General features: G+C 45.0%; 2 protein-coding genes across 5 annotated transcripts in view; both read right to left on the minus strand.

Annotated features, from left to right (window-relative positions):
* Positions 1-4258: 4258 nt before the first annotated feature.
* Positions 4259-96255, minus strand: LOC112215240 (disco-interacting protein 2 homolog B-A). Of its 2 annotated transcripts, XM_042299692.1 has the most exons (38): positions 96002-96255; positions 54955-55026; positions 50378-50548; positions 48445-48570; positions 45217-45432; positions 44822-44956; positions 43900-44019; positions 42957-43154; positions 42660-42751; positions 42043-42153; positions 41745-41868; positions 39758-39867; positions 33667-33769; positions 31483-31641; positions 31061-31180; positions 30541-30655; positions 30304-30443; positions 25595-25731; positions 24702-24782; positions 24382-24509; positions 23991-24105; positions 22283-22484; positions 22075-22187; positions 21761-21784; positions 19230-19310; positions 18872-18995; positions 18585-18706; positions 18307-18418; positions 17761-17870; positions 17354-17484; positions 17003-17171; positions 16672-16842; positions 16471-16532; positions 16299-16356; positions 15642-15716; positions 11369-11543; positions 8401-8524; positions 4259-8081 (listed from the first exon to the last, which is right to left on the minus strand). In XM_042299692.1, exons 1-38 carry the CDS (start codon positions 96084-96086, stop codon positions 7829-7831), a joined length of 4764 nt encoding a protein of 1587 aa, XP_042155626.1. In that variant the 5' UTR covers positions 96087-96255; the 3' UTR covers positions 4259-7828. The 2 variants fall into 2 exon arrangements, with proteins under 2 accessions (XP_042155626.1, XP_042155627.1); XM_042299693.1 differs by lacking the exon at positions 21761-21784.
* Positions 96256-97694: 1439 nt separating this feature from the next.
* The window catches only part of LOC112216377 (cyclic AMP-dependent transcription factor ATF-7), a 49335-nt gene continuing 2850 nt past the window's right edge, over positions 97695-144179 (minus strand). Inside the window, exons 2-12 of one of the 3 annotated variants that reach the window (XM_024376333.2) lie at positions 130894-130965; positions 116280-116376; positions 114360-114490; positions 113808-113984; positions 112829-113016; positions 108383-108467; positions 107959-108072; positions 107377-107517; positions 104951-105139; positions 102821-102917; positions 97695-101417 (exon numbers count right to left, since the gene is read on the minus strand). In XM_024376333.2, the coding sequence (XP_024232101.1) occupies positions 101146-101417; positions 102821-102917; positions 104951-105139; positions 107377-107517; positions 107959-108072; positions 108383-108467; positions 112829-113016; positions 113808-113984; positions 114360-114490; positions 116280-116376; positions 130894-130941 (1539 nt within the window). In that variant the 5' untranslated portion in view covers positions 130942-130965 and the 3' untranslated portion in view covers positions 97695-101145. Of the gene's footprint in view, positions 101418-102820; positions 102918-104950; positions 105140-107376; positions 107518-107958; positions 108073-108382; positions 108468-112828; positions 113017-113807; positions 113985-114359; positions 114491-116264; positions 116377-130893; positions 130966-144179 lie in introns of all 3 variants that reach the window. The other 2 variants (XM_024376334.2, XM_024376332.2) reach the window with 2 other exon arrangements.

A 144179-nucleotide genomic window follows, 5' to 3' on the forward strand; every position in this document is an offset into this window, starting at 1 on the left:
TGAAGCCAAAGACAAATTTCCACAATGCGTGGAAATTTTTCTAAATCTATAAGGGACTCAGATAAACTGACGTAGCTATCGGTCATAGCTAGCCTAATCCTAATTCTGCTCCATTGCTGGTATTTATGTTTTTGTTGCCATAAACAGTCTTAATCAAGAAATAACTTGATCATGGATTGTCAGTTAAGTTACATGCTGACCAGACCGGAAACGTTGTGTGCGCGAGCGTCCCAAAATAAATGTAGAAATCCATGTTATTCAATTATTGCACCCACACTGCTCGCGTGCGCCAATGAGCGTCTGCGATGCCAAGGGCTAAAATAGAACTCCTTTCTATTTCTGACGCAGATCGGGCTGAAAGTCCTGCTGCTCCCATCCCCTCATTGGTTTATGGAAGCAGGTACCCACGTGCCATCTCCTCATTGGTTATACCCACGTGGGTGATTGAAAGACCAACTGTTTTGCCGGTAGTCGTGGTAATACTCTGAAAGTTTTGATGCGATCACCATATCAATTCAAAGATGAAAAAGCCTGGAAGGAGAGATGACTAGAAAAGATTCGGTTAACCGTTTTGTGTGTGGATTAATTTGTCGGAGTAGAGGACCTTGTGCAGTTCAGGTAAAATAACAACTCAATGTTTATATCCCAGTACAAATTAGCTAGCAATAGCAAGCTAACTAGCTAAATTTCCATACATGTTTAATGCTTTTCGACCTGTCCCCAAATTAATGTCATTGGTTCAGAGTTTGTTTTGCTATTTTAACCTGCGTGTCGTGATCGTGTTTGGTGTAGGGGGACAAAATTCATTTTGTCCCCCTACATGCGCAGCTGGTTTGGGTTCTGTGTAAGGCCTACTTCTGTGGTAACATTTCCCCAGCCCCATCAGCTTTATGTACCAGGTATTCATGTCTTCAAATGGTGTGGCTGGCCATTAGGCTGAAGCACAAACTCAGGATTGTGGTTCTTGTCTTCGTATTTAGTGAATTGTGGAAAGAGACCAGAGAGACCATCAACGATGGTGCCATTTGACTATGATGATTATGGTGGTGGTCGGTTCGTTGGTGGCACTCCAATTGACCCTAGTATTTGGCCGTGGCAAGTCTCCATCATGCACCGTCCGACCGCAGCAGATCCTTTTCAGCATCACTGTGGAGGAGCCATCATCAGCCAGGACTGGATACTGACAGCTGCCGTATGTGTTCATGCACCACAGCATCGGTATATACCACAGCATATATTAAGTCTACCGTTTAGCTACTTTAGCAGTTGTCTTTTTCCAAAACTTTTCTTTGCCCTTTTTGTTGCAGCCTTTCAAGCAACCTGATAGTCAAAGCTGGGACCACGGATACAAACCACAATGATGCGAACACACAGGAATTACAAATTGAGAGGATAGTCTCGCACAAACTTTTTAATCCTATCACACTGAGATACAACATTGCACTTCTGAAGTTGAAACCCCCCCTTGTATTCAACACCTTTGTGGATGAAATTTGCATCCCAGATAATTCCAATGTTGAAGAACATCAGTATGGTATCTGCCACATCACAGGCTATGCAGGGCCCAATGGTAAGTCTTACAACAAAATAACATGGTTTACATCGTCAAAGTAGAGCTGGCCATATAGCCTACTGTAGGGGGCTTGAAATGGTCAGAAATGATGGTCATGGGAAGAGCAGGTGTCCTTAATGTTTTGTATACTCAGTGTATTAAAAACAAAAATATTATAGTGTTTAAGCCTTTAACACAAATTATGGTTAACCTATTTGCTCTTCGACAGCAAACACCAGCATTTTACAAGAAGCAGAAGTGAAGAAAATTGGCAATCCCAGGTGTAACATGCCTACCTGGTGGAACTACAAAGTGGCTAGGGACATGTTTTGTATGTCTCATCCCAGTGGCATGGGTGGTCCTGATGGTTGTGAGGTAAACAGAGGCCGATACAACCTGTTACATTCAGACGAGATGTGTCCCCAATGGCACCCCTTTTGACCAGAGCCCTGGGGTGCCATTTGGGACACAAACATGTCCTACATTTTGTTTAATCTCTGACATTTTAGATAACATGTTAGTTAGGCAAAAATATAAAGTGTTCTTTTATTTCAGCTCTTGAAACATCTCAGAAATGTCCCATACGCACAAAAAGATATCAAATGTTGTGCACACATTTGTTTACATCCCTGTTAGTGAGCATTTCTTTAGCCAAGATAAATCGATCCACCTGACAGGTGTGGTATATCAAGAAGCTGATAACACAACATGATCATTATACAGGTGCACATTGTGCTGGGGACAAAAGAAAACTCTAAAATGTCCAGTTTTTGTCACACAACGCAATGCTACAGATGTCTCAAGTTGAGAGACTGTGCTATTGGCATGCTGATGGCAGGAATGTCCACCAGAGCTGTTGCCAGATAATTGCATTTTTTATTTCTCTACCATAAGCCGCCGCCATCATTTTAAAGAATTTAAACATGTCAACGTTGTGAACAAAGTGCCCCATGGGGGCAGTGGTGTTATGGTATGGGCAGGCATAAGCTATGGACAACAAACTAAATTGCATTTTGTTGATGGCAAATTGAATGCACAGAGATACCGTGACGAGATCCTGAGGCCCATTGTCATGCCATTCATCCACCGCCATAACCTCATGTTTTCAGCATGATAATGCACAGCCCCATGCAACAAGGATCTGTACACAATTCCTGGAAGCTGAAAATGTCCCAGTTCTTCCATAGCCTGCATAATCACCGGACATGTCACCCATTGAGCATGTTTGGGATGCTCTGGATCGATGTCTACAACAGTGTGTTCCTGTTCCTGACAATATTCAGCAACTTTGCAGAACCATTGAAGAGTAGGACAGCATTCCACAGGCCACAATCAACAGCCTGATCAACTCTATGCAAAGGGGATGTCACGCTGCCTGAGGCAAATGGTGGTCACACCAGATACTGACTGGATTTCTGATCCACGCCCCTACCTTATTTTTAAAGGTACAGTATCTGTGACCAACAGATGCATATCAGTATTCCCAGTCATGTGAAATCTATAGATTAGGGCCTCTTTTATTTCAATTGATTGATTTCGTTATATGAACTGTAACTCAGTAAAATCTTTGAAATTGTTGCATTTATATTTTTGTTCATTTATGTTGTAAAAATCCATGTAATGATAATTAATATTATTCTAAGAAAATCACCTCCCTAAAGAACATGAATCCCAAAGTCACAAAGTAGTTATGTTAAGTTTAAATGTTTGCTTATCACTTGTTTTTCCTCAGATGAATCTTGGGGGCCCTGTGAGCTGCTTCATGCCTGCAAACAACCGCTACTACATCTATGGGGTGCGGGTGTATACCCAAGACTGTGGTGTGCCTCGGCGGCCCAACATTTACCTCAAAGTGAGCAATCATTTCTACTGGATTCAAAGAGAAGTGGGGGACAGCGCCCCCCCTATCCTTGCACCAATTCACAGTCGTTCTTTGGCCATGTGCTTTTTGCTTTCCAGCTTAGCTAAGGTGGTGATTTGACAGTTTCCACACCAGTTACATTTGTGACATTTTATTTATTAATTTAATTTGAGAGCAGTCTAAATATTTTTAACTAAACATGATACTATAAATAAAAAGTATGGAGGAAAGGATTTTGAGCGCTCAGACAACACAAATGAAGCTGACACCCCCCCACAGGGGCAGGGAGCAGCGCCATAGACACCAGGCTTGGAGGGGTGGGGTGAATAGTAGACAGTCAAAAGTTTGCCATGCAACACCAAGGTAGATGCTACTGTACGTAATGACTTTTTTGTTGATGCAGATTGTAGAACATTGGGTTGCCTTGTATTTGATATCTCAGATGACAAATTAAGTAGACTTCACCCTCCACATATACTCATTCCAAAATGTAACTTGCCTGCAAATGTTGTGAAAAGCTGAAGTTAAGCCAAGAGATCTAGAAAACACTAGGACATTCAGCTGAGAAAGATTCCATTTTCCTCTGTAATAATGTGGTAACGCACAATATTTTCATCATCTCTTTTCGTTAGTCTCCGCCACAGCATCCCTTTTCAACACTTTTAGGAATTAGCGACTGAGCAGCCCAACCACAAATGACAGAAATGGGTGGGCTGTTGATGTTCAAAATGAAGTGACTGTCAGGTCGTAACACCAATCAGACATCAAGTGGGAGAGGCTGTAGCGGAAACCAGCGGCTGTGAAAAGAGACTAGTGGCTTTACAGATCACAGAGCAGAGACATGCTGACAAAAGCAGATTTTTATTGTTTCATTTTGCTAAACCAAATAGAAAACAAATGATCCCCATTGACAACATGACAGAACGTTGGTCAAATAGGACACGTTTGCCTCTGAGTTGGAACTCATTGCATCACTGACAATATTGAGAAAATCTTGTACAGCATTTATGCATAGTGAGCAGCCTTGAGGTATATATATTTTGGGCCCTTGATGTTTACAAATAACATTAATCATCCGAAATATATTGTTTTATCACTACACAAGTACAGTACATTGTGCTTACAATAGACTAAAAGCTTAACATCCTTTATTGTTTTCAGTTTTACTGCAATTGGCACAGTGTTTATTACAAAATATATGGAAATATTGGCAATCCTGATCATTTGTCCTAGCCTGGTCCTATACCGGTTTGTGCTTTTGCCAATTGGAGCTGGCACAATAGTACAAACAGGCTGGAACTCAAGCTAGGTTTTTCCATGGATAGAATCTTGAAAAACTTTCCCCTTATTTCCAGTTTTGGATAGCACCAATGTGTCTAATGAATGTATGGCAGGACAACATGTTGTCACACCCATAGAATTAGATTGAGTAGAACGGGCTTGGAACTGCTCACACCATGAAGATGAGTAGAACGGGCTTGGAACCGCTCACACCATGAAGATTGAGTGGTAAATTCCTTCTAGTTCTATGGTCACACCACTATAAGATAAGATGATGATTTAAACATGCAAAGGTGGAATGATACAGTAGCAGCTTGGCAAGAAAGCCAAATACCACAGAATAGTCCCAAAAACATTTTTTTATGAATCATTAAATGTAACTTTACTCTAAAGATGGACTTAAGCTACAATGTTTGTCATTCAAGTAGTTTTAACAACTTCCTAAATCAAACAAGGCTTTTGTTTTGCCACAGCGTTGTGTAGGGTAGTTGAAATCTTGCTTGAAAAACATTACAATCATTTAAATAATGAATTTCTCATTTGGATGGATGGAATAAAAATAGTTTGATGCTAGGCCGGATCCTTGGGATGTCCTGCTAGAGTCAACCCCTAAAAATTACATTACAGTGAATGACATAAAATAAGCCAATCAACAAAAAAGAAATTGGCATTTTGGAACAAAAATATTGTTCAATATTTTGATGTTCATTTAATTAAAAAGGGAAATTAAACTTTTTTTCCACAAGGAAAGGGAAACGATGTCACCATTTAAACCATACGATCACACACACCAGTAATAATGATATGGAAAAGTGCAAATTGTTACCACCTGCCAAACCATATGATATGCTTCCTTTAATTTTGAAATGTGTTACTTAGCCTACGTTTAAGTCTGTGATGCAGAAATTTGCTGTCAAGTATGAAAGATCAGTCAAGTTTTATGAACAAAGAATACGTTCATAATTTCAATGTACACAGTAACACCAGTTATACAGTTTTTGACCTCTAAAATATACCCTATACGGTCAACATCTTACCCTTCACAATCCCTTTTCTAGTCATAATACAATCAGAATAATGAAATTAAAACCTTTGACAAATAATAACAGTAAAAGTATTACAAGTTCCACAGGTTTTATAAGGCAAGAATTTGTCCTCATCTTATACCCACTGCCAACTGGGTTTGGTAATTCACCAAGTCCTTGATTTATGAAGATGTCACGTTTCATGATGGCACAAAACAAAGGGAAAGGGGATACCTAGTCAGTTGTACAACTGAAATGTGTCTTCCACATTTAAAGGCACAGCAGTCTTCCGACATCCCAGATGTAGCCTCATGTGAAGTTAGTCAGAGATATAGATGCACCTTGGTGACTCAATGGGCACTCCAGAATCAACAAACAAGCCTAGCAATTGACTAGCCACGGACCCCAAGGCTTTGCCATCTGAAAGCCTGTGACAGAGGCCAGCAGCTGACTGACTGATACTTATTCAAGCTAAGATAGTGATTCAGCAGAGGAGCCTCCATGATATCAGGTCAGCCAGCAAGTTAATCAGAAGTTTATTGTTCCATATTACCAGTATTTTGTGCTTGCTAGATATTTAAATATTGACGATAAATAGAGTTGTGTAAAGATAAATATGTACAGCAGTTTAGTCGTATGTACAGACATACATATAACCCTGACCCCATAAAACAGCAGTTAAAACAGAAGTCCATTTTATTTACATGATCGATGAGAGAACTCTCATGGAACGATTCCTGCTCATACATCAAGACCTTAAAATATTGTCCCCCAAAAATAAACACGGTCTGTTTTGTTGTGCGAGTTTGCTGCTGGTATGTTTATGTTGCACATCTGTTTCATTCCATACCAATGACAAGTGTGTTTTAAAAGTGAATTCTTCTAGCACGTCTAAAAGCTTTTAACATAGCAGTAAAGTGTAAAAAAATAAAACGAGGTCTATGGGACAGACACGTAAGATGACCGGTCAATTCCATCTCTGCAGTAAGTACAGCTACTGAGGTGCAGGCGTTTGTCTGACTCAGTGGGCTGTACTTACTGCTGCTATTGTATTGTTTGTGATATTGTTTAGTTCTGCATTTCTTGATGAAAAAAAGAAGTGAGTAGAGGTCAGAGTCTCCCATCGACAATCCAGGGGACATATAGACTGCGTCTCAAATAGCACCCTATTCCCTATTTAGTAGACTACTTTTGACCAAGGCCCATAGGGTAGTACACTATATAGGGAATAGGTTGCCATTTGGGACGTACAATACGCATGGTCCCAGGTCTTTCCAACTCCTTTGGTCATTGTCTCATGAGGAGTTGATCTGCATAAACAGATCTGGGACTAGGCTAGGAGAGATTATGGAAGGACAAGGAAAGGTTAAAGTGCATGGGGGAAGCTTCCAGCTCGTCACGTTGACTCCACAGTCCTATCCTGACCAACATGTCGGACTGTGGACCACTCAGGAGAGAGCAGGGTACAGGCTGAACCAGGGAATGGATTGAGATGAGAAACACACCTCTGTATTTTCTTCTATAAAACAAGATTCACAATAATAATGGCTGGGGATAAAATCATGGTTAGGAGCAGTCGGGGAGAGACAGTGGATGAGGGTATTGGCAAACATCTACTTGATAGGTGGACCCAAGTGTCAATCAAAGAGGAGAAACCAATCATCTTCCTACTCTGTCAGTGGGAGGCAGGGAGTGGTTGGAAAAGCACCAGTAAGAAGCAGCAAAAACCCATGCAGACAGACATGCTCTAACTTCACTCCCACCCACAGCCTTAATAAACAGTCTCTGTTTCATAGAGAGGAGACTCTGGCTGAGAGAAAAAGAACGCTGGGGCAGGAATTACTGTAACAGGATGGCTAAACCAAGTCCAAGCCCATCCACCAATGCTACTCCTGCCCTGTCAATCTGTCCCACTGCCAGATGAGTGAGTGTGAGGTCCATTCTTGGGAGAAGCAGTCCACCCCCCAGCCCCCTCTCTGTGTCTAGCGCCTCCCTCTCAGAGCCTCTATACTTTAGCCTCTACCCCAGTGGACCCCCATAGCCAGCCTCCACTCCAGTGGACCCCCATAGCCAGCCTCCACCCCAGTGTGAATGGGGCCTGGGCCCTCCTCACATGTTATAGGCCACGTAGATGGGGTCCAGCTGGTCGGCCAGGAACGAGTCCCGGAGGTGCATCCTCTGCTTCTCTCCCCGTGAGTTGATGGGGATGACCCCCGGGTCAACAACAACCACCACACCCACAATCAGGTGGTGCTCCTCCAGAACCACGTTGGTCACCAGAGGCACCAAGTCCAGGGCCTCCTGCTCCGACCCAGCCAGCTCTGCCACTACTACCAGGAGGTTGGTCCATGTGAACACAGCACTGTGGAGAGAGAGACAGCCTCCCATCAAGTTAACATTCAGGGGTACACAGCAGATATAGAGAATGACCGGCACCAACAGTCAGTCACTCATCAAGTTCAACATTCAACTGGTTCAGTGGGATAGAGCACGGTGCTGTGTACCCTTCCTGTTCTTTCTCAACACCAAGGAAACCAAACATGTGGGTTTATACTAGATACAGTATATGTCAATGTCAAACACAGTTCTGGTACAGACCACAAAACAGTCACATCAGGTTACAATACACCTAGTGAAGCATGCATGTACTGTGTGTGTCTGAGCAGACAACAGTATCTCACCTCTCAGCGATGCTGCGGTGTGCCCGGGACACAGAGGTCTCGATGTCGATGGGGTGGTAGCGAAGCCCCCTGAGCTCCAACGTCTCATCCAGCTGGCCCACCACAAACAGAGCGTCATGACGATCTGAAGGGAAGGCAGGCAGATGGATCAGGAGTGAAAATAGATTTGTCATCAACACAGACCGCTTAGAAACTCAACACCCATGGTGCTGCTTTTATCTCAATATCAAATCATTTCTGGGTAACAATTAAGTACCTTCATGTGATTGCTTTCAATTAAAATGGTTAAACAAAAATAGCTTCATAGTAAAGAGCAATTTTGCGTGGACTGTCTGGGAGGGGTCTGAGTGGGAGGGGAAAACTGAAAACTAACTGTTATTGGCAGACAGGTTTGGAACTCTTTCTTATTGGTCTATTAACCAATTTACCACCTAGTGATGTCACCAGGCAGGCCAAAGCTCCATCCCACCAAACCAGGCTGAAATTTCAGGCAATATTTTCAAACAGCTCTTACACTAAAAGGGTATTATCACAGTATTATTTCAACCTCATCCACTGCACCTACCTGGTGTATGTGACAAAATAAAATACATTAACAAAAAACAGAAAAATAACATTTTTGACTGCACTGGGCCTTTAAAAAGGCACAATCAAATCAAAATGTATGTGTCACATGCGCCAAATACAACAGGTACCTTACAGTGAAATGCTTACTTACAAGCCCTTAGCCAACAAGAAAATACCACAAAAAAAATAATAATAATGAAAGAGCAGCAGTAAAATAACAATAGCGAGGGGGTACCGGTACGGAGTCAATGTGCGGGGGTACCAGTGTCAAGGTATGTACATGTAGGTAGAGTTATTAAAATGACTATGCATAGATAATAACAGTTAAGTAGAAGGGGGGCAATGCAAATAGTCTGAGTAGCCATTTGATTAGAATTTCAGCAGTCTTATGGCTTGGGGGTAGATGCCTCTTGGACCTAGACTTGGCGCTCTGGTACTGCTTGCCGTGCGGTAGCAGAGAGAACAGTCCACGACTAGGGCGGCTGGAGTCTTTGACAATGTTTAGTGCCTTCCTCTGACACAGCCTGATATAGAGGTCCTGGATGGCAGGAAGCTTGGCCCCGGTGATGGGCCGTACGCACTACCCTCTACCCTTGCGGTCGGAGGCCGAGCAGTTGCCATACCAGGCAGTGATGCAACCCGTCAGGATGCTCTCGATGGTGCAGCTGTTAAACCTTTTGAGGATCTGAGGACATGAATAGGTTTTGTTGTTCCCTCTTCACGACTGTCTTGGTGTGCTTGGACCATGTTAGTTTGTTGGTGATGTGGACACCAAGGAACTTAAAGCTCTCAAGCTGCTCCACTACAGCCCTGTCGATGAGAATGGGGGTGTGCTCGGTCCTCTCTTTCCTGTAGTCCACAATCATCTCCTTTGTCTTGATCACGTTGAGGGAGAGGTTGTTGTCCTGGCACCACACGGCCAGGTCTCTGACCTCTTCCCTATAGGCTGTCTCGTTGTTGTCGGTGATCAGGCATACCACTGTTGTCATTGGCAAACTTAATGATGGTGTTGGAGTCGTGCCAGGCCGTGCAGTCATTAGTGAACAGGGAGCACAGGAGGGGACTGAGCACGCACCCGGGGGGGCCCCCGTGTTGAGGATCAGCGTGGCGAATGTGTTGTTACCTACCCTTACCATCTGGGAGCAGCCCGTCAGGAAGTCCAGGATCCAGTTGCAGAGGGAGGTGTTTAGTCCCAGGGTTCTTAGCTTAGTGATGAGCTTTGAGGGCACTATGGTGTTGAACGATGAGCTGTAGTCAATGAATAGCAATTCTCACATCGATGTTCCTTTAGTCCCGGTGTGAAAAGGCAGTGTGGAGTGCAATAGAGATTGCATCATCTGTGGATCTGTTGGGGTGGTCTGCAAATTGGAGTGGGTCTAGGGTTTCTGGGATGATGGTGTTGATGTGAGCCATGACCAGCCTTTCATGGCTACAGATGTGAGTGTTACGGGTCGGTAGTAATTTAGGCAGGTTATCTTACGTGTTCTTGGGCACAGGGACTATGGTGGTCTGCTTGAAACATGTTGGTATTACAGACTCAGACAGGGAGAGGTTGAAAATGTCAGTGAAGACACTTGCCAGTTGGTCAGCGTATACTCAGAGTACACGTCCTGGTAATCCGTCTGGCGCTGTGGCCTTGTGAATGTTGACCTGTTTAAAGGTCTTACTCACAAGGGCTGCGGAAAGCGTGATCACAGTCGTCCGGAACAGCTGATGCTGTCATGCATGTTCCAGTGTTACTTGCCTGGAAGGGAGCATAGAAGTTATTTAGCTTATCTGGTAGGTTTGCGTGACTGGGCAGCTCGTGGCTGTGCTTGCCTTTGTAGTCTGTAATAGTTTGCAAGCCCTGCCACATCCGACGAGCGTAGTATGATTCGATCTTAGTCCTGTATTGATGTTTTGCCTGTTTGATGGTTCGTCAGAGGGCATTGCGGGATTTCTTATAAGCTTCCGGGTTAGAGTCCCGCTCCTTGAAAGCAGCAGCTCTACACTTTATCTCAGTGCAACTTTTGCCTGTAATCCATGGCTTTTGGTTGGGGAATGTACGTACAGTCATTGGGGACGACGTCATCGATGCACTTATTGATGAAGCCAGTGACTGATGTGGTGTACTCCTCAATGCCATCGGAAAGAATCCCGGAACATATTCCAGTCTGTGATAGCAAAACAGTCCTGTAGTTTAGTATAGACCAAACTACCCCCTTTCAACCTGCATAAATTACATTTGGTGAGAATCTTAAAACAGAATGAACATGCCTTGTACGACTAAGAACAAGTCTTCAGATTGGTTTGGTGTAGCAACTAGTGGTGGGTGAGAATGGCCACACCCCAAGAAAGATATGACTTGGGAGAGTCCATAACAGCTAAATGCTAGGATGGTTACATTAGAAGGGTCTCTAACCTCCGGTGGACCCCAGTAGCTCTGTCCTCTTGACAAAGCCCAGGTATCCCGTCCTGGCCCACAGGGTGTGGGGCTCCCCGAAGCTCAGCCTCGTGTTGAAGTGGTCCGCCTGCAAGCTCTCCTCTCCATAGATGGTGTAGTAGCCACTGGAACTGTGGGGACTCTGAACCCAGATCTAAACAGAGAGTGAGAGGGCTTCATCATCCTCTACATCAGGGATGGGAAACAGGTGGCTCTCCTTTTGAAGGCCATCTGATCAATTCCACACAAAAACACACACACATTATATATAGATAAAGATATATATATCTATATATATATATACAGTGCCTTGCGAAAGTATTCGGCCCCCTTGAACTTTGCGACCTTTTGCCACATTTCAGGCTTCAAACATAAAGATATAAAACTGTATTTTTTGTGAAGAATCAACAACAAGTGGGACACAATCATGAAGTGGAACGACATTTATTAGATATTTCAAACTTTTTTAACAAATCAAAAACTGAAAAATTGGGCGTGCAAAATTATTCAGCCCCCTTAAGTTAATACTTTGTAGCGCCACCTTTTGCTGCGATTACAGCTGTAAGTCGCTTGGGGTATGTCTCTATCAGTTTTGCACATCGAGAGACTGACATTTTTTCCCATTCCTCCTTGCAAAACAGCTCGAGCTCAGTGAGGTTGGATGGAGAGCATTTGTGAACAGCAGTTTTCAGTTCTTTCCACAGATTCTCGATTGGATTCAGGTCTGGACTTTGACTTGGCCATTCTAACACCTGGATATGTTTATTTTTGAACCATTCCATTGTAGATTTTGCTTTATGTTTTGGATCATTGTCTTGTTGGAAGACAAATCTCTGTCCCAGTCTCAGGTCTTTTGCAGACTCCATCAGGTTTTCTTCCAGAATGGTCCTGTATTTGGCTCCATCCATCTTCCCGTCAATTTGAACCATCTTCCCTGTCCCTGCTGAAGAAAAGCAGGCCCAATCCATGATGCTGTCACCACCATGTTTGACAGTGGGGATGGTGTGTTCAGGGTGATGAGCTGTGTTGCTTTTACGCCAAACATAACGTTTTGCATTGTTGCCAAAAAGTTCAATTTTGGTTTCATCTGACCAGAGCACCTTCTTCCACATGTTTGGTGTGTCTCCCAGGTGGCTTGTGGCAAACTTTAAACGACACTTTTTATGGATATCTTTAAGAAATGGCTTTCTTCTTGCCACTCTTCCATAAAGGCCAGATTTGTGCAATATACGACTGATTGTTGTCCTATGGACAGAGTCTCCCACCTCAGCTGTAGATCTCTGCAGTTCATCCAGAGTGATCATGGGCCTCTTGGCTGCATCTCTGATCAGTCTTCTCCTTGTATGAGCTGAAAGTTTAGAGGGACGGCCAGGTCTTGGTAGATTTGCAGTGGTCTGATACTCCTTCCATTTCAATATTATCGCTTGCACAGTGCTCCTTGGGATGTTTAAAGCTTGGGAAATCTTTTTGTATCCAAATCCGGCTTTAAACTTCTTCACAACAGTATCTCGGACCTGCCTGGTGTGTTCCTTGTTCTTCATGATGCTCTCTGCGCTTTTAGCGGACCTCTGAGACTATCACAGTGCAGGTGCATTTATACGGAGACTTGATTACACACAGGTGGATTGCATTTATCATCATTAGTCATTTAGGTCAACATTGGATCATTCAGAGATCCTCACTGAACTTCTGAAGAGAGTTTGCTGCACTGAGAGTAAAGGGGCTGAATAATTTTGCACGCCCAATTTTTCAGTTTTTGATTTGTTAAAAAGTTTGAAATATCCAATAAATGTCGTTCCACTTGTTGTTGATTCTTCACAAAAAAATACAGTTTTATATCTTTATGTTTGAAGCCTGAAATGTGGCAAAAGGTCGCAAAGTTCAAGGGGGCCGAATAATTTCGCAAGGCACTGTATATATATATATATATATACACACACACATATACACACAGTTGAAGTCGTTACTTCAGCCAAATACATTTAAACAATTAAACTCAGTTTTTCACAATTCCTGACATTTAATCCTAGTAAACATTCTCTGTTTTAGGTCAGTTAGGATCACCACTTTATTTTAAGAATGTGAAATGTCAGAATAATAGTAGAGAGAATTATTTATTTCATCGCATTCCCAGTGGGTCAGAAGTTTACATACACTCAATTAGTATTTGGTAGCATTGCCTTTAAATTGTTTCACTTGGGTCAAACATTTTGGGTAGCCTTCTACAAGCTTCCCACAATAAGTTGGGTGAATTTTGGCCCATTACTCCTGACAGAGCTGGTGTAACTGAGTCAGGTTTGTAGGCCTCCTTGCTCGCACACGCTTTTCAGTTCTGCCCACACATTTTCTATAGGATTTAGGTCAGGGCTTTGTGATGGCCACTCCAATACCTTGACTTTGTTTCCCTTAAGCCATTTTGCCACAACTTTGGAAGTATGCTTGGGGTCATTGTCCATTTGGAAGACCCATTTGTGACCAAGCTTTAAGTTCCTGACTGATGTCTTGAGATGTTGCTTCAATATATACATATTATTTTCCTGCCTCATGATGCCGTCTATTTTGTGATGTACTCCAGTCCCTCCTGCAGCAAAGCACCCCCACAACATGATGTTTCCACGCCTGTGCTTCACGGTTGGGATGGTTTTCTTCAGCTTGCAAGCCTCCCCCTTTTCCTCCAAACATAACGATGGTCATTATGGCCAAACAGTTCTATTTTTGTTTCATCATACCAGAGGACATTTCTCCAAAAGTACAATCTTTGTCCCCATGTGCAGTTGCAAACCGTAGTCTGGCTTTTTATGGCGGTTTTGGAGCAGTGGCTTCTTCCTTGCCGAGCGGCCTTTCAGGTTATATCGATATAGGACTTGTTTTACTGTGGATATAGATACTTTTGTACCCGTTTCCTCCAACATCTTCACAAGTTCCTTTGCTGTTATTCTGGGATTGATTTGCACTTTTTGCACCAAAGTACGTTCATCTCTAGGAGACAGAATGCGTCTCCTTCCTGAGCGGTATGACGGCTGTGTGGTTCCATGGTGTTTATACTTGCGTACTATTTTTTGTACAGATGAATGTGGCACCTTCAGCCGTTTGGAAATTGCTCCCAAGGATGAACCAGACTTGGAGGTATACCATTTTTTTTCTGAGGTCTTGGCTGATTTCTTTTGATTTTCCCATGATGTCAAGCAAAGAGGCACTGAGTTTGAAGGTAGGCCTTGAAATACATCCACAGGTACACCTCCAATGTACTCAAATTATGTAAATTAGCCTATGACATCATTTTCTGGAATTTTCCAAGCTGTTTAAAGGCACAGTCAACATAGTGTATGTAAACTTCTGACCCACTGGAATTGTGATACAGTAAATTATAAGTGAAATAATCTGTCTAAACAATTGTTGGAAAAATTACTTGTGTCATGCATGAAGTAGATGTCCTAACCGACTTGCCAAAACTATAGTTTGTTAACAAGAAATTTGTGGAGTGGTTGAAAAACAAGTTAATGACTCCAACCTAAGTGTATGTAAACTTCCGACTTCAACTGTATATATATTTATTTATAAAAATAATAAAATCAGAACTTAGCCGGGGTCTCAATTTACTGTTGAGAATTAGGATAGTAGAATACACCAGGTGCAATTTCAAAATTTGTTTGTGCATCAGCAGTTTTTCCTCTTTTGTCAGTGACGGTCAATTAACCCAAGTTCACTAACATCACTAACACTGGTTTGTGTCAAGAACTGCAACGCTGCTGGATATTTCACACTCAACAGTTTCCTGTGTGAATCAAGAATGGTCCACCACACAAAGGACATCCAGCCAACTTGACACAACTGTGGGAAGCATTGGAGTCAACATGAGCCAGCATCCCTGTGGAACGCTTACAACACCTTGTAGAGTCCATGCCCCGACAAATTGAGGCTGTTCTGAGGGTAAATGTGTGTGTGTGTTAGGAAGGTGTTCCTAATGTTTAGTATACTCAGTATATATAGTAACCAGGGGCTCTGAGCCCAGATCTGAATAACAGAAGAGATGGTCATTAAAACCAGCGAGGTAAGATAGAAAAACAAGTGATAGTGAAAGAGAAAGAAATATATTGACTAGGTCGTAGTAGAGCAAGGTGATGGGGTTAAATTATTGTAGGAGAAGGAGAAGAAACTCTGAAGTCTTCGCTACAATACTCTCACAGCAAACCCCTTTCAACTTGACCATACACCCCCACCACCTGTTCCTCTGTGGTGTCTGCATACTCACCTCTCCTAGATGCGAGTCCCCCAACGGACCCCTGGTCTCTGGGTTCACGATGATCACCTTCACCCCTGGAAGAATCTGCAGACAGGGAGATCAGGTTTAGTAGACAACCCCATGGACACAAGAGGAAGTTTCATTGGAGAAGCAAGAGGTCAAAACACAGTCTAAAGGCGTCCACACATACACACACACAGGTTTGGTTTGCTCCCTGCAGAACTCTGCTAGGTGAAGCGACCGTCTGTGCTCTCATACTCCCTAAAGACCTTCGTTTCAAACACGAGAAAAAAGCAGCAACATCACTGTTGTTTATCCCTTTTCAGTCACCATGGCAACAACATAGCCAGAAACAGATCCTCAAAATAGTCAGAATTCATCTAAGATTACATGAGTTATCTGTCATTTTGACGTTTTTGCAGAGGAGGTCCTAGACACACAATTGTACATCTAACTGAGATGTTTTACTTCAGATACCGAACTTCAACTTTCCTCAAGAAAAGAAATGTGTGTGCACGAACAGCCAAGAAAAAAACACCACAAAAAATGTCAAAACATCACAAAAAACAACAAAACATCACAAAATGTCATCATAATATATGCGCAAACAGTTTAGACTGGGAAGCATACGGTAAAGGTCTAGTCATCTCAGTGCCATGTACTTACAGTGCCTGACTCCATGAGGGGAAGACTCTGTGGGGCTCCTCGCTCCACCAACCTCACCCTGGAAAACACAGACATACAGACTCCATTCTCTGCAATGTATTATACATGACCATGTGACCTGACCAGGAAAACCCTGGGTAAAACCTTAGTGATGTCCACTAGCTATCCTCACCTGTCATGGCGGAGGGACTTCATGTCTACATAGACGGTGGAGGGATCTGGTCCAGCTGTACCCTGGCAGAGAAACAGAAAGGGAACTTTGTGATCTAAAAAGTCCAAATGAGTCACCATCATTGTTAAGATCCAGCTGTGTGTGCGTATGCATATTATTTTGCGGCTCCCTGCATTTGTATGTGCGTGCGCTGGGGCCCACCTGCAAGCAGATGGCTAGGTTGACCCGGGATCCAAACGCTGTGCTGACAGCACGGGGGGAGAGGCCCAGGTCTTTAAACAGCTTGGAGAAGGACTGGGTCAGTGCCAGCCGGGGACGCTCCTCTGCTATCACCACACAGCTCCTCACACACGACAGGTTCACACCCCGCGCCTGCAGACACACAGGTTAATAATACACACAGGGTGGAGACTCCTAGACATTACACTTACAACCAGCCTCTTCTGGTGTGTATACAGGATACAGTTGACATATGTTAGATTCTGGAACCAACACCTAGCGATCGAGCGAGCTGCCTGTGTGTGTTCCTCACCTTGAGAGAGTCAGTCTGTGTGCCCAGGCCCTTGGTGCAGAGCTCCATGACAGAGTAGGAACAGAAGGTGTCTCTGATCTTGTACTGGCTCAGGGTGCTCAGCCACAGAGGTAAGGACAGCTCCAACTCCATAGGAGGGATCAGGATGGACTGGTGACCCGAGTACACACTACACACAATATTGGAACGTTCTCTAGTCATTACACAACGTAAAAAGCTGCTGTCACTTTTCTGCTCAATAGAGATCAGCCGCAGTGTCAACAACACTAGATCATAGAGCGACATAGGAGCGGCACAAGGATTATACAAAATGTAGGTGAAATCATGGCAGCCCAGCCGTGTGTCTCTTACCTGGAGAGGCACCACTGTACGAAGCCCAGACCGCAGTAGGGGTCCAGACAGATGGCTATTTGGCGTGAGGAGTAGAGCTCACACTGTAGCTTGATGGAGCGACACAGAGTACTGACCGCCGAGTGGGACATCTGACATACACACACACACACACACCACAAAGAGACAGAGAGACGAGAGAAAAACCAGAGACAAGAGAGAGAGAAACCAGATAAAGAAAGAGACCGAGATAAACAAGATGAGAGAAACCAGAGAGAGAGAGAGAGAGAGAAACAAGACGAGAGAAACCAGAGAGAGAGAGAGATAGAGAAACAAGACGAGAGAGAAAAAAAATGCCTTTTAATATGCAAAAGAATGGCTGTGGGATCATTTCTCCTGAGATGGAAATGCTACAATAGTGCCCTTACCTTGACCCCGGTCAGCATTCCTGTGGTGGACACACTGAAGTCCAGGTAGGCCAGCATCTCTGCTGTGGGGGGCTTGTAGAGCTGGGGGGGCCGCCTCCTGGGGAGGTCATCTAGAAAGGACACACAGAGAAGGTAAACACCCTATGTGGTTCTGGTCCCTGTATAGTGTACACTACCCTATGTGGTTCTGGTCCCTGTATAGTGTACACTACCCTATGTGGTTCTGGTCCCTGTATAGTGTACACTACCTTATGTGGTTCTGGTCCCTGTATAGTGTACACTACCCTATGTGGTTCTGGTCCCTGTATAGTGTACACTACCCTATGTGGTTCTGGTCCCTGTATAGTGTACACTACCCCATGTGGTTCTGGTCCCTGTATAGTGTACACTACCCTATGTGGTTCTGGTCCCTGTATAGTGTACACTACCCTATGTGGTTCTGGTCCCTGTATAGTGTACACTACCTTATGTGGTTCTGGTCCTAAGTAGTCCCCTATCATGTGAAAATAGCGTGTCTTGGGAGTCATCTGGGATTTGCCACAGTACCTGTGTCTATGATAGTGGGCCAGGTCTTGACGTTGACGCTGGCAGCAGCCTCTCTGGACCGGAGGATCCTCATAAGGGGCTGGGTGGTTAGGATACAGGCAGCTTTACTCACCTGCAACACACACACAGACAGGAATTTGATCCCCCCCCCCCACCAAAGATCATTTCAGCAGTTACTAAAGTTTTCATAGTACAAATACATGTTTGTATATATTGAGGCATAACATCTTTCATGAAGCGGTTATGTGAAAACATCTTCGTGGCTTTAGTTGACTCACGTCGATGATCATGCGGACGGTGGGCAGGGTAGCAGCCAGGTTCTGGGGGTGAGGGGGCCGCACTGTTACAGGGATCAACCCAGCATACAGACAGCCATAGAAGGCAGCTATCAGATCAATGCCTGGTGTGAGAGGGAGGGAGGGAGGGAGGGAGAGAGTAAGAAGGGTGGGGAAGGGGACCGAGAGAGAGGGAGAGAAGAGGGGAGGACGGTTAACAATAGCATTTAACTAAGGCAGAGATTGTATATGTGAGGATGGACAGTGTGTGTGTAGGTCATTCAACCCACCAGGGGGGTATAGCAGCACTACGTTGTCCCCAGTGTTGAGGCCTCCTCTCTCAATCAGGGCTGAGGTTATCTTCTCTGCTCTCTTGTGCAGCTGAACACACGTGGCTGTGCACACTGCTGCCCCCTGGAGGACAGAGGTGGTAAGAGACCCTGTACAGGTGCAATATACAGGAAGGCCTAGCAAGTGTGACCAACCTCTGCATAGCACAAGACTGTATTCAATCACTCAGCTAAAGCCTAGGCCGGAGGCATTAGCTAGGGGAGCCAACGCAACCTCCACAATCACATGTTAAAACGTATAAGAGCATAAGAAATGTGAGTAAAAATGGGAACATCTCAAGAGGTGTGACCATCCAACCTTAGCGTTGAGCAGCACATACAGGACGTGGTCAGGGTCACTCTGGGCTCTCCACTGTAGCGCTTCAGACAGGAACTGGTGCTGAAAGAGGGGAGAGTGTGGGTCAGGACTCGGAACTGGTGTTGAAAGAGGAGAGAGTGTGGGTCAGGACTCTGAACTGGTGCTGAAAGAGGGGAGAGTGTGGGTCAGGACTCTGAACTGGTGCTGAAAGAGGGGAGAGTGTGGGTCAGGACTCTGAACTGGTGCTGAAAGAGGGGAGAGTGTGGGTCAGGACTCTGAACTGGTGCTGAAAGAGGGGAGAGTGTGGGTCAGGACTCTGAACTGGTGCTGAAAGAGGGGAGTGTGGGTCAGGACTGAACTGGTGCTGAAAGAGGGGAGAGTGTGGGTCAGGACTCTGAACTGGTGCTGAAAGAGGGGAGAGTGTGGGTCAGGACTCTGAACTGGTGCTGAAAGAGGGGAGAGTGTGGGTCAGGACTGAACTGGTGCTGAAAGAGGGGAGAGTGTGGGTCAGGACTGAACTGGTGCTGAAAGAGGGGAGAGTGTGGGTCAGGACTGAACTGGTGCTGAAAGAGGGGAGAGTGTGGGTCAGGACTCTGAACTGGTGCTGAAAGAGGGGAGAGTGTGGGTCAGGACTCTGAACTGGTGCTGAAAGAGGGGAGAGTGTGGGTCAGGACTGAACTGGTGCTGAAAGAGGGGAGAGTGTGGGTCAGGACTCTGAACTGGTGCTGAAAGAGGGGAGAGTGTGGGTCAGGACTCTGAACTGGTGCTGAAAGAGGGGAGAGTGTGGGTCAGGACTCTGAACTGGTGCTGAAAGAGGGGAGAGTGTGGGTCAGGACTGAACTGGTGCTGAAAGAGGGGAGAGTGTGGGTCAGGACTGAACTGGTGCTGAAAGAGGGGAGAGTGTGGGTCAGGACTGAACTGGTGCTGAAAGAGGGGAGAGTGTGGGTCAGGACTGAACTGGTGCTGAAAGAGGGGAGAGTGTGGGTCAGGACTGAACTGGTGCTGAAAGAGGGGAGAGTGTGGGTCAGGACTGAACTGGTGCTGAAAGAGGGGAGAGTGTGGGTCAGGACTGAACTGGTGCTGAAAGAGGGGAGAGTGTGGGTCAGGACTCTGAACTGGTGCTGAAAGAGGGGAGAGTGTGGGTCAGGACTCTGAACTGGTGCTGAAAGAGGGGAGAGTGTGGGTCAGGATTCTGAACTGGTGCTGAAAGAGGGGAGAGTGTGGGTCAGGACTCTGAACTGGTGCTGAAAGAGGGGAGAGTGTGGGTCAGGACTCTGAACTGGTGCTGAAAGAGGGGAGAGTGTGGGTCAGGACTGAACTGGTGCTGAAAGAGGGGAGAGTGTGGGTCAGGACTGAACTGGTGCTGAAAGAGGGGAGAGTGTGGGTCAGGACTGAACTGGTGCTGAAAGAGGGGAGAGTGTGGGTCAGGACTGAACTGGTGCTGAAAGAGGGGAGAGTGTGGGTCAGGACTGAACTGGTGCTGAAAGAGGGGAGAGTGTGGGTCAGGACTGAACTGGTGCTGAAAGAGGGGAGAGTGTGGGTCAGGACTCTGAACTGGTGCTGAAAGAGGGGAGAGTGTGGGTCAGGACTCTGAACTGGTGCTGAAAGAGAGGGAGAGTGTGGGTCAGGATTCTGAACTGGTGCTGAAAGAGGGGAGAGTGTGGGTCAGGACTCTGAACTGGTGCTGAAAGAGGGGAGAGTGTGGGTCAGGACTGAACTGGTGCTGAAAGAGGGGAGAGTGTGGGTCAGGACTCTGAACTGGTGCTGAAAGAGGGGAGAGTGTGGGTCAGGACTCTGAACTGGTGCTGAAAGAGGGGAGAGTGTGGGTCAGGACTCTGAACTGGTGCTGAAAGAGGGGAGAGTGTGGGTCAGGACTCTGAACTGGTGCTGAAAGAGGGGAGAGTGTGGGTCAGGACTCTGAACTGGTGCTGAAAGAGGGGAGAGTGTGGGTCAGGACTCTGAACTGGTGCTGAAAGAGGGGAGAGTGTGGGTCAGGACTGAACTGGTGCTGAAAGAGGGGAGAGTGTGGGTCAGGACTGAACTGGTGCTGAAAGAGGGGAGAGTGTGGGTCAGGACTCTGAACTGGTGCTGAAAGAGGAGAGAGTGTGGGTCAGGACTGAACTGGTGCTGAAAGAGGGGAGAGTGGGTCAGGACTCTGAACTGGTGCTGAAAGAGGGGAGAGTGTGGGTCAGGACTGAACTGGTGCTGAAAGCGGAAGCCACCATTAAGGAGAGAAGAGAACCAAAGACTAGTGGACAGAAACAGGACGGTTGTGGAGGGAGAACAATAGCAGGCTTTAAGCACAGTAAAAACACACACACGTATAGTGAGGTTCTGTGTGCTTCGCTGTGTGACTGCACAGCCCAGTCCCTCATTCAGATGCACACCATTGATCTGCTCACGGTTACAGGGGTGCACACCATTGATCTGCTCACGGTTACAGTGACGCAGACATAATACACAGTCACTGTCAAGCAGCACATCTGAGAGAAGCAGCCTTACTGGGGCAGGTATGTCTCCTAAACTCTTACCATCATGGTGGGCCACATACAGAGCTACATCGCCAGAGAGAAAGTAGAGACAGAACAACACTTCTGTTATACGTTTGTCATTAGGACTACGGTAAATAAGATTTAGAGACAGAACAAAGCTTCTGCTATACGTTTGTCATTAGGACTACGGTAAATAAGATGGTGATTGTTGGTAAAGCAGCTGTGCTCCATTCCTGGTGTTGGTGAGTATTGAAGACAGACTGTAGAGCTGGTACTGTAGTGTTTGTTTTCACACAGTAGGGCCGACACCTTGCTGGCTCAGCCCAGTACAGCTCGGCTCAGTGGGTTCTTACCTTCCTGACCAGACCCTCTTCCTCCACCACTCCCAGCTCTCTGCCTGCAGCCTGGGACATCCTGTTTCCTGCTACCAGGTTACCAACCATGATGGAGGCCGGGCCCACTCCAACTATAGTACGGAGAGGGGGGTTAGAGGTACACACCAACTACAGTGTCAAGTGTCACTGTGTCAGAGATATAGACAGTCATTATAGCCACACACACCTGGTTGTTTCTGCCGTGGTTTGGGCAGGTTGGTAACACAGGTGTGTGGACAGAGGAGGATGTTACAGGGGTGCAGGTTCCCCTCTAGGAAGTTCTGTTTGGTCTCAGAGATGTGGATCCCTCCCAGTGGTGTCTTGGGTAACGTGTTGGCTGGGACCAGGGCTAGGCAGTACAGACCCACCTGGTGGATACTGTCTATAGCCTGTCGAGGAAAACACATGTTATACTGTTTATGTGATGCCAGTAGTGTATGCACTGTTAGGTGTGCTACCTATAACAGGGTAACGTGTTGGCTGGGACCAGGAATGGGCAGTACAGACCCACCTGGTGGATACGGTCTATAGCCTATAGTAGACAGAACACACGTCATAGGGCCGGCTTACTGTTAATTCGGTGGCGTAAAGTTCTGAAGTAAACATACTTTAAAGTATTACTTAAGTCGTTTTTGGGGTCTCTCTACTTTGACTACTTTTACTTTACTACATTCCTAAAGAATATAATGTACTTTTTACTCAATACATTTTCCCTGACACCCAAAAGTACTCGATACATTTTGATAGGAAAATGATCCAATTCACACACTTATCAAGAGAACATCCCTGGTTGTCCCTACTGCCTCTGATCTGGTGGACTCACTAAACACAAACACTTTGTTTGTAAATGGTGTCTGAGTGTTGGAGTTTGCCCCTGACTATCTGTCTGGTTTGCTTAATATAAGGAATTTGAAATGGTTTATACTTGTACCTTTGATACTTAAGTATATTTTAGCAATTCCATTTACTTTAGATACTTTAGTACATTTAAAACCAAATACTTTTACTGAAGTATTATTTTGCTGGGTAACTTTCACTTTTACTTGAGTCATTTTCTATTAAGGTATCTTTACTTTTACTCAAGTAAGACAATTGAGTACTTTTTCCACCACTGCCGTTAATGTACTGTCGCATAGATGTACTTCTACTACTAACTTAAAAGCTGCAATATGTAACTTTTTGGCCGACCCAACCAAATGCACATAGAAATGTGAGTTATAGATCTGTCATTCTCATTGAAAGCAAGTCTAACTATTATGTGCGCTATTTCTATGCTTCTGTTTTATAGTTTCGTTTTGGAGTTGTTGTTTTTTTACTTCAAAAAGTTGAAAAAACAATATTTTTGGTAATAGAAAATATATTTCACATCTGTTTATATGGTACAGTGATTATCTACACTATACTAGCTTGTTTTGCCACAAACTGAAATTAGGGAAACTATTAGAGTTTCAGCAACCAGGAAATGGCGGAGCGATTTCTGCATATTGCACCTTTAACCTAAAAAGTGCACACGGATAGATAACTAGAAAGAAACATATGGAGATTGATTATAAAGCTGTGGTTTTTTTACATTTTATTTTACCTTTATTTAACCAGGAAAGTCAGTTAAGAACAAATTCTTATTTTCAATGATGGCCTAGGAACAGTGGGTGTTCAGGGGCAGAACAACAGATTTGTACCTTGTCAGCTCGGGGGTTTGAACTTGCAACCTTCCGGTTACTAGTCCAACACTCTAACCACTAGGCTACCCTGTTTAACGAGTGAAGATAAATGATAAATAGATGGAAGGATAGATAATACTAGGTACCTGTGATAGATATGAGACAATATGTATCATATCTTTAGTACGGAGATAGATATATTTATAGAGGAGAGAACACACATAAAACAAGTACCTGTAGTACTCTGCTCATCCACTGGAAGCTGTCCTCTTCACTGGCATCTGGTCTTTGTTCTGCTACAATCACAATCCTCTCATCATAAAACACGGTCACTGAGAACACGGCGATCCTACACCAGGGAGAGAGTCAGTCAGCAATAACACACAACCCACAATAACAACCTACTCTCACACTAGAGACCATCGTCACAGAGCACACAGTGATCCTCCTCCGGGAGAGGGAAAAGACAGCACGGCACACTCTCACGCCTTAAGACCTCAGCGAAACAACACAGCAGAATGACTGTGGCACTCACCTGTTTTGACAGGCTCAACAGCCAAAGCACTCTCACACCTTACCAACACAGCAAAACACACCAGAAGGACTGCACTCCTGACACACTCACCTCCCCCTGTAGACAGTTTTGACAGGCTCTACAGCCAGGGCTGTGGCCACCAAGTCATCAGCATTGTGTCGTCTACCACTGACCGTCAGGAGCCCCTCATTCTTCCCCACTACAAACACCAGACTTCCCTGTGGAGTTAGAGAGGGAAATAGCAGAAGGTCAAAAAAGCAATGTCACCATAAATTTTCATTCAATAGACATCAACAGACACGCCAAAACTCTATTCTACATTGACATGTTTTGTTGATATAAAGTAGTTGTGCATAGCTATAGACTGAATAGGTTAGGTAGGGCCTGAAACGACTGTCTTTCTATCTTACCGGCCCTACGAAGCCCAGCAGGCCAGTCCTAGTGAAGGGGATGTCTCCTATCGGAGCTCCAGCCTGGTTCACAGGAATCACCTGCAGAGACAGAGGGACACACTTTCAGTTATGGAGGTTACTGCATAATGTATTACATCATGATCATCCTTTCAACCAATCACAACAACACGTTTAACTGTCAACACAACTCCTCAACTCAGGTTAGAGAGACCAGCGTTGCAAAGGGAGGGTATAGAATGAGAAAGCTGTAAAACATTACCCTAAAAATAAAACATCAACTTAGTAAATACCATTGGTGTTTAATATGAGGGTTTCAACATGAAATGTCCTTTATATATATTTATATAAAACATTTTACACACTTTATTTGACTATGTCAATATATATTTGTTCTCAATGTTTTGGAGTCAAACTGGCAGCTGTAAAAAAAAAAAGTGAATAATTGGAAGAGTTCATTGAAAATGATGCTCATTTTTAATTAGGCTATTTTCTCTTGAACCATGTGGTCTATACACTAGGAACTCATGGACAATATGGACATGGATAAAATCAAATAAATGAATACTATAATAGGAATATAAACATTATTCCAGTATAAATTACCAAAGGTACCATAGATTTTCAATACATTTTCTGTTAATTAGCAAAATTACCAAAGATTCAGGTAACTTCTGTAAATTAAATGGTTGCTTGGCAACCCTAATTAGTAATAGAGACCGTAGGTAACCATGACCACTGAATAATACAGTTGGGGTAGAGCTTTTAGAATTGTAATGCTCTGACAGAGGAGTCATGTTCTTAGGTTGATGGCTACATCCCAGTGTCAGTAGCACTACACTGAACAGAAATTCAGAAACTTGAGAGGGTTCAGTAAACAGTCCTCTCCTCACCTCGAAGGTGTTCTTGGTGACTCCAGGTAGACCATAGTACAAGGTTCCTCCAGCCCTGGAGTTCAGCACTATCTCTCCGATCTCGTCGGTCTTACAGAGCTGTGGAGGCCCGTCTGGCTTCACAATACACATCAGAGCTGAAACACAAGACACTATGACATTAGGGCTAAAACACACATACTGTACATTAGAAACCAACTCCCAAAAGCATCTTTGGGTCCATGAAAAGTGCTGTATAAAATCAGCAGGGGGGGACTACTAAGTTAAATAGAATTGTTTTAAGAAGGTGAACCCAAGGATAATTTTTGCTATTTGATTTTGAAGACCACTAGAAGTATTAAAAAATAAATAAATTTGATGAACATTTTTATTTGGCCTTAATGCTATTTTCCCCATACAAAACACATTGAATAACAGATTCATGGAACATCAGATAGCCCCCCCAAAAACTCTAAAAGAAGTTTGTTCTGAAGTGTCAATCGTATATCTGAGAGATATAAGATCAGGAAACATTTTAGATTTTTTAAAATATGTAATTAACCCCTTATTTTTTGTCACTAAACAGTCTCCATATACTGTATACCGGGGGACCTTCAGACGAGTCTTGTGAGGCCCGTGGACGTCCTACAGCCAAACAACCGACATGTATGTATTTTGAGAGTCTCACCTTTGCACAGACACCGCTCTAGCTCGGTCACCTTTCACCGCAGATGCGGAAGTGTCACATAGGCAGATGCGGTGGAATGACATCTCAAGCTTAAACGGATGGATTTTTAACTGGGATTTTGTTATTATGCTAATTAGATTTCTGTAGGGGGAGTGGACATCGATCTTAAGGGGTTATAAAGCAATGACTAAAATGGTGAGCAAAGTAGAATTAACACCAGGGAAGTGACATTGACAAGACACAGTTAAACCACCACGGTTAAAGTCAGTCAGTGATGAACAGAAAACAGAAAGAGTGAGGTGTTGTGGTGTGTTATAGAGTGGTGTGGTATAGTGGTGTGTTATAGAGTGGTGTTATAGAGTGGTGTTATAGAGTGGTGTGTTATAGAGTGGTGTGGTATAGTGGTGTGTTATAGAGTGGTGTGGTATAGTGGTGTAGAGTGGTGTGGTATAGAGTGGTGTAGTATAGTGGTGTAGTATAGTGGTGTGGTATAGAGTGGTGTAGTATAGTGTAGTATAGTGGTGTGGTATAGAGTGGTGTAGTATAGTGGTGTAGTATAGAGTGGTGTGGTATAGAGTGGTGTGGTATAGAGTGGTGTGGTATAGAGTGGTGTGGTATAGAGTGGTGTGGTATAGTGGTGTAGTATAGTGGTGTGGTATAGAGTGGTGTGGTATAGTGGTGTGATATAGAGTGGTGTGGTTCTGGTGGTGTGGTATGGTGGTGTGGTATAGAGTGGTGTGGTATAGTGGTGTGATATAGAGTGGTGTGGTTCTGGTGGTGTGGTATGGTGGTGTGGTATAGAGTGGTGTGGTATAGAGTGGTGTGGTATAGAGTGGTGTGGTATAGAGTGGTGTGGTAGAGAGTGGTGTGGTAGAGAGTGGTGTGGTAGAGAGTGGTGTAGTATAGTGGTGTGGTATAGTGGTGTGGTATAGAGTGGTGTGGTATAGAGTGGTGTGGTATAGAGTGGTGTGGTATAGAGTGGTGTGGTATAGAGTGGTGTGGTATAGAGTGGTGTGGTATAGTGGTGTGGTATAGAGTGGTGTGGTATAGAGTGGTGTGGTATAGAGTGGTGTGGTATAGTGGTGTAGTATAGTGGTGTGGTATAGTGGTGTGGTATAGTGGTGTGGTATAGTGGTGTGGTATAGTGGTGTGGTGTGATATAGTGGTGTAGTATAGTGGTGTGGTGTGGTATAGTGGTGTGGTATAGTGGTGTGGTGTGATACAGAGTGGTGTGGTATAGTATAGTGGTGTGGTATAGAGTGGTACGGTGGTGTGGTACAGTGGTGTGGTATAGAGTGGTGTGGTATAGTATAGTGGTGTGGTATAGAATAGTGGTGTGGTATAGAATAGTGGTGTAGTAGAGTGGTGTGGTATGGTATAGTGGTGTAGTATAGTGGTGTGGTATGGTGGTGTGGGTGTGTTGTAGTGGTGTGTTATAGTAAGATGTGTTATAGTGGTGTGTTAGTGGTGTGGGGTGTGTTATAGTGGTGTGTTATGGTAAGATATGTTATAGTGGTGTGGGGTGTGTTATTGTGGTGTGGTATAGTGGTGCGTTATGAGGTGAGGTGTGTCATAGTGAGTTGTGTTATAGTGAGATGGGGTGTGTTATAGTGAGGTGAGTTATAGTGGTGTGTTATAATGAGATTAGGTGTGTTATAGTGAGGTGGGGTGTTTTTAAAATTTTTACCTTTATTTAACTAGCCAAGTCAGTTAAGAACAAATTCTTATTTTCAATGACGGCCTAGGAACAGTGGGTTAACTGCCTGTTCAGGGGCAGAATGACAGATTTGTACCTTGTCAGCTCGGGGTTTGAAATTGCAACCTTCCGGTTACTAGTCCAACGCTCTAACCACTAGGCTACCTGCTGTTTACTAGTCCAACGCTCTAACCACTAGGCTACCTGCTGTTTACTAGTCCAACGCTCTAACCACTAGGCTACCTGCTGTTTACTAGTCCAACACTCTAACCACTAGGCTACCTGCTGTTTACTAGTCCAACGCTCTAACCACTAGGCTACCTGCTGTTTACTAGTCCAACGCTCTAACCACTAGGCTACCTGCTGTTTACTAGTCCAACGCTCTAACCACTAGGCTACCTGCTGTTTACTAGTCCAACGCTCTAACCACTAGGCTACCTGCTGTTTACTAGTCCAACGCTCTAACCACTAGGCTACCTGCTGTTTACTAGTCCAACGCTCTAACCACTAGGCTACCTGCTGTTTACTAGTCCAACGCTCTAACCACTAGGCTACCTGCTGTTTACTAGTCCAACACTCTAACCACTAGGCTACCTGCTGTTTACTAGTCCAACGCTCTAACCACTAGGCTACCTGCTGTTTACTAGTCCAACGCTCTAACCACTAGGCTACCTGCTGTTTACTAGTCCAACACTCTAACTACTAGGCTACCCTGTCGCCCCGTGTGTTATAGTGGTGTGTTATAGTGAGGGGTGTCATAGTGAGGGGTATCAGTGAGTTGTGTCAGTGAGGGGTGTCATAGTGAGGGGTATCAGTGAGTTGTGTCAGTGAGGGTGTCATAGTGAGGGGTATCAGTGAGTTGTGTCAGTGAGGGGTGTCATAGTGAGGGGTATCAGTGAGTTGTGTCATAGTGAGGGGTATCAGTGAGTTGTGTCAGTGAGGGGTGTCATAGTGAGGGGTATCAGTGAGGGGTGTCATAGTGAGGGGTATCAGTGAGTTGTGTCAGTGAGGGGTGTCATAGTGAGGGGTATCAGTGAGTTGTGTCAGTGAGGGGTGTCATAGTGAGGTGTGTCATAGTGAGGTGGGGTGTGTCATAGTGAGTTGTGTCATAGTGAGGGGTCATAGTGAGTTGTGTCAGTGAGGGGTGGCATAGTGAGGGGTATCAGTGAGTTGTGTCAGTGAGGGGTGTCATAGTGAGGTATGTCATAGTGAGTTGTGTCATAGTGAGTTGTGTCATAGTGAGGTGGGGTGTGTCATAGTGGGGTGTCATAGTGAGTTGTGTCATAGTGAGGTGGGGTGTGTCATAGTGGGGTGTCATAGTGAGTTGTGTCATAGTGAGGTGGAGTGTGGCATAGTGAGGTGTGTCATAGTGAGGGGTAGCATAGTGAGGGGTGGCATAGTGAGGGGTGGCATAGTGAGGGGTGGCATAGTGAGGGGTGGCATAGTGAGGTGTGGCATAGTGAGGTGTGGCATAGTGAGGTGTGGCATAGTGAGGTGGGGTGTGTCATAGTGGGGTGTCATAGTGAGTTGTGTCATAGTGAGGTGGAGTGTGGCATAGTGAGGTGTGGCATAGTGAGGTGTGGCATAGTGAGGTGTGGCATAGTGAGGTGTGGCATAGTGAGGTGTGGCATAGTGAGGGGTGGCATAGTGAGGGGTGGCATAGTGAGGGGTGGCATAGTGAGGTGTGGCATAGTGAGGTGTGTCAGTGAGGGGTGTCAGTGAGGGGTGTCAGTGAGGGGTGTCATAGTGAGGTGTGGCATAGTGAGGGGTGTCAGTGAGGGGTGTCAGTGAGGGGTGTCATAGTGAGGTGGGGTGTGTCATAGTGAGGCGTGTTATAGTGAGTTGTGTTACAGTGAGGGGTGTCATAGTGAGGTGGGTTGTGTCATAGTGAGTTGTGTCATAGTGAGATGGGGTGTGTCATAGTGAGATGGGGTGTGTCATAGTGAGGTGGGGTGTGTCATAGTGGGGTGTGTCAGTGAGGTGGGGTGTGTCATAGTGAGGTGGGTTGTGTCATAGTGAGGTGTGTCATAGTGAGATGGGGTGTGTCATAGTGAGGTGGGGTGTGTCATAGTGAGGTGGGGTGTGTCAGTGAGGTGGGGTGTGTCAGTGAGGTGTGGCATAGTGAGGGGTGGCAGTAAGGGGTGTCATAGTGAGGTGGGGTGTGTCATAGTGAGATGGGGTGTGTCATAGTGATGTGGGGTGTGTCATAGTGAGGGGTATCATAGTGAGGTGGGGTGTGTCATAGTGAGGTGAGGGGTGTCATAGTGAGGTGTCATAGTGAGGTGGGGTGTGTCATAGTGAGGTGTGTCATAGTGAGGTTATATTGTAGCTTAGTGAGTGGCGTACCTCCAGGCATCACATGGCCTACGTCCTGTACAGTGAGGGCAGAGTTCTTGTCCTCTGTGTTGACCCTGATGACCCCATGACTCAGCCCGCCCATGGAGAGAATGGCCCTGGCAGGGAGGGCTGTCCCACGAGCACCAGGCCTGGAGGGGGAGTATCAGAAAGATCTCAGTGTATTGTATAAGAGAGAGAATCAGAGAAAGAGAGGGAAAGAGGTAGACAGATATGTATGTTGTTTACCTGCGTATAGCCACAGTGAGAGCTTCAGGAGAGGAGGCACAGGGGCAGATGACCTCCGGCTTTAACCCATGAGACTGGAACACGTTGAGGAAGGCGTCGCACGACGACACAGACCCTGAAAGACAGCAGAAATACATAAGAATGTGTCAGCAATGTGTTTCCCTGTTAAGAATCAAACAGATTATATGAATCTAATTGACCGGATCAGATGTTTCTCTTGGAAGTTGTGTGCACTGCATCTAAAAATACATATCAGTGTACCAATAGAGGTGGGGCACTGATGAAGACTATGAGAGGTCAATGCCAGGACAAACAATAGTTTGGGGAATAGATAAAGCAATCATGAGTGACGTCTGCTATGTATACATGACTCACAGGACAGGTTGATGTGTCTCTGGTCCGTGTGTGTGTGTGTGTGTGTCTGTGTGTCTCACGGGTTGGCTCCATCAGCTACTATGAGCATGCGTATGGAGGACAGGTTGGTGTGTCTCTGGTCCGTGTGTGTGTGTGAATGACTCACAGGGGTTGGCTCCATCAGCTACTATGAGCATGCGTATGGAGGACAGATTGGTGTCTCTCTGGTCCCTGTGAGCCATCATAGCCCAGTGGAGGTCACGACACTTCACCACGGCTACACGTGCTGCAGGGGAGAAACAAGAGGGACAGCTCAGGCTCACATCTCATCGCCTCAACACATAGTGCTAATTCTAATCGCTAATAATATGGGTCATGTTCATTAGGCACAAAACTGAGAAGAAAAAGTCTGAAACAGGGAGGTAATATCATGTTCCTTTGGACAACGTCTTAAAAAGTTTTGCTACAATGTTTCCTAATGAACCCGACCCAGGCTACCTTAATCCATAGCATGCCGTTTAGGATGCTAATGCGTGCTAGTGTCTATGCAGTTTTCAATATAAAAGTTATAGCTAACTGTAACCTTACCTTTGTGTATGTGGACTCTTTGCACCCAGGACATGGGACAGGCCTTCATGACAGCGTAGGGTACAGTGATGGTGTGGATCCTGTTCATGACACTAGTCAGCACCCCGTGCCACAAGCCCATGTCCTTCTTACAGTCAAGGACATTGACCAACGTTTCTCCTGAGAGAGCACACAAACATTTGAAATACTTTATTTCAATGCACATCACAGTCATAAAGGATTCAAACATTTGAAAGGTTACAGAAAAAGTATTTAGTCAGCCAACAATTGTGCAAGTTCTCCCACTTAAAAAGACGAGAGAGGCCTGTAAATTTTCATCATCGGTACACTTCAACTATGACAGACAAAATGAGAAAAAAAAAATCCAGAAAAATCACATTGTAGGATTTTTAATGAATTTATTTGCAAATAATGGTGGAAAATAAGTATTTGGTCACCTACAAACAAGCAAGATTTCTGGCTCTCACAGACCTGTAACTTCTTCTTTAAGAGGCTCCTCTGTCCTCCACTCGTTACCTGTATTAATGGCACCTGTTTGAACTTGTTATCAGTATAAAAGACACCTGTCCACAACCTAAAACAGTCACACTCCAAACTCCACTATGGCCAAGACCAAAGAGCTGTCAAAGGACACCAGAAACAAAATTGTAGACCTGCACCAGGCTGGGAAGACTGAATCTGCAATAGGTAAGCAGCTTGGTTTGAAGAAATCAACCTTGGGAGCAATTATTAGGAAATTAAAGACATACAAGACCACTGATAATCTCCCTCGATCTGGGGCTCCACGCAAGATCTCACCCCGTGGGGTCAAAATTATCAGAAGAATGGTGAGCAAAAATCCCAGAACCACACGGGGGGACCTAGTGAATGATCTGCAGAGAGCTGGGACCAAAGTAACAAAGCCTACCATCAGTAACACACTACGCTGTCAGGGACTCAAATCCTGCAGTGCCAGACGTACTGGCTTAAGCAGGGGGACACATGTCCAGGCCCGTCTGAAGTTTGCTAGAGAGCATTTGGATGATCCAGAAGAAGATTGGGAGAATATCATATGGTCAGATGAAACCAAAATATAACTTTTTGGTAAAAACTCAACTCGTCGTGTTTGGAGGACAAAGAATGCTGAGTTGCATCCAAAGAACACCATACCTACTGTGAAGCATGGGGGTGGAAACATCATGCTTTGGTGCTGTTTTTCTGCAAAGGGACCAGGACGACTGATCCATGTAAAGGAAAGAATGAATGGGGCAATGTATCGTGAGATATTGAGTGAAAACCTCCTTCCATCAGCAAGGGCATTGAAGATGAAACGTGGCTGGGTCTTTCAGCATGACAATGATCCCAAACACACCGCCCGGGCAACGAAGGAGTGGCTTCGTAAGAAGCATTTCAAGGTCCTGGAGTGGCTTAGCCAGTCTCCAGATCTCAACCCCATAGAAAATCTTTGGAGGGAGTTGAAAGTCCGTGTTGCCCAGCAACAGCCACAAAACATCACTGCTCTAGAGGAGATCTGCATGGAGGAATGGGCCAAAATATCAGCAACAGTGTGTGAAAACCTTGTGAAGACTTACAGAAAACATTTGACCTCTGTTATATACCCTTTGTTGGCAATGACAAAGTATTGAGGTAAACTTTTGTTATTGACCAAATACTTATTTTCCACAATCATTTGCAAATAAATTCATTAAAAATCCTACAATGTGATTTTCTGGATTTTGTTTCTCATTTTGTCTGTCATCGTTGAAGTGTACCTATGATGCAAATTACAGGCCTCTCATCTTTTTAAGTGGGAGAACTTGCACAATTGGTGGCTGACTAAATACATTTTTGCCCCACTGTACACAGACAGACACTTCAAGGATACCAACAGTACATTCTCCATATAGTGAGGTTACCACAGGACATGTAACAACAGCTTTATATCACATGATAAGTCTACAATATAGCTGATTTAACTGTGGACAAAGGCAACACTGTGTTCCAGGAACAGTCTGGTTGCCTGCCTGCCTCTGTGGATTCCCCTCATGGGATCTAATGTTCTCTGAGACAAAGAGAGGCTAAAATGCTCTTTGTCTAAAAGCTGATCTGAGTGAGTATATGTATATAAATATATATGACAGAGAGCATGCAAGAGAGCGGCTATAGGAGGACGGGCTCAATGGTGTGTGTTAATCATGCACTTACCTTCACAGTAGTTGCAGGCCTGTGTCAGGGCTTGACAGTGTGTCAACAAGGCTATCTTAGACACGGCTACTCCCATCACCGTCCCCTCTTTACTGGCCTTGTACTGAGAGAACAGAACAACACAGAGGTAAAGAAATAAATGCAATCACAAAATAAATCAGCAATACTAGGGCTGTACCCGACTAAAAACAAATCTTGGTCGACCAAGAGTCGTCTGCTCTTTCGACCAATCGATTTGCTGAAATTTTTATACGCATTTTTCCATATATAGACACATCCTATGTGTTTTAATCAAATCAGCTATATTCACTGAGCTTGTCTGATGCTTTAAGCACACTGTTTGATTAAATAATTAAGACACACAAATGACGAGAGGGAGTCCGACCGCAATTGATTTGATTGTTCCGTGCCTGGCTCAAACTTGCTGCGCTGTGTTAAATAAATAAAAAAAGACAGCGAGTGACTGTGTGACTAGCACCCATTGTCTCGCTCTCCTCCCTGCTGCAGCGACCACCATAGAACATCAAAGTGCATCGCACTGTCCGTGTTAATGAAGCGGCAACATAATAAAATGCCATTTCTGACTGAAAAGTTGTTACCGAAACTCCTCATTTGTTTAGATAAAACATCCCCCATCCCTCAACTCTTGCTCTCTTTACACATGTATGCATCACGTGGCCCATTTGTATTTGTATTTTTTCACCTTTATTCAACCAGGTAGGCTAGTTGAGAACAAGTTCTCATTTACAACTGCGACCTGGCCAAGACAAAGCAAAGCAGTGCGACAAACAACACAGAGTTACACATGGAATAAACAAACATAAGTCATTAATACAATAGAAAAAGTATATATACAGTGTGTGCAAATGAGGTAGGATTAGGGAGGTAAGGCAATAAATAGGCCATAGTGGCTAAATAATTACAATATAGCAACTAAACACTGGAGTGATAGATATGCAGAAGATGAATGTGCAAGTAGATATACTGGGGTGCAAAGGAGCAAGATAAATAAATAAATATAGTATGGGGATGAGGTAGTTGGATGGGCTATTTACAGATGGGCTATGTACAGGTGCAGTGATCTGTGAGCTGTTCTGACAGCTGGTGCTTAAAGTTAGTGAGGGAGATATGAGTCTCCAGCTTCAGTGATTTTTGCAGTTCGTTCCAGTCGATGGCAGCAGAGAACTGGAAGGAAAGGCGGCCAAAGGAGGAATTGGCTTTGGGGATGGCCAGTGAAATATACCTGCTGTAGCGCGTGCTACGGGTGGGTGCTGCTATGGTGACCAGTGGGCCTGACTTATAGCATATCTAAATCAAATCAATAAATTGGTTATAAACTCTGAACCCCGTAACATGTGACAGCAAACTGGATGCAGAGGACGTGACAAACTGGAAATGTTATTATTATTATGTGCCAAATAGGTGCTGTTAGATTAATGTCATTTTTCTGACCGTTTGGAACAATGTAAACAAAAGAAATGAGCGTACCGTGAATACATTTTCTGAAATGGAGTGGTTTAGGCCTATTTATTGTTTATGCAAATTATTCAACAGTGGCTTTATTTTATTTTAATAAAATTCTTGATTGCATTTCAAATCATGAATGACTTGTATACTGTGTGATGACATTAATGAATTAATGATAGATTCATACAGTAGCCTATATAAGTATTGAAATATAGTCCTAAGTAAGTTAGGGTGTTAAGACTAAACAGAATGCGCTCTTAGGTCTACAGATCGATGGTGGTTATACAAGGCTGCTATACCCTGCCTACTAATGATGATGACATGACTTAATATAATAATGATGATAATAATAATAGGAATGAGATCAAGGAAAAAGGAGGGTTATTATTATAACAATAATTCTCTTGACAATTTGGAACAGTGTAAACACTAAATAAATTATAAATAATAGAATAAGCAGAGAATAATTTTTTTATTTATTTCACCTTTATTTATTTAACCAGGTAGGCTAGTTGAGAACAAGTTCTCATTTACAACTGCGACATGGCCAAGATAAAGCAAAGCAGTGCGACAAAAAACAACAGTTACACATGGGATAAACAAAAGTACAATCAATAACAATAGAAAAATCTATATACAGTGTGTGCAAATGGAGTAAAGAGATAAGGCAATAAAAAGGCCACAGTGGTGAAGTCATTACAATTTAGCAAATTAACACTGGAGTAATAGATGTGCAGATGATGTGCAGATAATGATGTGCAAGTAGATATGCTGGGGTGCAAAAGATGAAAAAAAAGGCAAAAACAATATGGGGATGAGGTAGATAGTTGGATGGGTTATTTACAGATGGGATATGAACAGCTGCAGCGATCGTTAAGCTGCTCAGATAGCTGATGCTTGAAGTTAGAGAGGGAGATATAAGATTCGTGCTACAGAGATGTATCAATTTGTTCCAGTAATTGGCAGCAGAGAACTGGATGGAAAGGCGGCCAAAGGTGTTGGCTTTGGGAATGACCAGTGAGATATACCTGCTGGAGCGCATGCTACGGGTGGGTGTTGTTATGGTGACCAGTGAGCTGAGATAAGGCAGAGCTTTATCTAGCAAAGACTTATAGATGAAAAAAATTGTAAAGCCTTTATTACAGCATAGCAAAGATTAAAAATGTTTTTTTTTTATCGAACATGTGGGTTGCATGAGGCTTGGTGGTCACGGAATCAGTAGGCTATTAATTAACTTCTTTGGGATAGGGGGAAGCATTTTCACTTTTGGATGAATAGTGTGCCCAGAGTGAACTGCCTCCTACTCAGCCCCAGATGCTAATATATGCATATTATTATTAGTATTGGATAGAAAACTCTCTGAAGTTTCTAAAACTGTTTGAATGATGTCTGTGAGTATAACAGAACTCATATGGCAGGCAAAAACCTGAGAAAAAATCCAAATAGGAAGTGGGAAATCTGAGGTTTGTAGTTTTGAACTCAGCCCTATTGAAAAAAACAGTGAGATATGGGTCAAGATGCACTTCCTAAGGCTTCCACTAGATGTCAACCGTTTTTAGAAACTTGAATGAGGCTTCTACTGTGAAGTGGGACCGGATGAGAGCTCTTTGGTCTGGCAGAGTGTCACAGCCTCATGACGCGCGGTCACGAGAGTTAGCTCTCGTTCCATGGCTTTTCTACAGACAATGGAATTCTCCGGTTGGAACATTATTGAACTTTTATGATAAAACATCCTGAAGATTGATTCTATACTTAGTTTGACAAGTTTCTTCATCCTGTAATATAACTTTTTTGAACGTTTCGTCCGAATGGACCAGATCGCGCTCTTGGATTTGTTTACCAAACGCCCTAACAAAAGAAAATATTGGACATAAATGGACATTAACGAACAAAATAAGCATTTATTGTGGAACTGCGATTCCTAGGAGTGCATTCTGATGAAGATCAAAGGTAAGTGAATATTTATAATGCTATTTATGAATAATGTTGACTACCCAACATGGTGGATATTTCTCTGGCTGGTTTGGGCTCTGAACACCGTTCTCAGATTATGCTTTTTCCTTAAAGTTTAAAAAAAATCTGACACAGCAGTTGCATTAAGGAGAAGTGTATCTAAAGTTTCATGTATAATAGTTGTATTTTCATCAACATTTATTATGAGTATTTCTGTGAATTAATGTGGCTCTCTGCAATACCACTACATGTTTTGGAACTACTGAACGTAACACGCCAATGTAAAATAAGATTTTTGGATATAAATATGAACTTTACAGAACAAAACATACATGTATTGTGTAACATGAAGTCCTATGAGTGTCATCTGATGAAGATCATCAAAGGTTAGTGATTAATTTTCTCTCTATTTGTGCTTTTTGTGACTCCTCTCTTTGGCTTGAAAAATGGCTGGGCTTTTCTGTGAGTCGGTGGTGACCTAACATAATCGTTTGTGGAGCTTTCCCTGTAAAGCATTTTTGAAAATCAGACAATGTGGCTGGATTAACGACAATTTTATCTTTAAAATGGTGCCTAATACTTGTATGTTTGAGAAATGTGATTTATGAGAATTCTGTTGATTTGTATTTGGCGCCCTGCAATTTCTTGGCTGTTGGCGAAAGGTTCCGCTAGCGGAACGGGATTCCCGATCCCCAGTCCTAGACAGGTAAAACAAATACTCATACAGGCAAGAGACTCAGGATCGGTCTTATTTCTGTAGATATATGTGGATGATTTTTAAAGCCAAGCACATTTAACAGTTAGGTTATTGACTATAGACCTAATTAAGTTGAGGTTTCCTCTCTCCTGACTTTTCTTAGACAATAAAGGTAAAGGCTGTTTTCTCGTCTCCTAATTCCGCGGCTGCCTTCACCACATTGTTCTCAACACCAATATGCTGGTTAACTTTGCTATTCAGCACAACATGGTCTAAGAAAAGGTGCCAATTCAACATCACACTGACACGTTTCAAAACCGGGGACACCTGACAGCGACCCATTATCCAACACAGGAGAAAGAGCATTTGTCATAAAATAATCTTTTTACTTATGTTTTCACCATTTTTCTTACATATTATAACCAGAAGGAATTTCAGTAGCACATCAGACTGATGGACTGTGCCATCCCAACGGCCTACACAAAGCATCAGTCCACTCAGACAGGTGTCTTGTAGTACACCATGATTACAGTGGTATCTCTATGCCACAAAATCTAAAAATACAAAAAATAAAAAGGGTAGAAATGTCATGTTTTACTGTACTGATACTGGATAATCCCTGTCGTTTTTCCTAATTGAGCTTTTATAGTCACTGATTCTGTTTGAGAGAACAAGAGGTTTTACCTACATAGCACAGCCCACATGGACATTTAATAATGCAGATAACATGGGTGGTGGAACACGTAATAAGGTAATTTATTTGCAACTGTTTTCCTGTATGTGGGTGGCAGAAATATTCACACTTCATCATATTGTTGCACTGTGTGCAACCTCTGCATTTATAGCTACCATTTGGAAGAGGACGTAAAAGAGCCTGGCTGATTTTCTTTTGTGGCTGGCAGTTGGCATTGATCAATTTATTGCGTAAATTGTGACCTCTCCTATATACAATAAGTGGTGGATTCTTGAATTCAGCTGGCAAAGCTGGGTCCGATGATAAACCATGCCAGTGATTCCTGACCGCATCTCCCACTTTTCACGAGTTCAAAGTATATGTAGTTGTGAACATTAGAGTGTTCTTTAGCAGTTTTTTTTGTAGCAGTTAATCTCGTGTTCCCCTTTCCACGTTAAAGATTCCAATTGATAAAGTGTTTTTAGCCACAAAATCGGCCAAAACCCCAATTCATACATTTCGGCACAGTCGATAGCGTACTAAACTTCGGTCTAGAATGTTGAGGGTTCGAAACCTGCTTCCTGCTTGTTTCATTACATTATTATGCCGGTCTCAGAGCAAATAGCCCGTCATTTTTCCAGTCTGTTGCATAGTTACAATGTGTAATCATTGATGTCCCTGGAGCAGGAGTGGTAACCACTGTTGAAGTGTATAATGAATGAGTTTGATACACCTGGTATTGGATATGGCTGAAAAAAAAAACTTAAGAATAGTGATTTTCATAAATGTACTTTATGACAAAAAAAATATGCACAATCGTTAGTGTCTACATTAACTAACATATTTCTTTCAATTGTACATTTTTTGCTTGACTCGTTATAACTACTTATATTTTCTTCCCCGTAATGTTTTGTCAGCCATCTTTGCTGAAGTCACCAGGGAAAAATGTGTCATTGGAACCACTCGATATGATTGGTCATATAAAAACCTTGGGACCCAAATGCATAATGAGTGCTCTATCTCCCCCTTGTGGTGGTCTGGAGCAATGAAGCCGTGACACTGGGTACCTCTAAGTCCCACGGTGGAAGATCACAACTTTTAAAGGAGGAACCACTGTAGATGTCTGTTTTTTGTTGTTGTTGTTGCTGCTCGACTTAAGAAATCTCGGTGGACCAACAGCCAGTCGACTAAATGGGGTCAGTGCTAAGCGATACACAAGTAAAAGAACACAAAAAAACAGACATACACAAAACGACTTTTTCTTCATAAAATACACACATAATGTTCAGGACATGTCTCACCTCGATATAAGCTGTGTCTGTGTTGGCGGTGGGGATGTGGGGCTGCCAGTCTTTAGATGGCTTGGTCAGGTACTTGGTGTCTGTCACAACCCACTTCATACGGGGCCAACCTGGGAGGCAGAACACCACCATAAGCAAAATGTATACACAGGCCACTACTAGAAGTCAGTTTGATGACCAGACAAAGATCCAAAAGTTGTAGCTATTAAACGGTGCTATTAAGAACATTAGTGGGCATACGTCCACCTAGCCACATGACGCCCACCTAGCCACATGACGCCCACCTAGCCACATGACGTCCACCTAGCCACATGACGCCCACCTAGCCACATGACGCCCACCTAGCCACATGACGCCCACCTAGCCACATGACGCCCACCTAGCCACATGACGCCCACCTAGCCACATGACGCCCACCTAGCCACATGACGCCCACCTAGCCACATGCCACGCCCACCTAGCCACATGACGCCCACCTACCCACATGACGCCCACCTACCCACATGACGCCCACCTACCCACATGACGCCCACCTACCCACATGACGCCCACCTACCCACATGACGCCCACCTACCCACATGACGCCCACCTACCCACATGACGCCCACCTACCCACATGACGTCCACCTACCCACATGACGTCCACCTACCCACATGACGTCCACCTACCCACATGACGTCCACCTACCCACATGACGTCCACCTACCCACATGACGTCCACCTACCCACATGACCACAGACGTCTACGTCCACCTACCTACACATGACCACGCGTCCACCTACCCACCTACCCACATGACCACGGACGTCTACCTACCCACATGACCACAGACGTCTACCTACCCACATGACCACGGACGTCTACCTACCCACATGACCACATACGCCTACCTACCCACATGACCACGGACGTCTACCTACCCACATGACCACGACCACATACTACCTACCCACATGACCACGGACGTCTACCTACCCACATGACCACATACGCCTACCTACCCACATGACCACGGACGTCTACCTACCCACATGACCACATACGTCTACCTACCCACATGACCACATACGCCTACCTACCCACATGACCACGGACGTCTACCTACCCACATGACCACGGACGTCTACCTACCCACACATGACCACGGACGTCTACCTACCCACATGACCACGGACGTCTACCTACCCCACATGACCACATACGCCTACCTACCCACATGACCACGGACGTCTACCTACCCACATGACGTCTACCTACCCACATGACGTCCACCTACCCACATGACCACGGACGTCTACCTACCCACATGACCACGGACGTCTACCTACCCACATGACCACGGACGTCTACCTACCCACATGACCACATACGCCTACCTACCCACATGACCACGGACGTCTACCTACCCACATGACGTCTACCTACCCACATGACCACGGACGTCTACCTACCCACATGACCACATACGCCTACCTACCCACATGACCACGGACGTCTACCTACCCACATGACCACATACGCCTACCTACCCACATGACCACATACGCCTACCTACCCACATGACCACATACGCCTACCTACCCACATGACCACGGACGTCTACCTACCCACATGACCACGGACGTCTACCTACCCACATGACCACGGACGTCTACCTACCCACATGACCACGGACGTCTACCTACCCACATGACCACATACGCCTACCTACCCACATGACCACGGACGTCTACCTACCCACATGACCACATACGTCTACCTACCCACATGACCACATACGCCTACCTACCCACATGACCACGGACGTCTACCTACCCACATGACCACGGACGTCTACCTACCCACATGACCACGGACGTCTACCTACCCACATGACCACGGACGTCTACCTACCCACATGACCACGGACGTCTACCTACCCACATGACCACGGACGTCTACCCATCCACAATATAATGGACATCTACCAGCATTATGTGCTGACCTTTGAACTGCATGATCTCTCCCTGGGGAGTCTTGGGTAGTCCTTTAAGACAGATCTCACTGGTCAGGGCGAGGCCCACCCCACAGCTGCCCAATAGGAAGCCAATCTGCAGACTGCCTGCGTCCTGGGTTGTGAAACACAAATACAAGCATTTGAAAAGGACAAAGGAAATCTAGATCATTAGTTAATAAATGCCACTGTATTTTGCTGTGTAATATCAGGGGATTTTATTATAGTTTATTTAGTTTATTATAGAATTTGAACCCAGATATGACTGAGTGGGTATTGAAGTCCATACCTGTCGAGACAGTGGCACCTCTATGGGTACAGGGATGACCTCTGCTAGGAGACAGCCATAGAAGGCCACCCAGAACATCGCAGGGTCAGTGTTAGGGTACACCAATGCCACCTAGGGGATAGACAGTACAGTTTCAGACACAGTACAGCATCGCACAATGGCAGGTTGGCATTTACTGGGATGACTCATGCACTGGAGGGAGCTCTGCAGAGTGGTCACAAGCTGGCACAGCCACAAAGCCATAAAATCTGATTTTAACCCTACCCTTAACCACACTGCTAACCCTAATGCCTAACCGTAAATTAAGAACAAAAAACAAATATTTGTTTTCATGAAATTTTACAATTTCGCCAATTTTGACTTTGCAGCTGGTCCATCTAGCGTATATCGCTCAGTTCTGCCTCCAGGGCAAGATTCATGACAATAAACGTCAACCCGCATCACAATGGGGAATATCTTATATTGTTTATTGTGTTGTCTGTGCATTGCATGGAGAAGACACAGATCACGTTTTTAAATAAACATCAATCAATCAATGTGGTGAAGCGTGAAGGAGAGAAGAGTGGAGGAAGTTATCTGTGTCTGTGTCATCCTGTCTGTGTGTTTTCACCATGTACCCTATCTCCAGGTCTCAGGACAGGTTCGTTCTTCGTGCCCAGTTTGTTTAACAGAGTGTAGGCCAGCTTCAGACTGCGGCTCCACAGTTTACCTGAGACAGAGAGAGAGAGCGAGAAGAGCAATTTCTCAGAGGAGAATATATGACCTCAGCTCTCCATAGACTGAGAGGAGGGTGATCTTCTGAACTACAAAACATTAGTTATAAACTAAAGAAGTCCAATCTGAGACTGTGGGTTAGCCTGAAATGTCTCCCTATTCTGTCATATAGGGACAGGATCTCAGACGGTGAGACCTACCGTACGTCAGCGTGTAGAGGGGTTTCCCGGTAACGTCCAGGGTGGTGAGAGCGGGGCTCTTGGCCTGTGAAGCCCCCCAACGTGCCAGGGCAGCCTGCAGGGCCGGGGGCCAGTTACTGACCACCCCCAGGGGCTCCCCCTTCACTGGGATGATCTGACGGCCCTCTGGCCTGGGGGTGTTGGGGTCTGGCTGGGGCACTACGGAGGGGAGAGTAGGAGAAGATCACAGGGACGGGATGGATAGACGAGGAAAGAGGGATTGAAGGAGGAGGAAAAGAATAAGGCATGGGAGAAGAAAATGGGAAGGAAAAGGAAAAACAAGTATAAAAAAACGAGTCAAGTTGAGTTTTCTACTGGTTTAATGAAGACTAATAAAAGAGAGATATCTACTTTCCACTTACTACATCCTTTTCAGGAATATACTTTAAATATAAATATCAAAAATACATGGAATTGCTAAAATGTACTTAAGTATCATAAGTGAAAGTATAAATCATTTCAACTTCCTTATATTAAGTAAACCAGAAGGCTCAATTTTATTTATTTTTATTTTTATTGACGGATAGTCAGGGGCAAACTCCAACACTCAGACACCATTTACAAACAAAGCGTTTGTGTTTTGTGAATCCTCCAGGTCAGAGGCAGTAGGGACAACCAGGGATGTTCTTTTGATAAGTGTGTGAATTGGACCATTTTCCTGTCAAAATGTAACGAGTACTTTGGGTGTCAGGGAAAATGTATGGAGTAAAAAGTACATTATTTTCTATAGGAATGTAGTGAAGTAAAAAAAAAAGTTTAAAAAAAAATATATATATATAAATATAAATAGTAAAGTACAGATACCACAAAAAAAACTACTTAAGTAGTACTTTAAAGTACTTTTACACCTCTGGGAATGTTGGAATATTTTTTGAAGTACTGGAGTGGGTCCTTTGCATCTTACCCTCTACGATCTCCTCTGAGTCGTCCAGGAAGAAGTCACTGAGCGGAGGTCTCTTAGGCCGTTTCAGAGTGTTGAGTAGCTGCTGGATCTTAGTGGAAACACGGCTGTTTACTGGTACACCTGGACACAGAGATAGAGGCAGGACAGAGGCAGGACCGAGGTAGAGGCAGGACAGAGGCAGGACCGAGGTAGAGGCAGGACAGAGGCAGGACAGAGGTAGAGGCAGGAGGAAGGGAATTACACACATGATCATAGACAAGTGAGCATAGACACACACTCAGTCACGATCATACAGAGACACAAACAACACAAGCATGCGCATAACTGCACACACACACACACACACACACAGACTGAGTAAAGGGTCAACATGGCCTGTGCTTTGAAAGCAGCACAGGTAGATATAGTAGAACTAAACTTGGGGTCAAAAACAGAAGGGTATTTCTCTCTGTGAAGAGTAGACAAACAGACAGGACAGACGACTCCATCGCCCCTCCCCAGACCCCTCCCCCTCACAGTTGGATTCATATGACCTTTTCTGTTTCCTTTTGTAATGAAAGACATGACACGTACGACAGAAAAACAGATCACCCCAAAAAAGAACTAAATATAGAATGTTAGCAGCATTCTCAACACAACTGGAATGAGGATGAAATTCATTTAATGTTGTTTATTCAATGTACCATTATCTCTGAGAAAAAACAGATTACATTAATTTTAAAAAGTTCTGCAGTGTGTTGTACCAGCGTGATGCTGTTCTGCAGTGTGTTGTACCAGCGTGATGCTGTTCTGCAGTGTGTTGTACCAGCGTGATGCTGTTCTGCAGTGTGTTGTACCAGCGTGATGCTGTTCTGCGGTGTGTTGTACCAGCGTGATGCTGTTCTGTGTGTGTGTGTGTGTGTGTGTGTGTGTGTGTGCATACCGTCAGCGGTGGTATCCAGCATGCTGGTGCGGCTCTGTCCTCGGGGCATCCCCCTGGGCATAGCATTGGGGGGCAGGTCCACCCTTGAACGCCTCTCAGGGGTTGAGGATGTCACGTCTGGGGGGACACTGTTCTCTGGAAGAAAGAGGTGGAGAGGGGAGTTAGACACTCAGATGGTTGACTTTAGCTCTATTCTATAGGACACCTAAACCAGGGTAGTCGGTCATCCAAACCTGTGTATTTGCAGGATGTTAGACTTACAAATGGGTTTCTGTGTGGGTTAACCTATGCATGCTTGGCTGTGTTTGTCTTACCTACGCGTGTGTGCGTTTGTAGTGTGTTTGTCTTACCAATGCACGTGTGTGTGTGTGTGTGTGTGTGTGTGTGTGTCGCACCTATGCGTGTGCTCGCCAGTATGTCGGCCAGCGCGGAAGTGGGGGTCTTATTCTCTCCGTGGGACAGGGTGGAGGAGGTGGAGGAGGAGGTGGAGGAGGAACTCTGCACTGAGCGGTTGATCCAGTAGTCTGGGCTCTGGAGGCTCTGGGCCAGCACTGCACTCAGAGCTGCCTGGCGACGCAGGGAACCCTCGTCCTCAGACGCTGACGATGTGTCTGACAGGGAGACAGAACCACATTTGTGATGTGTGGTGAGATTAGTTGCGCAAAATAGCTGCCGTGGCACCCCCCAGGTGTTTAGTTTAGTTTATTCAGTCGACCATTTTAAAAAAACAAGCATAAAACTTAAAAACCATACATGCACAGGAATAAAATCATCAAGGATAACACAAAGTCTGGGACTTATTTCCCAGACAAGATGGCTGGACAAGATCCAACACAGTCTGGCAGTGAAATAATAAAACAAAAGCAGAGAAGAAGAACATCTCTCTCATCAAAAACATAGAAGAAGAACATCTCTCTCATCATTCCAGTTACATCATAGGGGTTATTCAGCTGTACATAGTCTATCGGTAAATAGCCCACCCATTTTTACCTACCTCATCCCCATACTGTTTTTATTTATTTACTTTTCTGCTCTTTTGCACAGCAATATCTCTACCTGTACATGACCATCTGATCATTTATCACTCCAGTGTTATTAATCTGCAAAATTGTAATTATTCGCCTACCTCCTCATGCCTTTTGCACACAATGTATATAGACTCCCCTTTTTTTTCTACTGTGTTACTGACTTGTTAATTGTTTACTCCATGTGTAACTCTGTGTTGTCTGTTCACACTGCTATGCTTTATCTTGGCCAGGTCGCAGTTGCAAATGAGAACTTGTTCTCAACTAGCCTACCTGGTTAAATAAAGGTGAAATAAAAAAATAATTAAAAAAAATTCATATGGGCACAGAGGGCATCAAATATATTTGAACTTTATTTTTAGAACTGCCCAGATAGGACGTTGTTTTTATAGACAGAGGCAACTCATTCCATTCTGAGGCTCCAGTATACTAGACAGTACCTTTCCCAGCATTACTCCTGAATCTGTATAAGCACACCTCAGCAACACCTGATCTGGTGCTGTGATTGTGTGCATCCCTAACACGAGGAAAATAATCACTTAGATATCTGGGCGCAGGACCATAAATACTCCTGTAAACCAAACCTAGTCTAATCTGGGACACCTTCAATACTGCCCTGATCAGCTTATTCTGGGCCATCTGGAGCTTCCCCTTCATAAGCTTTGCTAAGCCCCCAAACCAGGAAGTACTAGCATAGCCAAAATGGCATTGAATGAGGGCAGTAGCTAGCACTTTCATGGAGTTCTTATCAAGCAGCTTGGACTTTCTAGCCAAAAACTTAGTCCTGTCATTAACCTTCCCTAGCACCTTACTGGCCATGCTCACACCTCCCAAGCTTCCATCAAGGATACATCCCAAGTAGCTAACAGAGGTTTTAGTAGTCAGCACCTCACCCCCTAACTACACTCAAAAATAATTGCAGAGATAGCTTATTATCTCCAAGCCATTTGCTAATGTTATTCAACTCTGTGCTTAGTAAGCTCTCCAACATAGTTTTACATTTGTGAGACACCAGAAGTGTAGAGTCATCCGCATAAAGAAAAAAAGACAGCAAGAACAGGCATCTTTCATATCATTAATATACAATAAAAACAGCAGAGGCCCAAGCACGCTCCCCTGCGGAACGCCACAACTCATTGGTTTTGCCTGAGACAGTGAACCATTAACCTCTACTACTTGCTCCCTTCCTGATAAATATGACTTTACCCAGCCTAGAGGGCTGCTACCCCAGTGCCTCTAGTTTGGAGATTAGGAGACAGTGGTTAACTGTATCAAAGGCCTTCTGTAGGTCAAGCAGTACCATTCCACAGAGATTTCCCCCGTCAATCTCTTTCCTGATGAAGTCAGTCAAGTAAAGTAGATATGAATCAGCGGAGTAGGTTTTTCTAAAAACCCGACTGAAAATTATACATTGGGTTACATTGTTAGTAAACAGTGGATCCCCCAGGTGGGTTACATTGTTAGTGAACAGGGAATAGTGGATCCCCCAGGTGTGTTACATTGTTAGTGAACAGGGAATAGTGGATCCCCCAGGTGGGTTACATTGTTAGTGAACAGGGAACAGTGGATCCCCCAGGTGGGTTACATTGTTAGTGAACAGGGAACAGTGGATCCCCCAGGTGGGTTACATTGTTAGTGAACAGGGAATAGTGGATCCCCCAGGTGGGTTACATTGTTAGTGAACAGGGAACAGTGGATCCCCCAGGTGGGTTACATTGTTAGTAAACAGTGGATCCCCCAGGTGGGTTACATTGTTAGTGAACGGGAAACAATGGAACCTCCTGTTGTAGGGTTAAAGCTGTGATAGCCCAACCCTGGTCCTGACAGGACGTGCAGGCTTTGTCCCGACTCACACCTAAACCAACTCATCAAAAGTTGTTACTGATCATCAAGACTGAGGACGCAGGTATGTTAATGCTGGTCTGAAACTAAACCCTGAACTGTAAGCTCTTCAGGACCAGGGTTAGTTATCGACCACCACAGAGTACTACTCAAACATATACCTAGGGATTGACCACCACAGAGTACTACTCAAACATATGCCTAGGGATCGACCACCACAGAGTACTACTCAAACATATGCCTAGGGATCGACCACCACAGAGTACTACTCAAACATATGCCTAGGGATCGACCACCACAGAGTACTACTCAAACATATACCTAGTTATCGACCACCAGAGTACTACTCAAACATATACCTAGTTATCGACCCCCAGAGTACTACTCAAACATATACCTAGGGATTGACCACCACAGAGTACTACTCAAACATATGCCTAGGGATCGACCACCACAGTGTACTACTCAAACATATACCTAGTTATCGATCACCACAGAGTACTACTCAAACATATGCCTAGGGATCGACCACCACAGAGTACTACTTAAACATATGCCTAGGGTTGAACAACTCCGGTAACTTTCCCAAAACTACATGGTTTCCCCAAAACTCCTGGTTGGAGGATTCCCAGATTTCCTGCTTATTACCTTGAAATTCCAGGAATCTTCCAAACCAGGATATCTGGAACATTTTGGGAAAGTTTGTGGAATTTTGAAATCCTACATAGAACATAGTTTCAACTCTATGATAGTGACCTGGAGGAGTGCAGTCTTCTGCGGGTGACTGGACGAAGGCTGAGCGGCGCTTGGTGGGCATGGGCAGTGCCATCTTCTCCTCCTTGTGTTTGGCCAACGCTGCCTGTACTGCCTCCGTGTGGATATCTGACAGAGAGAGAGACAAAATGAGAACAGGAACAAGAGATTGGAATGAGAGGACAGACAGACCGAAAAACAAGGATGGAGGAAAGGAACAGCAGGACAGTCACTGCACCAACTATTATCCACTAGACTCCTTGGTCACAATCAGAACCAAGCACAATCTAAGCCAGGCACCAGCCTCCACACACTCCTGCTGTGATGCCATGCATGATGGTAGAGATCTGTGTGCGTGTGTGTGCCCAGCGTGCATGTGTGGGTCCAGTGTGTTCAGTGTGTCTGTGTTCAGTGTGTATGTGTGTGTGTGTTCAGTGTGTGCGTGTGTTCAGTCTGTTCAGTGTGCGTGTGTGTCCAGTGTGTGTGTGTTCAGTGTTATCAGCATCTGTGTGTCCTGTGTGTGTCAGTGTGTGTTCAGTGTGCATGTGTGTGAGTGTGTGTGTGTTCAGTGTGTGTGTGTGTGTCCAGCGCGTGTGTGTGTGTGTGTCCAGCGTGTGTGTGTGTCCAGCGTGTGTGTGTGTGTGTGTCCAGCGTGTGTGTGTGTGTGTGTGTGTGTGTGTGTGTGTGTCCAGCGTGTGTGTGTGTGTCCAGCGTGTGTGTGTGTGTCCAGCGTGTGTGTGTGTGTGTGTGTGTGTGTGTGAGTGTGTCCAGCGTGTGTGTGTGTGTGTGTGTGTCCAGCGTGTGTGAGTGTGTCCAGCGTGTGTGTAGGGCGTGTGTGTGTGTTCGGCATGTGTGTGTGTGTGTTCAGCGTGTGTGTGTGTGTTCGGCGTGTGTGTGTGTGTTCAGCGTGTGTGTTCAGCGTGTGTGTGTGTGTGTTCAGCGTGTGTGTGTGTGTGTTCAGCGTGTGTGTGTGTGTGTTCAGCGTGTGTGTGTGTGTGTTCAGCGTGTGTGTGTGTGTGTTCAGCGTGTGTGTGTGTGTTCAGCGTGTGTGCGTGTGTGTTCAGCGTGAGTGCGTGTGTGTTCAGCGTGTGTGCGTGTGTGTTCAGCGTGTGTGCGTGTGTGTTCAGCGTGTGTGCGTGTGTGTTCAGCGTGTGTGTTCAGCGTGTGTGTGTAACGTGTGCGTGTGAGTTCAGCACGTGTGTGTGTGTTCAGCGTGTGTGTGTGTAGCGTGTGAGTGTAGCGTGTGTGTGTGTTCAGCGTGTGTGAGTGTAGCGTGTGTGTTCAGCGTGTGTGTGTTCAGCGTGTGTGAGTGTCCAGCGTGTGTGTGTGTGTGTTCCAGCGTGTGTGTCCAGCGTGTGTGTGTGTGTTCAGCGTGTGTGTGTGTGTGTGTTCAGCGTGTGTGTGTGTGTGTGTGTGTTCAGCGTGTGTGTGTGTGTGTATTGAGCATGTGTGTTCAGCGCGTGTGTGTGTGTGTATTGAGCATGTGTGTTCAGCGCGTGTGTGTGTGTGTGTTCAGCGTGTGTTAGGTGTGTGTAGTCCTTATTCAGTCTCCTTGGCGTGTAAACATCCTTGTTGTTGTTGGATGTCATTTCCTCTGTACACTATGGATCGTTTCCTGCTTAATGAATGGCCAGTTTTCTGAATCAGAATATGTTTCAAGTTATGTCACGTGCACAAGTACAGTAAAATGCCTTTCTTGCTAGCTCTGAACCCAACAAGACAGTAATCAATATCCATGTAGATCTAAAAATAACATGAAGTAGAACAAAAACACAGAAATAAAACATAAGAAATAAGAAGAACAGAATAAGTAAGTAAACAGGGTCAGTTCCAGAACCAGTTTTACAATGTGCAGGGATACTGGAGTGATGGAGGTAGATACAGTGAGCTCCAAAAGGGTTGTATGAATGTACAATGTGTGTATGTCTCTGTGTACCTGATCTGTAACGGTCGTCCCTGGTCCCACCGCTGCGGTTTCTACGCCCCCCAGAGGAAGACGAGGGGCCAGGGGCCTCAGGACTGGCAGGGCTACAGTCACGGCTGGGTTCACCACTGGATGGGCCAGAGGACGCCTGCTGCTGGATGTCTGGGAGAGCCAGTACCACACCTGGACAGAGAGAGAGGATGGTCAGCACCTGGCTCTAACACACAAACACACAAGGAGATGAAAGCTCCGAGGGGCAGACAGAACAAGCAGGAGGTGACCTTTCAGGTTCAAAGCATTCAAATGCCAGCTCTGACGACCAGAGCACACCGCCAACGTTCCACACCGCCAACGTTCCACACCGCCAACGTTCCACACCGCCAACGTTCCACACCGCCAACGTTCCACACCGCCAACGTTCCACACCGCCAACGTTCCACACCGCCAACGTTCCACACCGCCAACGTTCCACACCGCCAACGCCCACACCGCCAACGTTCCACACCGCCAACGTTCCACACCGCCAACGTTCCATACGGAAGCAACATCAGATCGTGCCACACCTTGAGGAACTTGTCATTTTCCAGGTAGTTAAGCAACCGTTTGATATGTAATGCACTAGAGCAGGGTTCCCCAGTAGACAGGAGTTTATTTGGCCACACCACAAAGACTCAGGGCTTTCCATGGACATCCTCCAGTGGTAGCCTGTTGGCTGACTCAGGGCTTTCCATGGACATCCTCCAGTGGTACTGTTGGCTGACTCAGGGCTTTCCATGGACATCCTCCAGTGGTACTGTTGGCTGACTCAGGGCTTTCCATGGACATCCTCCAGTGGTAGTCTGTTGGCTGACTCAGGGCTTTCCATGGACATCCTCCAGTGGTAGCCTGTTGGCTGACTCAGGGCTTTCCATGGACATCCTCCAGTGGTACTGTTCTGACTCAGGGCTTTCCATGGACATCCTCCAGTGGTAGCCTGTTGGCTGACTCAGGGCTTTCCATGGACATCCTCATCAGTGGTAGTCTGTTGGCTGACTTTCAGGGCTTTCCATTTCCATGGACATCCTCCAGTGGTAGTCAGTGGTAGTGGTAGTCTGTTGGCTGACTCAGGGCTTTCCATGGACATCCTCCAGTGGTAGTCTGTTGGCTGACTCAGGGCTTTCCATGGACATCCTCCAGTGGTAGTCTGTTGGCTGACTCAGGGCTTTCCATGGGCACTGACTGGAACTGACCAGATTAGAGCAAGAGGGGTAACAATGGTATGCTACACCCTAGCTAGTGACTAACTACCATACCTATAAATTCGAAGTTTGAAGTGAATGGTGTTCAAGGAACACTAGGCTAGTTACATTTAATACATGTTTGAGTTTGTCATTGTAAACAATAATTTGTTCTTAACGGACTAGCCTAGTAAAATAACGGTTAAAATATAAAAAGTTTGAGTAATGATGAAGCTGTTACTTCATCCACCACCAGAGTGCAGCAGAGAGCCATGAAGGCTCCCAGCGCCACTGGAACAGACAGAGGGAGGTCGAAAAGATTTAGGAAAACAATCACGTCCACTGTCACTTTAATGGATGGGGGGGGATCAGTACAGTTAGGCCTACACACTATTTGTGGAACAGTTTTGGTTTCTGTGTGCATTCTTCCCCCATAAAAATGACTTTTAAGTCTTTATTGAAGACTCATCTCTTCAGTGGGTCATATGATTGAGTGTAGTCTGGCCCAGGAGTGTGAAGGTGAATGGAAAGGCACTGGAGCAACGAACTCCCCTTGCTGTCTCTGCCTGGCAGGTTCCCCTCTCTCCACTGGGATTCTCTGCCTCTAACCTATCACAGGGGCTGAGTCACTGGCTTACTGGTGCTCTTCCATGCCGTCCCTAGGAGGGGTATGTCACTTGAGTGGGTTGAGTCACTGACGTGATCTTCCTGTCTGGGTTGGTGCCCCCCCTTGGGTTGTGCCGTGGCGGAGATCTTTGTGGGATATACTCTGCCTTGTCTCAGGATGGTAAGTTGGTGGTTGAAGATATCCCTCCAGTGGTGTGGGGGCTGTGCTTTGGCAAAGTGGGTGGGGTTATATCCTGCCTGTTTGGCAATGTCTGGGGGCATCGTCGGATGGGGCCACAGTGTCTCCTGACCCCTCCTGTCTCAGCCTCCAGTATTTATGCTGCAGTAATTTATGTGTTGGGGGGCTAGGGTCAGTCTATTATATCTGGAGTATTTCTCCTGTCTTATCCGGTGTCCTGTGTGAATTTAAGTATGCTCTCTAATTCTCTCTCTCTCTGAGGACCTGAGCCCTAGGACCATGCCTCAGGACTACCAGGCCCGATGACTCCTTGCTGTCCCCAGTCCACATGGCCGTGCTGCTGCTCCAGTTTCAACTGTTCTGCCTACCGGCTATGGAAACCTGGCCTGTTCACCGGACATGCTACCTGTCCCAGACCTGCTGTTTTCAACTCTCTAGAGACAGCAGGTGCGGTAGAGATACTCTGAATGATCGGCTATGAAAAGCCAACTGACATTTACTCCTGAGGTGCTGACCTGTTGCACCCTCGACAACCACTGTGATTATTATTATTTGACCCTGCTGGTCATCTATGAACATTTGAACATCTTGGCCATGTTCTGTTATAATCTCCACCCGGCACAGCCAGAAGAGGACTGGCCACCCCTCAAAGCCTGGTTCCTCTCCAGGTTTCTTCCTAGGTTCTGGCCTTTCTAGGGAGTTTTTCCTAGCCACTGTGCTTCTACACCTGCATTGCTTGCTGTTTGGGGTTTTAGGCTGGGTTTCTGTACAGCACTTTGAGATATCAGCTGACATAAGAACAGCTTTATAAATAAATTGGATTTGACTTGTTGGTGCAAAACTGACATAGTTGATGAGCTTGGTCATTGCCGTCAGTTCAATTGAAAAGGCATGTGTTGGAGTCTGGGGTTAGGCTGAAAACTCTATGCTTCTATGTCACCTGCCCCAGTAAGGAGACACATGGATTATACATGTCAAGAGGAGTCAGAGGAGAAGGAATAGGAGAAGGAAGAGGGATCATGAGAAGTAGAGAGAAGAGAAGGAAGAGGAGAGAGAAGAAGGAGAGAAGGAAGAGGAGAAGTAGAGAGAAGGAAGAGGAGAAGTAGAGAGAAGGAAGAGGAGAAGTAGAGAGAAGGAAGAGGAGAAGTAGAGAGAAGAGGAGAAGAGGAGAGAAGAGAAGAGGAGAAGTAGAGAGAAGAGAAGAGGAGAAGTAGAGAGAAGAGAAGAGGAGAAGTAGAGAGAAGGAAGAGGAGAAGTAGAGAAGGAAGAGGGAACATAGAGAGAAGAAGGAAGAGGAGAAGAGAGAGAGAGTAGAGAGAAGGAAGAGGAGAAGTAGAGAGAAGGAGAGAGGAGAGAGAGAAGGAGAGAAGGAGAAGTAGAGAGAAGAAGGGAGAAGTAGAGAGAAGGAAGAGGAGAAGTAGAGAAGAAGAGGAGAGGAGAAGTAGAGAGAAGGAAGAGGAGAAGTAGAGAGAAGAAGAGGAGAAGTAGAGAGAAGGAGAGGAGAAGTAGAGAAGGAAGAGGAGAAGTAGAAGAAGAAGGGAGAGAAGGAAGAGGAGAAGTAGAGAGAAGAAGAGGAGAAGGAAGAAGAAGAAGAAGTAAGAGAAGGAGAGGAGAAGTAGAAGAAGGAAGAGAGAAGTCGAGAGAAGAGAAGGAGAAAGAGGAGAGAGAAGTCGAGAGAAGGAGAAGAGAAGAAGAAGTCGAGAGAAGAGAAGAGGAGAAGTCGAGAGAAGAAGGAAAAGGAGAAGTCGAGAGAAGAAGGAAAAGGAGAAGTCGAGAGAAGAAGGAAAAGGAGAAGTCGAGAGAAGAAGGAAAAGGAGAAGTCGAGAGAAGAAGGAAAAGGAGAAGTCGAGAGAAGAAGGAAAAGGAGAAGTCGAGAGAAGAAGGAAAAGGAGAAGTCGAGAGAAGAAGGAAGGAAAAGGAAAAGGAGAGTCGAGAGAAGAAGGAAAAGGAGAGAAGTCGGAGAAGTCGAGAAGAAAAAGGAAAAGGAGAAGAAGTCGAGAGAAGAAGAGGAGAAAGAAAGGAAGAGGAGAGAAGTCGAGAGAAGGAAGGAATAAGACGAAAGTATAAGAGATGGATAAACTACAAACTGGTGAGAGGAAGAGGAATATGAAAGGAGAAGGAAGAGGAGAGAAGTGAAAGATGAGAAGGAAGGAATAAGACGGAAAGTATAAGAGATGGATAAACTACAAACTGGTGATCTGAGGAGAAGAGGAATATGAAAGGAGAAGGAAGAGGAAGAAGTGAAAGATGAGAAGGAAGGAATGAGACGGAAAGTATAAGAGATGGATAAACTACAAACTGGTGATCTGAGGGAAGAAGGAAGAGGAGAGAAGTGAAAGATGAGAAGGAAGGAATAAGACGGAAAGTATAAGAGATGGATAAACTACAAACTGGTGATCTGAGGGAGGAAGAGGAATATGAAAGGAGAAGGAAGAGGAGAGAAGTGAAAGATGAGAAGGAAGGAATGAGACGGAAAGTATAAGAGATGGATAAACTACAAACTGGTGATCTGAGGGAGGAAGAGGAATATGAAAGGAGAAAGAAGAGGAGGAAGAAATGTGTCTTACTGGTGATCTGAGGGAGGAAGGGGCCCAGCAGCTTGGCTCGTTTCTTCTCATAGCCCTTCTGTGTGATGTCACCTAGCAGAGAAGAAGAGAAGACGATACACACACATTAGTCAGTCACCACATTAACACTACCAACAATCAACAAGACACACAGTCACTACATTAACACTACCAACAATCAACAAGACACACACAGTCACCAGTCACCACATTAACACTACTATCAATCAACAAGACACAGTCACCACATTAACACCACTATTAATCAACAAGACAGTCACCACATTAACACTACTATTAATCAACAAGACACAGTCACCACATTAACACCACTATTAATCAACAAGACAGTCACCACATTAACACTACTATTAATCAACAAGACAGTCACCACACTAACACTACAATCAATCAACAAGACAGTCACCACATTAACACCACCATCAATCAACAAGACATAGTCACCAGTCAGTCACCACATTAACACTACTATCAATCAACAAGACACACAGTCACCACATTAACACTACTATCAATCAAGACATAGGACCTGGAGACGACAGAACACCAACTCTAAAGTCTGTCTAGTCATCACACTAACATCGCACTCCCCCTGTATTGTTCCTGCTTCACTGACAGGGATAGACATGAAATGAGAAGGGAGACAGAGGACATCGTGTATAGAAGTGTGGGGACCGGGAATCCTCCCCACTTAGGGACCGCGAATCCTCCCCACTTAGGGACTGCGAATCCTCCCCACTTAGGGACTGCGAATCCTCCCCACTTAGGGACTGCGAATCCTCCCCACTTAGGGACTGCGAATCCTCCCCACTTAGGGACTGCGAATCCTCCCCACTTAGGGACTGCGAATCCTCCCCACTTAGGGACTGGGAATCCTCCCCACTTAGGGACTGCGAATCCTCCCCACTTAGGCGACTGCGAATCCTCCCCACTTAGGGACTGCGAATCCTCCCCACTTAGGGACTGCGAATCCTCCCCACTTAGGGACTGCGAATCCACCCCACGTAGGCGGGGGACTGCACCCCACGTAGGGACTGTGAATCCACCCCACGTAGGCGGGGGACTGCACCCCACGTAGGGACTGTGAATCCACCCCACGTAGGCGGGGGACTGCACCCCACGTAGGGACTGTGAATCCAACCCACGTAGGCGGGGGACTGCACCCCACGTAGGCGGCGGACTGCACCCCACGTAGGGACTGCGAATCCACCCCACGTAGGCGGGGACTGCACCCCACGTAGGCGGGGGACTGCACCCCACGTAGGCGGGGGACTGCACCCCACGTAGGGACTGCACCCCACGTAGGGACTGCACCCCACGTAGGGACTGCACCCCACGTAGGGACTGCACCCCACGTAGGGACTGTGAATCCACCCCACGTAGGCAGGGGACTGCACCCCACGTAGGGACTGTGAATCCACCCCATGTAGGCGGGGACTGCACCCCACGTAGGGACTGTGAATCCACCCCACGTAGGGACTGTGAATCCACCCCACGTAGGCAGGGGACTGCACCCCGCGTAGGCAGGGGACTGCACCCCGCGTAGGCAGGGGACTGCACCCCGCGTAGGCAGGGGACTGCACCCCGCGTAGGCAGGGGACTGCACCCCGCGTAGGCAGGGGACTGCACCCCGCGTAGGCAGGGGACTGCATAGGTACCTAGAGCAGTGACTTTAACCACTGAACCAAAAACTCAGGCATCATAATACACTTCTGAAACCTTCCAGGGGAGGTGCGGTCAGCTTTGGGGGTTTGGCCCCGAACAACACTCCCACTACTGCAGAGTAAATCCACACATTCCCTAAACTCTCCCAAAAACTACACACACATATCCCCTTGTGTGACTAGCGACAGCATCACTGGGAGCGATAGGAGTGGGGTAAGTTGAAAGGCTTTCACACATTGCACCAAACACCCTCCCCCCACATGAGAAAAAGTGGCCCCTCAAAGCCAACAAGTGCCTGCCCCCCGGTGTCAGGCAGCTCAGAATAGAGGAAGATAAACATGTGATGAGAGAGACGTGTTGGTCAGGGAAGTGAGAGAGAACATAACACAGTGTTTCAAATAACAATGGAAAGAGAGATAGAGATGGAGAGGGACAGGATAGAGGGGAGGAGGAGAGGAAGGAGGAGGACAGGAAGAGGGGGAAGGAGGAGAGGGATAGAATAGAGGGGGAGGGAGGAGAGTGAGGGGAGAGGAGGAGAGGGTCAGGATAGAGGAGGAGAGGGTCAGGATAGAGGAGGAGAGGGTCAGGATAGAGGAGGAGAGGGAGGCGAGAGGAGGAGAGTGAGGGGAGGGGGAGGAGAGTGAGGGGGAGAGGAGGAGAGTGAGGGAGAGAGGAGGAGAGTGAGGGGAGAGGAGGAGAGTGAGGGAGAGGAGGGAGGAGAGTGAGGGGAGAGGAGGAGGGGAGGGGAGAGGAGGAGAGTGAGGGGAGAGGAGGAGAGTGAGGGGAGAGGAGGAGAGTGAGGGGGGGGAGGAGAGTGAGGGGAGAGGAGGAGAGTGAGGGGGAGGAGGAGAGTGAGGGGGAGGAGGAGTGAGGGGGAGGAGAGGAGGGGGGAGGGAGAGTGAGGGGGAGGAGGAGGAGGAGGAGGGGGAGAAGGAGAGGGACAGGATAGAGGGGGAGGGAGGATAGAGGAGGAAGGAGGAGAGGGAGGGGGAGGAGGAGAGGGACAGGATAGAGGGGGAAGGAGGAGAGGGTTGGGGGAGGAAGAGAGGGACAGGATAGAGGGGAGGGGGGGAGAGTCAAACAGTCTACTCCAACCAAATGGAGAGGCCTTAGAAGCTGCCTCCAGCTGTACAAAGGTAATTAAAATACAGTACTCGGTGTATGTAAAGAATGATAAAACACGAAAAGAGCACAAAATGAAGCTTCTTATGGAAAATCAAGAGACACTTTTTGCTGACTATTATAAAAATGGGAACATCAGCAACCTCATCTTCCACACAGACCATCCCTGGCTGGGCACAGTGCTATATTAGCACACTACCGAGGGGTGGAAACTCAGGATACTAGACAATGAGGACTCTGAGTCAGCTAATATAAATCTCTGTAAGTCAGGAACAGTATTGGTACAGGGCAACCCCAAACAGTTTCTGCGGGACTTTCACCTAATCAAAGAATTAGCTCAGCAGGAGAAGCTCTCCCTTGAGAAATATACCCCAACCCGAGCAGGTCAGACCAGACCTCTTCATTATAACCCCACAGACAAGCAACCCCAAGCGGAAAGTCAACCTCCCCGTACAGAGTACTAACCCCTCATTGAAATTAAGAATACATTTACCCAGCTGATGTTAAGGCAGGTGGAGCTGGAACAGCAGGTGATTACACCCCAGTCAGCCCAGACAAGTCCAGCACAACAACACCCCCCCATAACTCGACCTGGAGAGCTGGAGGTGGAGAGAGACATAACTGCACTCCAGACTGTGGTGAGTCAACTTCAACAGGAAAAAAAATAGCAGGAGCAGGAGAAGAAATGAGCACTAGAGGAGAGGATCCGACTGCTGGAGGAGAGGGTGAGGGGGATGGCGTGTGACAGAGAACAACCCACTAGAGAGGTGGGCACCCCCACAGAGAAGCCGGCAGAACAGCCCACCTCAGCTTCCAACAAAAGTCTCGACACCACAGCAGAATAGTCCAACCCAGACCCTGACCACGCAAACATCACAGCAGAACAGACAAATGAAGAACCCCAAGCCCAGGGGATCTCACCCCCTCTGAGCTCCCTAGATCCCTAGACAATCCCTAGACCTTCTGTCTGAGGACCTACTAGGGTCACCCAGCCACATGATAATACACCCAGCGCACCCTAGACCTTCTGTCTGAGGACCAACTAGGGTCACCTAGCCACATAATAATACACACAGGCACAAACCACCTGAGAACACAGCAGGAAAGGGTGGCCGTAGCACTCAAGGGAGTGATTGAAAAAGCTTTTCCTAAGCGGTTATATCATCCCTGCTACCATGAAAAGACTGCTACCATACAGCGGGTAAACGCAAAACCAAAAATGTTTACCTGGCCCACCACTCCACCCTGGACTTGAACAGCCTGTATAACCAGGTCCACCCTGGACTAGAACAGCCTTTATAACCAGGTCCACCCTGGACTAGAACAGCCTTTATAACCAGGTCCACCCTGGACTAGAACAGCCTGTATAACCAGGTCCACCCTGGACTAGAACAGCCTGTATAACCAGGTCCACCCTGGACTAGAACAGCCTGTATAACCAGGTCCACCCTGGACTAGAACAGCCTGTATAACCAGGTCCACCCTGGACTAGAACAGCCTGTATAACCAGGTCCACCCTGGACTAGAACAGCCTTTATAACCAGGTCCACCCTGGACTAGAACAGCCTTTATAACCAGGTCCACCCTGGACTAGAACAGCCTTTATAACCAGGTCCACCCTGGACTAGAACAGCCTTTATGGCCAGGTCCACCCTGGACTAGAACAGCCTTTATAACCAGGTCCACCCTGGACTAGAACAGCCTTTATAACCAGGTCCACCCTGGACTAGAACAGCCTTTATGGCCAGGTCCACCCTGGACTAGAACAGCCTTTATAACCAGGTCCACCCTGGACTAGAACAGCCTGTATAACCAGGTCCACCCTGGACTAGAACAGCCTTTATAACCAGGTCCACCCTGGACTAGAACAGCCTTTATGGCCAGGTCCACCCTGGACTAGAACAGCCTTTATGGCCAGGTCCACCCTGGACTAGAACAGCCTTTATGGCCAGGTCCACCCTGGACTAGAACAGCCTTTATGGCCAGGTCCACCCTGGACTAGAACAGCCTTTATGGCCAGGTCCACCCTGGACTAGAACAGCCTTTATAACCAGGTCCACCCTGGACTAGAACAGCCTTTATAACCAGGTCCACCCTGGACTAGAACAGCCTTTATAACCAGGTCCACCCTGGACTAGAACACCCTGTATAACCAGGTCCACCCTGGACTAGAACAGCCTGGTCCACCCTGGAACCAGGTCCACCCTGGACTAGAACAGCCTGTATAACCAGGTCCACCCTGGACTAGAACAGCCTGTATAACCAGGTCCACCCTGGACTAGAACAGCCTGTATAACCAGGTCCACCCTGGACTAGAACAGCCTGTATAACCAGGTCCACCCTGGACTAGAACAGCCTTTATAACCAGGTCCACCCTGGACTAGAACAGCCTGTATAACCAGGTCCACCCTGGACTAGAACAGCCTGTATAACCAGGTCCACCCTGGACTAGAACAGCCTTTATGGCCAGGTCCACCCTGGACTAGAACAGCCTGTATAACCAGGTCCACCCTGGACTAGAACAGCCTGTATAACCAGGTCCACCCTGGACTAGAACAGCCTGTATAACCAGGTCCACCCTGGACTAGAACAGCCTTTATAACCAGGTCCACCCTGGACTAGAACAGCCTTTATGGCCAGGTCCACCCTGGACTAGAACAGCCTGTATAACCAGGTCCACCTAGGGCTGGGCCATATGGCCAAAATCTCATATCCCAATAAAGGTCATTTAATATCCCGATAACGATACATATCACAATATAGCACATTTTCTGTCAATTCAATGAATAAATAGTTTATATAAAATGACCACATGTAATAAGTAATAGGCCTTTACATTTTGAATTATACTCAATAAAAAAGGTACCTAGTCATATTTTATTGTTTATTTTATTTAGAACCTGTGAAAATTTTCAATTAAGCAACAAGTAACAAAATCTAAAATGGTAAATAGAAAACACTTCAACTATAGTTGCAAACCAAATAAATATAGGCCTAAAATATATATATTTTGGGGGGCTTGCCTGTTTCGCATGTTATTTTGGCATTAATACGTGTACATATCAATTTGCATGTGGTACCTTGGGTTGAGTGTTAGCACCAACTCACGAAACCCCCCCGTTTCTCGACCGTGTAAATTGGGGCCATGTCTTTGCAGATGTAAGTTGTAACAGCAGCTGTTATCTCCTTCCATCTTTGTGGTTCTGTGCCATATGGTGTGCCAGGAGCAAAAGCCTTCTGCAACGTCTGAGTCAGGGGTTTGTTTTGAGCACTCAACTCTACTTTTTTGGGTCTCATCCGTAGACTCTCTCCGTACAGTTTCACATGTTCCTTGCGTAGGTGGTAAAAGAGGTTAGTGGTGTTTGAGCCTGTTGTCAGGACCGGCCTGTGACATTTTGCAGAGGACGGTTTTCTGGTCCGTGTCAGACTTTTCATACCCAAACCACGTCCATGCGACCGAAGTTGCCCCTCTTATAGGTATGAGCTCCGCGTCTCCATGCTCTGTGTCAAATTCACTCTCCTCCATGTTTGTTTGTGTTGCAAATTTCCTTCCACACATCACACAAAGCATTGTCCAATTGAAAAAAAAAATTGCCGTAAAGAGTGTGATTTGCAGCAACAAAATAAATGAACGAGCATAATATGAAACGATAGACGTTTTTCTATCTTCACGCAATATATAAATCGTCATATCGCCCAGCACTAGGTCCACCCATGCAAGGCAGCACTGCCCACCTTCGCCCGGACTCTAAAGGACATTTCTCTCAAACGCAGCCCCAACACTTCACACAGGAGCAACAGATCCATAGACACCCATAGCCTCATCTCGGGAGTTGATAGGCTTGAAGTCATAAACAGCGCAATGCTTGACGCACAAAGAAGAGCTGCTTGCAAAACGCACGAAAGTGCTGTTTGAATGAATGTTTACGCGCCTGCTTCTGCCTAGCACCGCTCAGTCAGATACTTAGATACTTGTATGCTTGTATGCTCAGTCAGATTATATGCAACGCAGGACACGCTAGATAATATCTAGTAATATCATCAACCATGTGTACTTAACTAGTGATTATGATTGATTGTTTTTTAAAAGATAAGTTTAATGCTAGCTAGCAACTTACCTTGGCTTACTGCATTCGTGTAACAGGCAGTCTCCTTGTGGAGTGCAACGAGAGAGAGGCAGGTTGTTATTGCATTGGACTAGTTAACTGTAAGATTGCAAGTTTGGATCCCCCGAGCTGACACCGAGCTGACAAGGTGAAAATCTGTCGTTCTGCCCCTTAACGAGGCAGTTAACCCATAGTTTCTAGGCCGTCATTGAAAATAAGAATGTGTTCTTAACTGACTTGCCTAGTTAAATAAAAGGTATAAAAAATAAAATAAAAATCGGCGTCCAAAATACCGATTTCCGATTGTTATGAAAACTTGAAATCGGCCCTTCCGATTAAATTGGTCGACTCCTAGTTGTGAGGTCTGCTCACCAACCAAGAATTCTCAAAAATGGGACAAACACCAAATTGAGATTGCATGCAGAATTCTGCAAAAATATCCTGTGTCAACACCAAGTAATGCATGCAGAGAAGAATTAGGCTGATACCCACAAATGATCAAATTCCAGAAAAGAGCCGTTAAATTCTTCTACCACCTAAAAGGAAGCGATTCCCATACCTTCCATAACAAAACCATCACCTACAGAGAAATAAACCTTGAGAAGAGTCCCCTAAGCAAGCTGGTCCTGGGGCTCTGTTGACAAATACAAACAGACCCCACAGAGCCCCAGGACAGCAACACAATTAGACCCAACCAAATCATGAGAAAACAAAAAGATTACTTGACATATTGGTAAGAATTAACAAAAAAAACAGAGCAAACTAGAATGCTACTTGGCCCTAAACAGAGAGTACACAGTGGCAGAACACTGACCACTGTGACTGACCAAAACTTAAAGAAAGCTTTGACTATGTACAGACTCAGTGAGCATAGCCTTGCTATTGAGAAAGGCCACCGTAGGCAGACATGGCTCTCAAGAGAAGACAGGCTATGTGCTCACTGCCCACAAAATGAGGTGGAAACTGAGCTGCACTTCCTAAAATCTGGCCAAATATATGACCAGAGAGACACATATTTCCCTCAGATTACACAGATCCAAAGAATTCAAAAACAACCCAATTTTGATAAACTCCCATATCTACTGGGTGAAATACCAGTGTGACATCACAGCAGAAAGATTTGTGACCTGTTGCCACAAGAAAAGGGCAACCAGTGAAGACACCATTGTAAATACAACCCATTTTTATGCTTATTTATTTTCCCTTTTGAACATTGTTACAACACTGAATATATACATAATATGACATTTGTAATGTCTTTATTCTTTTGGAACTTCTGAGAGTGTAATTTTTACTGTTCAATTTATTGTTTATTTCACTTTTGTATCTACTTCACTTGCCTTGGCAATGTTAACATGTTTCCCATGCCTATGAAGCTCCTTGAATTGAATTGAGAGAGAGAGGGAGGGAGAGGCATAGGGGGAGAGGAGGAAGAGAGGAGGAAGAGAGAGAGGGAGGGGGGAGAGAGAGAGAGAGGGGGAGAGGGGAAAGAGAGTGAGAGAGTGTGATAGTTCAAAATCCAGAAAAAAGCTGTTAAATTCTACAACCACCTAAAAAGGAAGTGATGCCTACAAATTCCATCACAAAGCCCTCGACTACAGAGAGAGGAACCTAGAGAAAAGTCCCCTCAGCCAGCACAGAGCCCCAGGACAGCAACACAATTAGATCAACGAAATTGAGAAAAGACAAAAAACTAATTGGACACACTAGAAATAATTAGGGCTGGGCGATATGGCCCAAACATCATATCACTGTCTTTGTTCTTCTGTTGACATATGACAGTATAATGGTAGTTTATGATTGTTGAATAATACACGTTTTATGAGTATGGGCAACACATACATTCTAAGGGATTTCAAAATGGGTTTCTCCCGTCCGGTAGTTTTATGCTGTTCAATTCAACCAAAAATAGTTTCCTGCATTTCCAGCACTCATTTGAGATCATTTCCACACTGCCACGTAGGGCTGCACGATATGGACAAGAAAACAAGGCCTTACTTCTTACCAAAATGTTAGACTTATGATTTAGATCAAAACACTTGGGTGAACTGTTGGAATCATGGAACGAGAATGTTTATTCTAATTCTATAGTTAGAATATAAATAATAGTGGGCACTTTGAATACAGTGTTGTTTGACATGACAACAAATGAAAATGCCAGGGAGGAGTTATTGTGACAGGGTAGGAACCAAAGTGATGGTCAGCATTTCCTAGGGCACCCTATAATCTGTTTCTTCATGTAGCCAACATATACATGCTTCGCCTATTCCGCTTTGATTTAGAATATACTGTTGAACAAACATGCTGATTTAGGCCTACACCAGCACTGGTATCAGGATGTATTAATTAGCTACGTTTGCCTTGACTCAGTACATTGATTAGCTAGCTAGCCAGCTAACCAGTGATTAGCAGCTAACACAATTTAGCTAAAACTTGCAATGAAAAGACAAACTAATTGTGTTTCTTAAATCAGCAAACAACCTAATATAACATTGTTGCATGTGCTGCATTCACCATGCAGACAGAAAGCAAGTGTCTGGTGGTTGAGGAACAACAAACGCGCTCCTTGAGTGACAGGGGGTGGGGCTAGGTCTGTGTGGAAAGCAGCCTGGTGAGAGAGCAGAAAGAGATGACTCAAGTAGTGTTGTAAACTATGAAAATGGACATTACCCATGGCATAGCACCTTCTACAAACCATACATTCAAATACCGTTATAGAAGGTAAAGTAGAAATCCAAAACAGTCTGTGCATCAATACCGGTATATCGTCAAATATGATACACCACCCAGCCCTGGAAAGAATCAACCAAAAACTGAGCAAATTGGAAGAATGTCTGGCCCTAAACAAAGAGTACAGTCACAGAATACCTGACCACTGTGACTGACCCAAACTTAAGGAAAGCTTTGACTATGTACAGACTCCGTGAGCATAGCCTTGCTATTGAGAGAGGCTGCCATAGCCGGTCTTCTCTTGAGAGCCAGGTCAGCCTATGTGCTCACAGCCCACAAAATGAGGTGGAAACAAAGGTATGGCCACATTAGAGACACATATTTCCCTTAGATTACACAGATCCACAAAATAATTAGAAAACAAATCAAACATTGATAAACTCTCATATCTGTTAGATGAAATACCAGTGTGCAGTCACAGGAGCCAGATGTGTGACCTGTTGCCATGAGAAAAGGGAAACCAGTGTAGCACAAACAACAATATTTCTTATTTTTTCCCCCCTACTATTCGTACTACAACTATTTGCACATTACTAAAACAGTGTACATAGCTCATAATAGAACACTTGAAATGCCTATATTGTTGTTGTTTTTTACCTTTTTGAGTGCAATGTTTACTGTTATGAACATTGGTTTTGCTGATGCTGTTTTTTGTTTCTTCTCACTTTTGTTTAGTGTTTATTTCACTTGCTTTGGCAACATAAACGTATGTTTCCCATGCCAATAAAGCCCCTTTGAATTGAATACAGTGAGAGAGTAGAGCGAGAGAGAGAGAGAGAGAGAGAGTGAGTGTAGAGAGAGAGAGAGAGAGAAAAGAGAGAGAAAAAGAGAGAGAGAAGAAAAGAGAGAGAGAGAGAAAAGAGAGAGAGAGAGAGAGAGAGAGAGAGAGAGAGAGAGAGAGAGAGAAAAGAGAGAGAGAGAGAGAGAGCGAGAGGAAACCCAAAGTTCAACAACGGGTGTTGTGTGTTTTGTCTTGAAAGCACTAACAGCTCTTTCCCTCGCCCTGTTTGACATTCCTTAGTGGAACAACTACTATTATCACAGAACTACTGCAATGGGTTATTTTAGGTGAGATGTGAACTTTTAAAATATATAAAAAAAGAGAGGAAGGGCAGGAAGTAGAATGAAATACATTAGTGACTGTGTGAGGTGGAAACTGAGCTGCACTTCCTAACCTCCTGCCAAATGTAGGACCATATTAGAGACACATATTTCCCTCAGATCACACAAAGAATTTGAAAACAAATCGTATTTTGATAAACTCCCATATCTATCGGGTGAAATACCAGTGTGCCATCACAGAAGCAATATTTGTGACCTGTTGCCACAAGAAAAAGGTCAACCAGCGAAGAACAAACACCATTGTAAATACAACCCATATTTATGTTAATTTTACCTTTTGTACTTTCACAATTTGCACATATGACATTTGAAATGTCTTTATTCTTTGTGTAATGTTTACTGTTGCATTTTTATTGTTTATTTTACTTTTGTTTATTAGTTAGAAGCTGTTTAGAAGCCTTTTGGACCCAGAGCAGCCCTTGCCCAGAGCAGCCTCTTGGGAAGAGCAGCCTCTTGGACCCAGAGCAGCCTCTTGGACCCAGAGCAGCCTCTTGCCTGAGCAGCCTCTTGGACCCAGAGCAGCCTCTTGGACCCAGAGCAGCCTCTTGGCCTGGAGCAGCCTCTTGGACCCAGAGCAGCCTCTTGGACCCAGAGCAGCCTCTTGGACCCAGAGCAGCCTCTGCCCAGAGCAGCCTCTTGGCCTGAGCAGCCTGGGACCCAGAGCAGCCTCTTGGACCCAGAGCAGCCTCTTGGCCTGGCAGCCTGGACCCAGAGCAGCCTCTTGGACCCAGAGCAGCCTGGAGCTGGGAAGAGCAGCCTCTGGACCCAGAGCAGCCTCTTGCCTGAGCAGCCTGGGACCCAGAGCAGCCTCTTGGACCCAGAGCAGCCTCTGGACCCAGCTACTGTAAGACAGTGGGATCCAGGCTGTATCATATCCCCAGGCCTGAGCTGGGAAGACAACACCGCCTGCATCACACCCCAGACACCCAGGCCTGGAGCTGGGAAGACAGCACCGCCTGCATCACACCCCAGACACCCAGGCCTGGAGCTGGAAAGACAGCACCGCCTGCATCACACCCAGGCCTGGAGCTGGAAAGACAGCACCGCCTGCATCACACCCCAGGCCTGGAGCTGGGAAGACAGCACCGCCTGCATCACACCCCAGGCCTGGAGCTGGGAAGACAGCACCGCCTGCATCACACCCCAGGCCTGGAGCTGGGAAGACAGCACCGCCTGCATCACACCCCAGGCCTGGAGCTGGGAAGACAGCACCGCCTGCATCACACCCCAGACACCCAGGCCTGGAGCTGGAAAGACAGCACCGCCTGCATCACACCCAGGCCTGGAGCTGGAAAGACAGCACCGCCTGCATCACACCCAGGCCTGGAGCTGGAAAGACAGCACCGCCTGCATCACACCCAGGCCTGGAGCTGGGAAGACAGCACCGCCTGCATCACACCCAGGCCTGGAGCTGGGAAGACAGCACCGCCTGCATCACACCCAGGCCTGGAGCTGGGAAGACAGAGCAGGAAATGACCCGGGCAACATGGGCAAGTCTACATCACCAACTGTTTGTGAATAACACTTGCTGCAATTTGTATGTATCAGAAGGCAGGATATGAGCGTCTCGCCTGCCACAAGCAGCTTCCAGTGTATTGAGACTACAGGAAAGCATTCCAAATGGAACTTCATTCACAGCCTCATATAGTGCACTACTTTCACCAGGGCCCATAACGCTCAGGTCAAAAGTAGTGCACTATATAAGGAATAGGGTGCTATTTAAACACAAACTAGAGGAATGTGTTGATGGGAGAACAGTCTCCTAACTGACTGGAGCCAACTGGCTCAATGGGCAAACTACCTAAACATGAGTAAATTACACAATTAAAACACCATCATATCATACCCCTCGTAACATAATCTTAGTTATCAAACCCCTCGTAACATAAGATTATCATACCCCTCGTAACATAAGATTATCATACCCCTCGTAACATAAGATTATCATGCCCCTCGTAACATAAGATTATCATGCCCCTCGTAACATAAGATTATCATGCCCCTCGATTAACCTAAGATTATCATGCCCCTCATAACTAAGATTATCATGCCCCTCATAACTAAGATTATCATGCCCCTCATAACTAAGATTATCATGCCCCTCATAACTAAGATTATCATGCCCCTCATAACTAAGATTATCATGCCCCTCATAACTAAGATTATCATGCCCCTCATAACTAAGATTATCATGCCCCTCATAACTAAGATTATCATGCCCCTCATAATTAAGATTATCATACTCCTCATAACATAACCATCAGAGGTAGTAATCTCACTGGTGGAGAGAGGGGCATTCTTCTTACCAAACCATGTGACCTTTGTTTTGAAGGTGTTCAGAACAAGGTTAGAGGTTTTCTGATCCACACCACTACTTTTTCTTTTTAAAAGGTCTGTGACCAACAGATGCATATCTGTATTCCCAGTCATGTGAAATCTATTGATTAGGGCCTAATTCATTTGTTTCAATTGACTGATTTCCTCATATGAACTGTAACTCAGTTGCATGTTGCATTTATATTTTTGTTCGGTATAAATGTAACACAATACATATTTAGTAACAGTGCATCTTTTTTCGTTTTAGAGCATGAATGCATCTAACAATGCATCCTCTGTGTTGTTCTTGAGGCTGTGGTTGAAAGTGCCAACTGATGTCATCTGTTTTTTAAAATCTGGTCTGTGTCTTGTCTTGTCTTTTTTTTAGCATATATAGCCTACCATCTATAACGCAAGCATGGGTTTTCAGACACAGCCAGTATTCATATGCTAGTAGCCAAGAGTTGTAATTTGACTGTGCTTCCTGGTTCAGAACCCTGTTTCAGCACCATGTCTATCATGTAAAGCAGTCAGTCCGCACCCAGTGTGTGTTCCCTGACCACACTGCAGCTGGTTGTGTGAGGACAGAGGACAAAAACACCCACAGACAGAAATACAAACCGATAAACAAACAGGGTGACCCGCACACACGTTGCGCTGGACAACATGACCAGGAAGATTTCCCGGTCACGCACCTGGGAAAACACCATTTTAAACAGCACACCTGGAAAAACACCATTTTAAACAGCACACCTGGGAAAACACAATTTTAAACAGCACATCTGGGAAAACACCATTTTAAACAGCACATCTGGGGAAAACACCATTTTAAACAGCACATCTGGGAAAACACCATTTTAAACAGCACATCTGGGAAAACACCATTTTAAACAGCACATCTGGGAAAACACCATTTTAAAACAACACACCTGATAGCAGTTCCATAAGTGACAGAGATAAACGTCTCTGTTAGAAACTTAGAACGAGGGAGAATCTAAAAGATGCAACAATGGGGATGGGCTGCTATGACGACTAGGATTGTACCTTTGGCTCCCGGACAACGAAAGAAAGTTGGTAGGAATATCAATAGAACAGGCGATAAATGCATTGTGGTGGGTCCAATACGGAAGTACAGTGCATTCGGAAAGTATTTGGACCCCATAACTTTCTCCACATTTTGTAACGTTACAGCCTTACTCTAAAATGGATTCAATAAAACAATTTCCTCAGCAATCTAAACACAAAACCCCATAAAGACAAACTCCACTCAAGCACATTTCAGAGACGTGTCCCAAAGCCACTCCTGCGTTGTCTTGGCTGTGCTTGGGGTCATGGTCCTGTTGGAAGGTGAAACTTCGCCACAGTCTGAGATCCTGAACAGGTTTTCATCAAGGATCTCGCTGTACTTTTCTCCGTTCATCTTTCCCTCAATCTTGATTAGGCCTGATTGGTGGAGGGCTGCAGATGGTTGTCCTTCTGGAAGGTTCTCCCATCTCCACAGAGGAACTCTGGAGCTCTGTCAGAGTGACCATTGGGTTCTTGGTCACCTCCCTGAACAAGGCCCTTCTCCCCTGATTGCTCAGTTTGGCCAGCTCTAAGAACAGTCTTGGTGGTTCCAAACTTCTTCCGTTGAAGAATCGATGTCTTGGGAACCTTCAACGCTGCAGATATTTTTTGGTACCCCTCCCCAGATCTGTGCCTCGACACAATCCTGTCTAGAAGCTCTACGGACAATTCATTCGACCTCATGGCTTGGTTTTTGCTCTGACACGCACTGTCAACTGTGGGACCTTATATATAGACAGGTGTGTACCTTTCCAAATCATGTCCAATCAATTGAATTTACCACAGGTGGACTCCAATCAAGTTGTAAAAACATCAAGGACGATCAATGGAAACAGGAGCTCAATTTGAGTCTCATATGTAAATAAGGTATTGGTTTATTTTTAATTAAAATATATATATATATATATATATATATTCTAAAAATCTGTTTTTGCTTTGTCATTATGGGGTATTGTGTGATGTTAGATTAAATGAATTGGTTTCCTCATCAATTTAGAGTAAGGCTGTAACATAAAATGTGGAAAAAGTGGTCTGAATACTTTCCGAACACCCTGTAAATGGAAATACATTTGCTAAAATGATATAATTACTCCAGTCGAAACTAAAACAGAAATAAAAAGTATTGAAAAGACTTCACCAGAATGCTTAGACTTAGACGGATGAGGAAACAAGGATCATCAGCTTCTTTAAAAAAAATGGCTGTGGATTATTTCAGATCACAAGCTCGTAAACCTGTTTGGGACGGCCGCAATTTGGGCCGCAAGCGTGGCAATAAGCCTAGCTGATTATTGAGTTGCGGCTGTAAGTGAAAAGCATCTAATATGTGTGTGAAGATGTGTCTCGAGCAGAATTTCAAATGTTGAGACAAAAAGGGGAGGGGTGTGTTGCAAAGATACAGGCGTGTCTCTCTACAGAATGGATCTGTAGAGTGCTCCATGTGAGCAATGAGCATATGTCTGGTTTCTTTGTCCTGATAATGTTGAGGGATCACACGTGTGCCTGAGCATGCTTAGGAGTACCTGGCCTGCTGTGCGGAAATGTAGGAAAGTCTTTAACATCTATGGCAGATTATCTATTAAAACTATAGTTCTTCACAGTAAGCAAGTTGAAAAATCTTTACAACCATCCTCTCGATAATCACCAATCCTTGGTTTGAAAGAGCAATGGATCACGGTTAGTGTGTTCTTTGTGACAAAGTGATTCGCATGATTTAACTTTTAGATTTTAACCACGTGACAATGATTGAGAAACAAAAATGTTATTATGTAAATGAAACTGTTCCATGAAAATGCACATTTGAAAATCCTAACTGGCAAGCAGAACAGTAGAAATGGTAGGATAAATGTAAGCTGTGCACCACCTAAGTCTTTATAAAATAATTGGTGGGATTTTGCCTATAGGCTACTTTGACGCAAGGTAAGAAATGCCTCATAATATGAAATAAAACATTTAGGTTTTAAACAATTAAGTATCTTTTCAAACTGCATACAGCCTCCAACTCACACTGTAAATTAGTGGATGACACACTGATAGCCTGTTGCCTGCACTTGAATTGTGAATGGGAGGTGCACTTCAATAACCATTTGAGAAATAAAAATAAAAGCTATTTTTAAAATCGTGCACAAAAACGGTTTTAAGACGCGATTGTATTTAGAAGTGTTGTGCAATGAATGGGCTGATGAAAGCATGTTTCACTCCAGCAGCAACCAGCTGAGGAGCAGCAGGAGAAATCCCTCTGAAAAGAGGCTCTGTGTGCTGTGCACATGTGATAGTTGTGTTGGAGAAATGAGATGCATGATGACTAAAGAAAATACACACAGGACAATTTAATTCCACACAATATGCAAATTAACCTGTAGACCGATAAGCATGATGGTCAAATGTATTTACATCGACTGGTAATTCCATCAATGAATAAAAAGCATTATTTTTCCAATTAGATTGTTTTCTCTCTATAATTTTGACCGGCAACAGCTCTAATAAATAAGCTTTTCATTTTTTATATTATTGGGCCAAAAGCTGTCAATTGCCGGCTAACGGAAACCCTGACACACAGGGGGTGACAGGAGAGGAACTAGCCACCCATAGATTGATATTTTTAGCTCATCTCTGGCGACAGCATACAGACATGACAGTAGAACTTCCATCACCATTAGATTCAGACTAAGCCAGCATGTTGTTTTCTCAGCTCAAGAGATCATTGTTCATTATTGCCAAGCCAACTAGGCATTTGAAGCACTAGCCGTCCCTGGTTGGTCATTAATAGAAGCTGTGGCTGGGGTGTGCAGGCCCACATGGTAGATGAACTTGTATCACCTCACCTTTAGCAGGTTTTAAACAGATCATCTTCAACATGTTTACAGATCAAGTGGGAGCCTCGGACTAAATCTTTGCCAAACCAAATCAGGCATTTGGCACATTCTCTGGATGGTAGTGGGTGGTGGTGTGAAGATTTGTCCTATTTGTAGTTACGTTGAGCTCAACTGAGCAGAAAGGATAATTCGTTGTTCTGATTGAAATAGCCTTCAGCCCTGGCCTGTATCACTTTATATTAATATTCCAACATGACTACAGTGAAACAGGCCCAATCCCCAGCGCTCCTCCTCGTTTTCCACTGTCCCTTGGTGGGGGAGTGGCACTCGAAAACTGATCAACTAAATGGTAGGGAGAGCTAAATTAGGCCTGTGGAATGGAACATTACTACATCTCTCGCACACATCAGAAAACGGCCAACGGTAATTCATTTAAGACAAGCCTTGTTTTTCACAATGCCTGTACTAATGGCAATAATAGCTTTCCTTAAATTTCCCACCCAACAAATATACTAAACTCAGTAAAAAAAGAAACATCCCTTTTTCAGGACCCTGTCTTTCCAAGATAATTGGATTTTTACAAATTAACTTCACAGATCTTCATTGTAAAGGGTTTAAACGCTTATGCTTGTTCAATAAACCATAAACAATTAATGAACATGCACCTGTGGAACGGTCATTAAGACACTGACAGCTTACAGACGGTAGGCAATTAAGGTCACAGTTATGAAAACTTAGGACACTAAAGAGGCCTTTCTACTGACTCTGAAAAACACCAAAAGAAAGATGCCCACAGGGTCCCTGCTCATCTGCGTGGACATGCCTTAGGCATGCTGCAAGGAGGCATGAGGAACTGCAGATGTGGCCAGGGCAATAAATTGCAATGTCCGTACTGTGAGATGCCTAAGACAGAGCTACAGGGAGACAGGACGGACAGCTGATCATCCTCGCCGTGGCAGACCACGTATAACACCTGCACAGGATCGGTACAGCATGGCAACAACAACGGCCTGAGTTAGACCAGGAACACACAATCCCTCCATCAGTACTCAGACTGTCCGCGATAGTCCAGCCTCTCTCAGCCTGAGGGATTTTAGGCCTCAGATATCACCGGCAACAACGTCACCTATGGGCACAAACCCACCGTCGCTGGACCAGACAGGACTAGCAGATGTGGACTGGCAGCTTAAAAGGACTGGCAAAAAGAGCTCTTAACTGACGCAGCAGTCTAAGGCACCGCATCCCAGTGCTAGAGGCGTCACTACAGACCCTGGTTCAATCCCGGGCTGTGTCACAACTGGCCGTGATCGGGAGACCAATAGTGCGGTGCACAATTGGCCCAATGTCGTCTGAGTTAGGGGAGGGTTTGGACAGGGTAGGCCGTCATTGTAAAATAAAAATGTGTTCCAAACTGACTTGCCTAGTAAAATAAAGGTATGATTAAAGAAAACGACTAAAATCCAATAGAATAGAATACAGTATATACAGATGAGATGAGTAAAGCAGTACGTAAACATTATTAAAGTGACTAGTGTTCCATTATTAAAGTGGCCAGTGATTCCATTTCTATGTATATAGGGCAGCAGCCTCTAAGGCGCAGGATTGAGTAGTCGGGTGGTAGCCGGCTAGTGATGGCTATTTAACAGTCGGATGGCCTTGAGATAGAAGCTGTTTTTCAGTCTCTCTGTCCCAGCTTTGATGCTCCTGTACTAACCTCGCCTTCTAGATGATAGCGGGGTGAACAGGCAGTGGCTCGCGTGGTCGATGATCTTTTTGGTCTTCCTGTAACATCGGGTGCTGTATGTGTCCTGGAGAACAGGCAGTGTGTCCCCGGTGATGTGTTGGGCAGATCCTACCATCCTCTGGAGAACCCTGCTTGTGGGCGGTGCAGTTGCCGTACCAGGCTGAGATACAGCCCGACAGGATGCTCTCAATTGTCTTAGGGGCCAAGTCTAATTTCTTCAGCCTCCTGAGGTTGAAGAGGCGCTGTTGCCCCTTCTTCACCACACTGTGTGGGTGAATCAATTCAGATTGTCAGTGATGTGTATGCAGAGGAACTTGAAGCTTTCCACCTTCCACACTGCGTTCCTGTCAATGTGGATAGGGGTGTGCTCCCTCTACCATTTCCTGAAGTCCACGATCAGCTCCTTTGTTTTGTTGAGGGAGAGGTTATTTTCCTGACACCACTCCGCCAGGGCTCTCACCTCCTCCCTGTAGGCCGTCTCGTCATTGTTGGTAATCAGGCCTACTACTGTTGTGTCGTCTACAAACGTGATGATTGAGTTGGTTGATTGAGTTGATGCATTGAGCATCTCCCTTAGCTCATTCTTAGCAATGACTCGGCGATCCTCAGGAAACCTGTAAGGGCGGATATGCACCTTCTTGCCGGGTTCGGTGTGGATATGGTGGAACAGGACATCTGTTTGTCCTGGGAATGGAGAGAATATTCGACCGAAATTCATAATCAGCTTGTCTAGCTGTCTTGACTGCTCCGGCAGGAGAGTTTGGCCACGGTGCACCTGTGGTAGAGCCCCCTCTTTTCCTTTGCCCTTCAGGGCCATCAAAGTCACCTTCTCCTCTCGTCCATGGTACGTCTTCAACAGGTTTATGTGATAGACTTGGACCTTCTTCCTCCTGTCAGGTTGATCACACGTCCTACAATACCTGGCCACATCCCGGGTGACCCGGGGCCAATAGAATCTCTGCATGATTCTGTCAATAGTCATGTCTCGAGCCAGGTGTCCTCCTAGGACGTGGGAATGGGCTAACTGTAGAACTGTATCCCTGTATGGTCTAGGCACCATTAGTAATTCCTGGTTTTCCCCCTTTTGTCGTACGACCCATAGTAAGGAAGAGGAGGCTCACCTGATCCGTCGACGTTCCTCCCGTTGATCACCTTCACCTTCCTCATGGCCTCCCTTAGGTCTGGGTCTCTATGCTGCGAGGTGTGGTAGGGTAGGCCTCAATGCAGGCTAATGGGGTGGCAGCGTCGCCTAGTGGTTGGTTAGAGCGTTGGACTAGTAACCGAAAGGTTGCAATCACCATTATTCCTTCCTGCGTTGTGTATAACCCTTCATTGGTGGTTTCCTGGAATATCTGTCAAACGTTGTGTCGCTATTTCTTCCTCTGCTGCAGAGGACGAGGACGTGGCTACGTCTCCTTGTAGGACTACTAACATCTGGCTTGGATTTTCTTTTCTTTCCTGTCCCCCTTCTTCCCGTGCATAACGTCATCTGCCGAAGCTCCTTATATAGGGGACAGTCTCTCCCAATCAATAGTGGCACCTTCAGCTGGGGCACTTTCCCTGCCCTGACTGTACACCTTCCTTTTGGAGTGAGAATAGGCAGATTCACAGTGGGGTAATAGTGGGTGTCTCCATGGATACAGGATACGGCTACTTTGTCTGGTAGCAGTGTTGCGGAGGTCACCATCCGCTCGTCTACTAACGTAACCATACTTCCCGAGTCGAATGGCTACCACATCTTGTCCTTCGACTCGAACCGGAATCTCTGGGGCTATCTCTGCTAACCAACAGTGTTGATCCTGCTCCCTCAAAACGGGATGTGTGGGGGTGGGCAGTGATGACTCCGTGACCATGGGCTCGTCCTTGTTAGGACATTGTGTGGCATAATGGTCGGGAGACTGACATTTATAACACTGACCCTGCTGTGTGGTGGCTGACTTCTCCCACCTCCGGAGGGGGTCTGGACGTTTCGGTGGCGGCCGCGCCGCGCCGTGAGTCGTGGTACGAGAGTGGAAGAATCCTTCCATTCCTCCGTGTCACTTTTTAACAACTCCCTTGTAGACCACCGATATGTTTCCACCGCCTGGGCTGTGTCATCTGCTGACATCACGTTGGCTTGCCCCACAACCCTTTTAAGTCACCGGGTAATTCCCTCAATATCTTGTCCACTACGAGGGTCTCTATCACATGTCCTACTCCCTTTCCAGGTTCTAGCCACTGTTTCGTTAGTCGTATTAATGCAAAGATCTTGGTCAGCTGTATAGGTCCATTGATGGAACTTTACGGACCCATCTCTGGCAGTCAGCTGGTACCGGGACAGGATCTCGGGTTTTTAGTCGGCCATAATCCGCAGCTTCGCGGGAATCCAGGTCAAAATAGGCTTCCTGAGCCACCCCGGTCAAAAGAGGGGCTAATGCGCTCGCCCATTCTGTGAGCGGCCACTCTTCCAAGGTGGCCGTCCTTTCGAAGGTCATGAGGAAGGCCTCAATATCATCCTCCTTGGAGAGATGAGGTAAGATGGCGTGAGCAGCCGCTCTTGGCTTAACTCTAGGTTCTTCTCGTCAGCTCAGCTGTTGTTGCAGGAGTTCTATGGTTGTCTGCTGTGCCGTGATCAATTGTTGTAGTAGGGCGTTATCCATCGTTCTTGAATGGTTCCTCCGGGTCTACTGGAAGAATCTTGATGTACTCACTTATCATTGTGTCACTCGTCCACCTAATGCCTGCATTCTCCACCAATGTGAGCGGACCAAGTAATTGGGCGTCACTCTAAAGCGGAAAGGTGGAATAAACGAGTTAGGAGTAGGTTCTTGATTGAACACAGTTCTCTATTGAGGGCATTTGGTCAACACAAACACTCCAACATAATCAATGAAAATCTCCCAAGGAAAAACATACATCTTCTTCTCCAGATGAAACAGGAACACAATATGATTATCTTTAAACTAGGGATAAGGAGGGATAAGGGGGGGGGTGAGTCATAATATTTCACTAGTGGTGTCACACTTAGGTGACCGAGCTATGATGAAACACTTCACTGCCATGCAGTCTGGCAGCATTACATAACTCCCCCTTAAGAGATGGATTCCCCACACCTGTGCTGCTTGTGTGGAAGATTAAGTTTGGTTCACCTGTATATTAGGTGGTGTTAGATTAGACCTAGGTCTGTCCGTCCCACAGGGCTGCGTGTCCGTCCCACAGGGCTGCGTGTCCGTCCCACAGGGCTGCGTGTCCGTCCCACAGGGCTGCGTGTCCGTCCCACAGGGCTGCGTGTCCGTCCCACAGGGCTGCGTGTCCGTCCCACAGGGCTGCGTGTCCGTCCCACAGGGCTGCGTGTCCATCCCACAGGGCTGCGTGTCCGTCCCACAGGGCTGCGTGTCCGTCCCACAGGGCTGCGTGTCCGTCCCACAGGGCTGCGTGTCCGTCCCACAGGGCTGCGTGTCCGCCCCACAGGGCTGCGTGTCCGTCCCACAGGGCTGCGTGTCCGTCCCACAGGGCTGCGTGTCCGTCCCACAGGGCTGCGTGTCCGTCCCACAGGGCTGCGTATTGTCTGGACCTGCAAGAATACTAGAGAGAGGGCTATGGGGTGGCAGTAGGCCTAGTGGTAGGCCTCAATGCAGGCTAATGGGGTGGCAGCGTCGCCTAGTGGTTGGTTAGAGCGTTGGACTAGTAACCGAAAGGTTGCAATCACCATTATTCAGCCAGCTGCTAGAAGGCGAACAGTTAGACAACGGGTATAGCAGCAAGCAAGAAGGTGCATTTAGTTACATTCTAAACCTTTAATGACTGACTCAGCAATTTACAAGATATGCAAGTAATAATGAAGTGGAAGTGGATTATTATCCAGAAGAAGGCTCAGGCTAGTCATGTAAGCATCTGTGAGAAAACAATGATCAACGGTTTTTGTGTTGAGGAAACGTGTTGACAGTGTGGGAAAGTGGGACTGGAGGATGAACAGTAAAGTGTGGAGGGATGGAAACTCCTATTCAAATGGAGTTGTGGATGATTGGTAGAATGATGCAGGGCCGAGTGGAGGAGTCGTCTTGAGCTGTAGATGAGTGGAATTTGCTGAAGTGAGAGCCTGGGAATCTGCTGTGCTGCACTGCAGGGGTTGAGGATGGAGTGGGAGGAGTAGAATTTGAGAGATTTCTCCCTTCCTATAGCCTGGCTAGGTCACTGCAGCCTAGAGTCAGGTGCAGAACAGAGCAGGCCTCTCCTCTCTCCCACGCCCCATCATAGCTGGGGTCTAATGCTCATAAACCAGGCCTAATCTGGAGTGGTCTCAGTAAACATGGCAGCCAGACCCCGATGACATATCGTGACAACACATTCTTATTTTCAATGACGGCCAAGGAATGGTGGGTTAACTGCCTTGTTCAGGGGCAGAACGACAGATTTTCACCTTGTCAACTCGGGGAATCAATCTTGCAACCTTACAGTTAACTAGTCCAATGCTCTAACCACCTGCCTCTCATTGCACTCTACGAGGAGACTGCCTGTTACGCGAATGCAGTAGAAACCAAACCTAACCATAAACACCAACGCCTTTCATTAAAATCAATAAACAGAAGTATAGATTTTTAAACCTGCATATTTAGCTAAAAGAAATCCAGGTTAGCAGGCAATATTAACCAGGTGAAATTGTGTCACTTCTCTTGCGTTCATTGCACGCAGATTCAGGGTATATGCAGCGGTTTGGGCAGCCTGGCTCATTGTGAACTAATTTGCCAGAATTTTACGTAATTATGACAAAACATTGAAGGTAGTGCAATCTAACAGGAATATTTAGACTGATGGATGCCACCCGTTAGATAAAATACTGAACAGTTCCATATTTGAAATAATAAACGTTTTGTTTTCGAAATGATAGTTTCCGGATTCGACTATATTAATGACCAAAGGCTCGTATTTCTGTGTGTTACCATACAAATGGTATAGAGAGAAATAGTCCTATAAATACTATATTAACCTAAAACCGCTTACCTTGGAATATTATAGTCTCATGTTAAAAGGAACCACCAGCTTTCATATGTTCTCATGTTCTGAGCAAGGAACTCAAACGTTAGCACATATTGCAGTTTTACTTCTCGTTTCATTATTTATTTGAGGTTGATAACTTAATATAATACATAAATAAAAATCAATTTAAAATAAATGTTCATAAAGCATTGTAATTGTCATTATTACAAATAAATAAATAATATATATATATTTTAATGAATTTTTATTATTAAAACTTTTTTCTTCTTTTAAATAGGCCGATTAATCGGTAATCAGCTATTTTTGGTCCTCTAAATCGGTATCGGCGTTGAAAAATCATAAATCGGTCGACCTCTACATAACACAACCTACTACACTACATAACACAACCTACTACAATAGACAACCACTGGCTACTACATAACACAACCCACTACCACTGGCTGCTACATAACACAACCCACTACAATAGACTACCACATAACACAACCTACTACAACAGCACTAAGACTACATAACACAACCTACTACAACAGCACTAAGACTACATAACACAACCCACAACAACAGCACTAAGACTACCACTGGCTACTACATAACACAACCCACTACCACTGGCTACTACATAACACAACCCACTACCACTGGCTACTACATAACACAACCCACTACAACAGACTACCACATAACACAACCTACTACAACAGCACTAAGACTACATAACACAACCCACAACAACAGCACTAAGACTACCACTGGCTACTACATAACACAACCCACTACAACAGACTACCACTGGCTACTACATAACACAACCCACTACATAACACAACCCACCACTGGCTGCTACATAACACAACCCACTAAAACAGCACTAAGACTACCACTGGCTACTACATAACACAACCTACTACAATAGACTACCACTGGCTACTACATAACACAACCCACTACCACTGGCTACTACATAACACAACCCACTAAAACAGCACTAAGACTACCACTGGCTACTACATAACACAACCCACTACAACAACACTAAGACTACCACTGGCTACTACATAACACAACCCACTACAACAACACTAAGACTACCACTGGCTACTACATAACACAACCTACTACAATAGACTACCACTGGCTACTACATAACACAACCCACTAAAACAGCACTAAGACTACCACTGGCTACTACATAACACAACCTACTACAATAGACTACCACTGGCTACTACATAACACATCCTACTACAACAGACTACCACTGGCTACTACATAACACAACCTACTACAATAGACTACTACAATAGACTACCACTGGCTACTACATAACACAACCCACTACAATAGACTACCACTGGCTACTACAATAGACTACCACTGGCTACTACATAACACAACCCACTACAACTGGCTACTACATAACACAACCCACTACAACAACACTAAGACTACCACTGGCTACTACATAACACAACCCACTACAATAGACTACCACTGGCTACTACATAACACATCCTACTACAACAGACTACCACTGGCTACTACATAACACAACCCACTACCACTGGCTACTACATAACACAACCCACTACAACAACACTAAGACTACCACTGGCTACTACATAACACAACCCACTACAACAACACTAAGACTACCACTGGCTACTACATAACACAACCTACTACAATAGACTACCACTGGCTACTACATAACACAACCCACTACAATAGACTACCACTGGCTACTACATAACACAACCCACTACAATAGACTACCACTGGCTACTACATAACACAACCCACTACCACTGGCTACTACATAACACAACCCACTAAAACAACACTAAGACTACCACTGGCTACTACATAACACAACCCACTACAACGACACTAAGACTACCACTGGCTACTACATAACACAACCTACTACAATAGACTACCACTGGCTACTACATAACACAACCCACTACAATAGACTACCACTGGCTACTACATAACACAACCCACTACAATAGACTACCACTGGCTACTACATAACACAACCTACTACAACAGACTACCACTGGCTACTACATAACACAACCCACTACCACTGGCTACTACATAACACAACCCACTAAAACAGCACTAAGACTACCACTGGCTACTACATAACACAACCCACTACAACAACACTAAGACTACCACTGGCTACTACATAACACAACCTACCACTGGCTACTACATAACACAACCCACTACAATAGACTACCACTGGCTACTACATAACACAACCCACTACAATAGACTACCACTGGCTACTACATAACACAACCCACTACAATAGACTACCACTGGCTACTACATAAACACAACCCACTACCACTGGCTACTACATAACACAACCCACTAAAACAACACTAAGACTACCACTGGCTACTACATAACACAACCCACTACAACAACACTAAGACTACCACTGGCTACTACATAACACAACCTACTACAATAGACTACCACTGGCTGGCTACTACATAACACAACCCACTACAATAGACTACCACTGGCTACTACATAACACAACCCACTACAATAGACTACCACTGGCTACTACACTAACACAACCCACTACCACTACCACTGGCTACTACATAACACAACCCACTAAAACAGTACTAAGACTACCACTGGCTACTACATAACACAACCCACTAAAACAGCACTAAGACTACCACTGGCTACTACATAACACAACCTACTACCACTGGCTACTACATAACACAACCTACTACCACTGGCTACTACAATAGACTACCACTGGCTACTACATAACACAACCCACTACAACTGGCTACTACATAACACAACCCACTACAACAACACTAAGACTACCACTGGCTACTACATAACACAACCTACTACAATAGACTACCACTGGCTACTACAATAGACTACCACTGGCTACTACATAACACAACCCACTACAACTGGCTACTACATAACACAACCCACTACAACAACACTAAGACTACCACTGGCTACTACATAACACAACCCACTACAATAGACTACCACTGGCTACTACATAACACAACCCACTACAACAGACTACCACTGGCTACTACATAACACAACCCACTACCACTGGCTACTACATAACACAACCCACTACCACTGGCTACTACATAACACAACCCACTACCACTGGCTACTACATAACACAACCCACTAAAACAGCACTAAGACTACCACTGGCTACTACATAACACAACCCACTAAAACAGCACTAAGACTACCACTGGCTACTACATAACACAACCTACTACAATAGACTACCACTGGCTACTACAATAGACTACCACTGGCTACTACATAACACAACCCACTACAACAGCACTAAGACTACCACTGGCTACTACATAACACAACCTACTACAATAGACTACCACTGGCTACTACAATAGACTACCACTGGCTACTACATAACACAACCCACTACAACAGCACTAAGACTACCACTGGCTACTACATAACACAACCCACTACAACTGGCTACTACATAATACAACCCACTACAACAACACTAAGACTACCACTGGCTACTACATAACACAACCTACTACAATAGACTACCACTGGCTACTACATAACACAACCCACTACAACAGACTACCACTGGCTACTACATAACACAACCCACTAAAACGGCACTAAGACTACCACTGGCTACTACATAACACAACCCACTACAACAGACTACCACTGGCTACTACATAACACAACCCACTACAAGAGACTACCACTGGCTACTACATAACACAACCTACTACAATAGACAACCACTGGCTACTACATAACACAACCCACTACCACTGGCTGCTACATAACACAACCCACTAAAACAGCACTAAGACTACCACTGGCTACTACATAACACAACCTACTACAATAGACTACCACTGGCTACTACATAACACAACCCACTAAAACAGCACTAAGACTACCACTGGCTACTACATAACACAACCTACTACAATAGACTACCACTGGCTACTACAATAGACTACCACTGGCTACTACATAACACAACCCACTACAACAGCACTAAGACTATCACTGGCTACTACATAACACAACCCACTACAACTGGCTACTACATAACACAACCCACTACAACAGCACTAAGACTACCGCTGGCTACTACATAACACAACCCACTACAATAGACTACCACTGGCTACTACATAACACAACCCACTACATAACACAACCCACTAAAACAGCACTAAGACTACCACTGGCTACTACATAACATAACCCACTAAAACAGCACTAAGACTACCACTGGCTACTACATAACACAACCTACTACAACAGACTACCACTGGCTACTACATAACACAACCCACTAAAACAGCACTAAGACTACCACATAACACAACCTACTACAATAGACTACCCACTGGCTACTACATAACACAACCCACTACAACAGACTACCACTGGCTACTACATAACACAACCCACTAAAACAGCACTAAGACTACCACTGGCTACTACATAACACAACCCACTACAACAGCACTAAGACTACCACTGGCTACTACATAACACAACCTACTACAACAGACTACCACTGGCTACTACATAACAACCTACTACCACTGGCTACTACATAACACAACCCACTACAACAGACTACCACTGGCTACAACATAACACAACCCACTAAAACAGCACTAAGACTACCACTGGCTACTACATAACACAACCTACTACAATAGACTACCACTGGCTACTACATAACTACCACTGGCTACTACAATAGACAACCACTGGCTACTACATAACACAACCCACTACAACAGACTACCACTGGCTACAACATAACACAACCCACTAAAACAGCACTAAGACTACCACTGGCTACTACATAACACAACCCACTACAACAGCACTAAGACTATCACTGGCTACTACATAACACAACCCACTACAACTGGCTACTACATAACACAACCCACTACAACAGCACTAAGACTACCGCTGGCTACTACATAACACAACCCACTACAATAGACTACCACTGGCTACTACATAACACAACCCACTACATAACACAACCCACTAAAACTACCACTGGCTACTACATAACACAACCTACTACAATAGACTACCCACTGGCTACTACATAACACAACCCACTACAACAGACTACCACTGGCTACTACATAACACAACCCACTACCACTGGCTACTACATAACACAACCCACTAAAACAGCACTAAGACTACCACTGGCTACTACATAACACAACCTACTACAATAGACTACTACTGGCTACTACATAACACAACTACTACCACTGGCTACTACATAACACAACCTACTACAACAGACTACCACTGGCTACTACATAACACAACCCACTAAAACAGCACTAAGACTACCACTGGCTACTACATAACACAACCCACTACAACAGCACTAAGACTACCACTGGCTACTACATAACACAACCCACTACAATAGACTACCACTGGCTACTACATAACACAACCCACTACAACAGACTACCACTGGCTACTACATAACACAACCCACTACCACTGGCTACTACATAACAACCCACTACAACAGACTACCACTGGCTACTACATAACACAACCCACTACCACTGGCTACTACATAACATAACCCACTAAAACAGCACTAAGGCTACACTAGCTGATAATAACATGACCAGTTCAGCTGGTATTCAGGAAACGACTAAGACTGGACTAAATTGTCACTACTGATGATCAGACATTTCCTCTAGGCATACTTCAAATGTTACACAAGTTAGGCTGTACATGTTGCTACTATACAACATGAACCCTCCTATTCCAACCAATGTAAGGCTAAAACAAATCATGTATGTTGTACAGTACAATGCTCCAGCCTACTGAACTTTTCCTGACTTTTCAAACCACATCCATTCAGTGGTTCCATTCCCTTTGTTCTCGGGAGAGTTGAATTATGGGGGGGGGGGGTACACACACACCTCTGAAGCCGAAATAAAGGATAAGGATCAGAGCCGAGGACTGAATTTTCACAAACCCTGTAAGGGAACATCAGTCCATAAAGACTTACTACTTTGTTGAAATCAACAAGTGAATTCCTAAAATGTATCCCCAGGGAAGGAAGTGGCTTACAGTAGAAAGATAACAACATTGTTGAAATCACAACCAACAGATTCCTAAAGATTTTCCCTAGGGATATAAGCTACACATAGCAGAGAAAGTTTAGACACTACACAACCTATCAAAATCAGCCCTACAACCCATGAAGTACACATGAAATTACACAAACCCAGTAACAAACCATAGGTCAATAGGGATTGAGAGAGATAAAACATTGTTGAAATCAGCCACAGGATTCCTTTACACATATCAACAAGCTCACAGTCCAGTGAGTTGTCCAACATCCATTCAGACATGGCTAAAACCCATGACATACGCACTGGTTTCATATTTAGAAAGTGACCAACTGCTGAGAAAATGCTCAGTGCTCTCTCCACACCCTCTCAAACAATTCACACTAATGACCACATCCAGGGAGCCTAGCCCACTGTTTGGGAGACAGAGACCAAGAGAGGGAGGGGCAAGAAAGAGAGGATGAGAAAGGGAGGGAGGGAGAGAGCGAGGATAACAGGACGCTGGAGGGGCAGATAGATTCCAGAACATTATCGGTTGGCACATTCTGACAGGGTCATGTTCATTAGGCACCAAATGGAACAAAACGGACTGAAACAGGGATGGACTACAAACTAGTCTAGTTTTTGCTTTCTGATGCACACAGATTTAAATGTTTTGTTTGCGGTACATGCCCTAAAGAACACAACCCAGGCAAAGACAACAAGGCTGTAGTTTATAGAGCCATTGGGTGACCTTCAAACGGCACCATAGGGCCCTGGTCAAAAGTAGTGCACTATATAGGAGAATAGATTGTATTTGGGATACAGTCATTGAGTAAGGCTACATGCACACAATAATGTGATTTTTGTGAACGTGGCATAAAATGTACTTTTTGGTCCACCAGCCACAGTGACAGGTACACTCTAAAATCTACCAGCCACTGATGTTTTTTTTACCAGCCAAAATAAAATAAAAATGCTGTAAAAATTACTCCAACAAAACCCACCAAAACAGATGAGCATGCTTTGTAATTTTTAAAGTTGAAACTGAAACAGAGAAAAACAACCAAGCTTGTGAACAAAACTAATTAAATAGCCAAGAAACACAAGGACCAAGTCTCACTTCAGTAGACTTTCGTTTAAAGTAAATTAGACCAATTAGCCCCAGGCCAGGCAGTGATTCAGCACAAGGTGGAATTGGCTATAGTTTATCAGCTATGAAACAAAACGGCGAAAATGATTTGAACAGCTACTGCAGCATTTATTTGACTATAAATGTGACTACTCGTATTCAGAAATGTGAGTGAAATGCTCGCACTGTGGAGCCCTGACCACCCACCAACGTGGCTGATGAAATAGACATCTTACCCAACAATGCCAAAATCTACCCGCATTTGGCAGGTGCTAATTTTACCTGCCCCGATTGGGAAGAGTCAGATGAATATTATAGTTGGATTTAAACGTTTTCATGCTTGGCAAAAATAATGATTTCCATAATAATGCTGTTTACATGGACACATCTGAAATCAGACTACCTGATGGGCCTCAATGTCACACTGACCCTCCCTGCTGTCTGAGACATGTAAATCAGAGAACGTGACAGTTGCATTTTAGTAACACAATGCCTCTCCCCTCTGCAGTGATGATAGATTTGCAACATGTAAAATCTGGGTGTGAGAGAGTGATCGGCATCTAGTGGTTATAGTGGTGGTAGGTGTCAACACATGCCTACAGGAATCCGCTGGGCCTCTGACTGAATCCAAGGCAGTTTGGTTTAGCACAGGGGTGGGAAAACATTTTGGCTCGAGGGCCACATAAGTATTTTGGAATTCAACAGAGGGTCACTGAATTTTTTGGGAGCGACTTGTTTGTCAATCAATTACAACGCACCACTCGATATAGGTCCATTACAACGCACCACTCGATATAGGTCCATTACAACGCACCACTCGATATAGGTCCATTACAACGCACCACTCGATATAGGTCCATTACAACGCACCACTCGATATAGGTCCATTACAACGCACCACTCGATATAGGTCCATTACAACGCACCACTCGATATAGGTCCATTACAACGCACCACTCGATATAGGTCCATTACAACGCACCACTCGATATAGGTCCATTACAACGCACCACTCGATATAGGTCCATTACAACGCACCACTCGATATAGGTCCATTACAACGCACCACTCGATATAGGTCCATTACAACGCACCACTCGATATAGGTCCATTACAACGCACCACTCGATATAGGTCCATTACAACGCACCACTCGATATAGGTCCATTACAACGCACCACTCGATATAGGTCCATTACAACGCACCACTCGATATAGGTCCATTACAACGCACCACTCGATATAGGTCCATTACAACGCACCACTCGATATAAGTCCAATACAACGCACCACTCGATATAGGTCCATTACAACGCACCACTCGATATAGGTCCATTACAACGCACCACTCGATATAGGTCCATTATAAAACATACTACTAGTTTGAGATGTTCAAGAGAGGCCTGGAATGTTTTTTGTTTGCCCACAACAAAAATATTGAATGGGTTGATGTATTCTGCCCACTCCCGGGTTTAGTTTACTCTCAAGTCAACACAACAAGCCGAGGTACCGTACCTGTAGACTTCCGGTCATTGCGCTAACGCTAGTTAGCATTGGCTCGCAAAACTACCACTAACATCCTTCATACAAACATGGTAACCACTAATTCATCTGACTCCAGGTACGTAGAACAGAATCTCCCAGTATCCCTTTAAGACAGAGTGAATCCAATGTCACCCCCCCCCCAATTTAACACCTGACATAACTCTATGAAACATTCATGTGAAACAGGTGCATCCCACTCACTCACTTAGTAAAAGGTGAACAGCTCCACAGTGATCGTCCCAGAGAACAGGTTCTGTCACTCTGCTGGGACTGACCTAGCTTTGCCCTGAAGGGGAGACGCTGAGCCTAAATGCAGTGATTAGGCCGAATGCTAACTTCATGCATGGTTTAACAGTGAGAATATATACCCAGTCTCTAAACATGTGGAAAGTCATGCTTTGTCAATCTGATTTAACCTAGGCCAAGAGAGAATGTCTCCGGTCTCATGTTACAACAACGAAGCTAGAGCAATATTCTGTAGTGACGTTTTGAAGCGTGTGAATCTGCAAGCTACCGATCAAGATTTGTATCCAAGAAGAGCTGGGTCGTTATCAATTTGAAAGGAAAAAAATATGCGCTGCCAACTGGAGACAACCTGAACTTATCCAACCTGAGTTAACTCCTCCTACCCATTCCCTGTCGACTCAACATGACCCAAGTGCCTCTTCCAGGAGGAACCCATTCCTTGTCGACTCAACATGACCCAAGTGCCTCTTCCAGGAGGAACCCATTCCCTGTCGACTCAACATGACCCAAGTGCCTCTTCCAGGAGGAACCCATTCCCTGTCGACTCAACATGACCCAAGTGCCTCTTCCAGGAGGAACCCATTCCTTGTCGACTCAACATGACCCAAGTTGTTGCCACATACACCTCAACAACTACATGTGGGGTAGGATGACACACACACACACCTCCTGGGACAGAGTCGAGTGGTGACGGCCGCGCCTCCTGGGACAGAGACGAGGGGTGCCGACCGCGCCTCCTGGGACAGAGTCGAGGGGTGACGGCCGCGCCTCCTGGGACAGAGTCGAGGGGTGACGGCCGCGCCTCCTGGGACAGAGTCGAGGGGTGACGGCCGCGCCTCCTGGGACAGAGTCGAGGGGTGACGGCCGCGCCTCCTGGGACAGAGTCGAGGGGTGACGGCCGCGCCTCCTGGGACAGAGTCGAGTGGTGACGGCCGCGCCTCCTGGGACAGAGTCGGGTGGTGACGGCCGCGCCTCCTGGGACAGAGTCGAGTGGTGAGAGCCGAACCCCCAAGCTGACAAGGTAAAAAATTTGACAATCTGCCCCAGAACAAGGCAGTTCCTAGGCCGTCATTGTAAATAAGAATTTGTTCTTAACCGACTTGCCTAGTTAAATAAAAAAATAGAAAATTGAGAGTATGTGAATTATTCAGCCCTTTGCCCACCCTAAGGAGAAACATGGGATGGGAAACATCATGAACTATTCACAGTAGAAAGAAAGAGAAATGCTCACTAACAGGGATGTAAACAAATTTGTGCCCAACATTTTTGAGAAATAATATTTTTGTTCATATGGAAAATATCTGGGATCTTTTATTTCAGCTCATGAAACATCTGACCAACACTTTACATGTTGTGTTTATATTTTTGTTCAGTGTACATTGACCGTGTTTCCATCCACAGTTTATGCGAGTAAAGTCATAACGTATATAAGAAAATCTATAGTCCATTGCACCGTTTTTTTCCCCATCTGGGGAAGACATCAGAGAGGAAGAGGGAATCCGTTTCTATGGGCTTATTTTGGATCGAAGCCTGTCGCCTGCATTCCCACCTTTGGGGAGGGGACAGGAACATCGTCATTATATACAGATCTCTGGACAGATACACTTTTACGCCTGTATTAGGTTAAATACATACAGACCGCATGAGAGAGGAATGTATATAACGACCAAAGGGACAGACAGTTAGTGAAAGTGTGCCTTATCTACTTTGAAGAACTAGTCAAATGATTGTCAGACAGCTCTGCAGTATACTTAGTCAGGCTACACACAGTACATAATGCGGGCACATAGATTAACATTAGATGGTATGGCAGGATGGCTGCTACTGCCTGAACAGAGATGACTATAAAGAATTTTTTTTAAATAATGTCAAATAAAAACTAAGTAATAAAACTGAAATATGTTATTATTTCATAAAAATATAATCTTTCTATTGGTTTCTACCCAATGTGGACATGACAGAGACAATGGAATATCTTCAATGTTTTGGAAATCTAATGTTCCCTATTTTTGGCTTTGGAATTTCCATTAAAAAGCTCTAAAATCATTGAAATGTCATTTCATAATGCATTTTTTTTTTAAATGTTATTATCCGAACCGATTTTTAAAAAAATCAAACCGAAACAACCTCAAAAAACACTAATCGCTCAGCACTTTGTAAAAGCAAAGGGGGGAAAAAAATGGTATTTATCGCAGATTTCAAAGTGCCATGTGCTATTTTCTGCAAAATCCTCTAGAAGGCAGAATTAAAAAGATATACTTGATACCAATTTTTTTATTTATTATTGTGATTCAGGTTTTCCTCTCAAAATGTATAGGAAAAACAACTCAATTGGATGCTCTAAGTCCACAACAATGCTTTTCCTCTCAAAATGTATAGGAAAAACAACTCAATTGGATGCTCTAAGTCCACAACAATGCTTGGACCACATTTGGGGACCGTTTTTACAGTCTGGGAACAATCTAAGACCTTGTGTTTGGCTAGAGTAGTTTCTGTAGTGCACTTGTGATGGTAATTTTTGAAACAAGTGGGCACTGGATTGAGACAAATAATTATGATTCTACCAGGCCTTTCCATCTACCCAAAAACAGGCTGTAATGGCTACACGAAGTGGTAGACACATGGGCCCTACGCGTACTGCACATAGAAGGGATCGACATTCAGGTACATTTGCCAGTGGCACACCGGGCCAGTGTTAACTGAAAGCTACTGGCCCGAATGAAGAAAATACTGGCCCGGGTCAAGAGCTGACAGGAAAGTGACTGATATGTGCATAATTTCAATAGCAGGTGATTATCATCTCTCATTTGCAGGCCGAGTAAGTAGCCTACACAGGGTTCATACAGACATGGGTAAGTCTTGCCATTTGAGATGTTGATGAGTTATTGAGTGGTCACTGTATCATGTTTTAAAAAGGAGAAACAAAGTTGATGACAACACATGGTTTTACAGCAACCGACTAACGCAATACCCTTCAATTGAAATGACAGGAAACAAACGACAGCCCCTACATCTCTCAAAAAACGATCAGAAATTAAACCACAGAATAATTATATTGGAGCGGTAGAACTTCAAGACTTTTCAAGGACCATAGCCTAGAGGAAATGTCTGATTTTCAAGGCAGGCTATTCCATGATGACGGAATTGCGCGTCGCAAATATTCAACCTAGACTTTTAACTTTTTAAATATATGTTTTGCATACCCATTATTTTATTAGCATTTACTGGTAGGTACAACTTGGAACATCTTTCACTGTTGGTCTTACCTCCACCCAACAACAATCTGTTAGTGGCCCTCGTGACAGCGAAGAGACAAATATGACCTTTTAAAGTTCATTTCCTGCAATTCTACACATTTTGCCATGTGGCGTAGTGATAATGTTGCCATTTGAAGCAAGTTTTCCGCAATTCTAAACATTTTGCCATGTGGCGTAGTGATAATGTTGCCATTTGAAGCAAGTTTTCCGCAATTCTAAACATTTTGCCATGTGGCGTAGTGATAATGTTGCCATTTGAAGCAAGTTTTCCGCAATTCTACACATTTTGTCATGGGGCAGCGAGCAGAAAATGCAGTTTTACAGCACATTTCCTGCAATGCTACACATTTTACCATAGGGTGGAGGCAAATGTTTTTAATATCATAACAGATGATCAAATGGTCCTAACCCAGGTCGGTAATTTGACCATACTTACTATAAAATGTAGCTAGTTGGCCGCTAGACTAACTTACCAATCAAAAATAAATTGCTGACATGGGCTAATTGAGTGACTGCTGATGCACAACCAAATTGCACCTTGTGTATTCTATTATTCTAACTGTCAACAGTAAGTTGAGACCCCGATTGAGTTCCTTTTATTGAAATTGGCATCAGCTTAAGGAATCTTTTTTTCATCAATTATATAACCAAGATTAAAAAACACATTGTTAAAATATTATTTTCATTGGCCCAAGCAGGCCACTGATGGAGATGATTGACTGGCCCAGAGGGTTTCCAAAACCTCCCTGTATGTGGAACCCTGACACACACACACAATTCCTGTGCCGTTGTTGCCGTGGTTTATTTACATTACTGTTTGAATAAATCATGATGGTCGCACTATCGAACCCTGAGTCTTGGCACGAAAGTCACATAAGATGCACTCTTGCCTGAATACAACATCTGCGTGTCAATTTGATATAGGCTAGCTAGCCCATTTCAATAATGGTCTGAATTGGTGCAAGCTTTACTATATAGCCTATGAACTCACAACAAGTGCTTGTTCCAAAAAGCTCTACTGTAAAAGTACACAGACAAAAAGAGCTTGTTCCAACTAACATCTGGTGCAAGAGTTAACAAGGCCCACAGTATCATGCCCAGTTGAGTCTAAATCCCCTAGAGAGAGTAGGGGGATGCTTGGCTGAGCTTCAAGCTGGACATTATGCATCTCTCAGCTTTTAAGTCCTTGTTACCAGTTATGGCCAGAGACTTTAACCCTACCTCTATATACACACCACATAGACCTGGGTTCAAATACTATTTGAAACCTTTCAAATATTTCAAGTGTTTGTGCTAGCTTACCTGGAGTCCCAGGTGGGCTGTGTTTACAGATTTTGGACTATTCCATTGGTCCATTTAACCAGGCAATCCATGATGTCAACTTTTATTAAACCCAGGTCTGATACAGGAACAAAACACAAGGCTCATCAGCTGTTATAAAACTAGAGGAAGGAGCAGTCTGTCAGTCACAAGACTGTCATCTGTCTCATCTAACCCCCCTAGGCTCTGGCTGGCTGGCAGGAAAATATAACATGGTACTTTACTGCAGGCTCAATCCCATCCACGTTGTACACAGATCAGTTCAGACAACTTGACCAAGGGAAGGAAGTGGAAGTTAAGGACCTTCCTTATTCTTGTTCTCCATCATGTCTTATCTACAGTGCTGTCACTAATGGTTGTAGTTGGACGATTAACTAGTCGGATGTCACCTGGGTTCAAATAGCATTTTAATTATACTTTGAGGTATTGGGGTGAGGTTTGAATTTGCACTTTGGGGACTATTCCATTGGTTAGGCTACATTGCGCAAGAGAGCGCTCGGTCAAGCACAGCTCCAAGCAGTAGAAAGAAAAACAAATAGGTATAGACTGCTACGAAATGGCTGGATGATAGCGTAGCATAGCAATGTGCTGCTGATGTCCTTATTTTTCAGACTGTCCCCATTTCAATGCCTCTGAGGCTGAAGCTGTTTGTCTGTGTTTCTCTAGATCCACTAGCCCGCCTAGATTGGAAGCAACTGGCAATAATCTGGACTGGCCACCGCAGCAGTAGTTGAAGTCAGTAAGTAGGTAAGGCAGGACCTCATCATATTGTCCACACACACACACACACACACACACACACACACACACACACACACACACACACACACACGGCAGCAGAGCTCCTGTGCTTCTAGTTTCAGAAGATGTTAAAAAGAGAAAAATGCAGAAAACAGTTAACTATGGAACAATATGAAAGCAGCAACTGACAAACACCAGATTCAAATATCAACTGACTTCTGTCATAGGCCTGCCTTAGTATCATTCCTGAGTAAACTCAATGAACCCTTGCTGACGAAGGCAAATACCTCAACAAGCCTAATGCTTCTGTCAACCATGAGAAATAAAGTTGGGACATTTCTCAACCATCAAGTAGGAGAAACAACACTTAGCTAGGCCAGGTCAGTCACGCCTAGTCACTCCTGGCTGAACACTAACAAACACAACCCAGGGGGGCTTTGAACACACAATCTTCCTAACTATATCTGACCCCTCCCTCCCTTCCTTCCTTCCTATAAGATCCGCTCATGCCACTGCAGCACACCAAGGCTAGGTTCCAAAAGGCATTTTTGGGACACAACCAAAGAGTCTAGTTGAATGGCTTACTAACTGCCACCATGACTGTGACCAGCTGAATGAGGCTCATTGTCCTCACTGGTCACTGGGGGCTTAACACACACACACACACACACACACACACAACGGTGTTGTTATTTAAGAGCACACTTGGCTTGCCTCTGTTCTCCTCTAAAACAACCCAACAAGCATTTCCACTCCGGTGCGGCTCTGTTCTGTGGTGGTGGTGTTTGTCATGTCCACGGTCAGGCAGGTTGGGGGACAAAATATGGTTCTGTGTAACCACATTTCCATCCAAAGTCATACAGTATTTTTTTAAATCACAACAGCTGTGATAGAAACAGTAAGTTAGGGTACAATGTTATAAATGCAGACAGGTCATTTATTCATTCCACATGGTGGGATCTTTTTGTGTTAGTAAAATTAATTGTGAGAAATGGCAGTGGAAATGCTTTTAATGAGCAAATATTGATTTAATAACCATCATATGGAAGTAAACTTGGAGTCACGTGATGACATGGTGTGTGGTCCTCCCACAACGACTCGGGAAACCATGCAGTTTATTAGGCTACAGATTAAATAAGTTATGATGAACTTCACAGGGTGGTGAAAGTTGATGGTGATCTTGATGCTCCTTTCCAATAAATATCGAGGGTCTGATTCTGGTGACATGATGATCGATGCTTGACTGCTTTTTGACAAATAAACCTATTCTCACCCTTATCCATAATAATCTCATTATGTAGACTAGCCTACCCGCACGGTCTTCCTGCACCACATCTGCGAGACGTTGGCTAGAGATCACATGACAAGACCAGAGTAGAAACATTTGCTGTTTAACAAAACAGTTTTTGTAGCAAAACGATCAGTAGAGTTGAAAATGCACTGAAAACACATTGAACTGTGGGTACATAAGCCTTGACTAGAATACAGTATATACATATTAAGTGGGTAAAACAGTTTTTGTACATTATTAAAGTGACCAGTGTTCCATGTCTAGATACATAGGCAGCAGCCCCAGGGGTGCGTTCGGTTCAACGTTTGTTACGTTGCGTGTGGCAGTTTGTACTGAATGACACGTTTCCCCAAAACAGTGCGCAGCATTCTTTAAGGCTTTTGAGGTATGTTTCCTCTGATTTGGTGAGTATGGCCATTAAAAAAAAACACACAAAACTTGTGCAGCACACCATACAACAATCAATCAATAGGCAGACATAATCACGCCGTTCTTCAACTGTTTCTGTTTCATTAAACGCTTAACAACGCTCCATCCTACTTAACACATCCCAGGGACAAACAATGATGTTATAGTGCAGCTGTTGGAGGGATGGGGGCCTGTGCCACATGTGGCCACACACACAACAAACACTTCCCCGCCACAACTAACACACACACAGCTCAAGCTCATATTGAGTGTGCCTAGGCAAATGAAGAAGCCTATGTCATTGGTGTGTGAAAAGGTTACTCTCTCAGGTCAAGCCATGCAGAGGGCCGTATGATATCACATCCTGTCCTACGCTACGTTGACTAATAGCAACATTTGAAATCCTAGAGACAACAGGTGAATGTACTGTATGAATAGGTGATGAGTATCAGTACTGACGTTTCATCACAATGACTGTCAAATCAAATCGGTCACATACACATGTTTTTCAGATATTATTGCGTGTAGCGAAATGCTTGTGCTTATTGTCCCGAAAGTGCAGCAATATCTAACAAGTAATCTTAACAATTCCACAACAAATACCTAACACACACATATCCTAAGTAAAGGACTGGAATATATACATATATGGCTGTCATCTACCATTCTGCAGTCACAAACCCACACAGTGAGAAGCAGGTTGTGCAATGCAGAATTACTCGACTGAAACCCCTACATTCCATTAATTAATTACATCCACTGACGGGTAATGTCACCGTCAGTCTCAGGTTAACACAGCAACATACTGGTTCTAGACACCAACAAGATACATGATTAGGAAATTTAGCAGATGATTCTGACAAGTGTGGCTTTCATATTCAATCGTGGATATGTAAGAGAATACACATTAATCAATTACTTTACATATAGATCAGCTATGAAATTATTGATTTGAATGATTCAACCTAGACTAGGACGAGACCGTCACAGACAAGAGAACCCACGGCCACGGCCGAGCCATTCTCTTTCTACTGCCTGTCAATGCAATGCTAACAGAAAAGGGTTGCTAGCTGGCTAGCCATTCAGACATTACTGGCTGAATATGATTGTCTGTCTATATTAGCTTCAAATGTTGCTATTCACCTTGTACACTAAGATAAACATAATGCATAGTGCTAATTTGATCGATACCGGTGTGGGTTAGCTAGCAAGCTACATGGTGTGAATTTGAATTCACTCCCCTACGTTAGCCTCATCACCCTCCTTACCTTCCGATAGCTCCAATTCCAACTCCGCCAAATGGTCTCGAACCTCTTTCGGTATACCGGAAAAATCCACGCTACGGTCCGCCATGACGTAAAAAGAATAAAACAAAGTGTGCTTTAAGTAAAAACGAAATCTCTTCTATTTCAAAATACTGCTTTCAAAACACGAAATATGCATTTGAATTGAAGTGACAATCCATTGCGCCGACTGCTCCCTCCGCCATAAGAGGGAGAATTCACCAAAGGCAAATATTAACGGTCACGCGATCTCTGCACTAGAATCGCACTAGCGGCATGGCAAATTACTGCACCCAAAACATGCTCTATATCGAGACATACAGCTTGTCCTCCCTCTCGTGTTCATCTAGAGATGTTACAACTGTGTACAAGAAAACGGATTATATGGTACAGTTGTAAATCCTACAGTTGCATCAGTACAGTTTAATTTATATGACACACTGAAGATAACCTTGGTGAGTAGTCATATACTTATCATACCAACGTGTGGCCTCGCTGGTCTACCATCTCATATGCATCATAGAGTAGACTGTAAAAGCACCCGATACCATTGCAATCAGTCGATATAATCGGCAACTATCTTCAGAAATCAAGCGATATGAATCAGACAGTGGGGCGCCGCATGAGCCACTAGTTGGTCAGAATGTTCAAATCAACGTTTCATATCGTGGTGTGGATGTAGGGTAGATCGAACTGGGTCTGTATAGGGTGGTATAAGATGAGCATGCCTCCAACATCAGGGTTTTTCCTTCAGACAATATTAAGGTGGCCACCCTGCTGATTCCATGGGTCACCTTAGAGAAAATATGAAAACAGTTGTCCAAAAAATGACTCCCTTAGTCTGTTAGGGACGTATTCAATTGTGTTCCAGAGGTTAGGTCGTAGGGGTACATTTGTAAGGATCATTCAGGTGGCGATGAACCACGTGCGCACTGGCCCATGCCAAGTAACCACCTTAGTCTGTTTCTGAGCCAGGAAAATGTCACTCTTATCCTTGATGTTGATGCTCTCATTATTGTCCTCAGTACATCGCTGATGCAGTTACAGATGGCAACGCGTGGCAAGCATGCATGTAGTAATTATAAAGTAAGGACTGCACAGATTAGTTGGCCAAAAATCTTCAGTACAGGGATAGGCTACTGCAGAATTGAGAACTCATTTAAGTGAACATGTAACACACACAGAGAGAGCTGCACTTCCAAACCTCCTGCCAAATGTATGACCATATTAGACACACTCTCCATAGATTGCACAGACCCACGACAAAATCAAATTTTGATTAACTCCCATATCTACTGGGTGAAATACCACAGTGTGCGATCACAGCAGCAATATTTGTGACCTGTTGCCACAAGAAAAGGGCAACCAGTGAAGAACAAACATTGTATATTCAACCCATATTTATTTTCCCTTTTGTACTTTCACTATTTGCACATCATTACAACACTATATAGACAATGACATTCAAAACATCTCTAAACCTTTTGAACTTGTGAGTGTAATGTTTACTGTTCATTTTTATTGTTTATTTCACTTTGGTTTATCATCCATTTCACTTTCTTTGGCGATGTAAACATATGTTTCCCATGCCAATAAAACCCCTTCAATTGAGATTGAAATGAATTGAGAGAATCTATTGTTAAATTGTCTGAATCAAATATTACAGAAACGTTTGATATTCATTAAGTTATTTGTTTAATTAAAGCTGCAGCACGGTAAGTGTTCATAGTAGTTTCACTTAGACATGCATGGAAAAGTAAATATATTCATATAGCCTAGTACAGATATGTACAGTACAATAAGGACAATTTAAAAAATGATCAGTCCAACAATTCTTTCATGGGAGTGTGAATGAAAAATGTAAATACAAAACAAATTGTCTTCTCATAGGTAAATTCTGTTACTTGCTCACAACAACTGTTCATATTTTGAGAGGGGTAAAAAAAATGTAAAAAACGATTTCCATGAAGACAATTTAACAATAAGTTATTGTGAGTAACAGGCAGTCCAGACAGAGCAGAGTTTCCAGCCATGGGAGTAGAATCATGATTCCAGTTCTATGGTTCCGGCGTCGTCCGGCTGTTGGGTTACACTAAGCCTTTTTGATAGGAAAAAAACTAAAAGACATTGATGTACTAAAACAAATACATTTCTATATCATTACAACACAAAAATATATAACAGAGGAAGCGTTTATCATGCCAGAGTATTTGTATATAGTCCTCGTGACAATAGCACGCAATTTAAAAAATACTGGAGAAATTATTTTTTTTAAATGAAAGAATGATCAAAGTGCCAATGACAATTAACTGATATGAAAGCTAAATAAAGTTGAGTTTTTTCCATTTCATATGAACAATCGTCTATTTATAAAAGGGACAGCTAGCTAGTGCCAGGTCAGAGTACTACACAACGCCTGACAGGTAACCATTGGGACGGTCACTGTAGGGTAGCATACCAAATCGCACCCTATTCCCTATATAGTACAGAGCCCTGGTCAAAAGTAGTGTAATAAAATGGGGAATAGGGTGTACCATTGGGACTGTGGTACAATGACAAAGCGGTTCAGTTATGTGAGATGTGTCAGTAGTTACTGAGTAGCAATCCTTGTTGGGCCAGTTTCCTGAACACAGATTGAATCTAGCTCTGGTCTAAGAAGTACCATCAATTGAGAATCTCCATTGAACATGCTTTTTAGTGTAGAACTAGGCTTAATCTGGATCCGGAACCAGTCCCATTATATATAATACACATTATCAAGACAAAAGAAATAGCAAACTTTTGATGTTACTGAAAGAGAACCTGTTCAGGACAAACCATAGTTGACACAAAGAGAAAAAAAAAGGAGAATAATTAACGATAAACCTGCATATTTTAGTGCATTTAGACATGCGCTTATGTTTTTGGGACTGATACCCTAGTTATTTCTGCAGGATTAAACACTGCAAATGGTTACACATACATTAGATAGATGGTGGCGGAAGTTCAATCGCTTGATTAATTGCTTGTTTAGGTGTTTGTTTTTCTAAAAACAAATAGTCTAAAACGAAATAGGGGGGAGATCCCTGAAGAATTTAAACCGTTCTGAGACTGCCATAGGCGTTCTGAAGGAATTTCCCTCAAAGTTCAATTTCCCATCCTTGTGAGAGAAGGTGAAGGTCAAATTACTCCACTAGATGGCAGTGTACAACACACAACAATGATAATGTGGTGAGACGCCATGGTGACATTTTACATCTACAATCCGAAAAATTCTCACCATGTAAAAAAAAAGCTCATCAGTTGTTACCCCATTGCTAATGGTTTTTAATTTCTGAAACATTTTTTTTTCTTCCTAAGGCAGAACCATAAGGTTTTTTCATGCAACCCAATCTTTGAGAAGGATGTCGGAGGCACGAAAGTGATTCTTTAAGGCAAAATTGTTTTCAAACGATGTGTGCGTCTGAGTCCAGATGTGTCAGTGCTGTTTGTAAAAACACACACATACACGCTCGGCTAAAGAGTAACATGGCTTTGTTTTGGATAGAGTCATTAATAAAGAACAGCCAGGTTTGTGTTCATTAGTGCACTCAACGGAAAACGTTTCATAACGTTTTGCAACGGCAAACGAAAATGAGCACATGCCTTGTTGTTTCAGTCCGTTTTGTCGTGTTTGGTACCTAATGAACGCGACCCTGGAGACTTAACAGCAGCCCATCACGCTCCAGAAAGCAGCAAGGTTGAACCACTAAAGGTACCACCTCCAGAAGGTTCAGAAAACAGACGAGGGCGACAAAGGCCAGTTAGGAAAAGCTTTTTCTATCAGATAAGATTTCATAAAAGATGGTAATGACATACATTTAGAAACAAATAAATACAAAAATTGCACGGGAAAGAGGAAATGGTTAGACAGAGGACAGGAGGTTGGATTTGTTTAGTCAGATGCAGTCCCAAAGAAATTCTGAAGCTAAAAGTGAAAAGATTTTCTTTGAAAAACACTTAAGTGTATAAATCATTTGTAAATGAGTGTACACTAAATACATTATTTTTAGCTTTCCGTTTCTGTCACACAGAAGATCATTTGGTTCTCTATGGCCCAAGCTGCAAATAGTAATGTGCCGATAAAGTTGTAAAAGAAAGCTGCACAGGAATACAACAAAGACGCTAATATAACAAGATGTCAAATGCTACCAAACCAGATCTTGTTTTATCAGACCTTGAATCAACAAACTGCTTGATGTACACACACACACACACACACACACACACACACACACACACACACACACACACACACACATCATAAAGGGCTAAAAATAAGGTGAAGCTTTTTCGTGAACAACTGCGACAGATCCTCAATGAAAACGCTTACAAAACTGCTAGGGATTCAACAGAACAAATTGAAAATATTTTAGAGTATTCAAAACTATTGCATCTATGGAGTTGGAGCTTCAATCATTAAAACCCATTTTTGTGTGTGAATAAAACGTGTCAACATGTGCAGGAGAGCAAGGCCACAACCCCCTGTTACAATAGTATGGACCCCTGCAGTGATCAGGGCTTTGGTATATCACTTGATAAACAACAAACACGAATCAATTCAATGTTAATGCTGAGTATATGTGTCTGGTATGTGTGTGTTACCGTGTGTTAGAGTCTGAGTGTCCGAGTTTATTACAATGACAGTTACGACACTCGGGATGATGCTATGCAGTCCTTACAGTCCAGTGAAGTTCATAGAGGCTGAGGCAAGGCGAGAGGGTTGTAGGGGGGAATACGAGGGGTGTTGAGTCCAGCCCCTGTATATAGTCTATATATGGCATATTGAACAGAACAAGAAGCTCTTCCTCTTCTACCGTCCCGGTCTATTCCCAGAAGGCTGTTGTTGCTGAGCTTCAGCAAGGCTCCAGGCCTGACACAAAAGTGGCTGACACAGCATGGGCAGAGAGTAGAGGAGGGAGGACTGTATCATGTAACTACTCCTCTGCTCACCTGAGAAGGTTTATTTGACTAAGAAGGCATGACTTTTTTGGGGGGGAGTTGCTCTCTTCCTCCACTACCCTCTCCTGTGCTCTCCTCCTGCCCATGTAGGGTGGTGCCTGGTGCTGTGTGAACCGTACAGTCCCGGGCTGTGGTGTGTGATATGCTCATCATCTGGCAGAGTGGTGTGAATGTGTGGCCATGATGATGTGGGAGGAGGGTCCATCCCTCACATCTCTCCCTCCATCCCTCTCTTCTCTCCTCTGCTGGTGCTGCTGGTGTTGACCCATCCTGGCCAGCACAGACATGGCCTCGGCGGCCGCCCGGATCCTTATGCCGTTGGGGCCCGAGGAAGGAGAGGGACTGGGCAGGGAGCTGTGCTGGATGACGGGTGCTGTGGAGCCGGTGGGCTCCGACATGTCTTTCATTATGCTGTCTTCTCCTACAGCACAGAGACAAGAGTTCCAGGGATGAGTTTACCCGTTTACATGGTAGAAAGAACAGAGGCACCAGAAACCACAACAAGCTATTTCAATCACTTAACCCCCATTAGAAGACATTTAGCATATGTACTTACTGGCTCATCGGTTCTAACAAAGCCTTTTTCTTATTCCGACCATGGTGATCTCGTGATCTCGTGATCTGACCTAGCCACTGACTAAGCCAAGGTAGTGATCTGACCTAGCCACTGACTAAGCCAAGGTAGTGATCTGAACTAGCCACTGACTAAGCCACGGTAGTGATCTGACCTAGACACTGACTAAGCCACGGTAGTGATCTGACCTAGACACTGACTAAGCCACGGTAGTGATCTGAACTAGACACTGACTAAGCCGCCTGGTACGGCAACTGCTCCGCCCACAACCGTAAGGCTCTCCAGAGGGTAGTGAGGTCTGCACAACGCATCACCGGGGGCAAACTACCTGCCCTCCAGGACACCTACACCACCCGATGTTACAGGAAGGCCATAAAGATCATCAAGGACATCAACCACCCGAGCCACTGCCTGTTCACCCCGCTATCATCCAGAAGGCGAGGTCAGTACAGGTGCATCAAAGCTGGGACCGAGAGACTGAAAAACAGCTTCTATCTCAAGGCCATCAGTCTGTTAAACAGCCACCACTAACATTGAGTGGCTGCTGCCAACATACTGACTCAACTCCAGCCACTTTAATAATGGGAATTGATGGGAAATGATGTAAAATATATCACTAGCCACTTTAAAACAATGCTACCTAATATAATGTTCCCTACATTATTCATCTCATATGTATACGTATATACACTGTACTCTATATCATCGACTGCATCCTTATGTAATACATGTATCACTAGCCACTTTAACTATGCCACTTTGTTTACATACTCATCTCATATGTATATACTGTACTCGATACCATCTACTGTATCTTGCCTATGCCGCTCTGTACCATCACTCATTCATATATCTTTATTCATATATCTTTATGTACATATTCTTTATCCCCTTACACTTGTGTGTATAAGACAGTAGTTTTGGAATTGTTAGTTAGATTACTAGAAGCACAAGCATTTCGCTACACTCGCATTAACATCTGCTAACCATGTGTATGTGACAAATATAATTTGATTTGATTTGATTTGAAGCCAAGGTAGTGATCTGAACTAGCCACTGACTAAGCCAAGGTAGTGATCTGAACTAGCCACTGACTAAGCCATGGTAGTGATCTGAACTAGACACTGACTAAGCCAAGGTAGTGATCTGAACTAGCCAAACACACTGACTATATAACGTTATAAAATGCCTTGCATCAAACAGCAGAGGTTTCTGTGTGTTTTCTAGATGCCACTAGCTAGCAGGCTCACCCATACTCTTCTGTCGAGTGGTGACAGGGCAGTCCTTATGAGCCAGCAGCAGCTGTTTGAGATGAGCCACCTCATTCCTCAGTAGAGACACCTCATTCTGAGGAGACACAGTAACACAATGAGTCAATACTATTATTATTATTAATAATTACAATAACAATGAGTCAATACTGCTATGTTTTCTCACACAATACACAAACAGAGAGGGGGTAACAATGGTCTGAAATCACTGTTGATGAAGCAAATGAGAGAGATATGTATTTTTGGGGGGACTGGGACAATGCACATCAAGAAACATTGCTGTAAATGTGCCAGATTTAGCAAGCTGGCAGTTTATCTGTAGTCCCTGGGCAGATGGATAAAAACATTTAAGAAAGCAGCATGGTATGCACATCTCCAATGTATGGGGCAGGAATAAAGCATTGGGGACTGAATAGTAGCATTAAACTGTGTGTGATAAAGCATTGGGGACTGAATAGCAGCATTAAACTGTGTGATGAAGCATTGGGGACTGAATAGTAGCATTAAACTGTGTGTGATAAAGCATTGGGGACTGAATAGTAGCATTAAACTGTGTGATGAAGCATTGGGGACTGAATAGTAGCATTAAACTGTGTGTGATAAAGCATTGGGGACTGAATAGTAGCATTAAACTGTGTGATGAAGCATTGGGGACTGAATAGTAGCATTAAACTGTGTGATGAAGCATTGGGGACTGAATAGCAGCATTAAACTGTGGGCATTGGGGACTGAATAGTAGCATTAAACTGTGTGATGAAGCATTGGGGACTGAATAGTAGCATTAAACTGTGTGATGAAGCATTGGGGACTGAATAGCAGCATTAAACTGTGTGATGAAGCATTGGGGACTGAATAGCAGCATTAAACTGTGTGATAAAGCATTGGGGACTGAACAGCAGCATTAAACTGTGTGATAAAGCATTGGGGACTGAACAGCAGCATTACACTGTGTGATGAAGCATTGGGGACTGAATAGCAGCATTAAACTGTGTGATGAAGCATTGGGGACTGAATAGCAGCATTAAACTGTGTGATGAAGCATTGGGGACTGAATAGTAGCATTAAACTGTGTGATGAAGCATTGGGGACTGAATAGCAGCATTAAACTGTGTGATAAAGCATTGGGGACTGAATAGTAACATTAAACTGTGTGAACATGAAGCATTGGGGACTGAATAGTAGCATTAAACTGTGTGATAAAGCATTGGGGACTGAATAGTAGCATTAAACTGTGTGATGAAGCATTGGGGACTGAATAGTAGCATTAAACTGTGTGATGAAGCATTGGGGACTGAATAGCAGCATTAAACTGTGTGATGAAGCATTGGGGACTGAATAGCAGCATTAAACTGTGTGATGAAGCATTGGGGACTGAATAGTAGCATTAAACTGTGTGTGATAAAGCATTGGGGACTGAATAGTAACATTAAACTGTGTGTGATAAAGCATTGGCCAGCAGCATACCACCCTGCATACCACTGCTGGCTTGCTTCTGAAGCTAAGCAGGGTGGGTCCTGGTCAGTCCCTGGATGGGAGACCAGATGCTGCTGGAAGTGGTGTTGGAGGGCCAGTAGGAGGCACTCTTTCCTCTGGTCTAAAAAAATATCCCAATGCCCCAGGGCAGTGATTGTGGACATTGCCCTGTGTAGGGTGCCGTCTTTCGGATGGGACGTCCTGACTCTCTGAGGTCATTAAAGGTCCCATGGCACTTATCGTAAGAGTAGGGGTGTCAACCCCGGTGTCCTGGCTAAATTTCCAATCTGACCCTTAAACCATCATGGTCACCTAATATTCCCCAGTTTACAATTGGCTCATTCCTTTTCTCCCCTGTAACTATTCCCCAGGTTGTTGCTGCAAATGAGAACGTGTTCTCAGTCAACTTACCTGGTAAGTTAAATATTAATAATAATATTTAAATAAAATAAAAAATTGGGGACTGAATAGCAGCATTAAACTGTGTGAGCTTTCCTTTTTTTTCTCTGACATGACTCACAGAGAAAGGCAACGATAATGCTGAGACAAGTCAAACTGGATCGATAGACATATCTCAATGAGTGGGTGGCTGAAGAAAGGAGAGATGAGAGCAGAGCAGTGTGACCTTACACTCACCGCCAGGGAGACGTTCATGGAGGAGAGCTCCTCGGCCTTCTTCTCCAGGGAGTTGACCCAGACTTTGCGTTTCTGTCGGCAGCGCGAGGCGGCTGCCCGGTTCCGCTCCAGGAAACGCTGCCGTCTATCGTCCGGGTCGTCCCCCGCTGCACGCCGCCGCCGACCACCGGTAGGCTGAGCCGGAGACACCTAGAGGGGAGAGGGAGAGAGGGGGGGATGGTAGAGTCATAGCAGCAGGCAGACATGGGTTGAGACAGGGGAGTGGGCTAGACAGATTGAGCTCAACACTGGAAGTCCCAGAACAAGACTGATAAAAAAAAATAGTATTTTAGTGCCTAAATTATAATTTTACATTTTACTGATGTCAATGAACCACGAGTCATGAAGATCCAAGTCAAGAGGGTTTTGAAAATTGTCTATTGTGGCCACAAATGTAAGTGTCCATGTATACTCTTTACAATTTACATGCGTGTGTGTGTGTATATTCATTTCGCCTAAGTGGAGATTCCATTATGTCACTGTCACTTGTCCACTCAAACTTAACATTGTTGTCATCTATCACCCACCAGGTGCTCTTAGAGAGTTCCTCAATGAGCTTGACCCCTTGATAAGCTAGTTTCCTGATGATGACTCACCACTCATCGTTCTGGGCAACTTCAATCTCCCGACATCTGCCTTTGATTAATTTCTTTCCAATTCTTTCTTTCCCCTCTTTGCCGAATTTGACCTCACCAGTCCCACTCACATGCCAGGCATTACGCTCATCTTCCCTCTCCAGGTCTCTGATCACTACTTTGCTTCCTTTTCGGTCTCCCTTACCTCCAACCCTACCCACTTAGCCCCTACACAGATGGTCACGTGTCGTTGCAATCTTCGCTCTCTCTCCCCCACTACTCTCTCCTCTTCTATCCCATCATCTCTTCCTTATGCTAAATCCTTCTCCCTCCTGTTTCCTAATTCTGCCCCGTCGACTCTACTCTCCTCCCTTTCCACATCCTATGACTCGCACTGTCCCCTTTCCTTCCGGTCGGCACAGCCCTCCCCTCCAGCGCCATGGCTGAGTGGCTCATTGTGAGCTTACAGAACCGGGCTAGGACCAGGTTTTCCACCTTAATCCTCCACCCGCTCCCTCCTCCCTCTCTGCGGGCGACTTTGTCAACCACTTTGAAAAGAAGGTTGACGACATCCTCTCCTCATTCACTCAGCCTATTGAGTCCACTGATCCCACTTACACCGAGCTACCCTACGCTTTGACCCCTTTCTCCAGATGAAATCGTGAGACTAGAGAGGTCCGGCTACCTGACAACCTGCCCGCTCGACCCCATCCCCTCATCCCTTCTCCAGACCATCAACACATCCCTGACCACTGGCTGTTTCCCCTCTGACTTTAAAATGGCCAGAGTCGCTCCCCTCCTCAAGAAACCAACATTCGACCTCTCTGATATCAAAAAGTACAGACTGGTATCCCTTCTTTCTTTTCTTTCCAAAACACTTGACCGTGCAGTTTTTCACTATCTCTCTCAGAACAAACTTCTTGACCCCATAACCAGTCATGCTTCAAGACGAGTCACTCAACCGAGACTGCTCTCTTCTGTGTCACGGAGGCTCTACGCACTGCCAAAGCTGACTCACTCTCCTCCTAGATCTATACGCTGTCATCAACACCGTGAACCACCAGATTCTCCTCTACACCCTCTCAGACTGCAAAGAAACTTGGCGTGACCCTGGACAACAAATCCTGAGACAAATCGTTCTCTGCAATAACAAAAGCAGAGAATCGCTCCTGCAGGTTCATGCACTACAACATCTGTAGAGTACAACCCTACCTCACACAGGAAGTGATGCAGGTCCTAATCCAGGCACTTGTCATCTCCCGTCTGGACTACTGCAACTCACTGTTGGTTGGGCTCCCCGCTTGTGCCTTGAAATCCCTGCAACTTATCCAGAATGCCGCAGGCCACCTGGTGTACAACCTTCCCAAGATCTCCCATGTCACCCTGCTCCTCCTCACACTCCACTGGCTTCCAGTCGAAGCGCGCATCCATTACAAGACATGGTACATGCCTACAGAGCAGCAAAAGGAACTGCCATTCTCTCCCTACCTTCAGACTATGCTCAAACCCGATATCCCAACCTGAGTACTACCAAGTTCTGCGTCTCTTGGCCCTCCAACCCCTCCGGAAGGGAATCTCCCACTCAGTCCAGTTCTTCTCTGTCCTGGAATCCCACAGAGTCCCTGTCCATCTTCCGAAAACATCTGAAACCCCCCTCCCACCACTGACTTGGCTGATAGCTAGGTGGAACAACCACGTTTCTTAAGTAGCTATCTTAAGATGAATGCACTCTAAGTTGCTCTGGATAAGAGCGTCTGCTAAATTACTAAAATGGCTGTGCAGGGGAGGGTCCATGTCTCTATGTTGTCCTACCTGTGGCTGTGCGGGGGAGGGTGCGTCTGGGTGCTGCACCAATAGCTGGCTCTGCTCCATCCTCTGGGGGTGCATGGGGCTGCCGGCCACACTCCCCATCTGACCCCCTAAACTCTGCTGTGCTAGTGCTGCCTTCAGCCTCTAGAGGAGACAGGACAACCAGGGCCATGTTAACATTAACCCCACACACACACACACATAACACTATACACACAGAGAGACACAACCACACACACACACACACACCTGTCCATTCATGTTATCACTCCCAATGTACCTGCTTAAAACACACCTGATTATGTATCTGATCTTTTCCTATACAAGCACTCCGAATGTTCATCAAAACTATTATTGGACTGCAATCTCTGTCATGTGATGAACATACAGAGAGTGGGGGGGAACAAACGCTATAGGGAAGAAAAGAAAGAAAGAGAGAGAAGGAAAGGTGAACCGGAGAAAGGCAGAGCGAAACAGAGAAAAGCAAGATTGAAAGCGAGAGACAGAGAGATGTTGAGTGAGAAAGAGCAAGAAAGCCAGAGCGACAGAAATAGAGAGAGACAGAAATAGAGAGAGAGCTCTCACCATCTTGGCCTCAGAGTGTGTGGTGTACGCGGAGTGGGAGCCGCTGCTGCCGCCTCCCAGAGGAGGACCAGGGATGCCGGGAATGTTGGGCACCATGTGCATGGGCCGGGCCAGCTGGAGACAACACACAAGCACTTTAACGACCTAGCTAGGTCGTAGCTCAGGCTGGCAAAGTGAGACTCTACCTCAATGTCAGTCTTTTCAAAGTGCTCCATATATGCTTCTATGTGAATCAATACACATTATAGACAACTAGTGCAAGCATACAATTTCATTATTTTAAAAGACTGGATCAACCTAGACTTTGACTGATATGTTGCTACCCCCTTAGCGAAGGTCAGCTTCCGCGTCAATCAGAATTGGCAACAACCACAGTTCCCAAACCAGACAAGGACAGACAGGTGGGTGAAAGCAGGGCACGTACAGAAATGACAGAGGGTATCTGCATAGGACCAGGCAGGAGCCCATTGGTAAGGTGCATCATCACGGGGTAGTGGCCAGTGGGAGAGCTACAGAAAACAAAAAGAGGTAGAGGGTTACTGGTGGAAGAAAAACATCTATTTTAAAAGCTTCATCTTGCCCTCTGATAGGGTAGGTGGAATTGACACCATATTGGACACACCTATCCAATCCTTTCAGATGTACAGAAGTGGCCTAGTGAGTAGGTATAGAGTTAGTTAGAGATCTATTCTTTGTATCTGTCCCATAATGGCGACTATGACAGCACAGGTAGATCCATTGAAGCCATCTCCATTATGAAGTAGTCCATTTTATTTTTGTGTTTGAAAAAAGCAGAAAGCTTATAATGGTGATTTACCGACACCTGCAGTGCTGGAGTCCTGAACCAAATCCTGTGTGTCATTCATTTATTGTGGCCATGGTAGTGATACTACTTAAAGCCATTTACAAACCAGGTAACCCAATTTGAAGGAGAATCCAATACTCTGATCATTGGCTAATCCCACGCGACCCATAGGAATGCCCACAAAAGCGGACTACTTTAATATGGTGGAAGCCCTCAATGGCAATGCAAAAACAGGTCAAATCCAACAAGATCTTCAGAAATGATGCCTTCAGAAATTATTCACATCCCTGGACTTTTTCCACATTTTGTTGTGTTACAGCCTGAATTTAAAATTGATTAAAATTTAGATTTTTTTTGTCATGGGGCCTACACACACACACACACAATGCCCCATAATGTCAAAGTGGAAATGTGCTTTTAGACATTTTTACAAATTGATTAAAAATGAAAAGATGAAATGTCCCCTTTGATATGGCAAGCCTAAATAAGTTCAGGTGTAAAAATGTGCTTTACAAGTCACAAAATAAGTTGCATGGACTCACTGTGTGTGCAATAATACTGTTTAACATTATTTTTGAATGACTACCTCATCTCTGTACCCACACATACAGATAATTGCAAGGTTCCTCAGTCAAGCAGTGAGGTTTTCCAATGCCTCGCAAAGAAGGGCACCTAATGGTAGACGGGTAAAAAATAAATAAAAAAGCAGACATTGAATATCCCTTTTAGCATGGTGAAGTGATTAATTACACTTTGGATGATGTACACCCAGTCACTACAAAGATACAGATGTCCTAACTCAGTTTAGGGCTGTCCCAGACTCCCCAAAAAAATCAAAAGTCAGGACAGAGTTGTCTGTTCTTTCGACTGATCTAAATAAACATATTTTTCCATATATAGACACATCCTATGTGTTTTAATCAAATCAACTATATGCACTGAGCTTGTCTGATGCTTTAAGCACACTGTTTGATGAAAGACACAAATTACTAGAGGGAGTGCACCCTCAATTGATTTGATTGTGCCGGGCCTGGCCCAGACTTGCTGTGCTGTGTTGAAAAAAAAAAAAAAGACAGCGAGTGACTGTGACTAGCACCCATTGTCTCGCTCTCCTCCCTGCTGCAGCGGTCACCACAGAGCATCAATGTGCATTGCACTGTCCTTGTTAATGAAGCGAAAACATAATAACAGCCATTTCTGACTGAAAAGTTGTCACCGAAATCCCTCATTTGTTTAGGAGAAAAAAATTCCCTATTCCCTCAACCCTTGTTCTCTTTACGTGACATAAATGCATCGCATACCTTAAATCACATCAATAAATTGGTCATAGACTCTGAATGCCGCAACACATGTGACAGCAAAATGGATGCAGAGGACATGACAAACTTGAAATGAGAGAATGTTTACTGGTTGCTCAGGAGGTAAAGGAGAAGTTTGTTGTGGAAAATAGTGCAGATCAAGAAAAAATAAAGGTAAGGAGCAAACGCTGTGTGCATATTATGTTATTATTATTATTATTATGTGCCAAACAGGTGCTGTTAGATTAATGTCATTTTTCTGACTGTTTGGAACAATGTAAACATTAAATCAATTTTAAGCCTACTAGAGAGTCTGTTGTAATATTTTGTAAAGCCTTTATTACAAAGAAGACTACTAGTCACATTCATTCGTGAATACATTTTCCGAAATGGAATGGTTTAGGCCTATTTATTGTTTATGCTAATTATTCCACGGCCACTTTATTATATTTTAAAACAAATGCTTGACTCGTATGCTGTGTGATGACATCAACAAATAAATGATAGATTGTTACAGTAGCCCGTAGAAGTATTGAAATATAGTCCTAAGTAAGTTACGGTGTTAAGACTAAACAGCCCTACAGATCGATGGTGGTTATACAAGGCTGCTATGCCCTGCCTACTAATGATGATGACATGACTCATTATTATAATAATAGGAATGAGATCAAGGAAAAAGGTGGGTTATTATTATTATTATTATATTTTTAAGACAATTTGGAAGAGTGTAAACAATGAATAAATAATACCAGAGAGAATGGTCTGTAAAGCCTTTATTACATCAAAGCACAGACTTAAAACAGCCAAACTTGTGAAATTGTTTATCCAACATGTGGTTGCATGAGGGTCGATGCTCAAGGTATCAGTAAGCTATTAAACAAACACTTAAACAGGTTACAGAAGCAGGAACTGTCATATTTCAGTAGATGTAAACACAGCAAAAATAGAAAATTCCCTTTTCAGGACCCTGTCTTTCAAAGTTAATTCGTACAAATCCAAATAACTTCACAGATCTTCATTGTAAAGGGTTTAAACACTGTTTCCCATGCTTGTTCAATGAACCATAAACAATTAATGAACATGCACCTGTGGAACGGTCGTTAAGACAATAACAGCTTACAGACACAAGGCAATTAAGGTCACAGTTATGAAAACTTAGGACACTAAAGAGGCCTTTCTACTGATTCTGAAAAACACCAAAAGAAAGATGCCCAGGGTCCCTGCTCATCTGCGTGGATGTGCCTTAGGCATGCTGCAAGGAGGCATGAGGACTGCAGACGTGGCCAGGGCAATAAATTACAATGTCCGTCCTGTGAGACGCCGCTACAGGGAGACAGGACAGACCGCTGATCGTCCTTGCAGTGGCAGACCACTTGTAACAACACCTGCACAGGATCGGTACATCCGAACATCACACCTGCAGGACAGGTACAGGATGGCAACAACAACTGTCCGAGTTACACCAGGAACGCACAATCCCTCCATCAGTGCTCAGACTGTCCGCGATAGGCTGAGAGAGGCTGCGAGGGGCTAAACTGAGGGCTTGTAGGCCTTTTGTAAGACAGGTCCTCACCAGACATCACCGGCAACAACGTCGCCTATGAGCACAATCCCACTGTCACTGGAACAGACAGGACTGGCAAAAAGTGCTCTTCACTGACAAGTCAAAGTTTTGTCTCACCACGCACGAGTGATGGCCGGATTCGCGTTTATCATCGAATGAATGAGCGTTACACCAAGGCCTGTACTCTGGAGATGGATCGATTTGGAGGTGGAGGGTCGTCATGGTCTGGGGCGGTGTGTCACAGCACCATCAGACTGAGCTTGTTGTCATTGCAGGCAATCTCAATGCTGTTTGTTACAGGGGAGACATCCTCCTCCCTCATGTGGTACCCTTCCTGCAGGCTCATCCTGACATGACCCTCCAGCATGACAATGCCTACAGCCATACTGCTCGTTCTGTGTGTGATTTCCTGCAGGACAGGAATGTCAGTGTTCTGCCATGGCCAGCGAAGAGCCTGGATCTCAATCCCATTGAGCACGTCTGGGACCTGTTGGATCGGAGGGTGAGGGCTAGGGCCATTCTCCACAGAAATGTCTGGGAACTTGCAGGTGCCTTGGTGGAAGAGTGGGGTAGCATCTCACAGCAAGAACTGGCAAATCTGGTGCTGTCGATGAGGAGGAGACGCACTGCAGTACTTGTTCAGTTTGTCTCAATTGTTGAATCTTATGTTCATACAAATATTTACACATGTTAAGTTTGCTGAAAATAAACGCAGTTGACAGTGAGAGGATGTTTTTTTTTTTGCTTAGTTTATATGGTTGATTTATAAAGCCAGGCACATTTAACAGTTAGGTTATTGATTATAGACCTAATTAAGTTGAGGTTTCCTCTCTCCTGACTTTTCTTAGACAATAAAGGTAAGGACTGTTTTCTCATCTCCTAATTCCGCGGCTGCCTTCACCGCATTGTTCTCAACACCAATATGCTGGTTAACTTTGCTATTCAGCACAACATGGTCTAAGAAAAGGCACCAATTCAAAAGCGCACTTGCGTGCTTCAGAACCATGACAGCCATGCTTGCAGCTTTACAGCAAAGAAAATTGCTCGTCTCTAGCCTAAATGGTTGTAAAAGGATTGATGTAGGATTCAGCATACAAAAGCCATCTTTAACTGGAGCTCCAGGCCCCATGGAGGACTAGCCTGGGTCCAGATCTGTGCAGTCTTCAAATCTAGAACCAGGCTTGTGCAGGACCAGTCACTCACCCCAGCAGGGTGCGGTTGGAGGGTGGGGTGGGTGTGATGACTGAGGTGGGTGAAGGCATGGTGGGCTGCAGGGCGTCAAAGCCCAAGTGGAGTGGCAGAGAGCCTGGTCTGGGACGCATAGGGAGGGCACCGTGCCTCACGATGGTGGGGGTGGGGGCAGAACTCAGCACTGACCTCGGGGGAGTGTCCTGAGAGAAGACAGGAGAGATTGTTAGTTCAACAACAGATGTTTAATAGTGTTAGGTTCTAATTTTTCAGAGTAAATAACTCACGGACACTACAGAAGATTAACCAAGTTTAATTCATCCCAAAGGGTTGTTACAGCTGTATTCAGACAGAAAAAAAATGTTTCTCAACATCACAGGTGTATTATATCCCACTTAAGACACTCCTCCTTCTCTCCAATCCTTACATCTTATGGTTCCACAGGAAGAAGGTAATAGGATAATAAAATGGTTTATTATAACTCCCTTCAGGGGATCTGACCTGACCTCCTGACCTAAACCTCTCCTTCACCTAATCCACAGATGTCCATCTGCTTCCCCTATAGCAATCCTGTGATCTCCTCCTGTCCACACAGCACATTCCACAGATCTCACTCTTTTATATACTATGCGTCTACTATGCTGTGATCTATCATGTCTTTAATATCTCAATGTTCAAAGTTTAGAATCCAACAGTAGAAAGTCAATTCTAGGTTTAATACAGCCTCTTTCCCAATGCATTGTAGATGGTTTCTTGATAGCTCAGACATAGTAAAGATCCTGTCAGACGCTCACCATCAACAAAACACAGTGCCCACCCATCCTGGTCTCGCACAACTACCGTTCCTCTGGCCCTCCTCGGTCCCCTTCCTTTGGGTGTGACTGTAGGGACATGACTGGCATGTCAACCCATAACTCTAATCCTAACCAGAACCAACTTGGTAATTCAACATGGGTTTGCTGGTCAGTCATGTCCCCTAAGTTTTGAACCCTACCTTTCCTCGACTCACCATGGCATCCCTGCTGCTGTCTGACATGCTGGAGAAGGAATCAGGACTTCCTGGTGGGGAAGAGTCAACGTCCACAGGCTCCTCCTCCTTCACCTTCATGGCTTCTGCTGACGGTGTCTGCAAGCTCATGTGTAGGGCCACCTCTCTGTGGGGGGCAGGCAGCTGGAGAGGAGGGGAGGGAGGGAGACTGAGACACTATAAAGCACAGCAGAGATAGGATGGGGCTATGTGACCGACTGGATTTCAATCCTGGTCTTCAGTGTGCAACACTACTGTGTTCTGTACAAAAGCCTAGACCTACTGCCAGTCTTCAGGTCTCAGATACAGAACCTAAATCAGGCAAACATGGTCTGTGGAACCACCTCAGTTCTACAATATGATAATATTATGCCATTTAGAATAAGCTTTATCCAAAGCAGTCTTATGTGCATACATTTTACATATGGGTGGTCCCGGGAATCAAACCCACCATCCTGGCCTTGCAAACGCCATGCTCTACCAAATAAGCTACAGGAGGACCAAGTGATTTCTACTCACAGGGTTCTTGGTCCGCTTGTCGTCGTCCTCCTGGGCCTTCCTAAACTCCTCAGCAAAGGAGCTAGCCAGCTCGTTGAACAGCCCCACCTCCTCACAGTTCTTCAGGAAGCGAGTGGGAGTAGGGGTCTGGTCTGGAACAGGAGGAAGAGAAACACAGAGAGAAATGTCTATGTTAGAAAATATCACCTTTTTTCAGTCCTTGGATTAATGTTTTATTCCAACACACTTTGGCAGAGATTTAAACATCAAATTTATCCAATATTCAACTAATCTCAGCAAAAAAAGAAACATCCTCTTACTGTCAACAGCGTTTATTTTCAGCAAACTTAATGTGTAAATAATGATATGAACATAACTAGATTCAACAACTGAGAAACTGAATATGCACATGCATATGACTAACAGAAATGGAAAAATGTGTCCCTGAACAAAGGGGGGGTCAAAACCAAAAGTATCAGTCAGTATCTGGTGTGGCCACCAGCTGCATTAAGTACGGCAGTGCATCTCCTCCTCATGGACTGCACCAGGTTTGCCAGTTCTTGCTGTGAGATGTTACCCCACTCTTCCACCAAGGCACCTACAAGTTCCCGGACATTTCTGGGGGAAATGGCCCTAGCCCTAACCCTCCGATCCAACAGATCCCAAACATGCTCAATGGGATTGAGATCCGGGCTCTTCACTGGCCATGGCAGAACACTGACATTCCTGTCTTGCAGGAAATCGCACACAGAACGAGCAGTATGACTGGTGGCATTGTCATGCTGGAGGGTCATGTCGGGATGAGCCTGCAGGAAAGGTATCACATGAGGGAGGAGGATGTCTTCCCTGTAAAGCAGTGTTGAGATTGCCTGCAATGACAACAAGCTCAGTCCGATGATGCTGTGACACACCGCCCCAGACCATGACGGACCCTCCACCTCCAAATCAATCCCGCTCCAGAGTACAGGCCTCGGTGTAATGCTCATTCCTTCGATGATAAACGCAAATCCAACCATCACCCCTGGTGAGACAAAACCGCGACTCGTCAGTGAAGAGCACTTTCTGCCAGCCCTGTCTGGTCCAGCGACGGTGGGTTTGTGCCGATAGGCGACGTTGTTGGCTGTGATGTCTGGTGAGGACCTGCCTAACAACAGGCCTACAAGACCTCAGTCCAGCCTCTCAGCTTATTGCGAACAGTCTGAGCACTGATGGAGGGATTGTGCGTTCATGGTGTAACTCGGACAGTTGTTGTTGCCATCCTGTACCTGTCCCGTAGGTGTGATGTTCGGATGTACCGATCCTGTGCAGGTGTTGTTACACATGGTCTGCCACGGCAAAGACGATCAGCTGTCTGTCCTGTCTCCCTGTAGTGCCGTCTTACGCGTCTCACAGTACGGACATTGCAATTTATTGCCCTGGCAACATCTGCCTCCTTGCAGCATGCCTAAGGCACGTTCACGCAGATAAGCAGTGACCCTGGGCATCTTTCTTTTGGTGTTTTTCAGAGTCAGTAGAAAGGCCTCTTTAGTGTCCTAAGTTGTCATAACTGTGACCTTAATTGCCTACCATCTGTAAGCTGATAGTGTCTTAACGACCGTTCCACAGGTGCATGTTCATTCATTGTTTATGGTTGTTTGAACATGCATAGGAAACTGTTCAAACCCTTTACAATGAAGATCTGTGAAGTTTTGGGGATTTTTACGAATTATCTTTGAAAGACAGGGTCCTGAAGTTTACAAATAGGTCAACCACTAAAGGTGGACTTCAGAGAAGTCAAACTTAACAGGTGGGGACATCAGTGATCCTTTATCTGGCTAAAATGTTCTGGTAATCACGACTGATGTGGGTATTCAACAACTGACAAATGTACCAAATTAAAGGGATGCCAGAACAGAAGAGTAATAAAGTGAAATATTTTAGACTCACTAGGAGAACCAGTACCTTGGATAATGACAGAGTCTGTCCTGGCAGGGCCAAACTTTAGACTCATCTCATGCTTGTGTTTGTGTACAGCCAGGTGGTCCTCGTTGGTAAACCTCTGGAGAGAGGGTGGGAGGGAGATAAGAGGGAAAGGAGGAGATGGAGGGGTGGAGGAAGGGCAGGGGAGAGGAGAGAGTTAATGTCACACACACACACGTCAGTTAGGGCCAGAAAGCACCTTAACCTCAATAGCATGTCACAGAATCCAATACATTTGACTGGCTATCTTATGGATAACACATACTGTATAATTTTGGGTTGCACAACAAAGAATATCCATGATATACAATACACTAGGTTGTGTAATGCAGCCCCTTTTAGACTCTTTTAGCCGTAAGTGACATACCTAAATGTCTAGGAAATGGCATTATCGACCGAACGCTACACACAAAGTGGCACAAAGTGCTGGATGGTGACAGTGTGTGAAAACACAATGAGCCAACAGCTTGCCATGCTCATAGTCAGGAAGTGGCAGGTTCGGGAGATGGCAGGCTAGGGAGGTGGCAGGCTAGGGCTAGGTAGGTGGCAGGCTAGGGCTAGGTAGGTGGCAGGCTAGGGCTAGGGAGGTGGCAGGCTAGGGCTATAGACGTGGCAGGCTAGGGCTAGGGAGGTGGCAGGCTAGGGCTAGGGAGGTGGCAGGCTAGGGCTAGGGAGGTGGCAGGCTAGGGAGGTGGCAGGCTAGGGAGGTGGCAGGCTAGGGCTAGGGAGGTGGCAGGCTAGGGCTAGGGAGGTGGCGGGCTAGGGCAGTGGCAGGCTAGGGCGATGGCAGGCTAGGGCAGTGGCAGGCTAGGGCTAGAGAGGTGGCAGGCTAGGGCTAGGGAGGTGGCAGGCTAGGGCTAGGGAGGTGGCAGGCTAGGGAGGCGGAGAGAGAGAGAGAGCTAGGGAAGTGGCAGGTTAGGGTTAGGGAGGCGGCAGGCTAGGGAGGCGGCAGGATAGGGCTAGGGAGGTGGCAGGCTAGGGTTAGGGAGATGGCAGGATAGGGCTAGGGAGGTGGCAGGCTAGGGCTAAGGAAGTGGCAGGCTAGGGCTAGGGAGGTGGCAGGCTAGGGTTAGGGAGGTGGCAGGCTAGGGCTAAGGAAGTGGCAGGCTAGGGCGGTGGCAGGCTAGGGAGGTGGCAGGCTAGGGCTAGGGAGGCGGAGAGAGAGAGAGCGCTAGGGAGGCGGCAAGCTAGGGAGTTGGCAGGCTAGGGCTAGGGAGATGGCAGGCTAGGGCTAGGGAGATGGCAGGCTAGGGTTAGGGAGATGGCAGGCTAGGGTTAGGGAGATGGCAGGCTAGGGTTAGGGAGATGGCAGGCTAGGGTTAGGGAGGTGGCAGGCTAGAGCTACGGTGAGGGAGGTGGCAGGCTAGGGCTAAGGAACTGGCAGGCTAGGGAGGTGGCACGCTAGGGCTAGGGAGGTGGCGGGCTAGGGCTAGGGAGGTGGCAGGCTAGGGCTAGGGAGGTGGCAGGCTAGGGAGGCGGCAGGCGGCAGGCTAGGGAGGCGGCAGGCTAGGGCTAGGGAGGCGGCAGGCTAGGGCTAGGGAGGCGGCAGGCTAGGGCTAGGGAGGCGGCAGGCTAGGGCTAGGGAGGCGGAGAGAGAGAGAGCTAGGGAGGTGGCAGGCTAGGGAGGCGGCAGGCTAGGGCTAGGGAGATGGCAGGCTAGGGTTAGGGAGGTGGCAGGCTAGGGTTAGGGAGGTGGCAGGCTAGGGTTAGGGAGGTGGCAGGCTAGAGCTACGGTGAGGGAGGTGGCAGGCTAGGGCTAAGGAAGTGGCAGGCTAGGGAGGTGGCACGCTAGGGCTAGGGAGGTGGCGGGCTAGGGCTAGGGAGGTGGCGGGCTAGGGCTAGGGAGGTGGCGGGCTAGGGCTATCATTTGTAAGACATATGGCCAACTGAACAAGTAGCCTAGCGCACTAGTATGTGTTTATCGAAGGGATTCGTCCTTCTCTGCTTGCAACACATATGCAGAAGCATGTCAACCAACCACACACACCAAGCCTTCCTCTGTCAGTCTTTCAGCCAAGCACACCAAGGTGCTACAATAGTCTTCCTCTGTTTGTTCTCTTCCCTTTTGGAGTTGCTTCAATTTAGTTTTAGTTTACAGAAGTAGATTTTTAAAAACTCAAACCGTTGCAAAACTTTCATTGTATCCTGATGAATACAACCCAAATGGTGCCCTATTGTATATTTAGTGCACTACTTTTCTTCTGGTTAAAAGTAGTGCCGTTGCACTATATAAGGTGCGATCTAGGATCCATCTATCTTCTTCTGCATGAAGTCTATTTCTGGCTGTGTCAGTGTCACAGTTATACGTTCAGTCGTGAGAGAGAGGGAGGAGAGAGGGAGGAGAGAGGGAGGAGAGAGGGAGGAGAGAGGGAGGAAGAGAAAGAGGAGCACCAAGTGAAAACACTGTATTTGTAGCCCGTACCAGCTAGCGGCAGTATCATCAATACACGTCTCACAGGCTGATAGTATCTTCCCTATGACCAAGATGACTGGGTCGGGCTAGGGGAAACAATCTCAAATTATTCTCCCTTATTGTACATATCTACTAGAGGTCTTCACGAATCAACCTGTACCCAACTATCCGAGTCCCGATTCGGGACCCGAGGAATTCCGGATCCAGAATTCGAAATACTGTCATGGATCTAATATGACATCACGGGTCTGGAGAATATGTTACTTTAACGGACCTGTCAGGAAGGAACCGTACAGATCCCAACGTGACACCCGCAGTAGAGAGAGAAATTGTATAATATATGCTGCTACTCTTCCTTTCCTTCCAGAGTGGAGTCTAGCTTGTAGACGTTGTTGGCCAATCATAAGTTATCAAAGCAGCAATAGGCTACAGTCAGTCATAGAGCCTCCACATGTGGCCAAAGTTATGAGATATCTAATCAGTGGTATCTAATCAGTAAAAGATAAAGGAGAGGGGGCCTCCCGGGGGGCGCAGTGGTCTAAGGCAGTGCTACTAGAGATTCTGGGTTCGAGCCCAGGCTCTGTCGCAGCCGGCCCTGACCGGGAGGCGGCGCACAATTGGCCCAGCGTCGTCCGGGTTAGGGTTTGGCCGGGAAGGTATCCTTGTGTCATCGCACACTAGCGACTCCTGTGGCGGGCCGAAGGCAGTGCACACTGAACAGGTCGCTCGGTGTTTCCTCTGACACATTGGTGCGGCTGGCTTCCGGGTTGGATGTGCGTTGTGTCAAGAAGCAGTGCAGCTTGGGTTGTGGGTTGTGTTTCGGAGGACGCATGGCTCTCGACCTTCGCCTCTCCCGAGTCCGTACGGGAGTTGAAGCGATTAGACAAGACAGTAACTACTAACAATTGGATACCACCTAATTGGGGAGAAAAAGGGGTAAAATATTAAATAAAAAGATAAATACGACCAAGAACCAATAGGTAGGCTGCTACTTAATATTCTGAATGCTCTCTCTAAGGGTCTAGTTGTCCTTGGGTCTGTTCGGAATGGGACTCTATATTAAATCAAATCATTTATGCATATCGAGTCCAGGTGGGAAAGACCCAGGTCCATTTCAGAATGGGTCCAACTTTTTGGACCCGTGAATACCTCTAGTACATACGTATGTAGGAGATAGTGGAAGCAAGGATTATCATATCTAACAATAAATAGCTAACTGTAAACATGAAGGGAAAAGGCCAGACTCACATCAGGTTTCCCACAATTGCATAGTTTACATGCCATAGCATGACAGACAGGCCTAAACAAGACCAGGTCTGGACACCAGAGAGCCATGACCTGAATAAAATCACACTTCTGTTCTGAACAACATAGCCTACACACACATTAGAAAGGGACAACTGTTTGAGGGTACCACAACACACCCAAAGATCACCAACACACACTGCGATTTTATTTGTATAATTTTTAAAAAACCTTTATTTAACTAGGCAAGCCAGTTAAGAACAAATTATTATTTACAATGACATCCTACCAAAAGGCAAAAGGCCTCCTGATGGATGGGGGATTAAAAATATAGGACAAAACACACATCACGACAAGAAAGACATCACAACACTACATAAAGAGAGAGACCTAAGACAACATCATAGCATGGCAACACCACATGACAACAACAACATGGTAGCAACACAACATGGTTTGTACCGTGTTTTGTGCTTCTACCATGTTGTGCTGCTTTGATGATACACACACACAATTAAAAAATACAATTTAAAATGGCAAGTCTGCTAGAGAGGCTAGAGTAGATAGTGTTCATGCAACCAAATCTCAAAACACATCCTGTAACTTTTATCTAAACATCCATTTTACTGTCCTTTTTCCTTTCTTGTCTCTAAGTAATACATTAATAATGTCAATAAATGAAATATGTAACATCATTATTGTCCTTACATAAGTCAAGTCTAATCTTAAATTCTGTTCTGGTAACTGACAGTCTAATCTAAACTCTGTTCTGGTAACTGACAGTCTAATCTAAACTCTGTTCTGGTAACTGACAGTCTAATCTAAACTCTGTTCTGGTAACTGACAGTCTAATCTAAACTCTGTTCTGGTAACTACCAATCTAAGCTAGATGCCCTCAATCTCACACAAATCATCAAGGAACCCACCAGGTACAACCCTAACTCTGTAAACAAGGGCACCCTCATAGACGTCATCCTGACCAACTGGCCCTCCAAATACACCTCCGCTGTCTTCAACCAGGATCTCAGCGATCACTGCCTCATTGCCTGTATCCGCTACGGAGCCGCAGTCAAACGACCACCCCTCATCACTGTCAAACGCTCCCTAAAACACTTCTGTGAGCAGGCCTTTCTAATCGACCTGGCCCGGGTATCCTGGAAGGACATTGACCTCATCCCGTCAGTTGAGGATGCCTGGTCATTCTTTAAAAGTAACTTCCTCACCATTTTAGATAAGCATGCTCCGTTCAAAAAATGCAGAACTAAGAACAGATACAGTCCTTGGTTAACCCCAGACCTGACTGCCCTCGACCAGCACAAAAACATCCTGTGGCGGACTGCAATAGCATCGAATAGTCCCAGGGATATGCAACTGTTCAGGGAAGTCCGGAACCAATACACGCAGTCAGTCAGGAAAGCTAAGGCCAGCTTCTTCAGGCAGAAGTTTGCATCCTGTAGCTCCAACTCCAAAAAGTTCTGGGACACTGTGAAGTCCATGGAGAACAAGAGCACCTCCTCCCAGCTGCCCACTGCACTGAGGCTAGGTAACACGGTCACCACCGATAAATCCATGATTATCGAAAACTTCAATAAGCATTTCTCAACGGCTGGCCATGCCTTCCGCCTGGCTACTCCAACCTCGGCCAACAGCTCCGCCCCCGGCAGCTCCTCGCCCAAGCCTCTCCAGGTTCTCCTTTACCCAAATCCAGATAGCAGATGTTCTGAAAGAGCTGCAAAACCTGGACCCGTACAAATCAGCTGGGCTTGACAATCTGGACCCCCTATTTCTGAAACTATCCGCCGCCATTGTCGCAACCCCTATTACCAGCCTGTTCAACCTCTCTTTCATATCGTCTGAGATCCCCAAGGATTGGAAAGCTGCCGCAGTCATCCCCCTCCTCAAAGGGGGAGACACCCTGGACCCAAACTGTTACAGACCTATATCCATCCTGCCCTGCCTATCTAAGGTCTTTGAAAGCCAAGTCAACAAACAGGTCACTGACCATCTCGAATCCCACCGTACCTTCTCCGCTGTGCAATCTGGTTTCCGAGCCGGTCACGGGTGCACCTCAGCCACACTCAAGGTACTAAACGATATCATAACCGCCATCGATAAAAGACAGTACTGTGCAGCCGTCTTCATTGACCTTGCCAAGGCTTTCGACTCTGTCAATCACCATATTCTTATCGGCAGACTCAGTAGCCTCGGTTTTTCGGATGACTGCCTTGCCTGGTTCACCAATTACTTTGCAGACAGAGTTCAGTGTGTCAAATCGGAGGGCATGCTGTCCGGTCCTCTGGCAGTCTCTATGGGGGTGCCACAGGGTTGAATTCTCGGGCCGACTCTTTTCTCTGTATATATCAATGATGTTGCTCTTGCTGCGGGCGATTCCCTGATCCACCTCTACGCAGACACTGTGCTATCTAACCTCCAAACAAGCTTCAATGCCATACAACACTCCTTCCGTGGCCTCCAACTGCTCTTAAACGCTAGTAAAACCAAATGCATGCTTTTCTACCGATCGCTGCCTGCACCCGCATGCCCGACTAGCATCACCACCCTGGATGGTTCCGACCTTGAATATGTGGACATCTATAAGTACCTAGGTGTCTGGCTAGACTGCAAACTCTCCTTCCAGACTCATATCAAACATCTCCAATCGAAAATCAAATCAAGAGTCGGCTTTCTATTCCGCAACAAAGCCTCCTTCACTCACGCCGCCAAGCTTACCCTAGTAAAACTGACTATCCTACCGATCCTCGACTACGGCGATGTCATCTACAAAATGGCTTCCAACACTCTACTCAGCAAACTGGATGCAGTCTATCACAGTGCCATCCGTTTTGTCACTAAAGCACCTTATACCACCCACCACTGCGACCTGTATGCTCTAGTCGGCTGGCCCTCGTTACATATTCGTCGCCAGACCCACTGGCTCCAGGTCATCTACAAGTCCATGCTAGGTAAAGCTCCGCCTTATCTCAGTTCACTGGTCACGATGGCAACACCCATCCGTAGCACGCGCTCCAGCAGGTGTATCTCACTGATCATCCCTAAAGCCAACACCTCATTTGGCCGCCTTTCGTTCCAGTACTCTGCTGCCTGTGACTGGAACGAATTGCAAAATCGCTGAAGTTGGAGACTTTTATCTCCCTCACCAACTTCAAACATCAGCTATCTGAGCAGCTAACCGATCGCTGCAGCTGTACATAGTCTATTGGTAAATAGCCCACCCATTTTCACCTACCTCATCCCCATACTGTTTTTATTTATTTACTTTTCTGCTCTTTTGCACACCAATATCTCTACCTGTGCATGACCATCTGATCATTTATCACTCCAGTGTTAATCTGCAAAATTGTAATTATTCGCCTACCTCCTCATGCCTTTTGCACACTTTGTATATAGACTCCCCCCTTTGTTTTCTACTGTGTTATTGACTTGTTAATTGTTTATTCCATGTGTAACTCTGTGTTGTCTGCTCACACTGCTATGCTTTATCTTGGCCAGGTCGCAGTTGCAAATGAGAACTTGTTCTCAACTAGCCTACCTGGTTAAATAAAAGGTGAAATAATTTTTTTTTTAAATAATAATAACTGACAGTAATCTAAACTCTGTTCTGGTAACTGACAGTCGAGTCCCTGAAGGGTTCTAAGAGAATTAATGGGCAAACAACAAGAGATAAATGTTAAATTTCAGATGCATGTTGCTGTCTGCGGTACACACTTGAATTGTCTAACCACTAAATGCCTGAGGACAACACTAATTATCTTTTATTTAATAATGTACGAGGTAATAACCTTACTGATTTGGAATTACATTTCCTCAACACTCATCTGTCGTCTTCAAGCTGTCTGCAGTAAAACACGTGGTAATGCCTGCCGGTACAATGCATTATGATGCTGTTGTAAGCATGTGAAAACCTTTTTAATGTTTCCTAATGAGGCTTATAAGTCATGTTATCAGTAGTCAAAAAGGGAAGAAGCAGCGATATCCCTATGAGCAAAAGGTATTGAAAAGGACGTTGAAAAGACAGTTAACTCGTTGTCTTCACTGGGATTGTACTGTAATGTAAATGTACTGTAATGTAACATTGTACCAGGCTTTAAAACATCTAATCCATCCTAAAACCTTGGACAGAGTACAGCAATAGACAGTGCCAAGCTGAGTCACTATGGGTCTCTAACCTCTTCAGTTTGCAGGCTGGAGAAGTGAGACAGAAACAGGTTGAAAAATGTGTCATCTGTGCTGCGTACTGCCTGTGACTCACTGGCTGCCTGGCTGGCGGAGACAACACCTTGCCAGCCTTGTACCACAACACCGCTCGGCTAGAGGTATTTCTCAGTGATCAGTGCCCAGTCCATCTGGGCTCTCATAGAAAAACAGAAGCTTCCGAGAGACCCATGTTGACTAGCTAGCCATCACTATATACAGTGGGGCAAAAAAAGTATTTAGTCAGCCACCAATTGTGCAAGTTCTCCCACTTAAAAAGATGAGAGGCCTGTAATTTTCATCATAGGTACACTTCAACTATGACAGACAAAATGAGAGAAAAAAAATCCAGAAAATCACATTGTAGGATTTTTAATGAATTTATTTGCAAATTATGGTGGAAAATAAGTATTTGGTCACCTACAAACAAGCAAGATTTCTGGCTCTCACAGACCTGTAACTTCTTCTTTAAGAGGCTCCTCTGTCCTCCACTCGTTACCTGTATTAATGGCACCTGTTTGAACTTGTTATCTGTATAAAAGACACCTGTCCACAACCTAAAACAGTCACACTCCAAACTCCACTATGGCCAAGACCAAAGAGCTGTCAAAGGACACCAGAAACAAAATTGTAGACCTGCACCAGGCTGGGAAGACTGAATCTGCAATAGGTAAGCAGCTTGGTTTGAAGAAATCAACCTTGGGAGCAATTATTAGGAAATGGAAGACATACAAGACCACTGATAATCTCCCTCAATCTGGGGCTCCACGCAAGATCTCACCCCGTGGGGTCAAAATTATCACAAGAACAGTGAGCAAAAATCCCAGAACCACACGGGGGGACCTAGTGAATGACCTGCAGAGAGCTGGGACCAAAGTAACAAAGCCTACCATCAGTAACACACTACGCCGCCAGGGACTCAAATCCTGCAGTGCCAGACGTGTCCCCCTGCTTAAGCCAGTACATGTCCAGGCCCGTCTGAAGTTTGCTAGAGAGCATTTGGATGATCCAGAAGAAGATTGGGAGAATATCATATGGTCAGATGAAACCAAAATATAACTTTTTGGTAAAAACTCAACTCGTTGTGTTTGGAGGACAAAGAATGCTGAGTTGCATCCAAAGAACACCATACCTACTGTGAAGCATGGGAGTGGAAACATCATGCTTTGGGGCTGTTTTTCTGCAAAGGGACCAGGACGATCAATCCGTGTAAAGGAAAGAATGAATGGGGCCATGTATCGTGAGATCTTGAGTGAAAACCTCCTTCCATCAGCAAGGGCATTGAAGATGAAACGTGGCTGGGTCTTTCAGCATGACAATGATCCCAAACACACCGCCCGGGCAACGAAGGAGTGGCTTCGTAAGAAGCATTTCAAGGTCCTGGAGTGGCCTAGCCAGTCTCCAGATCTCAACCCCATAGAAAATCTTTGGAGGGAGTTGAAAGTCTGTGTTGCCCAGCAACAGCCACAAAACATCACTGCTCTAGAGGAGATCTGCATGGAGGAATGGGCCAAAATATCAGCAAGTGTGTGAAAACCTTGTGAAGACTTACAGAAAACATTTGACCTCTGTCATTGCCAACAAAGGGTATATAACAAAGTATTGAGGTAAACTTTTGTTATTGACCAAATACTTATTTTCCACAATCATTTGCAAATAAATTCATTAAAAATCCTACAATGTGATTTTCTGGATTTTTTTTTTTTCATTTTGTCTGTCATAGTTGAAGTGTACCTATGATGAAAATTACAGGCCTCTCATCTTTTTAAGTGGGAAAACTTGCACAATTGGTGGCTGACTAAATACTTTTTTGCTCCACTGTATCAGTGTGTGTGTGTGTGTGTGTGTGTGGCCTGAATGGCAGTGTGGTGTGTTGCCCATGTGGGCTCTTACAAAGAAAAGGAATTGCATTAGACACATCCGCATTGTTTCACAACAGCGCTAGCTGGCACGATCAGACAGTGTGACCAGTGTTTGCTGCCTGGTTGAACGGCAGTGTGTGTGTGTAGTGGTATTGTCCATGTGTGCGCTCAATAACAGAAGTGGAACAGACCTAGTGTGAGCACAGATGTGTTTGTACTCTCTTGCCAACTCAGTGTCACAGCAAACATGATAGTTTCAACAAGGAGTTGGCAAGAGAACAGAAACAGACTGACAAGAGAAGCATGTTGTCCATGTGGACACGGTCAGTGGCACCAGAGCTAAATGAATGTCTACTCTCTACCGATGTTCCCCTCCACTGCAATGGGAAATGTCCTTCATTTCAGTATGAGTACAGTGTTTCTCCTAGGATTTCTTTCAGCAGCGGTGGCAAAACTAGCGCAGGGGAGGGGGGGCCCTCCTCTCAGCTGCAGAGACAATTTTGCTGTTTTTAAGCTAATTTCATGCAATTCTATCAATTTTGCCATGGGGCTGAGAGAAAATATGCAGTAACTTCCAGTGAAAATCGGACTTTTAAAAGTTGATATTCCGTTAACTCATTCCTATATAATGTTGACGACTCGTCCTATGCTCTTATTTGTGGCCAAAGCATAAATTGGAGGGTGGGGGGGGGGCTCAAACTTGTATCTTCAAAAATGCTTGCTATTTCCTCATTAAGTATGATGTCATACTCAAATCAAATAAATTTTTATTTGTCACATACACATGGTTAGCAGATGTTAATGCGAGTGTAGCGAAATGCTTGTGCTTCTAGTTCCGACAATGCAGTAATAACCAACAAGTAATCTAACTAACAATTCCAAAACTACCGTCTTATACACACAAGTGTAAGGGGATAAAGAATATGTACATAAAGATATATGAATGAGTGATGGTACAGAGCGGCATAGGCAAGATACAGTAGATGGTATCGAGTACAGTATATACATATGAGATGAGTATGTAAACAAAGTGGCAAAGTTAAAGTGGCTAGTGATACATGTATTACATAAAGATGCAGTAGATGATAAAGAGTACAGTATATATGTATGAGATGAATAAAGTAGGGTATGTAAACATTATATTAGGTAGCATTGTTTAAAGTGGCTAGTGATATATTTTACATAATTTCCCATCAATTCCCATTATTAAAGTGGCTGGAGTTGAGTCAGTGTGTTGGCAGCAGCCACTCAATGTTAGTGGTGGCTGTTTAACAGTCTGATGGCCTTGAGATAGAAGCTGTTTTTCAGTCTCTCGGTCCCAGCTTTGATGCACCTGTACTGACCTCTCCTTCTGCATGATAGCGGGGTGAACAGGCAGTGGCTCGGGTGGTTGATGTCCTTGATGATCTTTATGGCCTTCCTGTAGCGTCGGGTGGTGTAGGTGTCCTGGAGGGCAGGTAGTTTGCCCCCGGTGATGCGTTGTGCAGACCTCACTACCCTCTGGAGAGCCTTACGGTTGTGGGCGGAGCAGTTGCCGTACCAAGCGGTGATACAGCCTGCCAGGATGCTCTCGATTGTGCATCTGTAGGAGTTTGTGAGTGCTTTTGGTGACAAGCCGAATTTCTTCAGCCTCCTGAGGTTGAAGAGGCGTGAGTTGAGTTGGAGGCGTGGCCACGCAGTCGTGGGTGAACAGGGAGTACAGGAGAGGGCTCAGAACGCACCCTTGTGGGGCCCCAGTGTTGAGGATCAGCGGGGTGGAGATGTTGTTGCCTACCCTCACCACCTGGGGGCGGCCCGTCAGGAAGTCCAGTACCCAGTTGCACAGGGCGGGGTCGAGACCCAGGGTCTCGAGCTTGATGACGAGCTTGGAGGGTACTATGGTGTTAAATGCCGAGCTGTAGTCGATGAACAGCATTCTCACTTAGGTATTCCTCTTGTCCAGGTGGGTTAGGGCAGTGTGCAGTGTGGTTGAGATTGCATCGTCTGTGGACCCATTTGGGCGGTAAGCAAATTGGAGTGGGTCTAGTGTGTCAGGTAGGGTGTAGGTGATATGGTCCTTGACTAGTCTCTCAAAGCACTTCATGATGACGGAAGTGAGTGCTACGGGGCGGTAGTCGTTTAGCTCAGTTACCTTAGCTTTCTTGGGAACAGGAACAATGGTGGCCCTCTTGAAGCATGTGGGAACAGCAGACTGGGATAGGGATTGATTGAATATGTCCGTAAACACACCGGCCAGCTGGTCTGCGCATGCTCTGAGGGCGCGGCTGGGGATGCCGTCTGGGCCTGCAGCCTTGCGAGGGTTAACACGTTTAAATGTTTTACTCACCTCGGCTGCAGTGAAGGAGAGGCCGCATGTTTTGGTGGCAGGTCGTGTCAGTGGCACTGCATTGTCCTCAAAGCGGGCAAAAAAGTTATTTAGTCTGCCTGGGAGCAAGACATCCGGGTCCGTGACGGGGCTGGTTTTCTTTTTGTAATCCGTGATTGACTGTAGACCCTGCCACATACCTCTTGTGTCTGAGCCGTTGAATTGAGATTCTACTTTGTCTCTATACTGACGCTTAGCTTGTTGATTGCCTTGCGGAGGGAATAGCTACACTTTGTATTCGGTCATATTTCCGGTCACCTTGCCCTAATTTAAAAGCAGTGGTTCACGCTTTCAGTTTCACGCGAATGCTGCCATCAATCCACGGTTTCTGGTTAGGGAATGTTTTAATCGTTGCTATGGGAACGACATCTTCAACGCACGTTCTAATGAACTCGCACACCGAATCAGCGTGTTCGTCAATGTTGTTGTCTGACGCAATATGAAACATATCCCAGTCCACGTGATGGAAGCAGTCTTGGAGTGTGGAATCAGATTGGTCGGACCAGCGTTGAACAGACCTCAGCGTGGGAGCTTCTTGTTTTAGTTTCTGTCTGTAGGCAGGGATCAACAAAATGGAGTCGTGGTCAGCTTTTCCGAAAGGAAGGCAGGGCAGGGCCTTATATGCGTCGCGGAAGTTAGAATAGCAGTGATCCAAGGTTTTGCCAGCCCTGGTTGCGCAATCGATATGCTGATACAATTTAGGGAGTCTTGTTTTCAGATTAGCCTTGTTAAAATCCCCAGCTACAATGAATGCAGCCTCAGGATGCAGCCTCAGGATGTATGGATTCCAGTTTGCAAAGAGTCAAATAAAGTTCGTTCAGAGCCATCAATGTGTCTGCTTGGGGGGGAATATATACGGCTGTGATTATAATCGAAGAGAATTCCCTTGGTAGATAATGCGGTCGACATTTGATTGTGAGGAATTCTAAATCAGGTGAACAGAAGGACTTGAGTTTCTGTATGCTTTTGTGACCACACCACGTCTCGTTCGCTACAAGGCATACGCCCCCGCCCCTCTTCTTACCAGAAAGATGTTCGTTTCTGTCTGCGCGATGCGTGGAGAAACCAGCTGGCTGCACCGACTCCGATAGCGTCTCTCCAGTGAGCCATGTTTCCGTGAAGCAAAGAACGTTACAGTCTCTGATGTCCCTCTGGAATGCTACCCTTGCTCGGATTTCATCAACCTTGTTGTCAAGAGACTGGACATTGGCGAGAAGTATACTGGGGAGTGGTGCACGATGAGCCCGTCTCCGGAATCTGACCAGAAGACCGCTACGTTTCCCTCTTTTACGAAGTCGTTTTTTTGGGTCGCCGGCTGGGATCCATTCCGTTGTCCTGGGTGAAAGGCAGAACACAGGATCCGCTTCGCGAAAGTCATATTCTTGGTCGTACTGATGGTGAGTTGACGCTGCTCTTATATTCAGTAGTTCTTCTCGACTGTATGTAATGAAACCTAAGATGACCCGGGGTACCAATGTAAGAAATAACATGTAGGAAAACTGCATAGTTTCCTAGGAACGCGAAGCGAGGCGGCCATCTCTGTCGGAAGTACATACTCCTGAGGATGATCCGGCCAATCAACGGTCTACTTGTATTAATATTTTTAATTACCGGTATACGCCCACACATTCTATTGTTGGGTTATGCAGACACCAGACAAGCTGAATTAAGCTTCTTAATCATTTTTTGAAAGGAAAACTCTTTCACTCATATTCTAAGTAATTAGAGGTCATATTTCATAGGAATCTGGAAACACTGGACAGTTACTTTAAAGCTAATTTCCTGCAATTCTACACATTTTGCCATGGCTTATGCCGTGTTCTTATGCTATCTGAGTGACTCAAACATCATAACAAAATCAAATGGGGGTCCCATGCCATGACATTTTGGGAATTTTAGATTCTCCCTGACTGTCTTTTTTTTTTCCTGGTAGTTGTTTAGTTGTCAAAAAATATATACAAATCCATAATCTTTTCTACAAACTTTATATCTGGTTTTAGTCGTTTAACTTAACACTGACATTTTTTTACCATCCCAAATTATTATTCATGAATATAGGGGAAACACTGGAGTTCAGTACCACCAACACCATCTGTTTCAACTTTCTAGTCAACGGAGGACTCGGACTCGAAATAAAGAGTTATTCCAGTGAACGGAGGACTCGGACTCAAAATAAAGAGCTATTCCGGTCAACAGAGGACTCGGACTCAAAATAAAGAGTTATTCCAGTCAACGGAGGACTCGGACTCAAAATAAAGAGTTATTCCAGTCAACTGCCAGACAGCAAAATACACAAACATGTACAGTACAACCGCAAAATACACAGACGGAAATCAACTGAAATCCAAACTAAATTAGGATATTCAGTAGACTATAGAAATGCCACTGATCAACTGCCACAAAACAGTAAAACATACACAAACACTAGCACAGGTAAAAACCAAACTCAGAAACAGACACTGAACACACCTGAAACCAAAGACAAGGTAGATGGCTTACCTGTCCACAGCCGGGAGCGTTGCACACAAAAGGCCGGTCGTCCCCCATCTTTACAAAGAGCTTGCAATGTAACTGTGGGAGAGGAGAAGAGAACATTGTTGCCGCTTATTTTATTTCCTCAATCTGTTGGTCCTCCAGTAGGCTAGTCCAGAAAACAACAAAGCAGAGATACTGCTGTTCTGCTGGTAGGCTAGCTGTAGTCAGGGCAGCTAGGATGTTCTGCTGGTAGGCTAACTGTAGTCAGGGCAGCTAGGATGTTCTGCTGGTAGGCTAACTGTAGTCAGGGCAGCTAGGATGTTCTGCTGGTAGGCTAACTGTAGTCAGGACAGCTAGGATGTTCTGCTGGTAGGCTAGCTGTAGTCAGGGCAGCTTTCATCCCATTCCCAGTGGGTTAGAAGTTCACATACACAATTAGTATTTGGTAGCATTGCCTTTAAATTGTTTAACTTGGGTCAAACATTTAGGGTAGCCTTCCACAAGCTTCCCACAATAAGTTGGGTGAATTTTGACCCATTCCTCATGACAGAGCTGATGTAACTGAGTCAGGTTTGTCTGCCTCCTTGCTCGCACACACTTTTTCAGTTCTGCCCACAAATGTTCTATAGGATTGAGTTCAGGGCTTTGTGATGGCCATTCCAATACCTTGATATTGTTGTCCTTAAGCCATTTTGCCACAAATTTGGAAGTATGCTTGGGGTCATTGTCCCTTTGGAAGATCCACTTGCGACCAAGCTTGAACTTCCTGACTGATGTCTTGAGATGTTGCTTCAATATATCCACATAATTGTCCTACCTCATGATGCCATCTATTTTGTGAAGTGTACCAGTCCCTCCTGCAGCAAAGCACACCCAGCTATCTAGATACACATACATGTACACTAAAGGATGACCGATTATGATTTTTCAACGCCGATACCGATTATTGGAGGACCCCAAAAAAAGCCGATGACGATTGTATTTTTTTATTTTTTTGTAATGAGGACAATTACAACCATACTGAATGAACACTTATTTTAACTTAATATAATACATCAATAAAATCAATTCAGCCTCAAATAAATAATGAAACATGTTCAATTTGGTTTAAATAATGCAAAAACAAAGTGCTGGAGAAGAAAGTAAAAGTGCAATATGTGCCATGTAAGAAAGCGTTTCATGTAAGAAAACGTTTCAGTTCCTTGCTCAAAACATGAGAACATATGAAAGCTGGTGGTTCCTTTTAACATGAGTCTTCAATATTCCCAGGTAAGAAGTTTTAGGTTGTAGTTATTATAGGAATATTTCTCTCTATACCATTTGTATTTCATATACCTTTGACTATTGGATGTTCTAATAGGCACTTTAGCATTGCCAGTGTAACAGTATAGCTTCCATCCCTCTCCTCGCCGCTACCTGGGCTCGAACCAGGAACACATCGACAACAGCCACCCTCGAAGCAGCGTTACCCATAAAGAGCAAGGGGAACAACTACTCCAAGTCTCAGTGCGAGTGACGTTTGAAACGCTATTAGCGCGCACCCCGCTAACTAGCTAGCCATTTCACATCGCATCGTTACACCAGCCTAATCTCGGGAGTTGATAGGATTGAAGTCATAAACAGCTGCTGGCAAAACGCATGAAAGTGCTGTTTGAATGAATGCTTACGAGCCTGCTGGTGCCTACCATCGCTCAGGTCAGACTGCTCTATCAAAACATAGACTTAATTATAACATAATAACACACAGAAATACTAGCCTTAGGTCATTAATATGGTCGAATCCAGAAAATATCATTTCGAAAACAAAACATTTATTCTTTCAGTGAAATACGGAACCGTTCTGTATTTTATCTAACGGGTGGCATCCCTAAGCATCCCTAAGTCTACATTGCACAACCTTCAATGTTATGTCATAATTACGTAAAAATCTGCCAAATTAGTTCGCAATGAGCCAGGCGGCACAGACTGTTGCATATACCCTGACTCTGCATGCAATGAACACAAGAGAAGTGACACAATTTCACCTGGTTATTATTGCCTGCTAACCTGGATTTCGTTTAGCTAAATATGCAGGTTTAAAAATATATACTTCTGTGTATTGATTTTAAGAAAAGGCATTGATGTTTAGATACATGTTGGAGCAACGACAGCCCTTTTTCGCAAATGCGCACCACATTATATGCAACGCAGGACACGCTAGATGAACTAGTAATATCATCAACCATGTGTAGTTATAACTAGTGATTATGATTAAGTTTAATACTAGCTAGCAACTTACCTTGGCTTCATACTGCATTCGCGTAACAGGCAGGCTCCTCGTGAGGCAGGTGGTTAGAGCGTTGGACTAGTTAAGGTTGCAAGATTGAATCCCGTAAGGTTGCAAGATTGAATCCCTGAGCTGACAAGGTAAAAATCTGTCGTTCTGCCCCTGAACAAGGCAGTTAACCCACCGTTCCTAGGCCGTCATTGAAAATAAGAATGTGTTCTTAACCGACTTGCCTAGTTAAAGATTAAATAAAGGTGTAAAAAAAAAAAAAATATTGGCAAAATCGGCGTCCAAAATTACCGATTGTTATGAAAACTTGAAATCGACCCTAATTAATTGGCCATTCGATTAATCGGTTAGCTTAATGTTAGATTAATGTTAGCGGTCGACCGATTAATCAGAATGGCCGATTAATTATATATACACATAGCAGTATATGCTAGCGTTCTATTTATTTCTATATATATGCCTGTATATGCTAGCTAGCTATTTCTAGCTATATATATGCCAGTATATGCTAGCTATCTATATATATGCCAGTATATGCCACAGTGCAGTGTAACTGTGGTTTAACCAACTGTACACATAGCTACATAGCCTAGTACCCGTCTTAAAACCTTTAATAGACCACTAGTTTTATTAGCACTTATGATCAAGTGAGACAGATAATAACCTACAATGTGTGGGCCACTTTCCAGTATTGAAGTCAGTCCATGTTTCTTCTCTCCCTCTCCCCCTAGTCTGATGTTCTCTCCCAACTCTGACACCAGTTACTCGCCCTGAGCCAAGCAGCCAACATGATTTCAGCAGCCTGCCCTGCCTTCCACTCGCAAGAGAAGCTCAAGGCAGACTCAGACGATCATGAGGTCAGGGCTGGGTTGTAATATTAACCATTATGTGTCTCTCTTCCTTTCCGTCTCCCTCACGCGCTCTCTGCTTAATTTACTAATGAAAAAAAAGGAATGGCTTCATGTTGACTGCCTGTAAAAAGGCAGGCTGGCACATCCCTTCTCAGTGAGATCAAAGGAGGAAACAGAACACATACAAAAATCATTCCGAACAGACCCCACAGGCTGTAATGTGTCCCAAATGGCACCCTATTCACGATATAGTGCACTACTTTAGACCATGGCTCAGCACCCTATTCTCTATATAATGCACTACTTTTGCGCAGTCAGTTCTGATCAAAAGTAGCACACTATGTAGGGAACAGGGTGCCATTTGTGTTGCAACAGACTGTCTGTGGAGCAGAGAGCCAATACAACAGGCTGGTGTCAGGCCTCTCTCACCGCTCACACTAAAACACAATCCTCTGGGTCTATTTGGGCAGAGATGTGCGAGTGCGAGTTCAGTCCATCGACAAACAACATACACCAGCAACTCCTATAGTCAGGGTGCAGACTAACTTGCTCTGTGTGTGTGTGTGTGTGTGTGTGTATCCTCTGCAGGGAGGCAACATCGAAGGAGCAAGAGAAAAGAAGCTGGTTAACTTGATTTAGGCCAAGTTTACCCTGGTACAATGGAACAGTTACAGTGACAAACTCCCAAGCTAAATCAAGCACACCCCAAATACTTGAAAAAGTATGACACATTTGCCTATGTATTTGACATTATGGTCGGATTCAAAAACTTAACACAGACATCGATCAATTTCATTCTATCCGTTTCAGACATGTGATCCACCCATGTGAGAACCTCAGTCAGTCCACCCATTCTTTTTTATACCTCCATTCATCCAAGGTGACATGGAAATATCTGCCGGGCCAGTAGGCCTTATTTCAGTCACTCTCTCTGAGCCTGCCGGGCCAGTGGGCCTTATCTAGTCACTCTCTCTGAGCCTGCCAGGCCAGTGGGCCCTATTCTAGTCACTCTGAGCCTGCCGGGCTAGTGGGCCCTACTATAGTCACGCTCTCTGAGCCTGCCGGGCCAGTGGGCCCTATTCTAGTCACTCTCTATGAGCCTGCCGGGCCAGTGGGTCCGATTCTAGTCACTCTCTCTGAGCCTGCCGGGCCAGTGGGCCCTGTTCTAGTCACTCTCTATGAGCCTGCCGGGCCAGTGGGCCCGATTCCAGTCACTCTCTCTGAGCCTGCCGGGCCAGTGGGCCCTATTCTAGTCACTCTCTATGAGCCTGCCGGGCCAGTGGGCCCGATTCCAGTCACTCTCTCTGAGCCTGCCGGGCCAGTGGGCCCTATTCCAGTCACTCTCTCTGAGCATGCCGGGTCAGTGAACCCTATTCTAGTCACTCTCTCTGAGCCTGCTGTGCCAGTGGGCCCTATTCTAGTCACTCTCTCTGAGCCTGCCGGGCCAGTGGGCCCTATTCTAGTCACTCTCTCTGAGCCTGCCGGGCCAGTGGGCCCTATTCTAGTCACTCTCTCTGAGCCTGCCGGACCAGTGGGCCCCATTCTAGTCACTCTCCCTGAGCCTGCCAGGCCAGTGGGACCTATTCTAGTCACTCTCTCTGAGCCTGCCGGGCCAGTAGGCTTATTCCAGTCACTCTCTCTGAGCCTGCCGAGCCAGTGGGCCCTATTCTAGTCACTCTCTCTGAGCCTGCCGGGCCAGTGGGCCCCATTCCAGTCACTCTCTCTGAGCCTGCCGGACCAGTGGGCCCCATTCTAGTCACTCTCCCTAAGCCTGCCAGGCCAGTGGGACCTATTCTAGTCACTCTCTCTGAGCCTGCCGGGCCAGTAGGCTTATTCCAGTCACTCTCTCTGAGCCTGCCGAGCCAGTGGGCCCTATTCTAGTCACTCTCTCTGAGCCTGCCGGGCCAGTGGGCCCTATTCTAGTCACTCTCTCTGAGCCTGCCAGCAATGTCCCCGTCGCTGTTAACTTGGGAATAGGGTGCCATTTGGGACGCATCCCCAGGCAGTGCACTGCTCTTTGACCATGGCCAGTAGCGAACCCATAGGATTTCTGGTCAGAAGTAGTGTACTACATAAGGGAAGAGGGTGCCATTTGGGACGGAACCTTGGGTTTCTCTGACTCAGCAGGTGTAGCTAGGGGATCGAGCAGGTCGAGCGGGTCGAGTGCTATAATCAGCCCGAGGGCCACGGTGTTTGATGCGGCCTGCTAGGAAACTAGCTAAACAAACTGTATTAATAGCCTCTCTCTGCCTGCAGCCAGGGAGCCAGAGGACTCAGGAATCTACTGGGCTAGGAGTTGACAGCGGCAGAGGGGAGTCAGATGGAGATAGATTGGGGGTGGTGTTGTGTGTGTGTGGTGGTCATGTTGAATCACTGACCTACTGTGAGATCAAGTGTATTTGGTAGCTCAAATCAAAATGTATGTCACATGCTTCATCGACAACATGTCTAGACTAACAGTGAAATGCTGACATACAGGCCTTTCAAAAACAATGCAGTGAGAAAAATATAGAAACAATGTATTAAGGGATAAATACACAATGAGTAAGAAAACAGCACCTTCAGAAAGTATTCAAACCAGTTGACTTATTCCACATTGCTACGTCAAAGCCTGAATTTAAATTGGATTAAATATATGGTCCTCTCACCCATCTACACACAATACCCCATAATGACAAAGTGAAAATATGTTTTTAGAAATTGTGGCAAATTTATTGAACATGAAATACAGAAATAATTACATGTACATAAGTATTCACACCTCTTTGCTATGACACTCAAAATTGAGCTCAGGCGCATCCAATTTCCTTTGATCATCCTTGAGATGTCACTACATTGATTGTAGTCCACCTGAGGTCAATTCAACTGTTTGGACATGATTAAGAACGAAACATACCGGTCTATATTAGATCCCACAGTTAACAGTGCATGTCAGAGCAGAAACAGTACCATGAAATACAAGGAACTGCCTGTAGATATCAGAGACTCTTTGGCCTGAATGCAAAGTGCTATGTCTGGAGAAAACCAGGCACAGCTCGTCACCCATCTAACACCATCCCTACCGTGAAGCATGGTGGTGGCAGCAACGTGCTATGGGGATGCTTTTCAGCAGCAGGGACTGGGAGACTGGTAAGGATAGAGGGAACAATGAATGCAACCAAATACAGGCAAATCCTTGATGAAAACCTGCTTCAGAGTGCAAACGACCTTAGACTAGGGCGAAGATTTACATTCCAAAAGGACAATGACCGCAAGCATACAGCCAAATCAACGCTGGGACAAGAATGTGAAAGTCCTTGAATGGCCCTGCCAAAGCCGACTTGAATCCCATCTGACAATCTGTGGACAGGGTTTAAGAATGTTGTTCACCTTCTTTCCCGATCCAATTTAACAGAGATTAAGAAAATCCCCAAAATCCAGATGTGCAAAGCTGATACTGACATACCCAAGATTAGAGGTCGACGGATTGATTCTTCAACGCCGATACCGATTATTAGAGGGCCAAAAAAAAGCAGACACCGATTAAAAATCGGGCCAATTTTTCCCAAATATATATATGTAATAATGACAATTGCAACAATACTGAATGAACAATGAACACTTATTTTAACTTAATATAATAGATAAATAAAATCAATTTAGTCTCAAATAAATAAATGATCAACTATAATAAATAAATAATGAAACATGTTCAATTTGGTTTAAATAATGCTAAAACACAGTGTTGGAGAAAAAACATGCGATATGTGCCATGTAAGAAAGCTAACGTTTAAGTTTCTTGCTCAGAACATGAAAACATATGAAAGCTTGTGGTTCAATATTCCCAGTTAAGAAGTTTTGGGTTGTAGTTATTATGACATGTCGACTATTTCTCTATACAATTTGTATTTCATATACCTTTGACTATTGGATGTTCTTATAGGCACTTCAGTATTGCCAGCCTAATCTCGGGAGTTGATAAGCTTGAAGTTATAAACAGAGCTGTGCATCAAGCATTGATAAGAGCAGCTGGCAAACGCAGTAAAGTGCTGTTTGAGTGAATGCTTACGAGCCTGCTGCTGCCTACCACCGCTCAGTCAGATCGCGCTATCAAATCATAGACTTAATTATAATACAATAATGTGGTCAAATCCAGAAACTATCATTTTGAAAAAAACTTTTCTTCTTTCAGTGAAATATGGAACCGTTCTGTATTTTATCAAATGGGTGGCAACCCTAAGTCTAAATATTGCTGTTACATTGCACAACGTCCAAAGTTATGTCATAATTATGTAAAATTCTGGCAAATTAATTACGGTCTTTGTTAGGAAGAAATAGTCTTCACACAGTTCACAACGAGCCAGGCGGCCCAAACTGCTGCATATACCCTAACTCTGCTTGCACTCTTGCATTCAGCAAGAAAAGTGACACAATTCCCCTAGTTAATATTGCCTGAATTTCTTTTAATTACATATGCAGGTTTAAAAAATATATATACTGTGTATTGATTTCAAGAAAGGCATTGATGTTTATGGTTAGGTACATTTGTGCAACGATTGTGCTTGTTTCGCGAATGAGCTTTTGTTAAATCATCACCCGTTTGGCGAAGTTGAAGTAGGCTGTGATTCGATGATAAATTAACAGGCACCGCATTGATTATATGCAAAGCAGGACAAGCTAGTTAACATAGTAATATCAACCATGTGTAGTTAAATAGTGATTATGTGAAGATTGATTGTTTTTTTATAAGATACATTTAAAAATGGTAGCCAGCAACTTACCTTGGCTCATCGTAGCCACAAGGTGCCTAGTGGTTAGAGCATTGGACTAGTAACCGAAAGGTTGCAAGTTCAAATCCCCGAGCTGACAAGGTACAAATTCTGTCGTTCTGCCCCTGTGCAGGCAGTTAACCCACTGTTCCTAGGCCGTCATTGAAAATAATGATTTGTTCTTAACCGACTTGCCTAGTTAAATAAAAGGTAAAATAAAAAGTTCCTTTTGATGCTGCACTTGCGTAACAGGTGGCCAGCCTGCCACGCAGTCTCCTCGTGGATTGCAATGTAAATCGGCCATAATCGGCATCCAAAAAGGCAAATTACAGATTTTCAAGGTTTCATAACATCGGCCCTAATTAAATCAGCCATGCCGATTAAAATCGGTCGACCTCTACCAGACGACTCAAAGTTCTAATCGCCGACAAAGGTGATACTACAAAGTACTGACTCAGGGGTGTGATATTTCTGTATTTCATGTGAAGAGTCAAAAGAGTTATTGCAAAAAGGGTCAATGCAGATAGTCCGGGTAGCTATTTAGTGATCTATTTAGTAGTCTTCTTGCTTGGGGGTAGAAGCTGTTCAGGGTGCTGTTGATACCTCACTTGGTGCATCGTTACCACTTGCCGTGTGGTAGCAGAGAGAGCACTCTGACTTGGGTGGCTTGAGCCTGACAATTTTGAAGGCCTTCCAAGGCCTCTATACCAGGTGGTGTCAGAGGATGGCAGGGAGCTCGGCTCCAGTGATGTACTGGGCTGTACCCACTACCCTGTGAAGCGCCTTAAGGTCGGATGCCAATCAGTTGCCCGACCAAGTGGTGATGCAGCCTGTCAAGATGCTCTCAATGGTGCAGTTGTAGAAGTTTGAGGATCTGAAGGCCCATGCCAAATCTTTTCAGCCTCCTGAGGGGGAAGAGGCGTAGCCGTGTTGGTGTGTGTGTGGACCATGTTAATTCCTTAGTGATGTGGACACCAAGGAACTTGAAGCTCTCGACCCACTCCACTACAGCCCCGTCGATGGGATAGTGACGTGCCTGGCCCTCCGTTTCCTGTAGTGCACGATCAGCTCCTTTCTAGCTGACGTTGAGGGAGAGGTTGTTGTCCTGGGACCACACCGCCAGATCACTGGCCTCTTCTTTATAGGTGGTCCCTTCGTCTTCGGGGATCAGGCCTACCCCCGTCGTGTCATCAGCAAACGTATTATTATTTGTATGTTTTTGTCAGCAAACGTAATGGCTTTGGAGTCGTGCGCATCCATGCAGTCGTTGGTGAATAGGGAGCACAGGAGGAGACTAAGCACCAGGGGTTGGAACCGGTTCAGGGGACAAAAACGAAAAAAATGGGAAAATAACAAAATCTTTAGAGGAACATAATCAGAACTGGGAACGAAAAATATGTATATTGTTCCGGAACACAGCCATTATTTTAAAAGCATGGGAACCGGTTACAGCTGCAATGTGTAACTTTTTGGGCAACCTGACCATATCCACATGGAAATGTGATTTATAGATCACATAGAGATCATTCTCATTGAAAGCAACACTAAGAAGAGGTAGATCTGTTCTATAACTACCGAGTTCCAAACTGCCTCTGGAAGCTACGTCAGCACAAGAACTGTTCGTCGGGAGCTTCATGAAATGGATTTCCATGGCCGAGCAGACGCACACAAGCTTAAAATCACCATGCAAATGCCAAGCGTTGGCTGGGGTGGTGTAAAGCTCGCTGCCATTAGACTGGAACAGTGGAAACGTGTGCTCTAAAGTGATGAATCACACTTCACCATCTGGCATTCCGACAGACAAATCTGGGTTTGGCGGATGCCAGGAGAACGCTACTTACCCCAATGCATAGTGCCAACTGTGCTTCCAACTTTGTGGCAAGTTTGGGGAAGGCCCTTTCCTGTTTCAGCATGGCAATGCCCTCCTGCACAAAGCGAGGTCCATACAGAAATGGTTTTCCGAGATCGGTGTGGAAGAACTTGACTGGCCTGCACGGAGCCCGGACCTCAACCCCATTGAACACCTTTGGGATGAATTGGAACGCTGACTGCGAGCCAGGCCTAATCGCCCAACATCAGTGCCAGACCTCACTAATGCTCTTGTGGCTGAATGGAAGCAAGTCCCCCTCAGCAATGTTCCACTATCTAGTGGAAAGCCTTCCCAGAAGAGTGGAGACTGTTATAGCAGCAAAGTGGAGACCAAATTAATATTAAAGCACATGTTTTTGGAATGAGATGTTTGACGAGTATGTGTCCACATACTTCTGGTCATATAGTGCATTACAGACTGGGTCAGGGAGAGGTTTAAAATGTAAGTGAAGACACCCGCCAGCTGGTCAACGCATGCGCCGAGTACACCTCCAGGTAATCCATCTGGCCCCGTGGGATTGTGAATATTAACCTGTTTAAAGGTCCTACTCACATCGGCTACGGAGAGCGAGATCACACAGTCGTGCAGAACTGCTGACGCTCTCATGCATGGTTCAGTGTTGCTTGCCTCGATGCGAGCATAGAAAGCATTTTGCTCGTCTTGAAGGCTTGCGTCACTGGACAACTCGCGGCTGAGTTTTTCTTTGTAATCTGTGATAGTTTGCAAACCTTGCCAGATCCGAACAGAGTCAGAGCCGGCGTAGAGGGATTCGATCTTAGTCCTGTATTGACACTATGCCTGTTTGATGGCTCGTCGGGGGGGGGTCGTAAAATGATTTCTTATAAACGTCTGCATTAGTGTCCTGCTCCTTGAAAGAGGAAGTCTTTAATTCAGTGTGAATGTTTCCTGTAATCCATGATTTTTGGTTGGGATATGTACGTACGGTCACTGTGTGGACGGTGTCGTCAATGCACTTAATGAAGCCGGTGACTGATGTGATTAACTCCTATCGGATGATTCCCGGAACATTTCCAGTCTGTGCTAGCGAAGCAATCCTGTAAATTAGCATCCGCTTCATCTGACCACTTCTGTATTGAATGCATCAAGGGTACATCCTGTTTGAGTTTTTGCTTGTAAGCAGGAATCAGGAGGATAGAGTTATGGTCAGATTTGCCAAAGGGAGGGCGAGGGAGGGCCTTGTATGCATTTCTGTGTGTGGAGTAGGCCTAAAGGTGATCTAGAGTTGTGTTGCCTCTAGTTTCACAGGTGACATGCTCGTAAAAATGAGTTAAAACTGATTTCAGTTTTCCTGCATTAAAATCACCAGTTTGTTCTCTACGGATTGTACGTTCGCCAACAAAACAGAGGGCAAAGGCGGTCTAGATGCTCACAGACTTAGTAGTATGAAGTAGAAATCTTCATCCAAATCAAGGTTAGTGATCTCAGTTCTGACGTCCAGAAGCAGTTTCCGGTCATAGGAAATTATGGCGGAAACATTATGTAAAAAACACCCCCGTCAAGATCAACGTAAAAAAAACCACAAAATAGCAGTATTGGTCAGGCAGCTATCCACTACAGCGCCATCTTTAGCTCACAGGACAGGCGAGGTGCTTGCCTGAGGTGCAACCCTGTGAGGGGTAAACTTACAAGCTTCAATGACTTGCCAATATGCATGTCTGTAACCCAAGTGAAACTGAGTATTTGGTCAATGGAAAATGGATCAAATGAAACCCTATATGCGCGTCCGCATAACTGCCCAGGTCTTTAAGCTAAATCCATGGCAGAGCAGATAGACAATACAGGGACCCAGTGCTGTTTTTCTGCAATTAAATTGGAAACACTTGATGTCTATTTATAAGATGGATCATCGGCTTTTACAAGGATGGCAATGTGTTGGCTGGCCCAAGTTGTTTTGATGCTATAACTACAACGTTTAAACAATACAGACGAGGCCAATAACCGAGACATTTGATATCAGTGTTATGAACAACTGGTAGGCTACATGTGGCCTATGAACTTTAAGGTTGATTTAATACCCTGTATCTGGTATAGAGTAGACTGGATCTAAAGAACATTAAATCTTAGTGTGGAATCCAAATGGAGCAATTGAAAACAATGGTGAAACAAAGCATTAAAAGCAGTGTACAAACCCTAGAGCATGAAACCCACCTGTCATGTACTGTTGTCTCTTATTCCCCTTCACACTTTCATGGATCAATATTCAAGTATAAATCCAATACAGAAAAGTATATAACGTATACAATTGTACATAGCGTTTAGGAATTAAACTACTAACACAATTAGGGATGGGCATGAGTTATTCAAACGAACGTCCGTCTTTAACCAGAGATCACATATTTGGTGGGATGTGCTTTGTGGCTGCCTGTTCGGGCAGAATTGATCTTAAATCAGAACCTAATGACCTAAATTCCCATGTAAAGATGAGATTTCCCCCCAGCCAAACATAATCTTGGTGATGAAAGCTATAGGCTTGGAGATGCATAGAAGGACATTCACTAGCTCACATTAAAACACTACAGATACACGCTTTTATTGACAGCTTTTTCTCTTCTGTTTATTTTTAGTAAACACTTTTCACTGTAAGGTCTGCTACACCTGTCGTATTTGACGCATGTGAGAAATAAGATTTGATTTGATATCTTTACTAACTTAGTAGACGACCAAACAAATACTTGTGAATGTAGACAGCACAGAACCACATAAGGTAATGACAGCAAACGATAGTAGTCAACTGTGAAATAGATATTATTATGTGTAAATATTAATCGATATGTATTAATATATAAATATTCTCATTGTCTTAGAGGATGAGATGTCAAAGTAATAGTTGCACATTAAAACCATATTTATAGGCGTCAATGTTATTTACTAGCGTAGCACCACGTATTACTGCCCTTAACCAACACAAAAACATCCTATGGCGTTCTGCATTAGCATCGAACAGCCCCCGTGATATGCAGCTGTTCAGGGAAGCTAGAAACCATTATACACAGGCAGTTAGAAAAGCCAAGGCTAGCTTTTTCAAGCAGAAATTTGCTTCCTGCAACACTAACTCAAAAAAGTTCTGGGACACTGTAAAGTCCATGGAGAATAAGAACACCTCCTCCCAGCTGCCCACTGCACTGAAGATAGGAAACACTGTCACCAATGATAAATCCACCATAATTGAGAATTTCAATAAGCATTTTTCTACGGCTGGCCATGCTTTCCACCTGGCTACTCCTACCCCGGACAACAGCACTGCACCCCCAACAGCAACTCGCCCAAGCCTTCCCCATTTCTCCTTCTCCCAAATCCATTCAGCTGATGTTCTGAAAGAGCTGCAAAATCTGGACCCCTACAAATCAGCCGGGCTAGACAATCTGGACCCTTTCTTTCTAAAATTATCTGCCGAAATTGTTGCCACCCCTATTACTAGCCTGTTCAACCTCTCTTTCGTGTCGTCTGAGATTCCCAAAGATTGGAAAGCAGCTGCGGTCATCCCCCTTCAAAGGGGGACACTCTTGACCCAAACTGCTACAGACCTATATCTATCCTACCGTGCC

Source organism: Oncorhynchus tshawytscha, linkage group LG16 (assembly GCF_018296145.1).
Source record: "Oncorhynchus tshawytscha isolate Ot180627B linkage group LG16, Otsh_v2.0, whole genome shotgun sequence".
Taxonomy (NCBI): domain Eukaryota; kingdom Metazoa; phylum Chordata; class Actinopteri; order Salmoniformes; family Salmonidae; genus Oncorhynchus; species Oncorhynchus tshawytscha.

Bases quoted from the DNA above. Each gene is read 5' to 3' on its own strand.
- LOC112215240 (XM_042299692.1), bottom strand. From the start codon at position 96,086: ATGGCGGACCGTAGCGTGGATTTTTCCGGTATACCGAAAGAGGTTCGA. The intron at 39,868-41,744 runs GTCAGCACATAA...TCTGCCTCCCAG, and splicing joins AGAGATCATGCAGTTCAAAG to GTTGGCCCCGTATGAAGTGG. The intron at 25,732-30,303 runs GTACGCCACTCA...CTTGTGTTTCAG, and splicing joins AGGCCATGTGATGCCTGGAG to CTCTGATGTGTATTGTGAAG.